Below are 126,221 nucleotides of genomic sequence, written 5' to 3'. Positions count from 1 at the left end.
ATGCATCTTCTTGAAAATTCCGGCGGCACTACATCCAACACAGTAAATAAATGATAGTTAATCCAAGAAAGTAACATGGTAACATCGTTTCCATCGGTTTCTACAAAAAAATCCATCGATCATTGACATTGCTCGATCTGCCACAGTGTGTAGTTGCGCATGTGCAATGTTATAACAACACCGGAAAATGGTCTACAATTATCAAGGATTTTTTAAGTATTTGTGCCTGTATTTCTGTTTGTCTTGTTTCGTCGTTCATTGGATATTCCTTGCCAGTGCAGTGGTTGTCATGTTATTTTGTTCAAAAAGCATTTCCACAAGTCTTTTCGTCCAAGGTAACGTGTTCGGGTGAATGAAATACCTGAATGCGGTGAAGCATGAATAGTGCATCCGGCCTTATATAGGGGGTGTGTAGCGATGAGCAGAACAATAGAAATCGACAACTAATATGGCGCTGGTTGGGGATAAAAGGGAAATAATGCGTTTTAATGAATTCATGTCAGCTTTCATACAAACGTTTTAATATCAAATGGTATAAAAGGTTTGAAAACTTTTTTTTTTTTAATGAAGTTGTATTTTTTTAAATCTGAGACTACAGCTTTTCTTTCTCCCAAATATGTTAAATTATTCATTTGAATATCAAATTTTCTTTTTAACATTTCAAAATCCAAAAGGTTTTCATTTTCATCAAACAAGTCAATTACACATCTTTTTCCTTTAACATATCAAGATTTATTTTTAAAAAAGGACTGATTTCCCATCTTAAATTTATTATTGTTCCAACATGGCTGGCAACAATAATCCTGCCAAAATTTTACTTTTGAGTTATCTTTGTTTTCTGTAAAAGCTATGGTAACTTCCTTCCAAAAATCATTTCTTAAAAATTCTTGCATTTGCAAAATATAATCTGAACTTGTATTTATGGCTTTTCTATATTAATAGTATTCTCCAGCAGTGTTTTCCATTTTGAATTATTATCCTTAATTAATCTCCTAATCCAAGTAGGCTTTAATCCTTTAATATAGGAATTTATATCAACCATCCTTGACCAACCATGTTCATACTTTTGAGTACATACTTATCTTTTAATTTTATCACATTTTAAATTGAAAACAAAATCGAATAGAATATTGTTTATTGCTTTTAATGCATTACTCTTAGGGTTTGGTAGGGCTACAGATAAATGGTTTAATTGAGAAATTGAAAAATACTTAACCAGTGTTAACCTTCCAATTGTAAGTGTCGTTTGCTCCATTGTTCTACTATAGATTTTATTCTAACAAGTTTCTCGTCATAATTAAGTTTAATAATTTTATCGAAATCTACATCATAATATATGCCCAAAAGTTTGAATAGAGTTATCCATTGAAAATTATTTCTGAACAGATTTTTTATTTTAATATTTCTAACTCCCTATCCACACTCTCTGAGTTTTTTCTTGGTTTATTTTAAGGCCAGATAATTTATAATAGTCATCTATTTCTTTCATGGTTGCCTTTATGATTTTTCAGATCCATCAAGAATTATTGATGTATCATTTGCATATTGTGATATTAAATATTGGGTGTTATTAATTTTGATTCCTGTAATATCTTCATTATTTTTAATTTTAATTGACAATATTTCCGCACATAATAAAGAAATATAAGGCGATATTGGATCACCTTGTATACAGCCTCGCCAAAGTTTAAAAAAGTTTGATAAAATGCCTGCGTGGGACACACAGGACACAACATTTCCTCGAACAGTTTTAATATAGCTACAGATAAATGGTCCAAAATTAAAATAATTGAGCGTATTTTGTATAAATTCCCAAGCTACAGAATCAAAAGCTTTCTCAAAACCAATCATTACATGTACTAATACCTCTGAAATATAATAATATTCTGTTGAGTTCATCAGATCATAATTCAATCTATTATTTTTCCCTATATATCTTCTAGAGATGAAACCAGTTTGATCATTACTGATAATTTTTTAGAACAGTTTTTATCCTGCTTGCTATACACACTGACCCAATTTTGTATATAACATTGAGCAATGAGATCGATCTCCAGTTACCAAGGGATAATTTGCTCTTTCCCTCCTTGGGTATACAAGTTATAATTCCTTGTTTCTGAGTAGATGATAATTCCCTACCTTATATCCATAATTTAAAGATCTAACAACAAAGGGACCTATTTTATTCCAAAACAATTTTAAAAATTCAACTGTAAACCCATCACTGCATGCCTGGACTTTTATTGTTTGACATACTATTTAATACTTAAGAAGCTTCCTTATGCGTTATATAACCTTCAATTGTTTTTCTTTCATTGTCAGATAATTTAGGGACAGAATACTCTTTTAAAATGTCACTTAGTGAAATATATGTACTTTCTGCTATCATCAAGTTATTTGCATATAATTTGTATAAAATTATAGTTCCCAAAAAATCTAGTTCATTTAAAATATCCTCTTGTTTAACTATTTCTATCTGTTCATTATTTTCTGATAGTATTATCTTTGGAATAATTTTACTAGTATAGTGACGATTTCTAAATTTAGAAAATAATTACATGTAGTTGGTTTTTCTCCCCCATTTATCCATTTAGAGCGTGAACACACCATGTAGTTATAGTTTCTAATTCCTTTATCTTTCCATTTATTTTATCTATATGTTTTTCATACTCCTTTTCCAATTCTAAAAGCTCTTCTAGTAACTCCTTTTCCTCTTTTGTCCTTTGCTTTTTTAAATAGCTTGCATACGAGATAGTTTTAGATCCTAATTTCCATCAACAGTGGAAATTTGATCATTAATTGTAAATCGGATTTCAGAATCTGGAATATCCAGAATAGACGCTTTTTTGTACACTGGAACTGCATATTGCTTTTTAATTTGATTAATATGACAGTTAAAACTCTAAATCTTTTAAAAGGGAGTTGTTAGTTTTCCAAAGGCCACTACCATGTTTAAAATCAAAAAACTTTAAAGAGATAAAAACAGTAGAACGATCTGATCTATAGCTTATCGTGATATCTCTATTTTTGACTTCTTTTATAAGTGAAGCTGAGATAAGAAAAAAGTCTAGGCGTGCTTGTTTCAAAGGTGTAGGTTTTCTCCAAGAATACCTCTTGTCATATGGAAGAAATTATCTATATATATCTACTCGACTGTAAGAAATCATATGCTCTAAAACTATTTCCCTTGCTTTCGGATTATTAACATGTAAATAACTATGATAATCTTGACTTGTATCTAATACCAAATTAAAATCTCCAACAACAATCATCTCATCATTTTGAAGTAATACTGTTCATATTCTAGTAAAATTCCACATTAAGTCCATACAAACATATTTAAAATAATAAATGTTCTCATTGCAGATTGGTGGTTAACTTTGATTTCTCATGATTTTAGTTTGAAATGTTCGGAAATTCTGTGTGTATGGAAGCGTTTTTTGTTCAAATCACTATATTCCACCAAATGTGCTTTTTATTAAGTATTTCTAGAATATGCATTTCCAAGAATCAAATTATCGAAAATCGATTCATCCGACCATGTACATGCAGAGTTCTAAAGTACTTAAAATTTAATTTAGAAAGCAGGGCAAAGTGTAGATATAATGAGAAATGACAATAACAAACTGTCTCAAAAATTCATGAAACGAAATACAAAATCAAAGCAGAGCAAAGCGGATCTCTAAAAAGATAGAGGTAGGATCAGGTGCCATGGAGGAATAAGCATCTTCTGCTAACTGGTCACACCCGCCGTGTGCTCTACGTCTTTGTAAATGAATACCATGTAAAATAAGAAAAAAAATCAAAGTGAAATACACTTCTGTGGGCGCGTGCAGGCATGTAAAATCGTTTTAAAAATATTTTGTTTAATATCGTTCAATCAGGGTTACTACTCTTTCACATTTTATTAACCAACGAACGTCATCCGAAAGAGATATAGGCCCTTTGGTGCTATGTTTGTGTGTACCAGCACGTAGCATCGTTTTCAATAGGGAAATAATACCAAAGCAATAATATTGCGAAAACACTTCGCAGAAACCTAGTCATTTTGAAATAGCAGAGCTTCAGGTATTCTCTTTATTTTAAGCAGTATTTATGTGTCCCTTACATGTATTATGTACTAGAATGTTATTTTAAAAACGAATTGAGATAGACCTAGCCTGTTCATACATGAACTATAGATAATAAAGCGTACAACGTAGTTATTTGAATTAATAGATTATAGTTTTTGATCGCTTGATCAGGGTTATGTACACATGGAGTGATAAAGTGATGTTTTATTTCTTCTTCTTTTTTCTTTTATTTGCGCAGTTACTTGTGAGTCTGGAGATTTCATATTGAATTGAGCAAGATGTAAGTAGGTTATTCTTACTTTTTTGGAAATGAGTTTTGTTTAGGGCCGGGGATGTAATTTGCAAACATGGACATTGATAGAAAAAATTAACAAAGATAATTCTGTTTAAATATGTTTAATTTATAGTTCAAATCAACGAGTAATCAGTCCTTATTTTCAAAGTTTATCTTGAAATATATGTTATTCATCAACACACATGTAAGTCCTCTTTTTTTCACATAAACATGTCAAAAGTTGAAGCATATTAAATCTTTAACCCTCAGCGAAGAAAATGTATTTCGGATAATGGTTTTATTTGAATTATAATTGTTGTTTTTTTATTTCTATCATGATAATAATAATAACCCAAGTTGTAAATTCGTTCCATCTTTTAAAGTGTTAAAACATGTAAATTTAAAAGGAGTGTTGTTTTTAAATTATTTACCTCGAAGCGAAAACGAAAGTTATAATTGCAAATGAAAAGGTTAGTCTGTATTTTTTCAAAATTGAACGATATTGCAACCAACCGAAATCTTTGTTTTTACCAGATATATTTGTGATTACACGGTCTATTACTTCTTTGTTGTTAAATATCATTTCAATTCATGCTTTAATTAGATTTTATTACATAAATGATTATCTCTGGGTGTTTCATTCTGTGGAATCTAACACCCTTCAATACATGCGATACATTACATACATTCTTTATTTTGAAATTGGGTAAAAATTACAGTGGGTGACTATCGGGACCATCTTTAACATGTTTAACAAATAGAATTCGTGTGATATAAATTTGATTTGAATTATAATCTCTCATTGACTTTGCTTTTGATACATGAAGATGGCAAATCAAGCGGTTGAAATTGTCGTAGAAACAAGGCGATGTCGCCAGGTCATTACAATTTTGTCACGTGAGTCAGTCTTGGCAGTAGACTGTGAAGGAATTGCGCTTGGGATCGAAGGTCCAATGACTCTTCTACAAATTTATACCTACAGCGGTGACGTGTACCTGTTTGATGTACAAGAAAACCGAGAACTGTTTTCTGAAGGTCATCTAGAAACGTGTTGGAGTCTGATGTAATTTTGAAAGTACGTTGTTGTAAATATGGAATCAAATATTATGGTTTATAAGGAAGATATGTTCACGATCTATGAACTATGTTAATGTTACGTTTCTGTAGTCATATAAAACATAACAAATCTTTTTATATGGTTTAATGATTTGTTTCTCTCTCTCTTTATTTACCGGTAGGTAATACATGCATGTTCGTACGACAGCGCTGCTTTTTAACACCAGTTCGGAGTATATCTCCAGAACGTTTTTGACACCCAGGTACCAGTATACATGTTTCCAATAAACTTTGTGACGTAAGATTAAAATAGATAGAATTTAGCACCGACTTATGACATTTTTTGCTTCTGGGCCATTATGAAATGATTAATGCATATCTTTGTACTTTTGAGTGATCTTTACTAACTGAATTTAAATATTTACATAACGAACACCACTTTCGTTATCTACAATGTAAATGTTATATTGATTATTCCACAAAAGACCTAAATTGAATTTTAAAAAAATATATCTTGGTATACTTGTAAATCTAACTAAATGTAATGCATGTTTCCTTTCAATAAAACGTCAATTTGTATTATTCATGTCATAAAATAATAAAATATTCAAAGGAAGACAGAAATATTAATGTCACACGAGATATTAAGAATTGCATTCATCATTTTTTTTTCAAAATATTACTAAAGGGTTGGTGGCTCTTTAATTTCAAAACATATTCTGATTAAAACAATTTTAAATATTCCTATACTATATGCATTCAGTTAACTTAATTTAATTTTCTATTTAGGTTGCTGATACCGTCTTAGAAGAACATAAAGGACGCTTGCTTGTTTCTTCATTGGATTTACAGGCACTATGCCAAAAATATTCCTCTTGCAAAAAAGTGTCAGCATACAAAGAACAGATAAAGGTACTTTGTTTCCTACAGTAACAATCAGCTAAAAAAAACTTGTTTTAAAACGTTTTAAAAGTGAAATAAATTATTTTTTCTTTTAGAAATATATATAGTATAGTAAAAAGGAGGGTTGCTTTTAAGCAAAACGTCCTTTAACAGACGAAATGAAGTCCGTTGCAGTAGGTGACGTCAGAGCTTTGATACCGGAGGTCTTTGAGACTCAAAAACGGTTAGTAACAAAGGTGTGAGTGAAATTAATTTCTTAAACAGCTAATAATCATATATTTATTAAAAATAAATTAATGTGTTTTATTTTTAGGTTAATCGAGAACAATGTATTGCAAGAAAAATTTCACAAACGAGTATCACGAACGGTCAAATTTTACATTGACGATGAAGTTAGAAAACAAATATTTCAACGAAAAATTGATATAGTTAATCAAATTATTGATTCCATTGACGAAAAATGGGATGCTGATAATACTTTTTCAGACATTTCAAATGACAGTGATAAATTTGAGGCTTTAAAAGAAATTGAATATACAGAGGCTGGTAAAAAGTCGGCCTTTATAAATCGGCTGAAAACAGAGAGCATAATGTCTGATTTAAATGAACTAGATGATAACATTACTAGAGGTGAAAGGAACTACGAGGTTAAATGGATCACATTTTCGTCTCTCACTAAACTTTGTGACCACTCAAATTCAACAGTATCAAGACTAGCAAAAGATGTTAAATATAAGCTTAAAGATATTAAATCTGAGGAGATTGGAGAAAAATACGGCATAGAAGCTGAATTAAAACACTTAACAAAGTGCAAAAAGGATGTATTAAGATCTTTGAATATAAAGGATACTGATGATCAGCGGTTTTCAAAAAACGTTGAAAGATTGTATTGGCTACTAACAAAAGATGATATTGATAACAATTACGAGAAATTAATATAAAAAGGAGATGAGTTCACAATGGAAACATGGTATTACGAACGAATAATTTCTTACGTAGAAAGGGGAGCACATGTACCAATATTTTTTAAACAAAGCGCCTTGGCATTTAAAAAACAACTTGATAAACATTTGGACAAGATGTTGTTCCTCCTAGTCCGTTATTGTAAGACCAATTACTTTGACTAGTTTAATTCAAACTTCATGATTGGACGTTTCCAGTTTACTTATCAAGATACCCATGCTTAACCATTTAAAAAACACCGTTACACAAAGCTAATATGATAAGTGATTGAGAAAAGGAAGGTAAAAATATTTATTACGCATATAATAGCCGTTTAGATGAATTTAATTGTTCTAAACGATCTTTTTGACGCACTTTAGAAAACAAAATATGAGAAAACGGAAGTATCAAACAGTACGATATAGTAAATATTTGACAATTGATTTGTGCTTTTCAAAATTCTGACTTTTATGTACAATACAATTATCAACATTGTATACAAATAAATAAGAGCACTTAAAAGTTTGTTAATTTTTTTGAAGGACCCATTAGGGTATGACTATGTCTTTGAGACGAGAATTGTACAACTTATGGCTATATTGAAAAACTAACCACCAAATTACATAAAACCTTTTTTAACAAAAACGTTTTAGAAAACATGATAGTCAACAGTGAAATAAATGGGTTTTTTGTCAAAAAAACTATTCTTTAGACGCACCAAAAATCTTTTCCCCTTTCTAATCATGCAATCGCAGAAGATGGTAACGTTCTCTCTTATACATAGCATGATCAAGGGGCTTGTATGAAAAAAAAAACTACATAAAATTATATTTCTATAATAATATTCTTTAGCGGTTGCTGTCATGTGACACTATTAAAAATGCTGTATGCTTAGATCTGAAATTATCGATAAATTTTCACAATTTGTTAGTGGATTATTAAAATTGTTTAAACTTCAATTTAATTCAATTTTTTTTTCTAAACTTCTATTTAATTCCAGTGTCGATTGTACTTTTTCCAAAGCCTTAAAGTCTCCCGTTAATTTCAGACCTTGTATTCTCCCTCACTACGTTCGTCTGAATTTAAAACAATAAAGTGCTATATGAATAAAAAAAAAAAACCCAGACATTACATAGGTACGCTGCTTGCTATCGTTTAGAGATTCAAAGAGATACAAATATGACGTTTAGCTGACAGATATACAAGCAATACAATTTTATAACACAATAAACAACAATCTACATGTATAAACATTTATTTTTATATGTTTAAATGTTTTGTAACATTTAATTGCTTTTCTATGGTGGCATATCTCTGCCCTGTGTGCAAGTTATTTTTCTATCAAATATGTCGACATGCAAGATAAGTATGTTGACATGCAAGCTTATTATGTCGACATACAACATACTTATGTTCACATGCAAGGAAATTGCAATCAGATAAGAATTATACAAAATCCCAAATATCGCCCACCTGTGACATCCAAGATGCAAGATGCTGCCTTTTTATGTCGACATGCAACTTCTTTATGTTAACACGCAAGATAGATATGCTGACATGCAACTTATTTATGTCGACATGCAACTTATTTATGTCAACATGCAACTTATTTATGTCGACATGCAACTAACTTATGTTGCTTGCGAGATGAATATGTTGACATGCAACTTAGTTATGTTTACATGCGAGATAAATATGTTGACATGCAACTTATAAGTTGTATGTCAACATAACTAAGGTGCATGTCGACATAAATACATGTATATATGTTGCATGTCAATATATCTATCTTGCATGTTAACATTACTAAGTTGCATGTCGACATAAATAAGTTGCATGTCGACACAAAGAAGTTAAATGTTAACATAAATAAGTTGCATGTTTACATCAACATGTAGCATATCTAGCATCTTGGATGTTTGAGATTCTCATTTGATTGCAGTTTTCTTGCATGTCAACATAGTTATATTGAATATTGACATAACTATCTTGCATGTCAACATATTTATCTTGCATGTCGACATAATAAATAGAAAAATAACTAGCATACAAGGGGCAGAGATATGCCACCATACTTTTCAACATAATCTTCAACATAATTGTCCCTTGAAAATTCCGATTTCCATCGGCCATGTATTTTTAATAACCTATCATTTACAACACTTGAAGCTGCAAATGTAGCATCGCCACTGCTAAACTATGCAAACCAAAAAGCTTTGAGTTTAAACCAATAGACGATAGAGTCTCAAGCAGAATTTCTCGCGCCAAAATATAAGACAACGGTTTGTTGATAACCCAAAGCTTATTACATTTTTGCAATTTCAAATAACGTATGGAACGAAAATGAAATTGTCCGGCTTATCCGACAATTCTGCAAGCTGCAAATAAAGCTTTATCCAATAAACAGGACAGGTAGATTTACCTGTACTAGCAATATGCATATCATTACCTCGTCTATAAACATCAGTTTTGCTACTTTCAATATATACAAACATATGCATTTCATAAAATGATATATTTCTAACACGTAAATTTGCTAAATTATTGTATCTTAAAAATCCTGCAAATCCAATCAAAAGCATAGTGCACACTCTTAAACACAAAAAATCACGTTTACAGTTGTCATTTCCATACTTCGCTATGATCTGTTCTAAAAATTTCTGTAGAAATCGGCTCCTTCTTCTGGATCGGCTTGCTAAGAATTCTCTTTCCTCCTTCCATAACCCTATGTAAAGGCTAAGAATCACACGGATTATTAACACATACATTTAGATCGTGATACCACTTAATACTGTAGAAATATGCTGATAACACTGATTCAGACACTGACTCCTGCACTAAAATGCTAAGAAAAACGGGCTACTGTACTCACTGTAGCTGGCAAATGAGAAACGCAATGATTTAAACATCAGTTTTGAAACTTCTTTAAGTAAGAATCATACATTTTATTTGAGTTGTCGTTCTTTCCTTTTCTGATTATATAACGAAGAATGTTCGAAGCTGCTGATGAAAATCTGTTCTTTTCCAAATCCTGAAATTCCGTCCTAATATTGCGGACCTATATGTAAAATTTAAAAAAAAAAATTCAAAACCATATAAAATGATCAACGGTACTGTTTCAATTTCTTTCTTTTTGCATATAATGTTTTATAAAAACACATGGTGTCACTATTGTGTAACTTTCGCACATGGTGCCTGTATCCAACATAACAAAATGCACATGGTTCTTAAAGTCCTTTTTTCTCCTTGCAGTTTTTCATTCAATTTTAACACCTCTAAAATCCACTTTCAAAACAAGCAGGTTACTGTTAAATCTTTCTGCAGCAAAAATGCCTTAATTATCTGAACCAAACGTAAATAACCTTTTTGGGTTTTTATATTCAATAAACTTTAACACAAAGTTGTAAAAGTTATTAGATTTAGCATTCCAAACCATAGGCCAAAACAACGACGATTTCCATTTTGGAATAATTAATGTACCAAACGCTTTGCAAATTTTCATATGCACAATTACTCGACAAATTACAACAGGAGGCGGAACAACCCAACAATTTTCATCTGCAAATTTATATGGTTTACATACATACATGGTGATAACCGGATTTTAAATCAAACTTGATCATAAACTTTCCCTTTCTTGCGTAATACATACCTTCTTTAAAACCTTCAATTTAACTTTTTGTTTCTCAATGAAATGATTTACATGTCGAAGCTCTATCACCAAACATTTTTTTACCTGAGGTATTGACCGAAACTGTCAAAGGATTAACTACAAAAGATGGCTTATTGACATCCTTTATACACCCATTATCAAGAAGTTCTTAAACAGCGCCATTACCAAAATCTGCAATGTTCAATAATGACTTGTTTTTTTTTAGATGATACTCGTTGGAAATTCTTTAAAAGGAATTGCATACCCAAATTTTATAACATTCAAAATGAAACTATTAGCATTGAGTTCAGCGCTCCAAAAACAAACATTTTTCTTGAGATTTGATTTAACGCTAATAACTTTAACATTTTGTTTATATTCATATTTCTTATGCACATCAAACATATACATGTACTCAACTTTTCTATTTGCACTGATTTGGGACTCCGCTAGTATTCGGTGCTGACAGGGTTAGGATTGGCTGTCCTTTAAGAAAGGGGCATTATCAGACCATGTGACCGACTTGCCGACAGTAGAAACATTCAGCACGCTCTCTTGGGAATGGAGATCCTGTGGGGCTGACATTTGAGGTTGCATTGCTGAATTGGTCGGTGGAGCTATACGACTGGCTAAAGCCTCGAAAAAAGTCACTGGGCGCAAAACCGCCCTTGCGCCTGTCGACGGTCTACTTCTGTAGGCACGTTTTCTTGCAGCACGACCCATAGCGTAACGAAGTTTAGCAGCGTCTTCAGTACCGTCTACCAGCGGGTCGTCCAGATATTTGTGTACTGTGTCCCAGCCATGACGGTCAGCAATTTTAAGGATTTTGTTTCTTTGTTGTAGAGCGGCTTTCTCTTTATTAATAACGAGCGCGGTCTTCGCTAAAGAACTATATATGATAAGAGTTAAATTTGGCCCCCATAATTCGCCATTTTTTAAAGTGTTTCGCTACAATAAAATGTTAACTAATTTTTTTAGAAGAGTTGATATAAAATATATTTTTCATCTATTTATTTGATTTATTTGCACTCACTGGCAGTATATGACATCAGAAGTGACGCCATTTCTATAATTCAATCAAAATCAGCCAAAAATTGACATTTTACTTATCTATTTACGAATGGGAAAAATAGAGCGCATGCTTGAACAAGGAAAATTTGTTTGTCACTTATTAGTCTTGGCTAGATACATCTCTGATTAAAATATTTGATTTGTTCAAGAATGCGCTCTATGTTTTCGGAAGGAGAAACTGCTTGAAAACAAGCTGTTTTACGCTAAAAATGCAAAAATGGCGGGAAAAGGTTGTCTTTACAATTTTATACTTCTAAATTGTGGGCACTTGAACCAAAATGAATATTATGTAAGCACATCACATACATATCTGTACTAAGAAAACAAAGAATGATAGTAAACTGATGATGTTCATTTTAGGGGGCCATTTTAGGTCCTTATCATATATAGTCCTTTCCTCCTGAACCAGTCCTTCAATATCAACCAACTTTTGGGACCTCTCCTGGTTGAATGCGATTTGAATTGAATTTTGTGCCCCTCGTGCTTAAATTCAAATGCTGGTCCGGTCTCTGCCACGTGCGCAGCACTGCTCACCGTGTTGTTTTTTTTGCAAGTTGCTCAGTAAGCCACGTTATGGTGTTCACAATTAAATTACTCAGCTTTTCTAGCGCTTTGTTTAATGGGGAACTAAATAACGAAACTCATCGCTTGAAAGTTTAAATCAGCACTTTTCATATTATCTGCTATTGTACATGTACCTTAAATCAAAACTATAACGAGCAAGCTTAGAGTTCCACGCCACCGCATGGTCCTACTATTTATATTACCTGATCACGTGACCCAAACCCATTCGAGTACGTATGAAAACCCATCACATACACAATTTTAATTGTAGAAATCTTTGCAATTTCAAAAAGAGTTCTTCAAAAATTTTACATTTGAAGCAATTTGTCTTTAATTGAAATCTTTCTCGTCAATCAAAAACAAGTTGTTTCGATATTAAAGCTCATGAAAAATTTCACGTTTGAAGATGTTACTCTACTTGTTGCATGTTTTTTGCATGCAGATAAAACTTACAATGTAGAATTCCTTAAATGTTTTGGGGTTTTTTGTTAAAGAAAATTATTTTCTAGATAGTATATAAGTAGAACTTTTCTTTTGCTACATGTAAATTCAGTTTTCTGTTTTAATGTGTGTAAATACAAAGTTTTGCCAATACATATAGCAATAGCTGTACTGGATTAACATAGCTACATTTACATGTATAAAGGCACCAATTCCTAATTATAAAATCGGAGTCATCAAAATTGAAATGTTCGTCGATTAGCATATCAAAGGTTTTAAATAATTAATTGCCATTGTTCCATGAAGCCAAATTATTAAAGAATTTTAAAATAATGAAATTGTAAGTATACTTGATAAAGATTTTTTATCTTTATATTACTTCCTGCGCGATAGAACCTTGATTTGAAAAAGGGCTTGAAAATAGTTCATTTTAATAAAAATATACTCTTATGGGTTATGGATTACGCCTAGGTCTAATTCAAGCCACAATTAATTGTTAAAAACTTTTAATATGCTGATCGACGAACAACTTTCTTGTATCGTCGGCTAAAGAAACATGATCGCCCGACACTGGTATTGGAAGGCGCGTAACAGTCATATTAATTTCTAGGAACACCGATTTTCAACAGTTTGAATGTTTATTATTCGCTAATTCGTCGCGCGATTATCAAACGTTGAGCCACATTTTGTTTTCATACGATCGGCCGATTACACTAACAACTTTGCAACTGCTGAATATTCAAGTGTAACCACGTGGGCATTCATTTAATTTTTTGACGAAACGTCTGAAGCATGGCGTCGACCGATTTACGGCAGGTTTTAATGTCTTATCGTTGGTCCACAGGGGCATCGTATCCGCTCTACACTCTATGATATATATATATATATATATATATATATATATATATATATATATATATATATATATATATATATATATATATATATATAAAGAATACACAAGGGAAGAATCGAAAGTAGGACACGATTTGTAAACAAAGTAAAAAACGATTTTTACCGGGTTTATTAGGAATATTTCAATATGAACGTTGTTTTTTGACAATATTTGCAACATTGTGTGGGAGGATTTGCGTAACTTTTGTCAAATAAGTTGTTTTTTAACATTGTTTACAAATCGTGTCCTACTTTCGATTCTATTCTTCCCTTGTGTATTATTTATATACACGTAACCGTTATGTCATAGAGTGAAGAGCGGATACGATGACCCTGTGGTTGGTCGTTGTTTTGTTTTCGTTTTGTTTTTTTTGTTTCTTTTTTTTTTTAATTTATTTTTTTTTTGAAATGTGAACTATGTTTTAATGTTAAGTCAGATGTCTAAATATGTAATTCCTTTTCCTACGGATTTTGGTTTTCCATTTTTTTTAATTGTTGTTCCGCGACAGTCATTCTGGGTATTCCGAGTCACGATGTAAAACGCATGTTTATGATAACTTGTTTTATACAGTCAGTTCAAGCATATCTTTTATAACAAAAAATAGCAAAGAGAAGCTTTAAAATATCATACCATAGCATTGAAATATCATAACATTGGAATTTCATAGCATATCAATGGATTTGATTCTCAATCGCCATATCATACCAAGCATAGCATACATTCAACTTGATTTTCTTGTATTTCAAAGAAAAATGTGTACATTGTGGCTTAGTGGTAAACTAATGTTTTTAAATATTTTCCTTTGAAATGTTTGGATAACTTCAATAAGCCGAAGTGTTTCTTGTTCAAACATTATTAATAACATAAACAGTATACCATATCATTAAGCCTTTAATTTCAATATCTCGTTGCACAGCATATACATTTCAAAGCATATCAGTAAAATTGCATAACATGAAATTGTAAAAGATATGCATGAAATGGCTGTATTAACAGAAAGGAAATTTTATCAGAAAACAGATCTTTGTAACAAAATAACTTCGAAGTAGCAGCTTTGATAAGGTTTCTTCAGACATTACCACGTACTTTATGGATTGTGGGTCACTTCCAGGTATTACGAATAGATAGCAAAACTGGCACAAAAAAGTCCGATGAATAAAATATGTTTAACTTATTTTCAACTCATTAGTATATCTCGCTCTCCTATAGTCTAAAATTAGTAAAGAAATTAGTTCCGTCCAAGCTTTTGACTCACTATTTTAAATTTACACCCTATGCATCGCTTGTGCCATCTGAAGGATTACCGAGGAAACGTGAGGAGACCTAACCAAAATAAACTTGTTACCACATTCAAAGCTCATTCAACGTGAATAAAGTTTACATTTGATAGATTTAGTTTAAAACCTTTACAGTTCTTAAAAGCTTTCAAAATTTCTTCGATTTCCAAAGCCACAGCATTAATAAGACATACAGAACAACGTTTTAATTTCGTTTCTTTGTAAATGTAAGAAACTTCAATACATCAAAAAGTTCATAATTATACTTCATTGCTGTTCATCGTTTTAACACAATGTTAAGGATTATAATGCAGATTATCTGCCCAAGACATAACAATTTTGAAAATAAAGAAAGATATAAAAAAAAGTAAGTAAATTCGCTTTGAAAATAATCATTGACGTTTTATTTTTCAGTAAAACTAGTTTAAGCCAATATTTATATTCTTAATTATCTAATTAAAACACGATTTCTCATCGTTATGTTTTTCAATGCAAATACATAAATTATTGTGCTTAAAAATTGTTCGGCTTAACTACTAGAATATCATGCTTAAAATTGACAGTTAAGGAGAGATAATATGTTTCACAAATTGTTGTAAGTGTATTACGATATTATTTTCTAACAAATAATTTGTTATCGCATAAATATAATCTTCTCTTTCATGATGTTTTCTTTAGTGATAAAAGGGCACGATAAAAAACCTCAAGGAACGGTTGACAGCTAAATTGGGGTTAAAAAGGTAGATGGCTTAATAAGCGAATTATAATTGTATTAAACATGCTATGTACAAGAAGGTAAAAACACCGAACACTAAATCAAATAATTTTTATGAAAAATTGTTGGTAAAAATGTATCTCCAAACTGGTGCAGCGTACATAATATGAAGTTCGGTGTATTTCCTCAACACATTTTCTAATGAAGAAAGTCAACACCAATTGCAAAGAAACGTGGTGTTTTAAAATGTAAATAATATGTTAATTGCTTATTCTTCTACATGTTACATTAATGTAGTTCGTTTCGACATTGTTATGATGATAATTAACGATATAGTTATTCAAAATTGATTCAATAAAAAAATCTACGTATATAACTGCACTAAAAATTGAAATTGGTCACTCGTTGGGGATATTCATTGTATAAAAAAACATTTTTCATTTAGATGCAAGCATCACCCTGATGGAACGACATCACGTCCAAATGTTCGGTCTAAATCATGTTTGAACCTTTGAGCCTTTTGTTTGAGGCTGTCCGGAACCCTTGTTCTTCTTGCAATGAAAAACTTCATCTTCTTGTAATAACCTTCTGTCATCTTAAAGTTTCGACGTTTTTCGTTAAATTCGTCGATTTTCTTCTGCAAATCTTCATCCATAAGTAGCCAGTAAAGATGAAGAACCACTTGATGAAAGTTGGGATCAGCACTACCATTTGGTCTAAGTGACCGAAGAGTCTCCCTCTCAATTTGAGGTACGTGGCTAAGCTTGGAATTTATATTGTATTTGGTACTTATGTTTCTCATTGCAATTTTGTTCATTTTTGCATTTACTATCTTTGCTTTGTCTGCGACTAGCTTATTAGGATGTCTTTCAAAAGCAAGGATACTTCCTTTTGATCTCCAGCTTAGGAAAAAACTGTCATTGTCCTCCTCAAGCTTTTGCAAAAGATCTGCTAATTCTTTGTGTATGATCTCTGTTTTTAGGCTATCAATGAACGGCGAAATTTTAGCAGCATCTTTGAAGTGTATCCTTTGGAGAGCCCTGTACTCATCACCATTTTCATCAAAATCACTCAAGTTACATGAAGTACTGCTAGAGTGTTTGGCGTTTATATCCGCTACAATTTCTTTAATTGTGGCATCAACCCGGTCTTTTTTCTTTTGTTTAATAGTTTGGTCAATATGAAAAAATATTTCTTCCTGAACTCTTTCTTGAAATTTACACATTAAATTGTTTTCTTCAAGGTACCTTAAAAGTAATGTAGGAATTTTGTTATTTGATTTTTCTGCTTTGAATTAATTGCTTTTTTTGTCTATCTATGTGTAGTTTTAACTTTCTTTATGAATATTTTTCAATTCATACCTTTTCTGGTTTTCATACACTTCCGGTACAATGGCTGTGACGTCACTTGCGGCGTAAAGAATCATGTCCTCTGTCATTGGTCGTTTGGCCCACAAGTCACTCGTCTCTGTTTTAAATTCAGTCTATCAAATTGATGTATATCAAATTGAAGTCTTTGTTATCAAACACTCTTTTTACTATAGACATATGACTCATACATGCATATACATACAGATGTAATACCTGTATATTATCCTTCAGTTCGGTTGAAAATGCCTTTCCATCGTACTCTTCGCAAATCGCAGCAAGTTTCAGAAGAGGTGCTAGTCTGCGTCCTTTGTGTTCTTGGATTATTATATTAGCAACCTGGATAAAAAAAATAATAGTTTTATTTGATGTAGTATAATATAATATACATTATATGCATATAAAATGTAACCAATTTGTTTTACGCAAAAGTTCTTTTTATTTTTTTTTATTTTTATTGTCTTCTTAAATAATAAATTAATTAAATTTATGAAAGATTCAAAACGAAAATCATTTTGTTTTAAGGTAGAGGGAAACAGTTTCGGATAAAGTCAATATTTTTGTAAAATTAAGAGTTGTTGTACTTAAAGGCTTATGAGTGTTGCTAAAATTCATAAAACAATTTTAAACGATAATCATTAATTAGAAGAATGTCTCTTGTTGAGATTGATATGTAGACCCATAATGAGAATCAAGTAAAATGCGAAACGTCCGGCTATGACTGGTCTGTTGACTTTACACAGTAAAATTCCAAGTTACAGACAGGAGATAAAATAACATTAAAAGTAGATTAATGGGACATAGTAAACTATACATCGGTAAGTTTCTGACATGTGATTGTGCAACATGCACAAATTACGGAATTACAACGCTTTGCAGGAAAATAGCTGGGGGAGTTCGAAAAGCTGAAAAGTCATGAAAAATAAGCGAAATACAAAAGGGTCAAAATCTCAGAAAAAACACTATGGAGAAAAGTTTTCGAGAAAAATGACGAGTAATTTTCCTTAGAAAATTATGATTGGCCTTATAAGGGTTTAATTGCAGGTATTCGTGCTGAATAAGGACTGAAGAAATTCTAGTTACAGAGTCTTGAATACACACAGCCCTTGACTGCAGTGAATTGTATAAAAAGAAAACCCGTCCCGTGCAACCTAAGCTTTAAATCTTTTGGCATTAATCTTGGATGCATCGAATTGTTTTATGATCCACTAGCAGCAATTTTAATATCAAATACTATTTGGGATTCAACAAAACAAATATAATTGATATTGCCAACAACCAAAAAATGCATTACAATTCGAAATTAATAAGCCATATACCTGTGTATCGAAGACATTCCTCAGTGTCACCCCGAATTGATGGTATAATGCAGCACTGTCGTTGGAGCACGAGTGCATTACCTAAATACAAAAAAATATCTAAAAGGTAGTCTACGATTATTTTACTAGCGGAGTTAGATGTCAATACATGTAAGAAACAATAGGCCCATGGGCCACATCGCTCACCTGAGGAACAATAGGTATGATAAAATCAGCTTAATGGCGTCATACAATACACACTATCTGGACAATGTACAATAATACATATAGATACTGTATTAAAAAATCCATTTTCCCTTTGGATATTCTTATGTTTATAATCATTTGTCCCTTTTCTAACAGGATGATTTTATAGTCATATCACATGTTGAGTATTGCAGTTCGCAAAAAAGATCCTTAACGATTGTCTATACATGTATATGAGAAATAAAGCTATATCAAACTCTGAACCTTCTTGTGAGGCCAAAGAATTGTGCTGGGGCCAAAGTATTAACAATTATAAAGAATCATCTGGCTGATTAGTTTCTGAGAAGAAGATTTTTAAGATTTACTCTATATATTCCTATGTAAAACTTTAACACCAAACACCTCAACCCCCAATGTGGCCCCATCCTACCCCCAGGGATCATGAGTTTCACAACTTTGAATCTACACTACCTGAGGATGCTACCACACAAGTTTCAGCTTTCCTGGCTGATTAGTTTTTGAGATGAAGATTTTTAAAGATTTACTCTATATATTCGGCTGTAAAACTTCGACCCTCCATTGTGGCCCCACCCTACATTCGGGAGTCATGATTTTCATAACTTTAAATCTACACTACCTGAGTATGCTTCCACACAAGTTTCAGCTTTCCTGGCTGATTAGTTTCTGAGAAGAAGATTTCTAAATATTTACTCTATATATTCCTATGTAAAACTTCGACCCCCCACTGTGGCCCCATCATACCACCGGGGGTCATGATTTTCACAACTTTGAATCTACACTACGTGAGAATGCTTCCACACTATTGTCAGCTTTCCTGGCTGATTAGTTTCTGAGAAGAAGATTTTGAAATATTTACACTATATATTCCTAAATAAAACTTCGACCCCCCCCCCCCATTGTGGCCCCACCGTACCACCCGGGGTCGTGATTTTCACAACTTTAAATCTTCACTACCTGAGAATGGCTCCAAACAAGTTTCAGTTTTCCTGGCTGATTAGTTTCTGAGATGAAGATTTTAAAAATATTCACTCTATATATTCCTATGTAAAACTTCGACCCCCCCCCCCCCATTGTGGCCCCACCCTACCCCCAGGGATCATGATCTTTTACAACTTTGAATCTACACTATCTGAAAATGCTTCCACACAAGTTTCAGCTTTCCAGGCTGATTAGTTTCCGAGAAGAAGATTTTTAAAAATTTACTCTATATATTCCTATGTAAAACTTTGACGTCCCGTAGTTGCACCACCCTACCCCCAGGGATCATGATTTTCACAACTTTGAATCTACACTATCTGAGGATGCTTCCACACAAGTTTCAGATTTCCTGGCAGATTAGTTTCTGAGAAGAATATTTTTAAAGATTTACTCTATATATTCCTATGTAAAACTTCAACCCCCATTGTGGCCCCACCCTACCCTCGGGGGTCATGATTTTCACAACTTTGAATTTACACTACCTGAAGATGCTACCACACAAGTTTCAGCTTTCCTGGCTTAGTATATACGTAGTTCTTGAGAAAAAGATTTTTGAAATTTTCTCAATTTTTTCATTAATTTCTAATTATCTCCCCGTGAAGAAGGGTGTGGCCCTTAATTTTCACAACGTTGAATCCCCTTTGCCTAAAGATGATTTTTGCCAAGTTTAGTTGGAATTGGCCCAGTAGTTCTTGAGAAGATGTTGAAAATGTGAAAAGTTTACGGAGTGACGACAGACAAAATGTGACAAGAAAAGCTCACTTGAGCTTTCAGCTCAGGTGACCTAAAAAGGTGGGCTCAGTTAGCCCTTAGATATACATATACGTGTTTTATTTCTTCTTTTTATAAGCTATTGGACATTATTACACAATATTGATTCTTTATTAACATATTTTACAGTTCACTGTTAGTTTTATTTCTTAATCTGAAATAGTTTTTCAAATATCAATGACGATCGGATAAATTTAATGTATTGATTTTCTAAATCGGTCTTTATATGATTTTTATATTTAATAAGTTAATAAGTTGCGGCGGGTAAACTATTTATTAAATGTAATATAAAATCAAACCCCCCTCTCCCTTATTGATTTCTATTGCTCTTTATTGAATTAAACGATCAAATATTTTACACAAAAAGGCGGAATATTAATTACTTTTATGAAATTTTGAGACTCCAGAAGGGTTCCAAGCTTTCCTTGGGTCAGAAGACATTTATTTTTTAAGGTGTCGAACAAATAAACATGTCCTGTAGAGTCTCCGACTTGAACCAACGTCAAGGGACCCTCTGCACTAAGTGAAATTCCTTCACAATCTACTCCCAAAACGCTCTCACGTGCCAGCAAATCCACCACCGTTCTACATCGACGAACATCTTCAATCACTTCCGGTAACTGTTTAGCCGCCATTTGATTTTATCTAACAAAAAATGCATCATAAAATGTTTTAACAAGCTAAAAGTTTTGAAATGAATTCCAAAGTAATGTATTTTAATGTTATCAACAAAATATGTTTCATAACTTAGCAAGTAGCAAACTTTTATTGCTTGAAAAAGTTATATTGCCATCAATATTCGTTGATTGTTATGTTTCGTTCTTGAGCTACTCCAAATTATGTTTATTTTTTATCAGTATTTTAGAAGAATTAACATATTACAAATGTGATAAAAATTTATATGTTTCTGTCTGTTTGGTTTAAATGTGGGGGAAAACCCAACGAAATGTTGAATAGGACACACACGTATTTTCCTAAATGGGCATGACACCATCTCTGTCAAAATTTGTTTTCCAACATGTATTTTTGTTATATTTTTTTTATTATTTTCAATGGTTTATTAATGGACTTCTAATAATCAACTAAAATTTGAGTGGCATTGGTCGAGTGATCAGCAAGATACAGAACTCGTAATTCTTTGTTCTGTAAATATGGCTCCTTCGTGCCATTTTTAAAGCGCTTAGCATAGCTCAGCGCTTTATTGTCGTTAGACTTCTACTTCCGGTGCATCGAATAACCGCCCCCTTTGAGCAGAAGTATACATCATTTAAACTGATTAGGGAACCAGTTTCAGGGGTTTATACACATAACTGCACGGGCTATAGTTAATCTAATGTACAGGTTATTGTGAATTTAATGTACGGGGCTTACATACATAATTGCAGGGACTGTCATGCAGTGATGAGGAAATACAGTGCGTTTTCAGAAGCTGAACTGTTATATACATATATATGTTATATACATAAAGAAGCTGGGTTGGCGCTTTTCAGTATTATCAGTACTTCTATTTTATTTGTTTACATTGGTTCCAATATACGGTAAAAGGTATTTTTCAAGCTGATTTCTATCAAACTATTTCGTTTTGAACATAAATTAACAGTTCCTAACGTAATATTCTATTTAGGTCTAAACTTCGAATTTTCTGTTCAACATTCAAAATGACACTCAAATTTTGGTGGACCATTAGAAATGCCTCACTAGGGTATTGCAAAAATCAAAACGGAAAAATAAAATTTTGACCAAAATCGTGATCATGTCCCTTTAATCTCTTAGACCAGAATAAAAACTTCTTTTTTTCACATCGAAACATTCTCCTGTTTAGAGGTATTTATATTAATTTTATAAAACACAATTATTTGTTAGTTAAGTGTCCTGCCTATTTGGTGATGAGTCATAGTGAGACGTACATCTATCAAACTTGCAAGCTTTTGTTATCGTCAAACAGTGCATATTCCGACAGTTCAGTAGCAGATATTCAGATACTGTAATCCATGTTTTAAAAAAAACCCACTTCAATATGTTAACCGTGCATTGCAGATTAAAAACATTATGCCATTTTGAAATTGTGCGTATGATTAAATACAACCCCGTATTTGTTAATGCATTGGAAGGGACTAATGTATTCATCACCTGACTTCATTCTAGAAAATAAATTAAAATAAGAAGGATATCTATTAAAAGTTCAGGATTTTTCATCTCTGCTATTTAGGAACGCAATAAAAAGATTGTTTTTAAACCTTGTTTCCAAAATGGACGATTTCGCTGTTAATTAGAGGGGTTTGAGATTAAATGCCACACTTCGCACCATCATAAGAAAATTACTTTAAATCTCATTTTTAACTGTACAACATAGAAACAAAACCAATTTATCTAAAGAACTGAGGTAGAAAACTCAAGTCCGAAAGATCGCTCAATAAAACACTGTTTGTACTTTGATAAAGATGGGAGCTTACAAGGATTTATCAAGTTAAGGAAAACAAAGGATAGCGATCAAGAGATATATATCAGGACAAATCAATATAGATTTTAAACCCATCTGTCACACATTTTACAAAATGCGTAGAAAGTGTTTTGTTCATTTTTTCAGTTTATGTAAAGAAACCATCTTAAATATCAAAACAAAATCAATATAGATTAACCAATTCCTCCGCACTACATTTTAAAACTGCGTAGAAAGTTTTTCGTTTATTACTGCACAAAACTTTTAATTTTTCACCTTTAGTGTATTCATAATATCGATGTGAAACAATTACAAATTCACTTTTTCTTAATTCTTTTAAAAAATTGTGTAAATACTTGAATTATATTTAATTTAATAATTCATTAAATTCTTCGATATTGTAAGTTAATGAGTTACATGGTATTGTACTTACCTTCCAGAACTCGCTGACTGGCTGATGTTACCCAGCTTATACGCGATTTGAAACGTTTTTATACCAGTTATATTTGTACGTTTACTTTCGGTATCTTTTTCTGATTATGATTTTGAAATTTCAGAAAATAAATTCCTCTTATCTGTGTGAGTGGGATATTGTAAAACAACCCATGATCAGGGTACATGGTTCACTGATTATTTTTTTTTTGTAGACATACAATTACCAGTTGTAAATGATTGTTTAAATAAAATAAAGTGAGGTATATAAGCGCCGTTCACTTTTAATTTCTTATACAGAAAAATCCTTGTAATGACATCATTGAGCGTAAAATGTACATAGTCCTAAATGATCACAACAAACACGAACCAGTTCACGTAAAACCGCACCTGTTTACCCTCGTTTTGATTAGGACCGGAAATTATTTAATTGTCGCACATCGTTTATCTCTTGGTTGACAGCTTTCAATTACTCCATTTGTATTGCAGAAACTGACAATTGTTTTTACACTGTACAGTTATTCTGATTTAATACATCTATTGTTTTTATTAAGCTATATACACTTTGTATTTGAATTTATTTGTCTGTATATCTACTGTTATAATCTTAACATTATAATTAGTATATGTATGTGTTGACCTTTAAAACACGTTTGTGTTTTATATTTAATGTCACTTTGTTTTAGCACTAATTATGTAGGAAAGGACTCTCTAAGTTTTAAGAACTTGTGCTTAATCATTTTGTTCACACCATCAAATAATAAAATATGTTCAAATAACAGCTTTCAATGATCCAGTCTTATGCATTTGTAATTACATTATGTTAAGTTAATATGAAATTGTAAGTATTTCTATGAGAAATATCATGTATCCTTTATTAATTGAGAACAATAATGTATAAATACTGTACTTTGTTTTCAAAATGTCAATCTTTTAAAATCGGAGTTGAATAAATGGGACATACAATACACGATTATCTAACAAAGGAAATAACTTTTAATATTGATTTACCTTTGAAATTACCCATTTTTGATTTTTTAAAGTGCAAATTGCAATGCAATTATATTTTGCAATAATTTTTAAAATTCATTTTACATTTAAAGATTAATGCACCAAAATCATAAGAAAAGTAAAACTCAAGGTAGGTCGATCTAAATTGATAAAAAATGTTAAGAATGAAACCTTGGACGTGTGTGGTTTGGTTTGGATAAGAGCAATAAAACTGTAATTTACTGTGATGTGATATCTTGTTTGCAGATGTTCATGCTACGCTACAATAAAACTTTTAAACAGTAGGCTCTATGATATTTAAATTACAGCCGACGCTACGTGACCGTGTTTTCTCCTATAAGAATAATTTTTTGAAAATAAATGATGTTGTGAATCTTATGCCATAATTAATATCCGTGTAAAACACTTTTCTTATACACTGGTTTTCATAAAGTAGCCTTTCTGTTGGTTTTCCTTACTTATATTTTTCTATTAAGTATATTTTTGATTGTTTTATTCTTAAATAAACTGTACAGATATTATATGTAGATTGTTTGGGAGTTCAACTTGGGAGCAGAGGCCCGATGACTCTGATGGAAGTTGGTACTTACAGAGGTAATGTGTATTTGATTCATGTTTATGAAAATGAGAAGTTTTTTTAAGATTAACTATACGGCAGGTCATGTTCATTTAAACACATGTCTTGTTTGAAAGCACAACGTCCTAATACAATTATTAGCTTGACGTTAACATCGCATTTAGAAATCGGATTGATTTAGTTCTACGCACTTTGCTCTAGATTAAGCATATAGAACGGGAATGTATGTTTGAGATGAGATAAAAATGACTGATGATATATAGAACACAAAAACACGATATGTCCAAGGATAAAAAAAGTATTGATTTACCAAAGAGCTCATGCCTTACGCCCATATTTTTCAAAGCACGACTATATTTTTGAATGCTTATAATTACAATTTCATCAATGTTTTTTATTCTATTAGCTGTAAAATAAGATAATTAAAATCAAAACAGTTGTAAATAAATGGCTTATATAATTTTTTTCTCTAAAGATTATTCAATGAGACTGAATATATTTATGACTTTGTAGTAAGTTCTTTTGTAAAACGCAGTTCGGGTTCTCAGGAATGCTTAATCCTCCAATTTGAGACAGGAATAAGAACGTACATGTAACTGTAAAATAACATGTTGATGCTTAAAAAAGGGGAAAGAATAAGATTCGCCAATTACAAAATAAAATATTTTTAATATTGATTTCTTGTTTAAATTTTAAGACTCCATGAAATCCCGTAACTTTAGAATAATTAATAATTGCAAGAAGATACTATTTAAACTAATAAATAAAATTTAACCGATTTGTTTGCTTGATGATCTTTTTTATCATTTTACTGATCTTACTCATAGTTTTTTAAAAACCTCCTGCAGAGTAGAGAAAAATCACAGTATATATCATCACATCAATTTCACTGAAAGAGCAAGGAAAGTTAAATAAAAAGTAGGTTTCCCTTTTGACGTCAATCTTATCTATCGCCAGTTTTTATAATTAATACATTAATACATGGGAGGAGCTTGGCTTTGACGGACAAGTGCAATATAAATAAGAGGCCCAATGGGCCACATCGCTCACCTGAGCAACACTGGCTTTATATGGGCGTTCAAAGGATATTGTGCCATGTGGCCTCTCGGTAGATTAACCAAAAATGAACATCCGAATTTTCACTTATTTTTGCATATACACTGTACTTAATCTTTGACATATTTACCTTCATGGAATACCATTTTTACCGACAATAGATCATATGCAATATAATAACTAAATTTTCAGTTGGTGTTCACGGTTTAGTTCCAGTTCCCTTTATTTTAGCCCCCCCCCCCCCCATCACTTTATAAAACGATTAAAATACATGAGAGCATAAAGGTACATTTTCTCCCTCCACTACTTGCTACTTATTGTATTTTTAAAAATTCTATATGTGAAAGAAGAAAAGTGTACCTCAATGCACCAGAATAAATGCGCTCAATTCCTCAAATTAGAAACATTGAAATATTTAATTGGCCTTCTCCATTATAGACGATTGTCATTTACCAGGCATGAATTTATTTCGTATGACCTTTCATATCCTTACTCACTTGATTGAAGAAAATAAACTTAACTGAAAATGTTGTCACATATGTTAAAGAGCTATAATTCAAATTAATGTATTGGCAGGCATGTCGCTCTATTGTACCAAGGCCCATCCATTATTTTCATCTTTATTAAAAAACAACAAATGTGTACAAACAAAGATGATTTTCCACTGCAATATTTTTTTAAGAACACCAATAATGCTTTTATCCTCATAATAATAATGTGTCAGGCCTATGGAAACTGTTTAAAAGGCATTGTTTTCATTTACTTGTGTTCGAAAAACCATCAAAAGTTTGTGTAGATTTTATGCAATTTATCGTTGAAGAAAGGGCACCAGAAAGTAATTACAGCATATCATCCTGTTAGCAAGACATTTCTATTGATCAACCAAAATTTCAGTGTCTATCGTAGAATCATAAGCAAGATACATAGCTTGGTTTGAGTCATGTTTTTGTTCACATTAGTTTATTACATTCAACTTACGAATTTTAAATTTGGTATTTCCTATTCAGCATAGCTGCATTTTAAATATAAACAAACTAAAGTATGAGCTCAGCTTTGTGTACAAACATATAATAGCATTGTGCGCAAAGCTCTGTATCTTGCTTATAACTCGAAGCTTGACTCTCAGGTTAGTAAAATTATAGGAATTTGTAAACAATTAAAACAAGAGAAAACTGCACTAAAACAAAGAGAAAACTCAATTTATTTTTCATCATATATATACTTTAGTCATATATTTCTAGCAGCGAGAATAATCTCCGTTTAGATTGAAATTGCTGAACATCTTAATAGAACATGTTGCATTAATCAACTATTATGTAGAGATAATACCGAATTACACGCACCATCATAATTTGATCCCCCATGGTGGCCCCACCCTATCCCCTGAAATCATGGTTTGAAAAAACTAGAATGAATCAACACTACCTGAGGATGCTTCCACACACGTTACAGCTTTTCTGGCCAATTGGTTTTTGAGAAGAAAATTTTTAAAGATATTTCTCTGTATATTTCACCTCAGGTGAGCTAACAATTATTTATGTCTGTTAGTTTGTTATGTGTAACTACTTGCCGGGTTCGTCAGATCATTGCTTTCTGTAGATTTGGACCATGGTATATAACAAACCCATCTTTACCAGCAGGCCTCAATTTTTTCATCTTCCCAAGTCAAGGGTTTCTGATCCGCTCCGCTCTATTAACCGAACTGGCTTTTTTGGACGGGGCTTGAAACTTGGCTCTTTGATTGGTGTCACTGAAGTCAGCATGATCCAATAAAAAACGTTGTTTAGTGATTGATATTCATGATACACTGAGTAACTTTGCTCCATTGTCATTATACAGTTGGGACAAAACTGTAACTTATTTACTTACCACTACTTGTTCTAGTCCCAATAATCTCTTCTTTTCTAGAAATTCGAATTCTATGAGGAATAAAAACACCCAAAATTTGGATGTTTGCATAAAAGAAAAGTACAGGTCGATGTAATAAGGAGTAAATAAATATCAGCGTTTTGCGATTGGCTGAATTCAGGCTTAAGTATGTAACAATTCTCATAAAGTTTGTATTGAATTTGATGCGAAAATAATTGGTATCCTTTCCCTATAAAGAACTTGTACATGGCCGCAGCCATGTTGCTTAGTATTTGTTTCAATGTACTTTTTTTGATTGGTTAAAAGAAGAATTCACCAAAGTTCAAAAATTTGTAATATCGCTACAAGGAGCAATAATTAACCCACATATGTATTGTCAATTCGGTAAAGGGTTATGCAGAGCGGAGCGAATCAGAAACCATTGACTTGGAAAGATGCAATTTTTTTTTATCGTAATGATGTAAAACATTCACCTTATAATCTTTTGCACCTGCCACCAAAAGATATAAAATATATCCTTTACTATAGTACTCCTTATCGATAGTTTTTCTCAGTCTCACCTTTTTACAAGATGTAAACAAACAATAATAACATGCTGGGTAGATGATCATTTTCACAATGAAGTCTGATACGATTAATTTGAGAGAGTGATACCCCTTTTGCAAAAAGGATCAGCTTAGTTGGCAACTCGTGTACGGCCTTTAAAATAGGCAGGCATTGTGTATGTAAAAGTCAGCTAAGACAAAATTTGTTTTAAAATGGTAAAATATTAACTGATAATTCTGCCTTTGAACTGAATTTATCGAATTAAAAAACAAAAAGAATCAGAACCGCTAAAGCCTTTTACTATACATGTTACGCCTTTCATTATCACCTCAACATAAATATTGATATCTCATGAAGCAGCAATGTATCGCATGACTTAAAAGTGAAAGTAAGAGATATATATATTTTGATAAAATAAATGAAGATGATGGACAGATAACTCTTTAAATACGTTCCATGTGCAAAGATATTATTAATGTACTACATACAGTCTACTAAATTTTTTTTTTTTTTTTTTTTTTTATAGATTTATTCATTATATCAGTTTTACATCAAATATAACAAACAGAGATAACATCAACAAAATATAGAATATACATATGCTCTAAATTGATTTTACAAAATTTTGGAAAATTCTATAGTCTACGAATGAATTGTGACTTTTTAAAACAGAAGCATAGAATACAGTAGATACCTTTACATGGTTCAAAATATTGTAATTTGTTTCTTCTAAGGAATGTACCCGACAATACATCTTATATTTATAAATTCTGTATGCTATAAATAAAATGAGGGTATTCAGTGATACAATTTTTCTATTTTGTTCATGAAAAAAACCTAAAAGTACATGTTTCCACTTAATATCAATTTTAGTGTAAACATTTAAAGCATTCCATATTTCAAGTACATTATCACATTCAAAAATAAGATGCTTTGTATTTTCATTCTCCTGGCATATTTTACATTGACTGTGGGTTTCTTTATTCCATTTACTTAAATAAACATTGTTACAAAGAATATTATTTAATACTTTGTAATTGAATTCTGCTAGACGTTTATCAGAAATATCTGATAATTTACATTTGTAGATATATTTCCAATCAACAGAATCAATATCATATTCCTTTTGTAAAACAGTCTGATAACAAGGTTTAGTAAACTTCTTATTTACTAAATTCTCATAGAAAAAACTACATCTTTGCCCTAATACATTCTCATAACCTGAATGAAAATTAAAATAGTTATTATTTTGTATATTAGTAAACTTACAATTTGAAAAATCAAATTTCCTACATAAAGGCTTGAAAACAGAGGAAAGAATCTTGAATTCACATATCCAGTTTGATTTATTATTTATACAGTCTTTGAAGTCTAAAAGCGACTTGAAATTTCCTTCATCATTTAACAAGTCGTTTACATATAGAATTCCACATGTAATCCAATTTTTAAAAAATAAGGAGTTTCCCTTATACAAAAAATTGCAGTTGTTCCATATCGGTTGTTGTACAATTTTAATTGATGAAATATTTTCTGAGTTTTTAGGCTTACATTCATTGAATGAACATAACACTTGTTGATAAAACAATGGTAATTTTCCTAATTTTTGCATATTTTCTATCTTTTTTTCTGAAAATTGTAATGCGTAATTTACATCTATGTTTATTTGTTTACAGTAAGAATCAAAAATTTTGTACAGAATGTTTTTGTTTTTTAAGAGTCGAGGAACCCATGAGGCTTTTAATGCCTTTATTTTACATTCAATATCAACAACTGCCAGCCCACCTTTTAAAACATTACCTATTAAAGTATTACGTTTAATTCTTTCGGTTTTATCCCAAATAAAGTTATAGATTAAGCGTTGAATTTTTTTTATAAAGTCATTTTCGGGAGAATTAAGTATTGAAGCAACGTATGTGAGTTTGGATAAAGCAAGTGTGTTAATAATGCATGATTTACCAAATAAAGTTAATTTTCTTCTTTTCCAAGACTCAAAAAGCTTTTCCACATCATGATAAACTTTCATCCAGTTCTTATTATAACATTCTACTTTATCGTGCCCAATGAAGATTCCCAAACATCTTACTGCTTTGTTTGTAGTTTTGATACCATAGAGCTCGTCATAAAGATTTTTTAGAGTACCTAATAGAATACATTCTGTTTTGTTTATGTTTATTTTAGATCCAGCGTGTTTACAAAATTCGTTAAGCACGTCTAAAGCATGTTTCATTGACATTTCATCTCTTAGGGCTATACTTAGATCATCTGCATGTTGAATGTTTTTTATTTCATTGTTGTTTATTGTTATTCCTTTTATGTTCTGATTACTGTTTATCTTAATAGCTAGAATTTCAGCTACAAAAAGATATAGCAAGGCAGAAAGCGGACAACCCTGTCTTATTCCACGAGTCATTGTGCATGTTTTTGACAACCAGCCGTTATTTTTCATCTTAAATATTGGATTGGTATAAAGTATGTTGGCCCATTTTATGAAGTTATTGCTAATGTTAAATTTTTCTAGAACCTTAAACAAGAAATTCCACTCCACGGAATCGAATGCTTTTTCAAAGTCCAAGAAGAGTAATATGCCATCAAGATTTTCTGTTTCACAGTATTCAAAAACATCTAGAATTAATCGAGCGTTTTCTCCGATATACCGCCCTTTAATGTATGCAGTTTGTTGTTCGCTAATTAGTTTAGTTAATATTGTTTGTAATCTTTTCGCAAAAATGAAAGCAATGATTTTATAGTCTGTATTTGTTAAACTAATTGGTCGGTAATTTTTTAAGCTATCTTTTTCCCCTTTTTTGTAAATTAAAGATATCACAGAAAGTCTTTGAGAGTATGCCATTTCACCTCTTTGAAATATTTCATTAAGAGCTTTGTAGAAAAAAGGACCGATTATGTCCCAAAAACATTGATAAAACTCACAAGGTAAGCCATCTAAACCAGGCGATTTTTCTTTTTTCATGTTATTTACTGCCTCTCTACATTCTTCATATGAGGGAAAATTATCTAAATAATTTCTATCATCGTTATTTAGCGTAGGATTTTCGCTTATTTCCGACAGATATGTATTAATATTTTCAATTGGAATATTTTTACTTGTATAAAGATTTTGATAGAACATAAGCATTTCCCCCAATATTGCATTCGTTTTGTTTATTTTTAATCCCTTCTCTGATTTTATTTCTTTAATTACATTTGACGCCTGATTATGTTTTTCTAGGCCCAAAAAATATTTAGAATTTTTCTCCCCTTCTTCTATCCATTTGATTTTAGATCTAATTTGAGCCCCTTTGGCTTTTTTATCGTACAAGGAATCTAATTCCGCTTCTAATGTTTTTAGTTTTTTGTAATTGAAACTGTCAGCGTGTTCATTTTCTAATTCACCTATTTCATGTTCTATTGTCTTTATTTTCTGTTTAAATGATTTTTGCTCAGTTTTTGCAAATTTAATGGAAAATTCTCTTACATTTCTTTTAATCAATTCCCACGTAGTAAGTGGGCTTAAGGATGGATCTATGTTATGAACGATATCGCTAATTCCCTTTTTGTAGTTACCATTTTCGAGATAAGAAACATTTAGCTTCCAATATCCGGGTCCCTTTTTTGTTTTATCAATATCATAATAGAGTTTTAGAAATCTGTGATCAGTCATTCGAATCCCATTTGAATGAGTACCCGGGATTTTCCCAACCTTGAAATCTGTTGGAATATAATAGAATGAGTTATTAATAAATATGTAGTCAATTCGACTTTTAGGGTCATTTTTTGCATCACACCAGGTATTTCCTGTCTTTTCCGGATTAAGTTTTGTCCACATATCATCTAAATTAAAGTATTCTTTCAAATCTTGTAAATGGCGTAAACTTTTATCAGCACTGTTAGACATATTACAGTTGAAATCACCGCATAATATAATATTTTCATTTATACAGTTTTTTGATATAAACACTTTTAGCTTTTTAAAGAATTCACATCTTTTATTTGCATCATTCGGAGCATAAATATTTACCAATGTAAAAATTTTACTGTCGATTTCAATATTGATTAAAATTCTTCTACCATCTATAGATTTTCTAACATTCATTATATTTGTTTTAATTTTATCGTTGAATAATACGGACACACCTTTACTAAAAGCTGAGTCGCTAAAAGCGTGAAAAGAATCGCCTTTCCAGTTATAGTTGTATAAGTTTTCATTCTTTTCTATATAATGTGTTTCTTGTAATAAAACAATATCAGTATTACTTTCTTTTAACCAAGAGTAAATTTTTTTCCGCTTTTCGGGGGTATTTAACCCCCTTACGTTAACTGAAATAATTTCTAATTTTTCCATTCAACTACTTAATTAAATACATTTAATTAAAGAGTTGCAATATACAGATATATATACCGTGCATACTAATCCAGTCCATAGATCATGACCAAAGTCCTGAAACAGTCCGTGTCCTGATTGACCGAGTTGCTGACCTTAGCAACGTGCGATTAGCCCTTGTTTTTAGCAGAAGTTGACTCGTCTGAGTCGGACTCCGTGGAGGCATCGAATCCCGACATCGACTCCGATTCCGACTGGTAGCGTAATTCGCGAAGCATCTGCGCGATGTCTCTTTGTTTGGTGTTGACTTTCGACTGTTGTTTTTGGCTGGGCTTGCTCCATTGGTCGCTCTTTTTCCGTTTACGGATTTTTTTGCTTATCTTGCTGATGATCTGACCAAGAAGATTTTTCCCTGGCCATGCCTCGATCTTTGTATTTTCCGTTGCTTCCTTGTTCAGCCCTGTGCCCCAGGTATCGTTATAAGTGGATTCAGCAAAGATAGTGTCTTTCTTAACCGATCTCAACTTTTCCCTGAATCTTTGAACCTGTACACATTTGTTTTCAATGATTTCCGTCATGACGGACTCCCTTGTGTCGGCCCACTGTTCATTGGGCCGTATTTTGTCTCCCAATCGTTTTGCAGATAAAGCATCCTTGGCCTCTAGGATCGTTTTCGCCGTGTCCAGATCTCCACATCTTACCGCTTTCGTATACTGAAAAGCATGCTCTGCTGATTTGTGCGTGAAACCATACATGTTAAGCTCACACGGAAAAAAATTGGATAGGATGTTGTCCTCTCCATTGAATGCAATGACGTTGTTTTGCGATTCGTAAGAGGGGCATGTTTTATCCCCGGGTTTGTGCCCTTCCAGCTTGCAAACTTTGCAGCGTGGGTTATTTTTGCAAAATTTCATAGTGTGGTCTGTGGCCCAACATTTTGTGCATGTCAGTTGTCGCTGGAATTTTGGCTGACCAAAATGAAAAAGTTTGCAGCGCAAGCCGGCACAGTAATTGATTCTGGGTAAATGCTTTCCTTCTTTCAAGGGTTCAATGTATAGAAAGCGATTTCCATTCAACACACTTGTCATCTTGTTTGTAATGGGGTGACGTATTTTCTCATATAATATTTTGCTTGTGGGCTTTACTTCAAGCTTTTCAAGTAGCTCGAGGACAGCAGAATCGTCTACAGATAAGGGTAGACCACAGAGCCGAATCTTTAGAGATTTTTCTGAGGCATTATGAATGCCCGATGAATACGGGTTAGTATCAAAGAATGATATAGACACATTTTGGATATGAATCCCTTCGGTCAGCAGCTTTTCCCGGCTAGCCACATCCCGCAGGTAAACCCGCCATAAATTACGGTCGAGCTGTAGACAGTGTAAAGAATTACCGACAACTTTCGCGACACAGTCCATTAGATCAAAAACCGTTACCCTTCCGTCGTCAGAGCACTGGATCTCAGAGTCCTTAAGGTATAACGGTTTGATCGTACGGTTCTCTACCTGTTCACCCATGACGGAGTTTGAATGCACAATGTAGGCGAGACAGTCGGGGAATTTTGCGTGGTGAAGGGTGTTCACCGAGTGTTCACTAAGTAAGCCGGTAAATAAATGTATGAAATTCACAAATAAACTGAAGAACAAAAATTCAAAAACATATATACACATTCCAAATACCCTCCTGTGTCATCTGGGTTGATAGTAAATCCACAGAAAAAAAGGATATTCGCAAAAACTGTCAAAAAACACGAGAGCTGGGATAGTATGTCCACCCTGTTCCGTGTCACGTGACTCGACTTTCTACTAAATTTGGTTTATATCAGCTTCATAGTTATCAGTCAATGTTGTTTATAAGTGTATGAATCATAATTATTTAATTTGTATCAATTTTATGTACATAACCTTAATAGTAGTATCTATTATGCATTTTTAGAAGCCCAATCGATAAATAGCTGATGTCGTTGTTATCAAAGATACAATTGTTTGAAAATTCATTGTTTGATAGTGGAAAAGATAAATGTATTTATGTAGATCTCAGCAGGTATTGATTACAATAAACAATATCCCGTTGCATTTGATGATCATTCATATGCATTGCGTAAACTATGATAATACGAAAACTTTAGCCCCCATGATCCTATATAAACGAGGTAAAAAAAATTCCATAGCGTTGTTTTTTCTATCCAGAGCCATGACAACCCACAAAATTGTAAGTTTGCCTAATTTTGCTACATATATTTAATCATTGAAATGTTTAGGATTTGAAATGTATAAAAGAAATACCCAATTTAATATAATGGAGGTATTCAAATTTATAAAACCAAAGGAGATTGTGATGTTTTAATGAGGGTTATTGTTTCAGTTCCTATTAAATAGGATTTTAATGCAAAACCCTTTAAGTCAATTCACTTGAAAAACGTACAAATCAACTGTGTCGTCTTTGCAGAATATTATCAAAAAATTATTTAATGGGTGATAACCACTGCATAATGAGCTAAACATATTTTAAAATATGTTAATATTGCATCGTAAGCAAAATATTATTAAAAAGATTAAAATTATTAATATGCCAATGCATTTATTGTACTAAAAATGTCCTTTATATTTAAAGGTATACGTATGAACCGCGTGGTTCATTCTTATAAACAGTGTACATGTAGTACGGATTATCATAAATGAACAAAATGTGTTGTTTTGACTGTTATAGTCTTGAAGATTATTATTAAATAACCTAAAATTTCACTAAGATATCTTTAAATATAGCAACTCTCTCACACAATTTCATCACAGCTATAGTTTAACAATTTAACATCATTATAATCATAAGTATTATTCTATTACGTAAAATGATTGCATTGTTCACATATTCCCCCGCCGAAACTCGGTTTAGATACTGAAGGAAAACTGTTCTAGAATAGTTTTGATCCATAGGTTCTGCAGGGTTGTACATGTAGTATGATTTCTGCCAGCACTGCAGATTTCATTAAACACAATGAGAAGCGATCGTTTCATTCAAAGAAGCTGAAACAGCTGAATTATGTGTATCCATTTTTAGAGTATTATTTTCAAAATGTCAAATGTTTAATCCTTAACAAAAACTGCAAATTTTTAATTTCAAAGATCATGCTTATTTTACGGTTATGTTTAAACACAGATGAAGGAAACTAAAGATGAACCGAAAGTAGAAATCGTCGATGAAACAGAGCGATGTTGCAAAGTTGTTTCTATCTTGTCACATGAGCCCGTATTGGCGGTAGATTGTTTGGGAGTTCAACTTGCGAGCAGAGGTCCATTGACTCTTATACAAGTTGGTACTTACAGCGATCAGGTGTACTTGTTTGATGTACACAAAAATGAGAAGCTTCTTGTCGATGGTAAACTGGGCACTTTATTGGAATCCGAAGCTGTTATAAAGGTGTGCTACATATGTATAATTTTATATACCGCAAAAGTCCTTTATTTTTATTAACAGCGTAACCAGTGAATACCCACTAGAGCAATAGCTGGTTTACTTTTCTAGTTAAACTAGTTGGTAACTTTCTTTACCGCGTTTTAAATTATAGGCTTTTAGAAATGGGACAGGAAATAAGTTTGCAGTACTACACAAAATCATGTTACATTTAGTAACATGTAAGGATGTTGGCCAACATGTTCATGGATGAAAATGCACACAATAACACATTTTGATAAAAAAAAAAAACAACTCAAATAAAAGAAATTGTTCGGGTTCATTCAAGTCGACTAAATTACTGAGTGTATAATGGAAGGAGATACTTATGGAATACACATACTACGGACTAATAGGACTTAAGTTAAAGATATTATATAGTGTTTTACATTATATCTTTGCTGTCTCAATACACTAACTTTTTCCTTCGCCACGTTTAAGATCATAACGCAAAATGCTCTTTTAAGAATAATTTTAAACCATTGTTGAAAATGATTTTATTTCATTTTAAATACTTAGATATAATGCGATAATATATGTAACAGTGCAAACAATTCGTAACAGGCTAGCAACTGCCCCCCCCCCCCCCCCACCACCACCACCTTCTTCTCCCCACGGCAACGCAAATCTTTTAAAATTAAATGTTTCTTCATTCTAGGCTGTAATGGTCTGTATAAGATGTATTCCTATATTTAGAATTTTACAACAATCCCTCTGTTTTTTTTTATTTAGGTGATGTATAAATGCTCAAGTGATAGTGCTGCTTTGTTCTATCAGCATAACGTTATTCTTCGGAATGTGTTTGATGTAAAGGTAAATTATAAATAATGATTTAAAGAAATTTCAAGGCTTTTTATTATAAACAAAATCATATAGTTTAAGAGAGATTTGTATAAGATATTACTTCCAATACATGCCTTGTCTTGATTTATATTTTTCTTTACCACATAGGTTGCACACATTTTACTAGAAGAGCAGAAGGGTCGGTTACTTATTCCATTTTCGACACTGCGTACAATGTGCAAACTATATTCCACTTGTGACAGGGTATCAGAATATAAAGAGGAAATTCAGGTAAACACACTAGAATGTTCATTATCAACAATTATAATTGTACGAGAATTAATAATAGAAAGCATGAAGTCAACCTTATTTTGTTACTAAGTCCTTAAGTCTTCTTGTTTTTACAGACACAGTGTGACAAAAAAATTGGCGATTTTTGGGCGAAACGCCCTTTAACAGATAAAATGATTTCCTATGCAATAGGAAACGTAAACGCTTTGATTCCAGAAGTGTATGAAAATCAGAAACGGTAAGAAAATATGATAGGAAACTATTCAGTGTATAAAAACCTACATGTCTTTCTTACACTTTCCAAAATGTTGTTATGATTTATCTCCTTGTAGACTATTGAAAAAGGGCGAATTGGACTTAAAATTTAAAGATAGAGTAATGGAGACCATTTGCGTTAATATGGATCCTGAAAAAATAACACTTAGAACAAAGCAACGAGAAGAACGCATTGGGGAAATTATAAATTCAATTGATGAAAATGGTAATGCAGATACTAAGATCACGGACTTTGGAGAGGAAAGCGACGAGATATTAGCCTTGCGAAGACTTCATATTAAAGATGCTCAACGAAAGTCTGATTCTATTGATCGCTTAAAAACTGAGACTATTGAATATGATTTGAAAAAAATTGGCGACAAAGTCAAAGAAGAGAAAAGTGATTTTGTTCCAGAAATTTTCACTTTTAAATTTCTGTCTGAAACTCAGTCGCATCATCATGATGAAAAGATAATACAACAAGCAACGCGGCTTAAATACCAAATAAAAGAAATTGTTTTTGCCGACATTGAGACAAAATATTCAATGGAAACAAGTCTTCAATATTTAACACCCTGGGAAAAAGATGCATTAAGAAATATGAATGCGAATAGGATTTGTGAATCTCCAAAGGTTCGTCGTCGTTTGTTTTTTCTTTTAACGGAGGCCGATATGGACATAAAAATCAAACAACTACATAGGTATGGAAACAACTATCGATGTAATGAAAAGTTTTACAGCAAGATAAAATTCATTGCTACTAACGCATCTGATCTACCGGAATCTTTGCGACAAAAGGCTAGAGACTTTGTACGTCAACACGACGCGCTTGGTAATTCAAATCAAACGCGATAGCAAATTGTTAGTTTTTAAATTTAACTCTTGACACTTTCATTTTTCAAACTGATCTTTGGTTTTGTGTCGAAATGTGAATTGTCATGGGTTTATACTTGTTGGGTACGACAGAGAACCCTAAAAAAGAAACAAATATTTAAGGTAACTATGTAATTTTGTTTTGCATCTTAACTCCCCGGAAAGGGATTTGCCACCCTTTAATCTAATAGAGATGATTCCAAATACTAGACATAACATTTTGCTAGAAATTGTGATGGTGGTGTTATTGAAAATGTACGTATTATCATAATGTATTTTAAGTCAATTACAATGCCTTTTGATATTTGTTCATTGATTCAAAGGTTAAAAAAAATAAAAGAATTCAGTTTGTTCACGCATTATTGTTTCCGGTTATCACCTAATAAAAGTAATTTGGAAAGTATGTATAACATTACAAAATATTAGGTTAAAACTGAATCTTGTATTATACATCTTTCAAAGTTTTTTCAGTTTTCATTTTTTTTATTTCCTCAAATTAAAAGTTGCATGTATCTTACAATTATAGTGTCTTGCTTAGGATTTCTTTCATGGAATTCGAACGTAAATAACTAAATTTGTTTTTTACTGAAATACAATTGATTAAAGTTTACAGATACAATATATTAAACAATGACTGTATTGTATCTCATAATTGTACAGAAAACAACAAATAACTTTCGTATTATGTAAATAACAAAATGCCAATGAGCAAAAATGCTATTTACCTTTTCTAACTTTGATTCAAATTTTGTACATGTAGCCTGCATCAAGCCTGCATCAAGTTATTACTTGGAACGAATTAGATTACATGAAACTTTTATGTAGTTATTATGCAATATGCATATTTTTATTTATTTACAAGATGATATCCCGCACAAGCGCGGAAAATTACACTTAACACTAATGAGCTATGCATTTTATGTAAACATTCTTTTATGTATAAACTGTGACCGAATTATTTTCTTAAGGTATGGAACACTTCCATATTGTGACGTACTTCCTATCGAAATAAATAATAAAATCAAGCACATTTTTTTTCTCTGAAAATACTTTACCTTACAGCGTAGCGCAATAGGTTAAAGCGTTCACTACAATTTACAGTTTTTCCTTTTTCAAAAAATGTTAAACGTAGTTTTTGGTCAAACATTGTAAAATTTGAAAGGACTATGTGCGGTTTTATGCATTTTTTGCCCCCAAAAACAAAGTTTTAGAAAGAGCTTTAAAAATTAGGTGAAAGATATTTAAAACCATATTGGAAATAAAGGTGTAAAAGGTTATCACCACAGTGACGTCATAATGTAGAAATGACGTCATGAATATTGCATTATTTTGATAAATTGATGTTTTGTAGCAAAATATGGGTGTTTTCCGATGGTTTTTCGACTCGGAAACATCGAGCGCAGGCTTGCTCAAGTACAATTTTTTAGTATAATGTGTATATCTATCTGACGAAAAATATATGTTAAAATCGCACTTGAGCAGACCTGCGCTCTATACTTCCGAATGCTAAATATAGAGCAAAAATGAGACTATTTTCATTTGTTTGCAAATTTGCGGGAATTAGGTCATTTAGGTGACGTCATAGATAAACAGCAAATGAGCAATGATGACTAAAATCAAGATTAAAGTTATAGGCATCCTCTATACAATGATTTGTGAAGATTTTATTTTTATACGACACTATTTAAAAATTGGTTAAAATCGGGGGCAGATATTTGACCAAACCGCACATAGTCCTTTCTAGATATGTGAAAGTTTTCGACCATAATGTACTTTTATCCACATTAATATCGACAGCTGTCCCATACCATCTAAAAAAATTCTTAACTTTGGCCTTTTATTTGCTAGTTGTTTTACGGATTTTTTTTTTTTGGTAATGTTCATTGGATGGTGACAAAATATCCTAGCAGGAGAAACAAATCAGACGAATATACATGGCATATAAATTTTACATATATACAGTAGAGTTGTCAACACGAGCTGTTTATTATTCACAATTAATATATAAGACTACTCCTGTCAGTGGTATTAAAAATATATGTTACAATGTATTTAGCATGCATATTTATTTGTAATTATAAACTCAGTTGCCGATCCAAGTTACATTGTATCTGCCCGATGCCCATTGAACTCGTCCTATACTTTCCGCCATAACGTTTATCAGTCAACCCGCGTTCTTGATTACCCCGTTCCGGTTTCAAGTTTTTTTCATCAAAACTAAATCGCGCATTCAAAAAACGAATTGCCTCCATTCAATGTCGCAAAATTTGTGAAATCTTTATTTTTATGTAAACTCTAAATAAATTCCCGCTAAATATTTACTCTTTACGTCATCATCGAATATTATTAATTTCACTGCAAGTATATATTTTAATACAAACCCCCTCTGACTTAGATCCGCCAAAGCGTGTTCGAAACGTACACATACCTCTCATTTTTGCTATTTCGAGCTGGTTTATCGAAAAAGAAAGTAGTTTTAATTGATTTTACTAATAATAATTACTCATCGGGTATACTTCAATTATACAAGAATTTATTGTTTGTAGTCTACAAAGTTTTGCAATGCCATAATTTACTCATACTCAGACTAGGAATGTTTTAGAGTACAATAATCGTTGTTTGATCTTTAACTAAAACTGTTAGATCAGAAGAACGACGTCTACAAAATGTTTGATGAAAAACTCTGATGCCGTTGATGCAGGGATATTTCTGAGATAATCATTACTTCTGAGCACATCACTTGGACACCCTCAACGGCATGAGCAATGACCCTATATCAACATTCTCTGTTAAAATCCGAATATTTTGATAAACGCTAATGAGTCACACTGGTGACTAGCATTTTGTAGAAACACGAATGCATACAATGTAATAACCGAACATTTGTTTATATAAATATCAATACTAAGTCAAAGCAACTGTTTTACTAATATGTATTTTCCTTCATTTCACTCCAAAATAGGTATACTTTTATTATTTATAAACAAAGTTAACGTACTATTAAAAACATATTTATTGCTTATCATATAAAGTGCAACTAATTACTACAAAGAAGAATAAGGATAAAAAAATTTAGCCGTCATAGTGTTTGCGACTTCCTTTATTTCGTACTTGTTTCTCATCAATAATACTTAGAGATAACAACTTTTTCTATTCAAATTTTATATTTTGATGATATTGACTTGTCATATGCATAATTTATTACGGGTGAAGTGACGTCAATTTCCTTATGAATATCATTGATATTTCCTTATGTGAACTTCTTAATTTAATGAAAAACAGATACGCTGCATATCTGCTCAGATAAGGACTACAGGTGAGACTATATTTGCAATCAATTTTTGGCTCAATCATTTATACATAAAGATGTTTTGTTTTTGTTTTTAAGGAGATTGGCTTATCAACAAATTAAACATCAGTTTTAAGATATGATATTTTTAACATTTTAATATTTTAGCCTCAACATTTGAACATTTCCGAAATATGTATAATTTATACAAGTAAAAGTTAGTTATCCTTCTTATTATAAGGAAATTATTATAGTCTAAAAAATGGCAAAGACCATTAAGCCCGCTTAAACTATAGATGCTATTTTTATTGTTGTTGGGTTTTTTTCGGTTTTAGAGTTTGAGTGTTTTAAGTTTCTTTACTGATTGTAAAATTTTCTATTTCGTTTTAAACTTAATGAAAAGGTTCAGTATGCCAACATTAAAGAGGAAGAAGTTTTAAGATTGTTTACAGGGTCGCGTGTAGGTTAATTCAATGAAAAATAAATAAAATTTGACCTTTTTTCCACATAGCTTTACTCTTAGGTTGTAACATATTTTGTAATAAATAATAAGCCATCTTAATTAATTTTAAACTGTTATCAACTATGATAGGTCTATTTTTTTTAATCCTAAATTCCTTAATACCTTAGTTTCTAAAACAATAGTCGCATTTATTTGCATTTTTATTATAATAAAATTTTGTCAGTGCATTAAAGTTGTCTTCTTATATTATTCATTAAAATAATAATATGTTAATTGTTTCATAATGTATTATATTTAAACAAAGCTTCTTTAAGAAAAAAACCCAGATGCGTTATAAGGAAGTTGAAAAAGTGATGAAATTGACAATGCGCCTGAGTCATCGATTCACCCTTTATTTAAATATTTACAACATGGTGAAATAAAAACTTCCTTAACAGAGAAGAAGGAAGAAAAGAGTTTTTAGGTTTCACGACAATTGCTTTGAAATGCATGGTGTTTAGGTGAAAACCGCTAAAACTGACCTCAAAATGTCACAACAACAAAAATAGGAAGAAAATGTCTGCTTTATTTTAAAGACCAACAAGGAGTGAACTTTATCAACAAATCTTTATCGATTTAAATAAATTCACAAAAAACCTTATGGTTATTATGCTGAATAGACCAATCCACACTTTGCTAAAGGTTTCCCTATGCAGAGTAAATTCAGAGGTCAAAAGGGGGTAAAATAACATTTCCCTTCTATAATTAATCTATCAAATATATTCCTGTGACTAGATTTGTAGCCCAATATTTTGGCAATCAAGATAATTAATAAAAAACCACTTAACTCATTAGGTTACTGAGTGAAATCAATGGGTTTTGCCCAAAAACGGCGTTTAAGGACAACACTTTTGTAAAATGTAGATTCAACTAGTATACAAGTTTTTTTTTTCTCCCAATAAATTAATTGAACTCAACCTAAATTTATCATTGCCTTCCTGAGATAACAGGAAGGTCATGGAACGTATTTTAAAACTATAACTTTAAGTAAGTTTCTTTGATTAGTCACTAATTAAAGTGAGAATTAAAATGCGCTTTACTTTCATTTCCTAGATATGATTGTTTTGTTGGTAATTCTGCTGTTTATCCACTGCAGAGCAACCACACGTGAGTTTCTTTTGTTTTGAATATTTATTATCAATATTAATCTCGATTATAAAATACACTTACATGTACAAAATTTTGCAATTCTTAGAAGGTTTCATGGTTCCAAAATATAACCAATTGCATTGTATTGTAATCTGAACGATTCAATTCTTTTATTATTATGTAAGCTTTAATTTTCGTGTGTCAATTTCTACCATCTATTTACGTTTTAAATTTTAATTTTGTCATAATTTTTGAATCAATGAAATTTACTTATCATAAGACACCTCTCTATGGACATTATTCAAAAGTGATTAAAGGATTCTTTTTAAACTGGTATGTTTTTGGTATTTTGTAGAAGTTGACATGATGTTTGATATTTTTTTGTGATATCTAATTGCTCTCACTGGCAATATTTAAAGTCAAAATTGTTAATTTTGTGCTAATTAAGCAGATATTTAGCGGGGTATTTTAACTTCCTTAAACTTCAACGAAATGTACATGAAACGTCACTTTAATTTCTTTGGAATGTAAGTAAAGAAAAATGAATTAAAATCAAATCAATTTAGAAATCAAATTCTGTGGGTGAAAGGACGTTACCATATTTTAGTATATTGTTTAATACCTTTGGCGAAAACGTTAATCGTGTCAAGTTTTATTGAGCCAGCCCTAAAAATATTGAAAATATAACTTTTAAAAAGCATTTATAAGAGTTGATCAAAAAGCAATGCCATATAATGCACCGTGCGTCTTAGAAAATTCGATTGCAACCGTTGAAAAATTAAAAAGATATAAATGCTTACTAGTATACAATGTAACATGGTACATTTATAATTATTATACGTAATATCGTCGCGTCACAAGTTTTACGTCTTTTTAAGGTTTTTATTTAAGTGTTCAAATACAATAAAGCCCGAAGGACTTTATGATAGATTTGACCACGCCCCGACCGAAATTATCACCTCATAATATTCAAAGAATGATTTTGTTATTACGTATATTTATATTAATTCCAATTTACAACATTTTAAAATCTTTATTTTTTAGATGTAGCTCATGCTATGTATTACTACGCAGCGCAGCCAATACCGTGTTTCGCTCACGCTACAATATATGCCGATTTTGTGTCGCTCAGGTTTTTTTTTTATTAAATAATTGGGCCATCGGCTTCAAAATTGATTTGTAACATTAATGCTATCACAGACAAAGACAGTTGAAAATGTAAATATATAACATTTATTGGATAAATTATAGTTGAGATAAATGATCATGGCGTAAAATTCATAAGCTCGTATTTCTATACCGATATGCATCCAAAAATGATATCTTATTTCTTAATTAAAATGTATAGATCTGAACTGATAAAGGTAGATATTTTAAAGTATTTTTTTAAACTTTACGTTTCCACCTATTTTCACAGGTTTATCGCATATAGGATTTAACATGTGGATCAACCCTTGTAGTAAAAAAAACAACTGTATTTGTCCAGATTAAATTACTAGACCAATAATCTTTATTGTAAGTTTAATGCTTTCAGAATCGACAATCTTTATTGAACCAGCCCCAATTGCAAATGCCACTTATGGAAAACCTCTGAATTTCAAATGCACATGTCCAGACCCCTGGCAAAGTGCCTCGCTAAAGATTCCCGGTGAAAATGGATTCAAATTTGCGATATTCAAAGATTTCTATTGCCAAGTTCCAATAGACAAAGAAAGGTTATATAGCGTGGCTTGTTCTGGAGACACGATAACATTTGGAATTCTCCATCCGGTGGACAACGTAACATGGCAATGTTTATTTGCAAACAATTCCGTTAATATTGGCAACAACGTTACCAAGGTTAATATCAATCCAGGTATGTAAACTTTTCAATCTTAATGCAGAATAATATCACAAAACATTTTTTACTGTACCCATTGTTACACTGACAGAAAAACACTACGCTATGTCATATAATATTAAAATAATATGCATAGTAACTCCTATTTGTGTACTTATGCCAGGTATTTGGAATTTTCTTGTGTAGCTATGAATTAAAAAACGTAATCCACATTAGTAGAATAATGAGAGATTGTCGTTGAAAATACATTCAAGCCTTAAACTACTCTAAAACAATAATGTGCATTATATTATTTCAAAAATCATTTAACATGCAAACTAACATACCATGTTTGTTTATATCGAAAGTTAAAATCATTTATACTTTGATATGATAATTAAAAATTAAGACAGTGTATACGATATAGTGAAGGTCAGTACACGCACTGGTCGAGACTACTTTAAAATTAACTACCATTGTCTTATCTTTTATGTTAGAGAAGCCCAACATTACAATGCAACAATGGACATATGTCATACAAGAGGGCGAAGATGTTTCCATTCCTTGCAATTTTATTGGTAACCCTATATCAAATGTAACATGGGAACATAACAATAGCACAATAAAGTTGTCGGACTTGCGTCAACCTTTGACCTTGAGTTTAAAAAATGTATCAAGGTCAGCGGCAGGAGATTACACATGTAAAGTGACTGTAAACTATAAAGGAACATTCTTCGCCTCAGAAACAGTCAGCTTAGTTGTGGAATGTAAGTATTTTCACACTTTTTATTTTTTTTTAAACATGAAATGTAGTTAAGTGATATAAACTTCTTACTCTTTATAGCATTATCTTTTATGTCCATGTGACATCTTTTTTTGGCATTTGCCTTTGATATTATTTAACATGGTTATCGTCATTATCATGGTTCATAGCGAGCGCAGCGAGGCGGCGCGAATTGCCGCTCGCGTAGCGAGCTCCATAGACAACGTGTACGAACGGAGGATATTCGAGTTGAAATCTGCACATTGTTCAAAGAAAATTTTGTGGACCCGCGTGAAAAAGTTCTACATATCCCAACAAGAAACAATATTGACGCAAGCGTCAAATGGGCCGCAAAAAATATTATTGTTGTAGGAATCATCATTGGTTGTTTACATTAAAAAAACACACCACATTGAAGAAAATAACGAGTTTGTTAACACTGTATTAATTTTAATGGTAAATTTTAATTACTATATTTTCAGCAACACGTTTTGAATTTTAACATTTTACTATTATTATTAAGAATAGAGCTCGTTACTGTAAGCATTTCTAACGGTAATTGTATGATAATTGCTATAGTATGAAGTAATGGAGAACACACTGATTTGTACATTATTCTAATACAAAGTTCAACTCATCATTATTCTCTTGGAGATTGTGTATTTCAAACCATCTTGATTTTTTGTTGCATTGTATTGAATTAAAACTTAATGCATTAGTTTATATGATTTCAAGAGACCACATAATAAAATAGAAATGGATTATTTTAAAGGTACATGTACGATCATCCTCATCCGGTAGAATCTGCACAATTTTAAGAGTAAAAAATAAGCCGGATATTTTTTTTAGCCTAAATGGAATCATAAATCTTATCCACACTTCAGTTTGTGAAGATAATCATGGCTATTTCAAAAGAATTAAAAATAAATCAGGTTTGTTCAAATTTTCAGGTTAATTCAAATTTCAGTTCTCTCATATGTTTGCGTGAATAATTGATATGGATGTCATTTTATGATATATATTTTTCTACTGCATACCACATGGAAATATAATAAATAGACACACAAAGTTCTCTTTAGACGCAGCACAAAGAAATTCAAATACATCATTTATATAAAATTTCATGTCATTCAGGTCTTTAGTATTTCAGGTCTTTAGTATGTCCCGTATACATGTACCATTCACGATACATGTTTTGAAAAGAATGAAAACCTCCGAAACTTTCCTAATATAATTAAAGTCTCGATAAAAACGCGTCTAACACGACAGGCTATGACCAACTTTTCATTTACGAGTAAAACAAAAAATATGTAATGTTTTAAAAAGGCATTAAACATAAAATTACTTTTAAGTTATAAAAATAAGCATAATATTAATTCAATAAAAAAAACTATCACGCAGAAACGCAGTTACAAAATTTAAATGTGTATCAAATAACGGACCGCCTCCTGGCGGCCCGTAATAATCCTTTGCGGTGCATAGCAACATGGTGGAACAGGCAGCGTTTCTACGGAAAATTATTACCTCTAAATTGCATACATCATTTTCATTTAACAATAAAAAATCCTTTTAAAAACATTAAAGTAAACAACACATATGCTTACGTAAAAAAAAACTGTACCTATCTGAACTTTTACTGACATATGACGTCATTTCCTTCCCCGCATTTGTCCGACAATTTACGAAAACTGTCGAGCGCAAAAGAAAGTTAAGTATGACGTCACAGTGTTCAGGGGCTATAATTTCCAGCGATAATTAAGAGGTGGATCAAGCATCTGTACTGGATGTAACTTGTAGGAAGTACTCAGTATCAGTGTTAACGGTGACTCTTTGACTGATTAGTTTTGTTGTGATAATAATTTTGCTCAGTAAATACACATGCAAGTTCCATGCTAAATTTACTGTCATATTGATCCAATACGTTAGATATGTGACAAAAAATTATTAAAAAGAAAAGTCCAATCATTAGTAGATCTACGTGCAGCCACGTCATTTTGTAATGAATATACAAAAGAAAAAAAATAAACTGTTAAAATATCTACATGTACATGTATTTGTTATAGTTGCATATGTGGTCAAACCTTTAAACAATAATGGATATTACACACTAAAAAAGGGTGATGGCACATGTCTTCAACGCTTATATAGCGTACAAAAATAAAAAATATTAAAAACAATATTGATGTCACAGAGGAAAATAATTAAAACACAGGTAACAACAAGGAACAAAATGAGAAATAACACAGACACACAATTTATTGTTTACTGATTTTAATGATCATTATTAAAAGGTAAAAGAATGATAAAACATAATTGTACTTACATAAAAAAAAAAAAACGCCTTTGTGTTTATCAAAATATTTTAATAAGTCTGTTTAACATTTTATTAATGCTCAGTGGTAGTTTGTTTAAGTGTATCAGCCTAGGAAGGGACAATAGGAATAAAAGTTTGATAACTTTGATAACGGGTTCCTTAATTGCGGTGGTAAAAGTTTTTGAGACAAAGCCAAAGTGTTTTGGTTAGGGCAAGTCCACGGGTTGCATTTAACAATGATGACAGATGTGTGGTTCCTAATTCTGCGCTCGCCCCAACGGTCACACCGTAAAACAAATTATTGGCATAAATATAGTTAACAATCATGTCAAAATAATTGTTTCAAATCGAAGTCGAAAAAATGATTTTTGTTTCATGTCAGATATTAGTGTTGGAAAGTAAATGTATTCATATTTATATAGCACATTTACTGAAAGAGTTGGTAATTCGCACGCCATGATAAATATTGCATTCTGGCATAATAATGTTGATAAGATTTTTGTATGTTGACAAAGGGGGGTGGGCAAAAACTTAATAATTGCAGAAGTTATTATTTTTTCTCCAACATCGTTTTGTTTGTTTAAAGATCCACCAACACTTAAACCCAGTAATAAGACCACCGTACGCGAAGGAACGAGTGACGTCAGGCTTTTCTGTGATGTTGTCACAGATGGAAATCCAGCAAAATACAGCAACCTAATATGGCAACATTGGATCGGCAACACGTTTATTAGGAAACTTGATCCTGACAACCTTCCAAATGACTCTCCTATCAACACATTCTCACTCACGATGCAATCAGTAAGAATAAGCTAGGTTAATCGCTGGTTTAGCTGCTTTTTGCCTTACTTTTGTTTAATTTTTTGCAAAAAAGATTTCAAAAGGATAGATGAAAAAAATTAAACAGCACATTTTTTTTTATTTAAACTAGATTTCATTTAATGATATCGGAACATATGTTTGTTTGACGACGAGCAGTGGCGTGGGTGGAAACATAACACAGTCTGCGAGCACAGAACTGGTAGTTGAAGGTAAGTCTGAATTAGTTATCAACAGAATCGTATAATCTGAAACCCTTAATGTTGTTCATCTTATTATTAAGATTGATTCGATAATTTGATAAACAATCCTTTTTTCATATAAAATCTCGTTATAGCCATTCCAAGGATTCCTCTAACGACAAATATATTTTATGGACAAGTGGAGAAATCATTCGAAGTTCGATTAGAATGCGTTGGTAACCCTCCGATTTCTTCATTAAAAGTGAATACAAAACTGGAATCGAGTCCTCCGCCGTTTTACAACAAAACAGAAATAGAGAAACCTATAAGGTTCTCAATTTATGATACAGAAGTTGTCATGAATGGAAGTATTCTTGAGTTGAAATTCGGAATTTTAAAAAGCAAATTCAAATCAACTTTTGTGCTGTCTGCTGAAAATCCCGTCGGGATCAAAGAATATGTATTTTTGGTTGAAGCATATTGTGAGTAATAGCTATGATGTCATTTACCAATTTGTATCAAGTTCAATAATTTTAATGTTGAATAGCAATTGCCTTTACTTTATTCGTAATACAATATAAATGTTATGAACATAGATAGTGCAACGTAGAGTGTTACAAATAGTTTTAATCACATGTTTAGTTCAGTACATTGTATATGATTGATGTCATTAATGTTATGAATTTTTATATTACACTGAGAATTCTTACTCATTATGACGTCATATTGAAACATTACGTAGCTTTAGGCATTTTAGGTAACTTATTTCCGTGCGTAAAGTTGTTGACGTATTGTAGTTAATGTGTTGTGCGATTTACGATAATAATTTTATAGCAAATATTGAGAATTAACAAACGGCGTAGTAAAACGTGATAAAAAACCCTCATTTTTTGCGATGGTTTATGATTTTGATCTTACTCGTTGTGTGTTTTTTATCTCCTCGTCAAGGCTCGGGGATAGAAAACACACGATTCGTTGGATAAACTCATGTGCCATCGCAAATTAAAGAGATCATATCTTTCACAAATACAAATATAGCAAATTAGATTACATATATATGAACATTTTAACTTTAGATTTCCCAATCGAACCCTTCCATATCCATATTAAAGAGTTTAAAACCTATGTCTCGTTGGAGTGGAAAGGAACTATCCCAGATCTAGATATGAAGTATGAGATTGTAGAGAAAAACATTTCTGGACACGATCAAGTAGTTTACAGATTGCCGGGATCGAACTTACCATCTTATACTTATTCAATGACAAATTTTGCTACAAAGAACACTGACAGTATCATCCAAATATGTGCAACAAATGTCTTAGGAAAAAACTGCAGTTCTACATTCAAAGTCAAACACATCGATCCAGATTCCAAATCAATAGGTGAGGTTTTCATATTCAGAGTAGCTATCTAAACTGAATAGAAGTACCTTTTTTTTATATGTTTTCCTTTTTGAAATCAGTTTAATGAAAAGCTGTCTTTTTTTGTAGAAGAAACATACGCAGCATGATATAGAATATGAATTGTTTGTAATCAGAAACTTCTAGAAATAGATATGAATAATGATATTGTTATTGAATACTAAATTTCAGACGTGTTGCTGAAGATATGATTAGCCTGGTTGGTTTATATTAAATTTTCTGTTCAATATTCTTTAAAAACAAAAGTTGAGAAATACTGGATTACCATCGTTGTCGTGTGTACTTTTGGTCTCCTTAACCTCCTTCTTTGCACCTTGTGTATCATAAAACGAAAACGTAGAAGAATAAAGAGAAGTAAGCATTAAATTATACAATTATAAGTTTATGCTTGTTCAAGCTCAGATATTTGATGAACAAGTGTAGTGTTTTAATATCAGTTTACGTAATCTTATCAATCCTGATTGACACTTCCTTCCATTTACTTTTTGCTGAACGTATTTTAGGTTCGAGACTTCTCTCTTTGGAAAGGTAACAGTGTGAATTGTAATAAATATTTAACAAGTTTAACTGTCGATTTGTCAATATTTATATAAAAATAATGTCTTAAACAGAACATTATGTCAAAATTTTTCAGACACCAGAATTCTTTGGAAAGAAACAATTATGCTCATTATGGCATACCTAAAGGTAAGAACAAAAGTCATGTATATGTAAATGTAAGCTCACATGCAATTGTGCCTTATGTGAAATCCACGTTAATTTCACGTGAAGTTCACGTAAAATTCACGTGATATTCATGTGAATAGAGCACTTACATGATTTTCACATGAAATTTACATGAGGCACAATTGGCTGTGTAATGTTAAAAGAATTCTGTACTCGTGATGGTTAAAAGAGTCATTATAAAATTAAACATTGATGGATATTGCTGTTTCAGACTCAAAAGACATGAAGAAAATTTATGACGGGTAAAATGAAATTTTAATAAATATTTGTAAAAAATTGAACTTGATGTCTCTTTATTTGTGTTCATACCATTTGCAATAATGAATTGTTTAATTTTAACCCCAAGCATCAATCCTACCTTTGATACCTATCTAACACCAGATTTGATGACGTCACAAAAATCTGGCCATGGTGAGTACTTTGTTTATAATGGCGGTGCATTTTTTCTAAAATTATTGAGATACATGAATAATGACACTGCTTTCTAGTTGTATATAACTCATCTATATTTATTTAATATTTAGCAAACCATCGACTTAAGTAAGTAGCAAATTTCGAAACATTCTAATTTTTAAAAAAATAAATAAATTGGACAAATTTGCTTGGTTTGAACAATCTCAACCGAAAACCTTAACAATTTTTTTTTTCAAGCTTATATATATAGTGTTGATTTATTTAAAAATGCACAACGTTTATATATAATATAAAACAATGCATTTGATAAATCAGATTATTTGAGAATATTTGAAGAAATATAGGCGTATATGGCGATTTCGTTGTAAATACGTTAAAATCAGTGTAAAGCGTATTTCCTTTCCAAATTATAATTTGCCTGAAACGGACGCCATTAAACAACTTCTTCCTTGTCAGATAAGCTAGATAAATATTCCTTTATCTAATTAATTTAAACGAGACTTGACGTTTTAACAATAATGTGCATGATTACGGGAGAACGTGTGTTTAAATTAAATTTTTTTTAATTTTTCTGCCTCTACTACACTGAAAATATTTGATCAGAGACAGTATATTTCAACGTATCATGTCATACTTAATTTATCATTATGATTTTTTTTTTATTCAAAGAATCTCATAACTGTTCGACTTAAAAAATCGTTTTTATTTTTGTCGGTAATAAATTATTCGCGGGAAAAGATATCGTTGTGATTGATTTCAAATGTTTAATTGATGTAAGTAAATGTTCTGAAAGGAATGAAGTTATTTAAAACAATTTGCTCATGAACATTAGTGGCCACATATTTGTGTACCTGTAAGTTTTTATCCACATTTTTTAGCGCTGATGGAAATGAATATGCAAGCGTTGATGATCCTGCAATTTTGAAAATGAACTCCGAACGGGACCACTGTAAGATTAATAAAAAAGACTATTATTATCATAATTTTCGTAATGTTCATTTTACCACTAGTACTAGTAATTTTGTACTTCTCCGGAAGCTAAATCATCGTATTGCCCTACAAAAAAACAGCAATAATTATATATTAATATTAGTGATTATGCATATTGACCGATATGTTTCTTCACAGATTTTGATTTTATTTTAGACAATGGGGTATATCTTGTAGATGGGTAAGTACATGTATGAATTATACTCTAATAACAGTGCAATTAATCAGTCTAGTTTTTTCTCGTATCAGTGTGATAAAGATACGGCAGTGTGACGATCACAAAACAATACCATGAACATGAGGTATTGCAAATTAACGGCTATAACAAAATTCAATCAAAATCCCAAAAATATCAACAACAACTTTTATTTAAAATAAACTTTTAAAATAAACTTTTAAAAAACTATTGCATACTTTTATAAAGAAAGTGTGTACATAACAAATGTGTCAGTTTGAATCAATATGTTGTATTCATCCTAAAAGCGATTTTTTAAAAAACTTTTAAAAAACTATTGCATACTTTTATAAAGAAAGTGCTTACATAACGAATTTATCAGTTTGAATCAATATTTTGTATTCATCCTAAAAGCAATTTTTTAAAATACTTTTAAAAAACTATTGCATACTTTTATAAAGAAAGTGCTTACATAACGAATTTATCAGTTTGAATCAATATTGTGTATTCATCCTAAAAGCGATTTTTTAAAAATACTTTTTAAAAATTATTGCATACTTTTATAAAGAAAGTGCTTACATAACGAATTTGTCAGTTTGAATCAATATTTTGTATTCATCTTAAAAGCGATACCAAGGGGAAAAACGGAGTGCCAAAACTTCCTTATCGACCAAACCCAAAAGAGAACGACTATCTAACGGCTGGAGATCAAATGGAAGAGAAAGGCTGGGACAATGATGGTAAATATAATTTTGTTAAATACACCACAAACACTAAATATTCAAAATGCAAAGGTAAGAAAGTTAACCGTATTATAAGTTTAAAAGGTATTCAACGTTGCCATTTTGATTTTTAAGACAATGCTTGCTAAAGTTTAATGTAGCTGTTATTATAAAGAATGGTCGTGGTTGAAATGAAATTAATCTTCAATTTCCTATTTGAGATAAATTGCTGAATGAAGGTATTTCTAATGATTAATTTCAAATTTGAATGCCGGTTGTACAGTTAAACACAATATACATCCAAAGTGAACAGAAAAAACTTAGCACTAGCTATGGGTAGATAACATATATGAGTGATGCGCCTCGCTTGTGACTGGACATATATTATTCAAATTTGGGATACCTATTAGCAGGTCTTTAGATAAAGAGCTTTGTACACAATACAACTAAGGGGGTTGCTTTTGTTCCAATCGTGATCATTCAAGATAAAGATTTACAAGATTTAAGACAACTTGCATGTATTTAAAATCTTATCTTCTTTGTTTATTTAACGTTTAGCAGTTCTAAACTCTGATACGTCCCCAAGGTAAGTACAAACATAAATACTATGCTTCTTTATAATTAGTGTACCTGTCCCTAACACCCCACCCCCCAAAAATCATATTTACATTTAGTGAAAAGGGATAAAATTTGATGTAAAAAAAATAATAAAGTTACAGAAAATGTAATTACAACTAAATTATGTATGAGTTAGAGTCTTATTATATTGTTTACAATGAATGCGCTTTGGTATATGTTTTAACTGTAATATCAGTTATTTTTGCCAAATAACCTCTACTGACAGTAATGTTAATGTATGCAACGTCAAATTCTTTATTTGATTTAAGAAATAAATGCAAGTTATCAAACATTTAAAGTGATATAATGAACAAATCATAGTCATACGTTTATCATAGTAGAGGACTTACATTGAGGTGTTACCTGATGTCCAATTCTTTTATGTATTCATTTGCCTAATAAAAAACTTGCTGAATTAAATAATTATAGAAAGGTAAAAGTATTTCAATTATTTCTCATCGTGGTATTAATCATTTCTGTTTACATGTACCTTGTATATTTAAGTACCTCTAAATTAAAAGTAAGTGACAACATTTAAATTCTAAACCATGAAATAGATTCAAAGGTGTCTGCCTATTTCTTATGTAATCCATAAAACTACGGTAGCATTCTGTTTTTACAGATAACCGCACTTAAAAATGGTTAATTAGAGCAGTAAGACATGAATCTTAATTAAAAGCTTATCTTGGCGCAATGAAATTCATATTTATAGACGATTTCTGTTAAAGTTAACTCTCCCTAAACAAATTTTACAAATACTGGTTTTTCCCTGATTATCCCTCTGGAAATACAATGTAGCTGTCTCACAGGGGCCTCGTAGGGAATAAATGAGTGTTATATGTTTTGATTTTTCTTTAAGAATAAGATATCTATTTGAAGATATTAGAATGCATTCAAATTTTAAACCTAAAATACTTAGATATTTGTTTACTAAACAACAGTTTATGGCTAAAAGTATCATTTAAGTTAGATTTAATGAATAATTTGTCGACCATCAAGCTTCATTATAATCTACACATCAATATCAAAATTAATCTAAAACAAACTTTTTTCTCCGTTTTCTAGCTTACTTCTGGAGATTCCGCGACAAACAGAAGAGAGTGATATTACGCAGTATCTAACCTGCTCGGCGGGAAACGAAAGGGGTTTGAAAAATAGAATATTCTACGAATAAAAACACATGGTTTTATTTCGTTTAATTTTTAGAAAGATTTGAAAGTATGAACCTTATTACCATTTTAATTTTTTTTTACTTCACAGAGAAACAAAGAAATGTGGACTGGTGGACACAGGCATAGTTACACTGATTGACTAATATGTTGAAAACCCCACCTCCTATAAAATACTTGTTTTGTATTGTCAGATAACCAATTGTGACATAAAAAAATCACTCTTGACATTGTCAATTCGTATGGGATAGTGATGGAAACATAAAACATTAGTTGATATATTACGTCAAAAGTGTTTCCTTTTTTTCAATAATACTAGTATGTAACAACGCTTTAATTACATATTTGAAATACGTACCTGTAAATATTGTATATATTAGTCCTAACGATGTTACTAAATTATTTAGATACTGTATATACGGTTTTGAATTCGCGTTGTTATGTTTGCTAAATACATGTACCTTGAATATTTATTTTGAATAACTCAAGTCGTAACCCCAAATTGTAGAGTACTTCAAAAAGTTGTATAAGTCAAAGCAATAACATTTATTACATTGCACAATGTAGCTGATGCCATATATTTTTTTAAGATCATGGTTAACTTTATCTTCTCACTGTTGCAGATCTATCTAATGTATATAAACTAGATATCAATATATGGCTTGATGTGTATTTAATTAACTTAAACATTGATTTTTTTTCTTTTGCTAAAATTGATAAAGTTTTTGAACTGGGTTTTAATTATTCTTTTAGAAGATAATTTTGTAAATTAGGCAAAGTGTTTGTAAGTCTATATTTTAAACAAAGGGATATCCTTTTCATTGAGAAAAGTTGAACAATTTATAAAGATTTAAACTTTAAAATGTATATTTTCAGTGTCTTGTCTTTGGAGACTGACTCATTATGTCTAAATGGTCCACTCTTCATATTGACGCTAAAAGTATGCAATGCATCCTTTCACAACATCATTTGTTCTTCACTTACTCGTCGTAAAGGTTGAGTCGAGGAGTCATTTTCTTGTATTACAAAACTGAGTTAAATCCATAGTCCTCGGGATATTCTCAATTTGTAAGAATCTTGTGAATACAATGTAGACAAGTGTTGTTCAAATGTTGTTTTAGAGTTTTAGAAACTAAAAAACGATTCAAGTTTGGTTAAAAAGGGAGGAAACACTTGGCTACGAACCAAAAAATCCAAGTCTTTATATATATAGTGCTTTTATATAACATTTCTTTTAATAACAACACATACAGTTTTGTAGATAGACAAGAAAAACGAAAACCAGACCTTGGTTCATAAACAATAAAAGATAAATGGTTTACAAAATGACAATTTACGAATTGCACAGAGAGAGAGAGAGAGAGAGAGAGAGAGAGAGAGATTTTAATGACATACCAAAACATGCGAAAAAATCTAATCTACGAAGTAACATTACCATGGTTAAGCTGTGGCTAAAAATGCATTATATTGTAAATCTTTATATGCATCGTATATAATTTGTAAACATTATTTAATCGATAGAATATGTTTTAACAACGGTGACCTAGAGACCTGGGGCTCGTAACATAAAGGATACTTAAGTCTAAGACAGTGCTTAAGTAGGACTTATGTACATTCTAAGACTTAAGTCCATAACTAGAAGAGTGCTTAGCCAAGACAATTTACCCAAAACTTAGGCGGCCGGTAGAGGTGACTTAAGTATGTCTTAAGTATTGTTTTCACACATTTAGAAGTTTTATTGTTAATTATTTCAATTCAGCATATGATTACATAGTTTTAATCACATTATGATACTAGTATTTACACAGAATGAATATCTTAATATTCACCAATATAAAATTTTTGATTTGATTTAAATAGATATTAATAGTGGTCGTAATGACCTGTAACTTTTTCCATAAACCAGTAGTATGCAAGTGGACTGCTGAATAGGTTGTAAACACGTAATGGTCGGTTTACAAGAAGTAACTGCATATATATACTCGCAAAACTTGAAACTAAAAAACGACGTTCGAAGACAGAAAAATCCTTAGCAATTTTAAAGACGACGATTGCCTCATTTCAATATATCGACTTAATGAAGAAATCATACTCAGAATATGTGAATTGCTTTATTGGTGAGGTAAGAGGTAGAACAAAAGATAAAAAGAAATCCACTATATAATTATATCAAGTTCTAGCGGCAGCGCAATATTACGCCACAGGCAGTCTTCGAGAACGACTTAAATAGTGAATATTCGTCAAAACAAACAAGCAACAACAATAGACTGAATATATTGTCCGAGATCCATCGTTTGAGCTTTTTAAAAATTTTAAGTACATATGTATACATACTCATTCCACCTTGAATATTGTGTCTGTACATTTACACCTACCCCATCAATTATCAAAGATGTCATGCACGTGTATCTATAAAAACCAATACATTCAAATTCGACAAAAGAAATTAAAAATATGTTTTTACTTTTTAACATAAACATAGCTTAGCTAAGACATTGCTAAGTTTGCTTTATGTTACGGTATAAGACATACTTAAGGTGGATCTCTACACCAAATAAGTGTAGGAGATTTTTGTTGCATGCATTTGTTACCAATACTAGGCACAGTATTCAACAATAATAGACCTCAGAATACAATACACTATTTTCTAGAGAATTTTTAAAATATCAGTCTGGTTCCAGATAACCCCTTATTTATCAAATTTTTAAACATTTCTGTTTTAAAATTCTGATGAAAGTGAAATGTTATTAAGTTTAGAAATGAAAAACAAAAAAACCATGAATGAAGTTTGTATGGTTTTTATTGGAATCCACATAAATATGAAACTAAAATATAAAAAAATTCTTTTAAGGCAAACTGCTGGACAAAATCCCACAAAAACCTGAAAATATAAACACTATTCGTTGGTGAATGGGATGAAGAAAAGAAATTGAATGAAATTGAAAAATTAAAGGAAATACTTAATTATTGCAAAAATCTTGGTATGAAAGATCCTGTTGAAGAGTTGTCTTTCTTTATTTTACATGGTCTCAAATATCTTGGGATCAATTTTTTAATTAATTAAAATCACGAAGAAAAATTAAAAAAGGAACAAGTCTATGCTAAATATGTAGATATAAGATAAGTAGTGCTTATGATAATGTTTGAAGCTGAAAAATCATATTATTGATGAATGCATTATATATATTTAACTCTTCAGAACAAAATATTAGTAGTTAATTATATTATAAATTGCCTTTTACTTTTTTATATACAATAGCAATTATAAACAACAACCATACGCATATTAATACATACATTAGATGCCCATAGTGATGCACATGCATGTGTGGAAATGAAAAACATGCTCCTTTTCAGAATTCTGTCTTTCCCTCATTTGGCTTGCAAATCTGGGCTTCCACTGCTATTGCTACCTAGCTGTATCTATTTTAATCAAAATACATTAGTTTAATGTGAAAGTTTCAGTGAAAGTCTTTTACTACAAATGTTTTTTTTTAATTTGGGAAGTTAGGATCAATTCAAGAGATCGTACTACGGTATACTTTCGTTTTATATTCATCATAGGCATATATAGTTTAAATGAAAATTTGATATCTGCTTACCTATATCGATAATCCGCCACATATGTATGATCGTCTGTTGCAGATGACATGACAAAAATGTATTGCCAATAGCAGCAGAGCAGGGAAACGGTATATTATTTAGATTCCACGTTTTCCGTACAAAACAGCTGATAATCAATGTTAGTTAAAAGCTTTAAACAGGAAGAAAATTTACATATTTTCTAAGCGTTTTGGTGATTCAATTCCAATCTCATCTCCTTAGTTAGAAGAGTTCAATTAAACGGTGTATAGCTTTTTTGTACCACGACATAATGTTATCAATCCGGAACACAATGGCGTTTCGAACGGAAGTCAGACATGTTTTGACGATGTAGCCTTCCACCTTAAGCAGGACTTATGTAGGTCCTAGGATTCCGCCTAAGTCCTACTTATGACCCTACTTAAGTCAAAATCTTAGCATGCTTTATGTTACGAGCCCCAGCTGTCTAGATGCTGGTGTGCATATCTATAAGGTGGTCCGCGTGGTATTTTGATTATTTTGCGCATGGTTTGCAATTAACAAGAATCGGTTTCCCGCCACACCAGTTCAGTTTCTTGCTCGCAACAACCGCGCTTTCGAATTTTTACGAAACCTTAAAAATTATAATTTTTCATAACATTTAGCGCCCGTAAAATTTAGTTAAACTTCGCGCTGCATGTTTCTTTATAGCTTTTAAACCATTTTCCAGCTGAATTATGAAAAACATATTAGACTAAGTAAAAATGTGCACAAACACTGCATACAATGTATTTATTATATCATTCACTCAAAATTCAAAATGTAATGAAAGTACTTTAATGTCTGACTGAACATTTTACTTAAAAGGGCTGATTGGTCATAGCAATTTTAGACCATTTTAATCTCCCTAAGAAAAAGAACTTTATAGAAAATTGGAAGAAAATTATATGAAATTGGTCTTCACTAAATTAAAAATTAATTGGCTAAAATATTTATATGTTAAAATTCAAAGTCCTGACACCTGATTTATAGTTTACTCAATCGCATCCAGGCCAATTCACCCCCCTAAAAACAGAGGTTAACTCTAACAAAGTTAATTGGGGTACGAGTAAATGCACTCTAGAAAATAGAACAATGTACTATGATATCATTATATATATATATATATATATATATATATATATATATATATATATATATATATATATATATATATATATATATATATATATTTGAATTTTTCGAAACATGAACATTAAACGGGTGCAAAATTTGAAAATTGTGAAACCTTGGCAATGCAAGTTAGATTGTAATAAATTTATCCATCTTCGTTAGCCAAGGGTTTACGGTTACTCCGCTCCTCTACAACGAGAGAAGAGGGGTAGGTCGTAAACCCTTGGCTAGCGAAGATGATTAGTATCTAATTATACTGATATTCAAGGGTATCATTTTTCGTGGAGAAAGTGAAAATCACACTTTTAAGGATACGTAAATTCTTGGCCAGTGACCCTATCAATAAAAATTGATAGTAGAATTGATATCATTTGCGACAAAGTTCTTTGTTGCCATGCAGTATATATCGAAAAAAAGCACCGATTGTATTATTTAGCTTTCGCACAGTATCAAAGTCGATGCTCTTTAACATATTAATATGTCCATTTTTAAAAATATGAATGGCATAACTGTGAGACCACTTGTAATTTTGGTTATACAACACTAGTCCATGGGGAAAGAACATGCAATGATGTCTATGTAGCCGAACTAGAGCAGGAAATGTTTCGGTAAGTTTCGTTGCCATTGTTACAGAGTTGCCTCCCCAGCTCTTTGGATCATAGGAACGATAACTCTCAATCCATTTTTGGATGAATCTGGAATTTCTGGCAGCAATGATTAACGCACTGCCAATCGTCCCGTCATGGGCCATTCCCATCGTGCATTCGTTGTTCCTGAACTCATCTAGCGACCGTAAGATGTATTGGTCGGTATCTAAGTATATACCGCCATACTCTGCAAACAAAAATAAGACAGCAAATTCCAAATAATGATAAAGATTTGTGAATTTGTAAACAATTTAAAACTTTACTATTGCATGAATATGAATTTGTGAAAACGTTTCCACTAAAGTCATTTTTATTTTCAAAGTATATGTCCTGTTGTATTATAACATCCACATGGAATTTCAAGGAAAAGCGGAAACATTTCCAAGGTTGATTGAGTTGATAAATAGACAGTTTTTAAAAAATTGTTACCCTTATAAAATTGCACAACAAGAATGTCATAAACCTTTTAAATTTATAATGTAAGTAAATATTAAAGCCATCCCTCAAGTACTTATTTATGCTGAAAAATGTACATACGTCCGAAAAGAATAGTAATTACCTGCTCAAGTGTTCGCGATTTATTTCTTATCGCTAATCTTTATATATTTCAAAGGGAAGCGAAGGTAAGTACACTTTTTGTTTAATCTTTTTAATAAAAAGCCTTGGTGTTCTTTTTTATATTTTGTAGAGAAATGTACCTCGTCCTATTGAATAAAATTGAATGTACACAAGAAGACAATTGTAAGATTTATATGTTAGATTTATATGTAACATGTAGAAATAATGTAAACCTAACGCTTTTAGTTCGAATATACTTGTCCACATATAATACCTTTAAGTATCTGAAGTCGAAAAATGTCCGCCTTGTGTTGTATGAATTTAATTCTTCTCCCTGAGATATGGGTAGGCGTGATAACTCTAACAAGTACAATGTTAGGAACCGTCTGTCGCAGCAAATTCCACCATATTCCAGATGGTAGCATGTCGTGAAAAAACAATATCATGCAGGGATTTTGATACTTGTATGCACTCAAGAAACTCACAAAATGCATGAACTCAAATGACAGGCTCCCAAACCATATGTAGTGAACAATATTTGGCACTGTTAAGTTGTCTTTGCAGTATTTGGCGACAACCCGTTTGAGACAGTTGCTCGGGAATTGAAACACTTGGTCGGGGGAACCGGAACTCAAATGTATAAGATTCATGTACACGTCATTCTCTGAGCATCCAATATAAGGTCTTTTTCGTTCAGTATTTGATTTCTCCAAAATACTGGTGGATGAGTTTCGAAGGCAATCAACGGTTGATGAAAACGTCCAATCATCACCGCCAATAGGCGTAAAGTCTTAATATAAAAAGAACAAGGTTAACGGTTAGCCGATGGCTGTAAAAAATAAAAATAAAAATACATTGAACAAAACAGTACACATAATTTTTCGATTTTACAATGAAAGATTATTCTCCAGTTTACAAAGTAGTACGTTTGTAGAGCCATTTTAACAACAGCTTGGACTTTCGGTGGGATGCAGCCTTCTAATTAGCTCATCAAACAAAATGTCCAAATTTGAGTACCTTTTTCTTATTTGCTAGGCAAAGGTTATCAATATTCAAAGACTGCCAAAATCTAAAATGTTCTTTTTTTCCAAAGATTTGCTATATGTTGTGATAAATGAGCTATTTCAACTGAAATATTAATGCAACCTTAATGCAGTCGTACGAGTGTCATTGCGTACAATGTATTCGTATAAATTAGCAAATTTCTAGACAGTTAACCAGGAAAAAACCCCACCTTCATCAAATTGGAGTTTGACATGTACTGCCCAGTTTAACAGTTTAAGTTTGTATTAAAACGGCTTCAATAGATATTCATGTGGATGGATCTACCTTTTACACTGTCAATGAAAATTGATCTTTTCTCGGAGAGGAATAGCTTAGGTACTGATGAGCACGTCAAAATCTATTTATCAATTAATCCATTTACTACTTACTGGCAAATGGGTCTTCATAGTTCTCTATAGTAATATTCTTGTGATTTCTTAGATAGTAGAGTGCCGTTTCAATCTCACAAGACTCTTCTTGAAGAAACTTTGCTGGCAACATTTTTCTTCGGATCACAGACACCAGCTCTCTTCCAAAATTGGTGTTATTCTTTAATCCCTTATTTTGTTCCAAAAAGTAAAATTTAACCAAATTCGGATAAGAACTATTAAGATATGCGGCAAATTCCTGTTGTTGTGAACAAGATTCCATCAAGATCTTTACAATGATCATAAATATTAATCCGATCAGCAAAGATGCGCATGCTCCCCTGAAATACAATGTACACAATTATTATAACAACTAGATATGAGCTCGTTACGAGTAATGATTAGGTCATCCGTTCGAATTTTTTGAAACGTTACAATGAAATATATATAACATTTTAGAATCCCATCAGATTAAGTATAGGATTGCCAAAATCTTTAACGATGCTCAACAAAGTGGGGTCTTTTTACATACGGAACATTAAAGCTTCCAATCCCCTGAAAATCCCTAAATAGGCCATATATGATTGTGGTAATGATTTTTCAAACAAATGTTGTTACGATCAACAACTTTGATTCTACATGTATAATGAATTACAAATATCCTCGATCGTTTTCAAGTTATTTTTAATAGACTTAGTTACCCCTAAAGGTCATCGGTTTAAAAACTGTACGTTATTCGTAGCATTTCAATGGGACGGAACTTTTCTTGTACTTTGATGTTGGGTCCTACCCCTGAATCAAAATGTAATTTAGATAAACATTAAAACATGTACCAATATGTATTAACTACTGGTTCTTCCTTGTTTAACTACATGTATTAACATCGGGTTTTTTTCATCAGTCGGGTCTTTTCTTGGGCCATTCTATTCTGTCCTACACCTAGATTAAAAGATAGTTGGGTAAAATCAAAACAAGTATCAATATGAATATTAATTATCTGCATCCAGTATTTCAACGGGCGGATTTTATCCTGGGCCATAATATTAGGTCCTACCCCTTATTAAATTAAAAGATCATCAAGTTAAATTCAAAACAACTAGTAATATGAATATTAATAACATTGTATCTGCATCCCGTATTTCGACATGCGACTTTTTTTTGAGTCATAAATTTGGTCCCTACCCCTAAATAAAAAGTCATTGTGTTACTATAATATCACAACAAGTATCAATATGAATATTAAGATATAAAGATTAGTCTATACCAATACGATACTGCTACTCTTAACTTGGACATTATCTCTTTTGAAGGGACATGGTCACAATTTTGGTCAAAAATTATTTTTCCAATTTTAATATTTACAGTGTTTAACTGGAAACGAAACATCGTTTTTTAAAGTAGGGGAGGGGGCAGATTCATCAATAAATTAAAAACAAAAAAATAGGCAACTTTCCAAAATCATGAAAATCGGGGGGGGGGGGGGGGTAGCTATAGCATTGTATACCTATAAGTTCAATTTTACTTGTATTTGATTATTTTCATTTCAATATTTTTACTTCATAAATAATATGGGGCAACTTCATGGAATTTCATTTTTTCATTTGTAAACTTTATAAAAATGTTTGCTGCGAGAAAAAGTGTGGTGGGAGGGGTCATCCCCCCACCTGATGATACGTGCCTGTTTACAAACTAAAGGCATTTTAAATAAGCAAATACTACTTGAGTGTCACTTGTTGAGTTGTTAGAGAGTTACAGGGTTTACAATTGTTTGTTATGTACACTGCAAACAAAGCATTTGTTTACATTTTGAATGTTGAAGTAAAAATTACAGTTTTAGACCTAAATTGAAGGTTTTAAACGTTAGGGACTGTTGTTTGATGCTTTTAATGAAACTCAACGTATATCATCTGTCCAGTGATGCACATAAATATGCAACCTTCAGAAATCTATTAATCATCATAAAATAATGATAAATCTACCTAGAGACGTAAAAATTGTTAGTATATTATCATACATGTACGTTCCTGATCTACTGTCAATTAAGGAAAGCAGGAGCTAAAAAGACAATATAGGTTGTGTAGAACAGTACAGTGGAGACATTTTTTTTCTCTCACTTCTGGGATGTATTCTGATAAGTAAAGGTGTGAATGCCTGTAGGTCTTCATTTACCTGTGTTTACCCGTCGTGAAATTCTCTGCTTATAGTTTTACGTATACACCAGAAAAACTTTAAAATAGAGGGACTTAGAGGTGTGTGTAATGCAAATTATTTTCAAATTACTCAAGGTTCTCTTTTCCAAATCTTTAAGAATTAGTCAAAATCTATTTTACTATTAATATTTGATATTCCACCAAGTAATTTAGACATACCGTCATAGATGTACCTTAGGCAAATGGCTGACTAGATTATGTAAGCAAAGATGTGTTATATGAACGAAAAGAATAACAACTTTTAGAGAAATTCTAATAAATGACTACGGGTATGAACTTTTCTTATAAGGGAAAACCGGACCTTAAATGTTAACATTAAAGGTTCGGCCGAATCATTTTACGGGGCGATCTTACATTATACAACACAGCCTCCTTGAAATTTAGAATTACATATGCATACCCATCAAATTAATCGGCTATGTTATCAACGTATTTTTTTTGGTTTTTGCACTTATTTGGGAGAATTTGCCGCCATTTTCTTTGCATTCCACATATCACACACAGTTATTTTATTTGATATTCTGTGCGTGTATGCACTGTATGGCGACAAAGTGGTAATTTTGCACCACTTATCCCATTGTAGCTTCACCCCATATCGCACACAATTTCTTTATTTGGTGTTCTGTGTGTGTATGGCGACAAAGTGGTAATTCCACTCATCCCATTAAAGCTTCGCCTTGATTAAATTTTATCCGACAAAGTGTAATGAAGTAGTATATTAAGTACACAGTTCTTTGCAGTGCTACATCTTTAGAGAGTTACTTACTTACAAAGCACACAATTGTATGATTTCCATTTAATTGTAAATTTTGGCAAGGGGGGGGGGGGGGTAGAAAACTACAGAGAAATAATTATTCAACTTTAGTGTAATACATATGCCTGTTTATACCTTATATTCTTTCGTGCTGATATATCAATGAATGGATTAAAACAAACTATACAATAGAACTTTGAAAAAATTCATGAAATCATTTTTTTTAAGTTTCACTGCATGAAATCGGCAATGTGAAAAAATCGACACCCTAATATCCCTACCTTTGACTTATTAATATATACGTATATACCTGTATATGTATCCTTCTTAATTGAAAAAATGCCAAAAGTTTGAGACAGTTTACTTTGGAAAAGGATCCTAATATTTTGAAATTTTTTGTATTTATCAATAATTGCGTATGCTATGATAATAACTCAATGGTTAGTTTACAATCATATTGTACGCCTGTATACATAAAAATAGATAAGTAATGCATATATTCATTGTATTTAGATTATAACGTATTTTAGATACTAATCTTCATGCTTGGATCTAAAGGGGAGGGTGTCGGGGATCTGGAAATCCCCTTCCTTCGGGAAAATTTAAGTTTATTAAATTAACATAGTAAAATTATTGAAAATAGGCCTAGGACCCCCCCCCCCCCCAAAAAAAAAATAATAATAGCATTGATGCGCGTATGAAGCTCTCTACCATAACTGCATTTCTACACAACAGGGATAAATAAACCCCGGGATTAAACTATTGATGGTTAAATATCCCAGGGTTCAAACGCATCAGATGGGAATGTACAAAGGGTGAATAAAATCAATAAAAATGAATACAAATAATTATTTAGATAGGGAGAACATAGCATTTATTTGTATATAAATGCATGTACGGATGATCTATTTAGATCTATTTATGTCGCTAGGATACAGGTTTTCAGATTCTTGATTTGATAGGTTAATTAACTATATGAAAAGACATTGAATCTCGATTTTTGAATCTTGTATCTCGTTTTTCGGATCTTGTATTTTTTGCAACTTGTATTCTGAATTAGACTTTTAAATTTTTGTATGTATGACAATGTATTTGCCAATATTTCCTAGTATTTTATAAAAGCTCTTACAATTTTATAAAAAGACTTAGAAATGCACGGCATTTTCATGTAAACCCTATATTTGTATTTAGATGTAATACTCATGCATGATTCATTAATCAATCTTGCAATGCATATTTGTTCTTTAATGTTCTGCTAATAAAAATAAATATTCAAATTTTGCATCCACTGTGCTTAGATCCAAAGAAAGAGGGTTCTATAGTCGTTGCCACTTTTTGACTGTATTAATATCCCATGGAAGAAGAGATCTATATTGAAATATAAGAAAATACCCAAATTTTAAAGGTAAATTTTCTTTACTAAATCATAAATTACAGCTAAACAACCCATACCTTAAAATTTTAGGTAGATCTACTAATGGTTAATTTGTTGACAACCAAGCCTCACTAAGACCAAACAAGTCAACAAGGATGATTCTATATTTCTTGTCATATTCATTTATTCTTTCTTAATAACAAACCACAGTTACCCATCTAGTTTGTTATGTATATTAATTTATGTATGGTATTGTAATTTACTTTTTAAAAAATGTTACAATAACCCTTTTGACAAACATTTTGATTTCTTGTATCTATCAGAATAAAATATTTTATTGAATATGTAAATAATATTGGTAGGATTTGTAGCTTCTATATCTTTCGTTTTGGAAAAAAAAAACTATAAATTTCACCATTGTCTGCACTACTCTTATTGCACTTTAGTTTCATAAAGACTTTCTTCACTTCTCATTCTGTAGGCAGCATGTGATTTTTCTCATAAGATGGTACTGTGTCTTGTAAAACATTATTTACAACACTTGTCTTATTCCTTTTTTTAGAAGTACATGTTGTACTCTTAAGTGCTAAAATATCAAAATATATAACAATATTGACACATAGTTTTCCTTTTGTCTAGTCTGGGCATCATTTTACCATGTATTACTATGTGTATCATGTTTAGTCCTTTAAAAAAGCATCAGTTTATATACTGCTGAAATGTCCAGTATCTTTCTTGTCAACCAAAAGTGCTAATGAAATTTGTGTTTTAAAATACAAAAGGTACATATAATATAACCTTGACAATCCCATCCTTGTCTACCATTTACATGTGTAAACCTGTTGTTTTGTACAAATGGTCAACTTTCAACAAAATAATACATAAGGTTGTTTTTTTACCAACCTTATAATGTTTAAAAAAAATGTATTTAATTTGCAATTGGTTATTCTAATTCAAAATCAAGTGTAACATTTTCTAGTGATCCACGCTATGTTCTAAATAAGAACAGCGTTTATTTGTACTGTATGTTTACTCAACAATGAACACAGTCATCTTAAAGAGAAAAAGCAATATTATTCATATTTAAGTAACAAAAACTTGATTGTTGAAATAAAATTTTCAATATTTTAAATAATCGATCAAAAAAACTTTAAGCGAGTGCGCACCTACATGTACCTAGGATAGCATGTGTTTATGACAAAGTAAAAGTTAAGATTAAACGTATAAATCCCGGATTAGTCTGATTACCCTCTTTGTTCCTTTTCGCTTCGCTCAGCCAAACATAAATTAATTACTATTCTAATCAAATTGAAAACACAGATAATGAAGGGGTGGACAACATTAGACATATTTATTGACATTTAAGAAACATAAAACCAGCCCCTTAACTTCTGTTTTCGACCGCAATAGTAGATGGTATCTTTTTTGTTTTAAGCAAGAGCAGTTTCTTCCATGTTCTTGGGTTTTCTTTAGATTAAATATCAATATAAACTTTACCACTTCAAAGCAATAGAAATGTTCCTTTAATCTACAATTTGAATACAAGGTTTGAGATTGGTAATCAGCTAACTTGTAGAATGATGAAATAGCCCAATTAATGAGATTAACGCCCCTAGAACCGAATTATGACTATCAAGAAAATAGATCCTAACTATAATATAGTTCCATAAATTAATGACCGGGAGTCATTTTTCGACGTAGACTAATGACCGCCAGCCGTACAATGAATAAAGGGGTCATTTTTCACACAAAGAGAAACGATCACCACCCCCCACCACCCCTCGAGATAATGACCCCTGCTGTAAAAAAGAAAATGTTGTATAAAATCGTTGATAAGTAAAGAAAATTGCATGACACGATTTCACTTTAAAAATTTTATTTTATGTGTATACAGAGTTTCAGTTGTAATTTTATGTGAAAGTAAATACAGTGCTCAATGCAAGTATAATTCATGACTAATCCAGAGTCTCTCTTTCATCGCCACTTAACAGAATTTCGTTTTACAGTGACTATATTTTAAAAATTAAGAATGTTGTTTTCTCAGGATTTGAGTTATCAAATTCGGATTGTTATAAAGATCAATGCCTTGAGTAAAATTTGTTCTAAACACAAAAAGTATTTTTTAAATGAATTTTTTAGACATGGCATTTGATATTTTCACTGTATTATGGAAAAAGGCTCAAACAAAAATGGACTTATAGCAAAACGGAGGAAATTCGGTATAAATTTTATATGTTATTCATTATAACTTGGCATATTTTATGTTGGTTTTATCTCACTTATTCATTAAGTTAATCGTATGGCAGGCAGTGCAAAAAAAATGAAAAATGCTTAAAAAAGATAAAAGACACCATATCTTTCTAGGCATGATCCTGATATTTTATTTTTCCGATTTTAATGTTTACAATGCTTCAGTTAGGCATTTTTATCAGACAATCAAAATCTGTGTGTCATTTGTAGAGTTATGAGCGAGTTACAGAGCTTACAATTATTTGCTATGTAAACAAAGCATTTGTTTACAATTTGAATGTTGAAGTGAGAATTCCAATTTAAAACTATGAATGTGTTAAAAAAAATTTACTGGTATATTAAACCTATGTAAACAAAAACAGGACACGAGTCTTGTTTACATGACAAAGAATTGTAAGCTCTGTATCTTGCTCCTAACTTAAAGAACGACTCTCAAATTTCATTTGATCATTTGAAATGCATTCCTAAATCATTGTAAATAATAAAAAAGAAAAAGAAAAATAGACACGATGGACAGGATTATGAACAATTTTTTTTTAATAAATAAAATGATTTTGAATGAATCACCATAATTTGAAAGTTAGAATTTAAGTTATAAGGGAGATACAGAGGTAAGAACTCATTGTTATGTAAACAAAGCCGGAGTTATTTTTTTTACAAATAATGTAAAGTATGGATTATAACCATTTCCTTGGCATAATAACTCGTGGGAAACAAGGCAAACCTATTCAGTGTTTTTATTAAATATATTATCAATAGAAGAAGCAACGTTTGATTGAAACTTAAACAATAAAACACATATTTAAACAATAACAAAGCTCGAGCTTTGTTTACAAAACAAAGAATTCCAAACTCCGTATCTTGCTTATAACTCACTATCTGACTCTTAAATTTTGACAAAGCATTAAAGATACATTATAAGGGATTTTTCTTAATTTTCAAAAAATATTTAATGACCATTAACTCAAAAGGAAAAATTACACTTTAACCAAAGGTCTATATTTAACATACAATACAAAGTGTAGATGGTTTTTCATTATCATCAGTGGACTTTTTTTTATTCTGAATCAACGTCATCCTTAATAAATGATTTATAATTTCGTGTTAGTTTCTATTTACTTAAATAAAAATACAATATTGTAGAGACTACAGTACATATAAATGATATATATGAGAGGGTCATACTTATCTGTCCCAAATATTTATGCAGCACAATTGGACGATTTTTAATTTTAAAAAGTACACAATCCATTCCAGTGAAAAACGTACAACTAAAAAAATGAAAGGGAAAATATCTTAGGTAATTTCATTCATATATTTTTATTTTTCACTGAATCTTATACTGTTAAATCTAAGGAGAACAAGTAAGTTGTTAGTACTTGTTTCTGATCCTTTTGAGCAATCAGTAAAATATGGTCAAAACAAACTCGAGAAATTCAGATTTCTGATTTCTTCTGGAGATTTATACTGGGGAATGTTGACATACTTTCTCCATTCGGAAGTTACTCGGAATACCTTGCACAATTTTTCAGCGTTATAATCCGGGTCTGTTGCAATACAAAATCCCCGTAAACATCACATTTTTCAGCCGTGTGTTGAAACCTGATGAGCTAGAGGAAGCGTTTCTAAGAAGAAATCTTTTTTTTTTTCATTCTTTTAAATGAACATCGTTTGAACCCTGAGGTATTTAAAAATATCGAGTAATTTGAGAAAAATATGATGTCGAGTATATCTTGAGATAGAGTATAGTCTACAATGGTCACTTTTGTTTGCTTACAACGTGCTCATTCATATGAAAATGACATTTCTTTTTAGGCAAAAGTATCATTTTTCAAAATAAAATTATGACCGAGAGTCTTTACGTAGAAAAATTACCGCGGGTTATTTTTCTAGGGGGTTTATTATTTGCTTTACACCTGGTTCGAAATCAGTCACTACAAACCCCATCAATACGATTTCATAAAAGCCAAACAGAAATTAGCTAGCGTTACAACGTCTCGTTTTATAGACGAGACCTTTTGAAACATTTTTCTTTTAATATCGGAAAACATCTGTCCTTTCTTTTTTATTTAAATACAACGCGTTTACTTGTATATAGATAGCAAGCAAATATATATGAGTAATATATGAATTATGATTTTCAAAAAAAAATCACAACTAATTTTGTGGATCAACTCAACAAAAGTCTTTCTTCCCTCTCAAAACAATCGTTTAGATTTAACCAGCATTCTAATTAACAGAATAACATCATAGATGTGAAGGTCATCTACAAAGTCGTTATTATTTCGGGACATTTTTAGCAGTTGTTAACATTCCAGAACAGAACTGATAAATATACGCTTTTAAGGAAGTCTATTTTTGTGGTTAGAACAGAACTGATAAATATACGCTTTTAAGGAAGTCTATTTTTGTGGTTAGAAAGTCCAGCTGCAGCTTCGTAAGCTCTTAATACCACGTATAAGTTAAACAAATTTTAACCGATGAAGGCAATATTCAAGCAAGTTTGTTTTATAACTTTTTGTGTCATTATGACAATGATTAAAGTTAGTGTGCGTGCGTGCGTATGTGCGTGCATGCGAAATAAACAACAGAATAATTCGAAAGTTTTATCTCTCAGATATGGTATTATTAATACCGAGTTCATGAGCGGAAAAAGCAATGTTTAATGTTAAATGTAATAATGTTACGTATTTTTCGATTTGAGGTTGTTGATCTTTTGTTTTGTTTTTTTAGTAATAATTTTTCTTTAAAAGATTTTCTTTAAAAGATTTTTAAAATTCATAGTGTTATTTTTCAGTAATTTATAAAAGATTTTCACGATTGCTAAAAAATTCAAAAAATTTCAAAATATACATGGTGTTCAGTACTTACGAATATTATTTCCTGATTATTCTTTATACATAAAAATGCAGAACACGTTGTTCATTGGTTAATTGAATCCTATCAACTTTATCTAAAATATATAGAGGTTTTATTATCCAAAATAATTGACATTTTTACCAAAACATATCCGTTGTGAAGTACATATTTTCAAGATAATGCATAATATAGTTTTAAGTATTATATAATTTTGTGAAGTTATTTATATGAAATTGCAAGGAACAAAACTTATAACAAACAATCAAAGTACTGCTAGCACTGGAAAGCGGCTAATTAGCTTGTTTAAAACACATGTATTTGCATTAAAATTTTATGCTGAAAAAATAACGTTTTGGATCCTTCCATTCCTGAAATAATAGTGTAAATGTGAACTTTTGTGTCATTTGTTTAAAAAAAAGTGTACAATTACATTTGATAACGATCGACTGTACATTACGTGTAAATTGCATCTACTGCATTTTTTTTTCTCTGGTTCTACTAGAGAACACTAGGCACAGAGTATTTAAGTAAATATTTAGACTTACATTTTTGTAAACAGTATATTAATACAAGTCCCCATATACTAGGAAACAAGTTGTTGTCCTTTAAAGAAGGACTGTAGTCCTTTAAAGAAGGACTGTAATACATGGACCATATGCATTGTCTCTCACAGAAATATGAAAGCCTTAAGGTTATACAAGATTTCAACGACTTAAATATAAACCCCCGCTTTTATATTATGACAATTACAGGGGAGACCTCTAATGTTGTATCACGTACATGTATATCTCTGACCCTTTTACCTAAGAAGTTAAAGGGTCGATACCTTTAACATTATTATGAATTATATTAGTAAAGAATACATGTATAGGATTAGGCATTTGGCGAATTTCACTATTAGCACACACATTACATGTACGCATTGCTTGACTTTGTTACGTGTAACTATGCAGTAACAGTCAAATATTTATCAATCATATTTTGCTTTATATGCGTAAAATTGTATTCGGAAGTACATTAGACTTGCCCAAAAGTAAAGATAAGGTATTTTAGAAAACAACAAAACATCACGATTTATGCTAAATATGTGGAAGAAAATATATTTCTTAAAAGGAATACCTCGCTTTTGTTTTGTTTACTGACACCTTTATTATCTCAGAGCCTTGAAACTTTAACTTGTGTTTATGGCATGAATCTCGAGTCTTGTCTTACCCTGGTTCCCTGACCTTCTCATAATTCCGCACAGGAAACAGCCTAGCTCATGTGCATGCTGAATTTTCCCCCATCGCATCCGGTGATACCTCGCATATATATTTTTTGCGTGAAACTCAGGGACAACGCATTTATAAATTAAAATCATATGATTTTATACATATATCAGAAAATCAAATTACTGATAGTATTGAAAAGCTCTAACCTAGCTTGGTTCTAAAGGGAATTTACTTTGTAGAAGCTTAGTAAAAAAGAATCGATTAGATTTTTCTATATTTCAACTTCTGTTTAGGCACTATATTTTCTTATCACTTCGTGACAGCCCCTGCAATGATGTACGTAAGCAACCTGGACCTTAGATTCACAAAAGCCCGTGCAACTATGTGCGTTAACCCCTGATACTGGTTCCCATACAAGTTTAAATGATGTATATTTCTTCTCATATGGGCGGTTATTTGATAAACCGGAAGTACAAGTATAACGGCAATGAAGCCCTTAACTATGCTTAGCGCTTTAAAAATGCGCATGTAGCTACATAGGAAAATTTCAAGGACTCTGAGATTATAACTGGTAGTTTGAGTACAATAAATATATTAACCTTTAAAGAATATTTATTAAAGTTGTTTTATATATGCTTGCGGTTTTGTTAGATTTAGACATCCGGTAACTTCTTTTTTTTCAATATCTTCCAAAAGGATAAGTAAAATATTTTCTACTGAAAAAGGTGCTACTGGTCTGAAAAAGCTTTATTTATTGAAACAATGACTTTAATAACATATTTATTTGGAAATTATGTTATTTCTGGTATGGGAACCTACAATTGCTTGACATTTCCAGATTTCTTGATCTCGAGATTGTACACTGACCTTATTTTTAGATTAAATTATTATGAGACATATCAAAAGTTGGTCTAAAAAAATAATTTAGAAACAATAATAGAATGTCACTATGATAAGCAATGAGGAAATGTCACTTGATTAAGGATACACACGCAAATAGCCTGCCAATTCAACCAGTTCAAAGTATATGACCATTACGCATAGTTTTACAGATTTTAACAACAATTTTTTAAAAGATTGAGATACTTGTGTTAGTGACCTTTTTCCAACTCATCAAATTTTACAATGATTTATATAATTTTAATGTACTAGTCTATCATTAGATATATAGGGGCTTTTTTATTAAGGAGAGAGAGAATGAGAGAATCTCAAAAGGTTGAGATAGATAGATAGATAGATAGATAGATAGATAGATAGATAGATAGATAGATATGTTTATTTGGTAATATTTGATAGATAGATAGATAGATAGATAGATAGATAGATAGATAGATAGTCTAAGATAGATAGATAGATAGATAGATAGATAGATAGATAGATAGATATGTTTATTTGGTAATATTTGCTATTATTTCTACACACCCTTCTAGTGATGGCAATTTCATGCAATTATGGCTTAAATATTTATTGGTAAATTTATCAATGCCAACCCTGGAAAGACCTTGTAGTATTCAGCATCCAACAAGTGATCCTGTGCACCCATGGTTAGGGAGTTTATCGGACATCAAAATGATATCCATACACTGAGTTTTATACCGGCAATATGCTAAAACCAAGGACTACTCTTTCAAACGAATGATTCATCTTTACCAATAGAGACCCTTTTGTCATTACATACACTTGTGTGGAAATAATTACATAACTTGCACATCAGTAGAGAAAATGTAGAAAATAAAATCTAAATAAAAAATACAGAGTGAACATGGAAGTCGGAAAATGCAAATGTATCGCGCTATTTGCATCTTGTGGTTGGTCAATATGTGTGCTTGTCTGTTAGTCAGAAGAAAACACATGATGAATGAAAAAGTATATACTAAAGGACAAGTGCACTTATAGGCCCCGGTATTAAATGAAAAGAATGAAGATTTAAATTAAGCATAATTTTTTATCTCACATCATCTATTGATATATAAACTAAAAAAATCAACAAGTTTTAGCTCTGATTTTTATGAACATTAAAAGCACGAAGCTTTACAAGTTATTAGTGGTCAGCCAACATTCGTAATTTTGTATAGTAAATCGAGGACGGACATTCATTTCAAAGCATTTGTTAACTGTCAGCCTAACCGTGTACAAACTTGAAGAAAAGAGAGAACTTCCGTGAAAATGAGAAGTTTATACAACAGTAGACTGGTACTTAAAAAATGAAATATGTATGTGAATTTCAAGGGTTTTCCGATAGCAAGCGAGAGATAGTTAACCATTATGGTAGTATGCAACACCAAAGTTTTATTTGATTTTTCTCCAGACATAAAATAACGCATAAAGTATAATTTAGCAAACGCGCAAATCGATCCACCAACTGATTTAAATAGACACAATTCAAATAAGTTCAGTATGTTTTTTCCGGATTTAGATTATCTACTTATACTACTATATTAAAATAATAGACTCGAATTTTTTAGCTTTCATACCGATAAATAGGAAGAGTACTGTCTTTTGTTTTATATATTTTAAACATAATTGGTACTTGAAGATTACTAATTTGATTTTATTTTTTCTCAATCAAGCTTAATTAATTAATAATCAACGAAAATTTCTCAAAAAATTCCGGAAATCATCTGAATTTTTTGAATTTTACAATCTTGCGCATGCGCATTACATTCACGCTAAATCACGGGAGGCTCTTTATTTTATTTTTCCACAATAACACATTTGCATGGATAAACTTGGAAACGATAAAACAAATGTGTGCTAATTTTTAATTGGAATTTTTTTTTCTGTTCATCAAAGAAAATACGGGAGATAACTCTAAGACAGTGCATTTACTATAAAAATTCCCGAGAGTTTCGAATGTCAACATGGTACATGGATACATAAAAAAACGTTGTTGAAATATGTTGAATTCTGCAATTATAGAATTAAACTTTTCAAAGAAAGGTATATACAGCTTCAAAATGGATTGTTGTGAACAATTTGACTGCTATTTTCAATGCAACTTTATTGATTTTCTCCAAAATCGTTTTGGAGCGATTCTGCAATTTTCTGCTACATGGGAGGCATTTTAACTGTAATGAAAGCATTTTCCGAGACACAGTTAGATAATTCCAACTCAGCAGAGTGTAGTGAAATTAATAGCATTATTGTACGCTTGAAGTTTGGTTATGCAAATGTCAACAATAAACGGTGTTTCGATGTATCTATTTTGTAAATGCCCGATATCATATGCAATGTCAACCCGTGCACGCACGGGTCAAAGTCTAGTAGGCATTAAAAAATCCTCCATTGTTTAAAATATATGCTTTTTTGTGAGGTTAAGCGTTCACATAATTCAGAAGTATCCATCAGTGCTTAAATATTACGGGAAAAAGCTATTTATTGATACTTTCTACATAAAAACGGCACTGAAAAGGGGCCCATTCTCTATAGCTAAAGTTCTTTCATAACGTGTTATATATCAATGCAGAAAAAGATTATGAACAAGTTCGCAATTTTTTTTAAAAACTTCATACCAACCCTTATTTATTAGCGTACGTAGGACAAGTCCGAGTTCGATGTAACTCTACCTTGGAAATGTCTATCAAATGCGGAAGAATTTTCAAAACTGTATTGTTGTAAGAACGTTTATGTCATTCCTTTTCACCAATACAAGAATCAAAATATAGGTTTTTTTTTGAAGAGTTAAGATATTAAAAAATTTGTTAAATTACCTTAATTTAGAAACTTTCCTCATGGTCTGTCAGTTCATAATGAGAAATAAAAACTAAATCCTGTAATCACAACACAAACATCTTCCTCGAATAAGTATCAAGTTATTTTGGGGAGTGACACTTCAGTGATGCAGTGCATGTAGTTCATTTAGACAATGTGCATTGTGACTTACTCCTTCCATGTTTCCCGTCATGCCTTCTTTCGATGTTGGGTCGCCATTTGACAAATATGCCCATGTATATTTAAAATCATCCTTACCATTCATTTGATCATCTTGTGTATGTGATCATGAAGAGCTATTTTTTCTCAGTTCTGCACATGTGGTGTAATAGTTTGTAAATTCAACATGCATTTCTTATTATGAGCGTTGCGCTTTTACTTCTTTCCCCTTCTGTGTTTTTTTTTTCGATTTATTTATAAAAGTACATCTGTTTTGCTTGTCCTACAAAAGTACTTATTACTATTTTGTTGTAGTTTGTCAATTGACATCTCCATGCATTAGTCAGAAGTGGATGCTGATGAAGAAGATGATGATGACTTAAAAATCTGATCTACAAAATCATGAATTCAGTTTTCCTTTCACATTTCAGGTCTGTGGGGGTAAAGAAGATAATTTTTAAACATTATATGCATTAACACCTATACATCCATTTTGGCCCTGTCCTAGAGTCAAAACCCATATTCCAGGGGACATGAAATTAAAAATTTTAGTAGAGGACTTCCTAGTAAACATAATAATGACGTCAGTTTTTCATGCAGATGTGTGGGAATAATGAAGAGAATTTAAAAACATTATATGCATTAACACTACATTGCCATATTGCCGCCCCCCCCCCCCCCATGTCCTGAACCTCTGACCCAGGGGCCATGAATTTCACAATTTAGGTGGAGGAGTTAGTGGATATCTAGCCATGTTTTCAGTTTTTGCCCACATGTTTGGAGGTAAAGAATATTTTTAAAGATTTTTACTATATGGCCATATTGGCCCCACCCTAGAGCCTGAACCCTTGACCCAGGGGCCATGAATTTCACAATTTTGTTAGAGGGCTTCATGGACATCATAATCATGCATTTAGTTTTTAACAAATATATATAAAGGAGTAGAAAATAAGTTTTTCTAAGATTTAATACATTTTTATTACATGGCCATATTAACCCCACCCTAGAGCCAGAACCTCTGACCCAGGGGCCATGAATTTCACAATTTTGGTAGAGGGCTTCATGGACATCATAATCATGCATTTAGTTTATAACAAATATATATGGGAGTAGAAAGAAGATTTTCTAAGATTTGATATATTTTTACTATATGGCCATATTGGCCCCATTCTAGAGCCAGAACCCCTGACCCAGGGGGCATGGATTTCACAATTTTAGAAGAGGGCTTCATGGACATCATAACCATGCAATCAGTTTTTTTCCTCACTTGTGTTATAGTAGAGAGGAAGATTTTTGAAATTTTGGCTTTTTCTTGCATATTTGGCCCCACTTGTGATGCCCCGGTAGTGAATTTTACAATTAAGATTCCTCTTACTAAAGAAATGCCTCACACCAAAATTGTAACAACTGGACTTGTAGTTTTAAAGAAGAAGTTAAAAATGTTAAATTGTTAACGCACGACGACAGACGAAAACGGATAGCAATAGGTCACCTGAGTTTTCTCAGGTGACCTTAAAGTTGAGGCGTCAAGCAAGCATTGTATGATTTTTTGCTTTATTCATGTGGTTTTATGGAGATTCTTTGAAAAAACAATTATTCAGTACAATCTTACTGGTAAAAGTGTAATGCATCTCTCTTTTATACAGCACACCTTCTCAACATCTATGGACATTTCCCTGCATTTTTCACACACACACCAGTCTCCAGGCTGCGGATGATACCCTCCTTGTTGAGGTGCTGGCCTTAAGATGTCGTTGACAAGGCCCGGATGCTTCTCAGCCATCTTAAGGCAAAGTTGTCGCAACTCTTCCAATCCCATCTTGGCAGTATCATCCTACAACTCAACATTGGATGAAAAGATCAACTTACCATGTGCCAAGCAACACAATTCAAAATTAAATATTGCATTGCATATGCTCAAATTTTGACATAAAAACGTTCAATTAATCTTAAGAAATAAGTGAGTGAATTATTCTAAACAGACTTTGGAATACTATTGCTTAACTAAATCAACTTTTATTTTGAAGTAAAGTTCTTACTTGTAGAACATATGTCCGTCTGTTGATTGCTTTTAATGCTCTTGTGTCTCGATTTGGTCCTTGGCCACGGCCTCCTCTTGATCTGCCTCTTCCTGGTCCTCTGGTTCCTCTCACACCTCTGACTCCTCCTCTCACACCCCTTCTTCTTCCTCTCCCTCTCCCTCTTCCCCTTGACTCCTCCGATCTTACATTCTCCTCATCACTACTCTCGGCTATGCTTGTATTTGTACTTTCCTTTTGCCAGTGAAAAACAGTGATAAATTACTCTGTTATTTCATACTATATTCCAAGGAAAGGTCGATAATTAACGAGGTGAAATGTTTATGAGTTACTTTATACAATAGGTTTACTCTGTCCCAAGTTCTGATTCAACCACTTTTTGATCATTATCTCGATTATTATAAATACATTTGTGCCCGAACTACGTTTATGTACTAGAACAAAAGCAGTCCAGATTATCTGTTTTGAGAGGCCACCTCTACCGCTTCATGTTTCAATACGCAACCCAAAAAACATAGTCATCGGGGATTTTGCTTTGCAAACAAATGAAAATTACCCAAATGATTACGTTAAAAAATTGTGCGAGGTGTTATGAATATTTTCGAACGGAGAAAAAGATGTAAACATTACCCATTATAAATCTCCGTAAGAAAAAAAAACTACCTTTCTGATCTCCATTCAGTGGAATGTAAAATATAATTGTAATTGTAAGAATTTGCTGTGCAAATGAGTGATTTTTCAATAAATTAAAAATGTTTCTAACTCAGATGTAATGAAATGTTAGAAAAGCGCTCGTAAATTTTATCCTATTAGACGAAAATTTGCAACACTAGAACTATTTTTTTGATTTTTGTTTATTTTGTATTTCCACATATCAAGAAAATAGTTTAGTTTTCATATGGTCTAGTTAAATAAAATGACATATAAACCAACCCAAAAAATCTAAAGAAAAAAAACTTAAATCTTGATGAACTCTGCAAAATCCACGCAGGTTTATAGAGTGCATGATATACGAACAGGAAGGACTCTTCACAAAGCATAATATTTGTGAGAATTTTAGTGTTTCGGTAGAGTTAATTATTTGGGGAAAATGCATAATTTCTTCAAAAATCTACTCTAGGGAAGTGAATAAAGTCAAGGAAGTCTCAACATGTTTCTAAAAATACAGATGGCTCTATTGATATCTCATATTATAATACATGTAGTAAAAATGAATTAAATTCACAAAATTCTTTTTTTTTCTACACCATGCCATCTAGCAGGCACGCTGTTTACACGGATTGAAGCACAAGTGTTGTTGACCTTTGACGGCGGAGTGGGGCCTCTATTGCTTAAATTCTACTAGTACGAAACAACTTTATACAATTTTCAAAAATGGTTTCTTTCACGCAAACCCTTCACTTTCTTTTTTTTTTTTTTTAGACTTTTCTAACATCTCTAAAAAGAAATAAGAAGATATAAAAAATAAAAAATAAATAAATAAATCAAACTTTTAAATGATTAATTTGATAAAATTTTCGTTTATCTATGCTGCACTGTATATATGCATCTCATGTTTATATCAAGAATAAAACATGACAATCTCATTTCACTTAAAACTTTACGACTTGTTGACCTAAAAACTGATGAATGAAGAAAATAAATAAATGTTTTAATTTTTCTTTTCCTTTATTACGAGTAATCGACTTAGAAAATGTTAGTCGATGATCGATATGACCTAGCATAGTTGAGTACTTGAGTAATCGTTGACATCCCTTATCATAATGCATTCTATCAATGCATCTCTTGAAAAGGGCGTACGCACGTCCTCTAGATGTAATAAACATTTTCAGCGTTGAGCGACATCGAACTCGGACTACGTACGCTAATAAATAAGGGGTCGCATCAAGTTGCAATCTTGTACATAATCTGTTTCTGCATTGATATATAACATGTTATGAAATTTAGTATATACTGTTTACATTTATCATTTCTTTTCTTCTGCATGACAGACAAGCACACATATTGGCCAACCACCATTAAGTGGAAGTCCTCTGATAATTACCACAAGAGTGTATGCAGTGACAAAAGGGTTGATTAAAATCTTGTCTACTAAGATGAATCATTCATTTTGAAAGACCTGTCCTTGGTTTTGGCTTAGTGCCGGTATAAAACTCCTGGGGCCCGTTTCTCAAAAAGGCGTAAATCTGGGCCAAGTTAGTCCGACTAACAAAGTTACGCCAATATTTAGTCGGGTCTAAGTTGCGTTTCTGAAAGAGGCGTAAGTTAGGGTTTAAATGTCGAAAGACTTAGACATCTCCGCTGAGTACTAAGCATGCGCATATCGTATTTTGTTTTGCTTTGAGGCTATGATTATATGTGGTGGATCAATTTTCCAATCCATAGTACATGTAGTACCCGAAAGTACGCATGTTATACCTTACCACTGAAAGTGCATAGTTCAAGCTGTTCAACAAATGCCTATAGATACTTTTCTTAACATAATGAAATTTTAGAGAAAAACAGTTGATTTGAAAGCGGCATATATAAGAGGTTTCAGAAACCAAATATGTGACAATTAAATGCATTGTAGATGATATTGAGGCACAATCTTACATATTAATTGAACGAAACAAAACATAGAAATTAACTTCAATGTTCGTGTAAACTTCAAATATTTATAGAATACAGGGACAAGGTACAGTGGATATGCCCCAGTACGTCTGCAGAATGAGAAGTATGCTTCATAGACACCGTAGATTTTTAGACATTTTCAGATGCTGGGATAAGGCTTGATTATCTTTTACCAATTCACTATATTATTTATAGAAAATAATATGACCATGAATATAACAGCAACCAACTGAAATCGAAAATATTTACTGTATAAATAATATTACATGAACCTTGTCCATCCTCTGTTCCAATATTAAAAGAAAGCAGACAATGACATGGAAACGATTCTTGATTTTCTGCGATTCAAATGATAATAGTTTTGAAAGATATTAATAGTCAACAGTTAACAAAACAGGAATTATCAACATTTGAGGCCGGGGTCTCCCCAACTCCCTTTCCTGTTTTTGGTTTAATCGATCGATTGTTGTTTTGGGGTTTTTTCGGGGGGGGGGGGGGGGTGAAAGTAATATACACCATAAACAGGGAATAATTTGCCCTGTTTAATTTTCAATCATTTCACCCTCGTTGTCAGCGGGCGAGTTTATGTTGATTTTCAATATCTAATATTAAGTAACTTAAGTATCAGCTGTGACTGGGCGAAGTCACGACAGAGTGAAACTGTTTGCAGTGTAGAAGGACGGAAATTACACGGGACCAAAATAACCCTGTATACAATATCTTGATTAAAATAAAGATATAAAAGCAGTTATCTAAGAACACCCTTCCTATTTAAAGAAAGTTTTATAAATAAAAGGTTTTTACAAGTTTAATGGAAAAGGCATACAAAAATCCCCTATTCCCTTCCGTATAAGACATTTTGCATCTTTGCGGTTTTAACAATCGCATGTGAGTTATACTTTTTTCTTTATCTGCTTTGGGTTATATGGGTGGGGGTGTATACAATTGTTTATATAATAGGTATGACAAATGCAGGCTAGTTTAATTTGTAAAAAATGCACACTGTTGTAAAACTGCTAAAACAACGCTTTTGTATTGCAAGTCGACAACTTCGAAATAAACAAAAATCCCTTGATATACGTACATCTTAAATATGGTGAAACAAAACTATCATAAATTCAAGTAATTAAAGATCAATTCAGTTAAATGAGTACAAATAAACAATGTATATGAATATGCACGAAGATCATCGATAGTACTAGTACATGTGTCCCATACCTATTTTAAAAGAGTTACCCCGGCCACAAATGTTGTTAAATATGAACGCAATTGATTACTTCTTCCTAGAATTAATAAGATTAAGGGTGTTGTTTACTCAGGGTTTGAGTTCTCAAATTCGGATTGTTATAAAGTTCAATGTCATGAGTAAAATTTGTTCAAAACACAAAAAGTATCTGTGAGATGAATTATTATTGACATAACATTCGATATTTCTACTATATTATGGAATTATGCCAAAACAAAAATAGACTTTTAGCCAAACAGAGGAAATTCGAACTAAATTTTGCAGATTTTGTTTTCTGCTAAAATGTTTTTGGAAGTACTCTAATATTAAAAGTTAAGATTTTATATATTAGTCTATATAATTTTGCATATTTTCTATTAGTTTTACCTCATTTATTCATTATAATAACTGTATGGCCCGAATTTAAAAAATATTGAAATATGCTTAAAAACAAGAAAAGACACCATATCTCAAAATTTTGATCATTGACCTCATATAAATTATATGCCAACAGAATGAGATCAATATTAGTAGTTTAATACTATAAATGTTTTTGTATTATCATCATTCAATTTTTTGTAAAATTGGATCAAAAAAGGGTAGGAATTTGAAAAGTGATAGAGGAAATTCGGACTGGAATATTTATTAAAATTGTGAACGAAAACTTAATGCTTTGTGTGTATTTAATGTCATTGTCATTCATAAATTGTATTTCATTTTCAAAAGTGTTGAGCAATTTGTATTATTTTCATAATTAAGAAAATCTCAATCATAGTGTAAAACTTTCAGGGATTTTCCTTTAATTTTCCAAAAATATACAATGGCCATTGACTCAAAAAGTAGGTCATTGACCTACTTTTTTAAAAATAAAAATTATCACTACAATAAAAGGTCTATAACACACAATAGTTGGTTTTTCATTATCATCAGTGGAATTTTGTTTCGTTCTGAGTAAACGTCATCCTTAATGAATTTGATTTCCAAAAATTCAAGGTGTGCATGTGAAATTTTATAATATTCGATAACCTTGACAAACGCTTGTCAACAGATCTAAAATTGATGCACACTCTGCACGCTTCTAAAACATATTTTTAAGCAATATTTTAACAAACAAAAATTGATTGTATCTAAATGCGAGTTCATTATGATAAACATTCCAAAATACATGTAGCTTTCATACGGTTTTGTAATGATACTAGGGGTAAAAAAATTAAAATGAGAATGCATACGTGTTGTAAAGTTTTCAGTAATACATGTATAGGTAAAGAACAAACAACCACACACAAGGAGAAATTACAAATGTAAACGTTTTGTGTTGCTCCTATTCATAATTTTGAAATCAGTTTCGTTTCACAGGTTCAAATTTGATTAGAAACATTAAATTCTAGTTCATGCTTACTGAGTATTGATTAAAAAAATCAATAATCTATTCGTACTTATATACATGTACATCTATCTTGTTGGGGAATATATATTTAATTTAAAAATAAAGCATCTTTTTAATTATTGTGTTTATATCATTTATCGGGATATACCAATTCTTCACACTTGAGATAAATTTCATTACGAGTAGTAATGTATATTACATACTTTTAATAAGGTGAGCCCATTATTTATCAAATTGATTTAATCTTAATTTATTTAGAAATAGAAACAGTTATCGAACAATAGGTATTTTTTATTAAAGTTATACGTACATGTACAAATATTTAAATGAATGTGAATGTTTTCTTTAATAACACATAAAACAAACCAAAAAATAAAATTCTCTGTATGTTTTGCCTTAGAAACAAAACACTCGCCATTTTTGTGCACAGCCTAAGGACCTACGCCCACCCATTAGCAGGCGTAGATTTAAACCCAAATTTAGTCCCGACTAAGTTTCCGCCTTTTTGTAAAACGCAGCTTAGTCTGGTTTTGAGGTTTAGTCCCTGATTTAGTCCGGACTAAGCTTACGCCTGGACGTAGGCCTTTTTGAGAAACGGGCCCCAGGGGCCCGTTTCTCAAAAAGGCGTAAGTCTGGGCCTAAGTTAGTCCGACTAACGAACTTACGCCAATATTTAGTCGGGTCTAAGTTGCGTTTCTGAAAGAGGCGTAAGTTAGGGTTTAAATGTAGAAGAACTTAGACATCTCCGCTGAGTACTAAGCATGCGCATATCCTATTTTGTTTTGCTTTGAGGCTATGATTATATGTGGTGGATCAATTTTCCAATTCATATATATAGTACATGTCCTGAAAGTACACATGCTATTCTATACCACTGTGCATAGTTCAAGTCGCTCATAACAGTGTGAAAGTAGAACACATGCCTATACACTTCTTAACATAATGAAATTTTAGAGAAAACAGTTGATATGAAAAAGGCATATATAAGAGGATTCACAAACCAAATATATGATTCAATGAATTGTAGATGATGTTGAGGCACAATCGTACATATTAATTGAACGAAACAATACATAGAAATTAACTCCAATGTTCGTGTAAACTTCAAATATTTATAGAATACAGGGACAGGGTACAGTAGATATACCCGCATACATCTGCAGAATGATAAGTATGCTTCATGTAGATATTTAGACACTTTCAGATGCTGGGATAAGGCTTGATTCTTTTTTACCCTATCACTATATTATTTATAGAAAATAATATGCCCATAGGTTATAAACAGCAACCAACTGAAATAGAAAATATCTACTGTATAACGAACCTTGTCCATGTCTACAAAAGGAAGAAAAGTTCCATCCTCTGTTCCAATAATGAAAAAATGTAGACAGTGACATGGAAACGATTCTTGATTTTCTGCGATTCAAATGATAATAGTTTTGAAAGATGTTGTCAACAATTAACAAGACAGAAATTATCAACATTTGTGGCCGGGGTCTCCCCAACTCCCTTTCCTGTTTTTAGGTTTAATCGATTGATTGTTTTGTTTTGTTTTTTTTCCGGGGGGGGGGTGAAAGTAATATATACTGCATACAGGGGATTATTCGCCCCCGTTTAATTTCCAATCATTTCACCCTCGTTGTCAGCGGGTGAATTTTTTAAGTAACAACTGTGACTGGGCGAATTCATGACAGAGCGAAACTGTTTGCAACTGTTAGAAGGGCTGAAATTACACGGGACGAAAATAACTCTGTGTACAGTATCTTGATTAAAACAAGTATGACAAATGCACGCTAGTTAAATTTGTAAATAATGCACACTGCTGTAAAATGCTAAAACAACGCTTTTGTATTGCAAGTCGACAACTTCGAAATAAAAAAAAAACATCCCTTGATATACATATATCTTTAAAAATATGATGAAACAAAACTATCATGAATTCAAGTAATTAAATACCAATTCAGTTAAATGAGTACTAATAAACAACACATATGCATATGCACGAAGATCATCCATATTACATGTAAACCATACCTATTTAAAAAGGATTACAATCGACGTTTAATATGAAGGAAATTGAACACTTAATCCTAGAATTAATAAAACAAGATATCTGTGAGCCAATGCTCACTAGTGATACCCCCGCTCTGATGTGAATATGCAAAATAAGCAAAGTCGACATTTAACAGAAAGCTGGCATCCGATTGGTACAGAAATATATCCCACAATATGGCATGCCTAAACAAATAGTGTGTTAAAATTTCAAGCATCTGCGATAAATAGCTGCTGAGAAATCTTTGAGGAAAATTTGTTTAAAAATTTTGGCTAAAATAAACAAAGTACTCATTTAACAGGAAGATGACGTCCGATTGGTACAAAAATATATCCCACGATATGGCATGCCTTAAAAAATACTGTGTTAAAATTTAAAGCATCTCCGATAAATAGCTGCTGAGAAATCTTTGACGAAAATTTGTTTGAAAATTTTTGCAAAAAATAAGCAAAGTCGACATTTAACAGGAAGTTGACGTCCGATTGATACAAAAATATACCCCACGATATGGCATGCCTAAACAAATAGTGTGTTAAAATTTCAAGCATCTGCGATAAATAGTTGCTGAGAATTCTTTGACGAAAATTTGTTTGAAAATTTTGGCAAAAAATAAACAAAGTCGTCATTTAACAGGAAGTTGACGTCTGACTGGTACAAAAATATATCCCACGATATGGCATGCCTATACAAATACTGTGTAAAAATTTCAAGCATCTGCGATAAATAGTTGCTGAGAAATCTTTGACGAAAATTTGTTTGAAAATTTTGGTTAAAAAATAAGCAAAGTCGTCATTTAACAGGAAGTTGACGTCTGATTGGTACAAAAATATATCCCACGATATGGCATGCCTTAACAAACACTGTGTTAAAATTTCAAGCATCTGCGATAAATAGTTGCTGAGATAAATGCGACAGAAATTTTTGTTACGGACGGACAGACAGACGGACGGACGGACAGACGGACGGACAGACAGACACACAAGGGTAAAACAGTATACCCCCTCTCCTTCGGAGCGGGGGTATAATGAATGAATTAATTTGAGCTCCGAAAATTCAAGGTGTGCATGTGAAATTTTAGAATCTTCAAGAACCTCGACAAACGCATGTCAATAGATCTACAATTGATACACACTCTGCACGCTTCTAAAACATATTTTAAGTAATATTTTAACAAAAATTGATTGTACAATGTACATGTATCTAAATGCGAGTTCATAAACATTCAAAATACATGAAGCTTTCATACGGTTTTGTTAAGATACTAGGAGTAAAAAAATGAAAATGAGAATGTATACGTGTTGTAAAGTTGTAAGTAGTATACATGTAGGTAAAGAATATAAAACAACACACAAGGACAAATTACAACTGTAAACGTTTTGAATTGCTCCTATTCAAAGGAGTATTCTCAATATTTTGAAATCAGTTTCGTTTCATAGGTTCAAATTTGATTAGGATCATTAAATTCCAGTCTATGCTTACTGAGTATTGATTTAAAAATCAATAATCTATTCATACTTATGTATACATCTATCTTGTTGGGGAATACATGTTTAATTTAAAAGTACAGCATCTTTTTAATTATTGTGTTTATATCATCTATCGGGGTATACCCATCTTTAATTCTTCATACTTAAAATATAGATTTCATTAACGAAAAGTAATGTATATTATATGTGTTTAATAAGGTAAGCCCATTAATTATCAAATTGATTTAATCTTAATCTATTTAAAAATAGGAACAGATATCGAACAATAGGTATTTTTTAAAGTTATACGTACATGTACAAATATTTCAATAAATGGTGAATGTTTACCTTAATAAGACGTATAACAAACCAAAAATTAAAATTCTCTGTTTATTTTGCCTTAAAAACAAAACACTCGCCATTTTTGTGCACAGACTAAGGACATACGCCTACCCATTAGCAGGCGTAGATTTAAACCCAAATTTAGTCCCGACTAAGTTTTCGCCTTTTTGTGAAACGCAACTTAGTCTGGTTTTGAGGTTTAGTCCCTGATTTAGTCCGGACTAAGCTTACGCCTGGACGTAGGCCTTTTTGAGAAACGGGCCCCCGGTATCATGTTGATGCCCGATGAATTCGCTAACCATAAATTAACAGGATCACTTGTCGGATGCTGAATACTACAAAGTCTATCTGGGGTTGGCTTAATAATTATACCAATCGGTCTATAAGCAATTGCACGAAATTGCCGCCACTAGAAGGGGGTAGAAATAATAACAAATCTTGCCAAATCAACATTCATATTTACATGTATATATCTACTTTTATTTATCTATCTATCTAATCAATGTCAGCCCTTTGGAGTTTTCTCTCTCTTTCTCTTAAATAAAAAAATCTAAATATCTACTGATGAACTAGTGCATGTAAATTCTATAAATCATTGTTAAATTTGACGATTGTGTGTGAAAAAAGGTCACTAACACAAGTCTCTCATTCTTTTAAATAAGTGTTGATAAAATCTGTAAAACTATGCGTAATAGGCATACCATTCTTTGGACTAGTTGAACGGGCAGGATGTTTGCGTGTTGATCCTTAATCAAGTGATATTTCTCCATTGCTTACCATAGTGATATTCTATTATTGTTTCTAAATTGTATTTTTTGAAAACCATGTTTTGATTTGTCTCCTGATGATCTGATATGAAAATAAGTGTCAGTGCACGAGTGCGATCGCGAGATCACGAATTCTGAAAATTTCTTAATGTACACAGGGAAATATTCGTCCCCGTTTTATTTTCGCCCAATTCGCCCTCGTTGTCAGTGGGCGATTTAAAACTGGGCAAATTTCAACGTTCCAAATTATTTCTCTTTAAACACAACATTGCTTGGGTGAATTTAAGACGAGCTGAAACCGTTTGCAATTGAAAAATAACACGGGACGAAAATAACCCTGTATACAGTATATGAACATGTACTTTGCTCATTGTGTCAAAAATACATAAATGATGCGTCATAGAATAAAACATGTGACAATTTTATAAACTTAATGACTTGTTGAAATGTACTTCTTCGTGTAAAGATATATACATCGCGGCAATGATTTTAAGTGTTAGCAAAACATACTCGTTTCCTGTCATTAAAACAAATCTAGTGGTGAAATTTGGTTAATTTCTTAAAGAATCAAGTTGAGTGTGTTTTTGGGTTTTCCCCACGCTTTTACATGTAAGGAAGTGTGAGTATTACTTAAGAGCCTGCGTGTCCTTCAGCCTGTCCGATCATCTGTCTGTCTGTCATTCTATTTGAGTGGCAACTATATCGTTTTCGTACGATATCTAAAAAAAGCCTTTTAGCTTTCCAATTACGAGGTCTCGACGGTGGTGACCATTAATATACTGTATTGATCTGCTTTAGAAGAGGAACTCTATAAGAAAAATATAGGTAAAAAACGTAAATAAAAGGAAAAGCTTAAGGGTTTTTTTCTTTACTAAACAATAGTTAATAGCTGAACATACCATTTCTTACAATTCTAGATATATCTGATGGTTAATTTGTTGTCCATCCAGCCTTCTTTACTTTTTAGGTCACCTGAGTCACTCAGGTGGCCTAATTGGTCTTCGTCCGTCATCGTGCGGTGTGCGTCGTGCTTTGTGCGTTAACAATTTTACATTTTTAACTTCAAACTACAAGACCAAATGTTACCATTTTTTGGTGTAAAGCATCACTGTGGTAAGAAGAATCGAAAGCGTGAAATTAATGGGTCGACCACCCCCAGACCTGGAATGCCAGGGGCGGGGCCAAATATGCAAAAAAAAAAAGCTAAATTTTTTAAAATCTTCTTCTTCACTCCCACACATGTGAGGAAAAAAAACCGAATGCATGGTTATGATATCCATGAAGCCCTCTACCAAAATTGTGAAATTCATGGCCCCTGTGTTAGGGGTTCAGGCTGTAGGGTGGGGCCAATATGGCCATATAGTAAAACTGTATTAAATCTTAGAAAATCTTCTCTCTACCACCAAATATATCTGTTAAAAACTAAATGCATGAAAATGATGTTCATTAAGTCTTCTTTCTAAATTGTGAAATTCATGGCCCTTGGGTCAGAGTTTAAGGCTGTAGGGAGTGGCAATATGGCCATATATTTACATTCTACTGTGTTTTTCCATTAAATTCTGTGATGTTTAAATGCCTCTAAATGCAACACCTATTCACTGCGTATGAATTTACATGTTATTTACATAAATAGTTCCCAAAACATTGATCTCTTATTATACCCCCGCTCCAAAGGAGAGGGGGTATACTGTTTTACCCTTGTGTGTCTGTCTGTCTGTCCGTCCGTCTGTCTGTCCGTCCGTAACAAAAATTTCTGTCGCATTTATCTCAGCAACTATTTATCGCAGATGCTTGAAATTTTAACACAGTGTTTGTTAAGGCATGCCATATCGTGGGATATATTTTTGTACCAATAAGACGTCAACTTCCTGTTAAATGACGACTTTGCTTATTTTTTAACCAAAATTTTCAAACAAATTTTCGTCAAAGATTACTCAGCAACTGTTTATCGCAGATGCTTGAAATTTTTACACAGTATTTGTATAGGCATGCCATATCATGGGATATATTTTTGTACCAATCAAACGTCAACTCCCTGTTAAATGACGACTTTGTTTATTTTTAGCAAAAATTTTCAAACAAATTTCCGTCAAAGATTTCTCAGCAACTGTTTATCGCAGATGCTTGAAATTTTTACACAGTATTTGTATAGGCATGCCATATCGTGGGATATATTTTTGTACCAATCAGACGTCAACTTCCTGTCAAATGACGACTTTGTTTATTTTTTGCCAAAATTTTCAAACAAATTTCTGTCAAAGAATTCTCAGCAACTATTTATCGCAGATGCTTGAAATTTTAACACATTATTTGTTTAGGCATGCCATATTGTGGGATATATTTTTGTATCAATCGGATGTCAACTTCCTGTTAAACGACGACTTCGTTTATTTTTAGCCAAAATTTTCAAACAAATTTTCGTCAAAGATTTCTCAGCAGCTAAATATCGCAGATGCTTGAAATTTTAACACACTATTTGTTTTGGCATGCCATATTGTGGGATATATTTTTGTATCAATCGGACGTCAACTTTCGTTAAATAATGACTTTGTTTTTTTTAGCCAAAATTTTCAAACAAATTTTCCTCAAAGATTTCTCAGCAGCTATTTATCGCAGATGCTAGAAATTTTAACACACTATTTGTTTAGGCATGCCATATTGTGGGATATATTTCTGTACCAATCGGATGCCAGCTTTCTGTTTAATGTCGACATTGCTTATTTTGCATATTCACATCAGAGCGGGGGTATCACTAGTGAGCATTGGCTCACAGATATCTTGTTCTTTCTGTATTCATGAATGGTGAACTCAGAGGAGTTCCGAATGAAAAAATATCTTCTGCTTCAGTAAACAATTATCTGCATAGTTTGCACTGTTGTCCTATTATATGTAAGATAAATGGCTAATTTTGACCTCAACTTTGAGGACATGGATATACTAAATTTCCTGACAGATGAAGATGATGAAATCTTCAAAACAATAGATTGGGGAACCATAAATAAGGTTGAGGTAGATACATGTACCCATGCCAATGAGCAGTCTCTCCATCCAGATGGAAAAATTGATGATCACCAAAAGGTTTGTCTAAATACATACAATAAAAATAAAATAAATAATAAATACATATTCTTTTTTGCAAAAATTTAACAACTGCTATAATAACAAACCATAAACTTGCCCCTAAAATTCATATTTTAGAGCCCGCCTTCAAAGCGGTTTAAACCCTCAACAAGTACTGACATAGACAGACTGTTTGCATCAAGACAAGCTGAATCTACGAAAAGGAATGAAAATTTTTCAAGGTACAACTTGTTGGTAGTTAGTGGCAATAGGTGTAAAAATTCATTCAAGGCTAAGTTTTGTTGCTTTTTAAAATACAGCAATCAAACACATGACCAAAAATGTTACACACATGCCTTTTTGTTCACAAGTACCTTTCTTACTTTATTCAGACTGGAATATGGAAACTTATGGTGAAAATTTGGATATGATATCTGTAGATGCAAACACACTTGCCGAAAGGTTGTCACACTTCTACATTGCTGTAAGACCTAAAACTAACGCTGAAAATAATGGCAAAGACCAACTTTATCACAAAAGTTCTCTCATCAACATCAGATGTGCTATTAACAGATTTCTAACTGATAACAAAAGAGAAATAGACATAATCAGAGACAAAGAATTTAAAATTGCCAATGGAGTTCTCGATGGCTTATTTAAAGAGAGAACACGACTCGGATTGTCTCAACCAGTTACCCATAAAAAAGTTATAGAGCCCCATGACCTAAGTAAAATTTCTACTTACCTTGAAAAAGCAACTACATCACCAGTAATACTTCGACAGGCTGTGTGGTATCTCATCTCCATCCATTTTGTCACGCGTGGCATGGAGTTTCACCACCAACTGAAAATGGACAGTTTTGAGTTCAATGAGGATGAAACTGGAGAGTTTGTCACCCTAAATCATGAAACTCAACCGAAAACCCATCAAGGGGGTATTGCACTAGCAGCAAGAGCTGTTGAAGGACACACTGAGAAGAGAATGTATGCATCTCCTCAAAGTACCTGCTGCCCAGTAAAACTACTCAAACTCCTAATTGAAAAAACAGAAAAAAGTGCAACTTCTCTTTTCAATCAATATTACAAGGAAGCAACCCCGGAAACAGACAAGTGGTATGCAGCAAAACCGCTTTCTAAACGTACCTTTAGCAAGTTCTTAAATGAAATATGCAAAGCTGCAAGTGTCGAAACTAACTATACCCCCCATTGCCTTAGAGCAACAGCAATTACCTATCTTAGCGACCTTGGATACGAAAGTAGACACATCATGTTTATGTCAAATCATAAAAGCGAAAGCTCATTGAAGTCTTACAACAGATCGATGTCGTCTAACCAAAAGAAAACAATGAGCAGTACTTTGTCAACAATGGCGGCTGGTAGAAAACATGTGGAGTCGACATCAACCATGTCAACAATGGATGTTTCAGCCTTACGTACTGTATCCGAGACTGGGGTTTCAACAGTTACTAACCTTATTTCTTCAACAACTTCAGTCCACAAAAATGAAGTAAATCCTTCAGTCGGATTCTGTCCTACTCGTTCCATCTTCAAGGACTGCACGTTTCACTTCAACTGAGGAAAGGCCGCCACGTGACCACATCACCGCCTCTACCGAATTTAACTACGCCGTGCTATTTACTATTTATTGTTAATGTTTCTATTTAATCAGTTTATAATTAAATTTCATACATGTTTAACACAGTGGTTTAAAATTATTCAGCAATAAAGTTGAATCTATTGTTTAAAGCAAATTTTCAAGAGTTATTTTTCATGGATTATATTTTTAAGCTTATCTCAACAGTCTTTGTGATAACCAGATTAAACCGGTTTAAGAAATCAGCTGTTCTGGCTGTTACTAATTTACTCCCTCTGTGGTCTGTAATTCATACCGATTTATTTAATTAAATAATTGATTTCATTAACACGGGAATGTAAATATAAGCATTGAATGATTTATTTTTGACGTCGTCGTGTCAATAACTGCCGTCAGTTGAGCAGACAAATTATCATAACGCGCTAACGCGCGTCATTCAATTTGTCTGCTCAACTGACGGCAGTTATTGACACGACGACGTCAAAAATAAATCATTTAATGCTATAATAATGTTAATGCAAATAATGTTTTAAAGTCTTCGCTACTCTCACACATCTGTAAGAAAAACTGTCCTCTACTAAAATTGTAAATTTCACGTCCCCTGGAGTAAGGGTTTTGACTCTAGGGCAGGGCCAAAATGGATGTATAGTGTTACAATGTAATGCATAGAATGTTCAAACGTTATCTTCTGTATTTTTATCATTGGAAAAAAAACAGTTTTTGAGGCATTTTAAATATTAAACCAATAGACTCATTAATAGTAAAGTAGTAATTAGCTAACCAAAATCACTGAAAAACAGTATATGTAAAATGATTTACGTATAAATAACATGATGATAGTAGGGCAATATCGGTTAAATATAACACATAATATATCAAATGTTGTTAAGCTGATTATTTTTTGTTTGAATGCCCACGGGAGAGTTTCTGTCTGCTCCTGGGCATTGGGGATGGGAGGTTGTTTTAAATAAAACATGTATACTAGCCATCTTTTTATAGTTTTTCTATGAAAGCATATACACATAAAACCTACAATGCATCTTGAAAGTTAACAAATGTGGGAAAACTATTTTCTATCAGAGCCTTGTACCTTTTCAAATTCAGGTAATGCACTCTATTATGATCTGATTTTTTTCACTAAAATTATAGGTTTCTTATAGTCCTTTTCGAAAGATTTCAGACAAGAAGGTGGTCGTCATTACAATATTATAATTTTTCTCACCCAGAAAGAAACTTAATTAAATGCATATATGAGACTCCTCCACAAGTTTGTGTATGGGCTATAGTACTCAGGTGACCGTTAATGCCTGTTGGTCTTTTGTTAGATCTATACACAATATGACCTCAGGAAAACCCATTTTGATATTGAAGTCAAACGTCAAGGTGTTAAATTCCTACATTCTGTTTGTCAAGTTCTTTGCTAACTAAATAAGTATATGTTTTAATTATAATCGGGATATTTAAAATACGTTCTCTAAAGTCAGAATTACCATGTCAAAATAACGACGGTACACATTTCCTACGGTTCTTGGCATCTGTTGACAATTTCCATAACTACGCAGAGATTCCTCTACAATTCAATCAAATATATTACTCCTGAAATCGGTGTGTCTGATATGTCTAACCTTAAGCGAAGAAAAAAAGCTAACAATGCATGTATTGTATTCTTGATTCGCTGAGTACATCTTATAAATAGTAAATGATAAAATTATGACCAATTTGATACATTGATTTTGATTTGGTCCATTATTATGGAGTTCTTCTTAAATATTTGGAATAAATGAATCTCTTCTAGTATTGATCTGTTGTCATGGATACTGCACTATGCTAATTGTTATAAATTAGGATAAACTGATATGAGGAAGAAAAATGACAGCTGCACAAGTTTTTTCATAATAAATCATGTTTGTTTCAGTGGGGGGAAACTTAGTTTTTGTTAGAATAAAACAGTGTTTATAACAGACGACCGATTAAATTTCAGTTTAAAATGGCATACTTCATTAAAAATATAAATTTTACTTATATTTTGTACTTATTTACATGTAAATACAAATGTCTTTCGTGATTTTCAGTTCTATGATAATGAAAAAACGCATTTTAAATTAGCTTTTACATTTCAATGCTACAAAAATTATTAAATTTCTAACATATTTCAAAATCACGGATTGATGGGTTTTAATATTACATTACATATTCAATTTAAATACATTCATTACATATAAATGCATGAAATATCCTGCTATTTCAAAGGTTTGTCCTATTTCCCATCGTTTAAACGTCCAGAAAAAAAATTGAATAATTCGATTGACATTTGAAGTCCTATTACTTCCAAAGAGGTCATTAGAAGAGACAAACAGATGAAAAATATATTTCATGTCATCTCTTCCATTAAATATAAGCTATTTTTATGTATCATTTTTTTTAAGTCTCGATTTTTTGAAGGAACAAATAATTTTTTATTTTATATACATGTATAATTATTTAACTTAAATAAACAAACTTAGAATTACATTTAAACCTTCAAAGGTATAGTTATTTGAAGATTTACGCTTTATAATACAAAGAGACATACAGACATTATTGGAAATTATTTTGTTTCATATCAAAATATAAAACTAACAAAAATATATAAGAAATGTTTAAAATTGATAAAAACTTCGCGAAGATTTACAATTTTTTCAGTTTGTATATGTCTAGTTAAATGTCAGTCATTGATATTCGACATTTAATTATTTGAAATTTTGACCACAGAAATTTCTACGACCAGGTGAAAATCATTACTTGATATTATATCTTTCCTTAAAAGTACAAATTTGCCGTGAATAGGGCGGTACATTAAAATCAAGTCTTTGATAGTATATATAGTATATTCACTCTACAAATCTGGTTGCGTTAAAGCATTGGTTGCATGACAAAAAGCGTTAGCGTATACGATAACCGCTTACAACCAAACAAAAAAACTTCTACCGACTATTTTTTCTAAATCCATTACATATTTAAAGGTAATAGTTGTTTTAGACCAAACAAATAGCTTTGTTGAAAGCATGTTTCAATTGGAAATTTTTAAACGACATTTATTTGAGAGAGTGCAATAATAATAATGAGAAGTAAAAACTAAATCCTGTAATCACAACACAAACATCTCCCTCGAATTAGTATCAAGTTATTTTGGTCTGTAACACACCTGTAACATTAAGTGACACATTTGAAGAGCTAATGTCAGTTCTGCAGATGTAATGTAATAGTATGTAAACTCAAAGTCCATTTCTCGCGCTTTTACTTCTAGTTTTCCTATTCTGTGTTCCATGGGTTTTATTTTTTAATTTCTTTTTTTTTGCTTGTCCTACCTTTAAAAACAATATCGAACATCTACATGTGTACGTTTGTACGCTTAAACAACGAAAAAGTAATTATTATAATTTTGGTAGTACACAACAGCTAAGCCAAACTTGTTCTTTGATGAAATATTTCTTCAAATTTAATATTCTGTTCTTTGAAAAGAAACCTCCAATTATTTAAAATTTGGAGAAAAAAACCGCACCGTTTCTGTTTGTGTCACCGAAAAGCTACTCTGAAATCCATTAAGTGGAGTGTAGCTGCAAAAATGTAGCCCTCTTGGATTTTTTATACTTGATGTTTACTGGAGAGGGTTACAATTCCACAGGATCTCCGTAATGGTGCAAAATTAATTTTTTAATGTGGCTGACTTCGGTCTGAAGAGATCGATTTTATATTTGACTTCCTTTAGATAAAATGATTTTTGAAGCGCTAAGCATAGCTGCAGCGCTTTTTTGTCGCTAGATTTCTGATCCTACTTCCACTTTCGATTTTGCATTTCCGAAATACCGCCACCTACTGGCGGATGCTAGAGAAGTCGTACCCTGGAGAAGTCGTACTCGGGAGAACTCATAACTATGCAGTAGGGAAAACATTTCTTCAAGTTATCCTGCATGCAGATACATTTGTTCTATCAGTATTAAATTGGGAATAAATTCAATTAATGAATATTATTATTATATATCGGATATGGGTGCTCCTAAAGATATCACATTCATGATGATGATTTCTTTCCAATTATAATTTTTGGGGAAAAAATGCATTTGTTTGTGTATTGTGGAATAACTTAGCAAAAACACATGTGCATCCATCAAGGCGTGAGAGTTTGTTACGTCGAAGTTACACGTGAGCTTAAAAAGCACAAGACCATAAGTCAAGAACTTTTCAACCTTCTTCCCCTTAAAAAAAAACATGCATAAAAAATTCAAATGATCTTGCATTATTACAAAACTTGGATCGTCAGACACCTTACACATGCTTTTTCATTACATAAAAGATTATCCCTTGTCGCAGGTGGAAATGGCCCAAATTCGAAGAAAAAATCGGTAATCATTTTCCCTCAGCCCTGTTTTGACGTGACCTAAGATGAAATACTGTTGTGACATTTGAATCGGCGTCCATGACAACACCCTTTAAATTAAATTATGCTGGAACACGCTACTTTTTACGTATGATAAGATGTGAGCTAGAGACTTCATTAAATTTAATGATATACCCTAAAATATACCGCAGAAGAGACTGTCTATGATTTAACACTTTCTTCCCGGCTTAGCGCTTTCCAGTACTTTAAGTACTTTGATTTAATTCAGGTTGAACAAACTAACCTTAATATATAAATCAAAACCAGATAAAACACACAAGCATGTTTACCAGTCGTCATTTTTTTCAGCAGCCATGACGGTTCCCGCGTGATTTTATGGGATTTATGCTTGGAGTTTTGATGGACTTGATAACGTGAATGTCAGTGTAAATAATCGATCGTACTTCGTTCTATCACTAAAACATCATTGATAACGTGAATGTCAGCTTAAATAATCGATCTTACTTCGTTCTATCACTAAAACATCATTTAAGGAAATTGTATATAATGGAAAATTCATATTTACCGCGTTAATTATGTCTAAAATAGGGGAATTCCTATATTCAGTTCAATATCCGCTCCGAAATTCTCATTGGCTGTCCCAAAATAAAACCGGTCAAGGTCAGTAAACATGGCGGACAAATTCAACTTTTGTTGTTGACATACACGAAAAATAACCGATATCTGGACTATACTTGATATTATTGGATTAATTTATGCCATAGACATCTACAACGTTTGAATTCAGGTAAGAAATGCAAATGTTATTGTCAATTATATACGATTTGAGACGAAATCGTTGCGGGAGTGAATCACTCCCGCACTTGCACCATTACGAAGATCCTATGGAGTTGTAGCCCTCTCCCAAACAAAATAAATCGGGAGAGGGCTACATTATTGCAGCTAAGTGGAGTGTAAAATAAAAAAAAGTTGTTGTTTGAATTTGCTGTCTTAATGTTTTATTTTTCAACATACAACAAATGTTTGTAATTCAGATGTAATGAAATAAAAGGAAAGCGCTTGTGAAATTCGAAGCAATAGAAATATTTTGATTTTGTTTATTTTGTATTTACCACAAATAAATATGATAGTGGCAGTTTAGACTGAATATGATCTTGTTTATCAAGCGACATAATTGGTAAAATGCAAGCCTGATAAACTTTCTATACCATATTTGAAATTCATCAAATATATAATAAAATCTGACATCATTTTCGTATCAAATAAAAGAATTCATTTCTAACGGTTCTTCAAACATTGATTGAAACTTGAAAGAGCATGATTGGCTTCGTTAATAGCTGTAGGAACACAATAAAATTTCTACAGAAATTATAATTAACTATTTTGCTCATTGTAATAGCTATACATGTACTTAGTTTGTAGCAGTTTCCCATAGGTTTTAATACACTGCTAAATAATTTTGCCAATGCAAAGATGTCATTTTTTGTTCCCACTTATTATATATATAACAAATGGTAGAGTATTGCCCAATGAGGATACATCATCTTTCGTTTCAATGTAGCTCATCTGGCAGTTTAGATATTTACCTTAAAAAATTAATATCCCATGGAAAAGTAATAAATCCTAGAGGATTAACAATATTTTCATAGGATATTTTTAAAATCCAGTAGGAGTTTTTATAAAACTCCAAAAGAAATTATATATCTATAGCATAAAAATTATACAGGAATTTTATTTAGACAGGCATTATTTCTTCAAGAAATTGAAATTTTCAATCGCATTTGAAATTCTTCTGGAGATTTTATTCAAAGGACTTTGTGCGGTATGGTCAAATATCTGTCCCCGATTTCAACCAATTTTTAAATAGTATCGTATTAAAATAAAATCTTCTCAAATCATTGTATAGGGGATGTTATAACTTTAATAATGATTGAAGTCATCATTGCTCATTATCTGTGTATTTATGTAGTCATCTAAATGGCCCAATTCCCTCAAATTTGCAAACAAATGAAAATATTCTCATTTTTGCTCTATATTTTGCATTCGGAAGTATAGAGCGCAGGTATGCTCAAGTGTGATTTTAACATATGTTTTTATTCAGATAGTTATACACATTATACTAAGAAATGGTACTTGAGCAAGCCTGCGCTCGATGTTTCCCAGTCAAAAAACCATCGGAAAACACCCATATTTTGCTACAAAACATCAATTTATCAAAATAATGCAATCTTCATGACGTCATTTCTAAATTATGACGTCACTGTGGTGATAACCTTTTACACCTTTATTTCCAATATGATTTTAACTATCTTTCACCTTATTTTTAAAGCTCTCTCTAAAACTTTGATTTTGGGGGCAAAAAATGCATAAAACCGCACTTAGTCCTTTTATCGCTATTCAAAGAGATATATATAAGAAGTTCCCTATTCTGGTAGGAAAATCTAAAAATCTTGTTTTTCCTATAAGAGTAATTTTACCTAAGAATTTATTTTTTAAAGGCAAATGTTTTTTTCTGGCAGGTGATATTCAACAATAACAAAAGTAGTTCTAAACTCTTGAAGCAATAGTCTACAATATAATATTTTTAAATTTTTCGAAACATGAACATTGGACAAGTGCAAAAATGACACCTTGGCAAATTTTTTTTAGTTTGTATGGTTGTATTAATGCATTTATCAGGATAATTTCGTTATATTTGTATCTAGAATTACATTTTTTTAAATTCATCACACCGAACTCAAGTGCGACAAAGTTCTTTGTCGTCATACAGAATATATCGGAAAAAAGCACCGATTGTATTATTTAGCTTTTGCACAGTATCAAAGTTGATGCTCTTTAACATATCAATATGTCCTGTCTTAAAAATATGAATCGCATAGCTGTGGGACCATTTATAGTTTTGATTATACAACACCAATCCATGGGGAAAGAACATACAATGATGTCTATGTAGTCGAACTAGATCAGGAATCTTCTCAGAAAGTATCTTTGCCATTGTTACAGAGTTACCTCCCCAGCTCTCTGGATCATAGGAACGATAACTCTCAATCCATTTTTGGATGAATCTGGAATTTCTGGCTGCAATGATTAACGCACTACCTACCGATCCGTCATGGGCCATTCCCATCGTGCATTCGTTGTTCCTGAACTCATCTAGCGACCGTAAGATGTATTGGTCGGTATCTAAGTATATACCGCCATACTCTGCAGATAATAAATAAGGTTGCATATTAATAATTATTATTATTATTATTTTTATTATTATTATTATTATTATTATTATTATTATTATTATAAGAATAATATCAATAAATGTGTGTGAGTTTGTAAAACAATTTAAAACTTAAAAATTTAAAACTAAAAGTAAATTTTAAAAAACGTAAAAATGTCTTAATAAAAGCATTTGTAGTTTTTGGGGTTTTTGTGTGTATACAGGTTTTAAATGCAGGTTCTAAAAATAAAGTGAATAAACAGGAGGTTTTTCAATTCCCTTGAAAGCATGAGCTGAGTTGAATAATTGATATTAAAAATGTTCTTCTAATATAAAACTGAAATACCTGGTAAAAAAGATATTAACATACATTTAGTATGAACGCTTCGTGCAGGCAAATCCATATTTCATATAAATAAAAAGAAGGCAAACATCTAGCGATTGATTCTTAGAAAACCGGTAATTTTTGCCCAAATTTTTTTGATTAATTTGATGAAAATGTGATGAAATGTTATTTTCTGGTCGCTTCAACTGTTAACTTTGGACATTCTCCCAACTCTCCATTTAACGAGGCCGAGTACAGAACGAGTACGCACGCTTTCGTGCAGCGTTTCATTTGTATTGTGACGTCATCTTTTTGCTTTGTTGACGCCATGGCGTGATAGTTTCAACTGTAGATATTCAGCGAAAATTGTTGAAAATATCTCGTTTGATGCGTAAAAATAATGTTATATTGTGGAATAAACATAAATGTCTCGAAGTATAAGCTATTGGTCGAAAACGTGAAGAGGGTTCAGCAAGCCTAGCCCTCTGTCACGTTTTCTTAACCCGCCTAAATATAGCTTAATTCATACATTTCAAGACAGTAACCATGTATTTTATATTAATGACCCTTAATATGTGAAGTTATATATTTTGTTATTACTTAAATGTGTCTGAATGTTTTAATAATACTATATAGACCACCTTTTTCGCCTTTGTCATATAAAAAATAGCCATTATCTGACGAATCTGGGAAATTGGGCATACAAAATCAACTTTGATAAGACCCCTGGAACAAACCAGGAGGTAAAAGGTTTTTTTTATTTGACCATTTGATGCCCTTTAGCAATAACTTTAATATGTAGAACAGAAAAAGAAATCCCTAGGGCAGAAGTTTTGAAAAAATGTAAAAAATTTGCAAAATTGATACATTTCAAGCAAAATCCAATAGGGTCCTATGTTAAAGATTAACAAACTTTGAGATGACCCCCTAAACAAACGGTGTGGTAAATGTCTTATTTTTTAATCTTAAAATAATAATTATATCGGTAGAAATTCATGTAAAAAGTGTCATCCAAAATCTAGGGCAGAACAAATTAGACCCGGCCTCGTTAAAAGAAACTTTTTTTTCTTTTACTGGGTAAAAATAGAACAATATTGTCATGATCTTAAGTTGCACTGTAGTTTCATAATAGTAAACCGGCACTCAGTATTGTCAAGTCGTATATAAAATTCCACTTTTTTATGTTGTTCTTTTAGCGACATTTTTTAAAAGAATTCAACCATCTGACCTAAAATTTAATAGGGTTTGTCCTTTTACCACGCCAAAAAATTGTAAGACGTTTGATGAACATCTCTGTAAGTGTTTTCTCTGAATCTTACCAATAAGCTGAGTGGGCACACATACATATATTGGAAATTTTTCGCGTTCAATGTTTAATAACACGGCAAACCTGATCTCGGCTTTTGAGTACAAATAAATGTTATAACACGTTTTTAATAGATTAAGTATTGAAAGATTAAATAACAAGAGGCCGAGGTGCCACATCGCTAACCTGAGCAACAATTGTCTTAACTCTGATCAAATTAGCATTACAGTATCAAAATTAAACAAGTGAAAAGCTGTCAATGTGAAAGCAAATCGGGTTTTCTTTTATGTGAACTGTATCCATAATCCATGTTAACCCTGAATTGATAAACACTACCTACCGTATCCAGTGAAATGGAGTACCCTATATGCAATATTTTGCCCAAAAAATGACTAAGTTCAAAAGCTGCTATTTTTTCGTATATTATCAGAAATCAAAATCTTAGCAATATGCACACCTCTAATATATGTACAATCGATCTGCAAAAGAACAACTTCCTATCTTGAAAACTGTAGGAGGAGTTATCCGTACAATTAGGATACCCTTTTGGCAGCCGCACGCCAGCCCACCCGCCGGCCATTTTCACCATTTTAATAACCGGAATTTTCCGTTGGAAAACCCGGTTAAATATCTTGACAACTAAGTAGAGTAGATCTTGCTCAAAAAATTTTAAAATCTACCGATTTCTATCCACATATTTCTATGGTAAAATTTCTATGGTAAATATCTAGCCCCTTTTGTTGTAGCTGTAAGAAGATTTTTCACTATTCCTATATAACCCCCTCCCCCCACTTTATGTCCCCACTTTTTTCTAGGGAATCATAGTTTGATCAAAGTTTAATCTGTACAACCCATGCCTTTACACAAATTACTGCTTTTTGGACTAAAAACTTTCCCAGAATATTTTTTAAAGATTTTCTTTATATATTCCTATGTAAAAATGCATCCCCCATTGTGGCCTCGCCCAACCGCAAGGGACCATGAAGAAGATTTTAAAAGATTTTCTCTATATATTCTTATGTAAAAATTCATTCCCCCCCCCATGGTGGCCCCACCCTACCCCCGGGGTCCATGATTTGAACAAACTTGAATGTACACTACCAGAGGATGCTTTTAAACAAGTTTAAGCTTTTCTGGCCAAATCATTTTTTAGAGAAAGATTTTTAAAGATTATCTCTATACATTTTTATGTAAAAATCAACCCTCCCCCCCCCCATTGTGGCCCCACCCTACCCCCGGGGACCATGATTTGAATTAACTTGAATCTACACTACCTTAGAATGCCTCCATACAAGTTTAAGCTTTTCTGACTTAATATTTTTTTAGAAGATATTTGAAAAATACCAACAAATTTTCAATAATTCTAAGTTATCTCCCCTTTAAAAATCTGTGACTCTTCATTTGTAACTTGAATCTCCGTCACCCAATGATGCTTTTGCCAAGTTTGGTTGAAATATGCCCAGTGGTTCTGGAGAAGAATCAATTTGATACGTACTTATAAAAAATCGTCAAATTAGATATATATATATTCGATCAATAGAAAAGAATTCTCTTGACAAAGTTTCTGGCTGTATATTTTTTTCAGTTTAGTTCCGAGGTGAATTAAATAATGTTTTAAAGCTGTTCAATCTCTTTATTATATCCCTGCGCTGACAAAGAGCAGAAATATATAGTGGTTTTAAAGCGAAGATATATAAATATATATCATACAAACAAACATCAATATAAATGGAATGCATTGAATGCTAACGCGCGATATTCAATTTGTCTGCACGGCCTGGTGTGTTAAAGGACCGGCGATGTCCAATAATAAGCATTAAATGCCTCAATAACACATACACTAGTATACATACATATACACGCACAGGAGCGATGTATAGTAGTTGATACAAGTAACATGTGGGGGAAATGCACAATTGCCGTTATAGTAAGAATTTGTCTGCATATAATACCTTTAAGAATTTGAAGTCGAAAAATGTCCGCCTTGTGTTGTATAAATTTAATTTTTCTCCCTGAGATATGGGTAGGCGGGGTTACTCTTACAAGTACAACGTTAGGAACTGTCTGTCGCAGCAAATTCCACCATATTCCAGATGGTAGCATGTCGTGAAAAAACAATATCATGCAGGGATTTTGATACTTGTATGCACTCAAGAAACTAACAAAATGCATGAACTCAAAGGACAGGCTCCCAAACCATATGTAGTGAACAATATTTGGCACTGTTGAGTTGTCTGTGCAGTACTTGGAAATAACCCGTCTGAGACAGTTGCTCGGGAATTGACACACTTGGTCGGTGGAATCGGAACTCAAATGTGTAAGATTCATGTACACGTCATTCTCTAAACATCCAACATAAAATTGTTTTCGTTCCATAATAGATTTGTTAAAATCCGATATCTTTTGAAGGCAATCCACAGTTGATGAAAATGTCCAATCATTGCCGCCAATAGGGGTGAAATCTTCAAACGAAAAAGAAACAGAGATAACAGTTAACAAGCCGTTATAAAAATCAATCCTTTAACAAAACCCCTATATTCAAACAAAACACATGAATAAACGCTTTCTTAAATAATAAAACATTAATCTACAATCAACCAAATACATTGTAGTTAGTAGTTGTTAATTAAAGTTAATTTAAAAGATTAACGTTTGGATGGATTAACTTTACACAATGTTAAAGAAAACTCTTTAAGAGGTATAGCCTAAGTATTAATAAGCACTTCAAAACTATAAATTTTCTATTCACTACTTACTGGCAAATGGGTCTTTATAGGTCTCTATAGTAATATTCTTGTGGTTTCCTATATAGTAGAGTGCCGTTTCGATCTCACAAGACTCTTCTTGAAGATACTTTGCTGGTATCATTTTCCTTTGGATCACAGACGCCAGCTTTTCTCTAATACTGTTATTATTCTCTAATCTCTTTTGTTGTCCAAGAGAGTAAACATTTAGCAAATTCGGAATTGAATAGAATTCCTGCTGGTTAGAGAAAGATTCCATCACGATCATTAACATGACCATACATGTACATAGTAATCCGATCAGCAAACGTGCTCCCCTGAAAGATATAATATAGCATCCTTTATCCTTACTTCGATTTAAGACTGTGTATAAGTGATTATATTTTTATACGGCTGTCACGGGTCACCGAAATACCCGAAAACCGCGGAACAATTTGTTGGTTTCGGTTTCTGTTACGTTTTTCCGGATTTCGATTCCGATTTGTGTAATAGAATCCGTATTCTATGAGAAATGGCGTCGAAATTGAAAGGTTCACTGGTGTGGACCTGTTTGTAATAAACATTGACTTTCATACAACTGGCCATGTATCACTGTCGTGTATCCGCGCCGGTAGTGACGTGTTTGGATAAAGTGAAAATGGTGGTTCCGTTTGCTTCTTGAAAAGTGTTCGTGTTTTTTAAGGCATACATTGTCTACTTTTACATGAAAAAAGATCGTCAGATCTATTTAAAAGTGTATAAAATCTTTAAAGTTCTACGAAGTTTATGTTAAAATTATGTAAATAAGCAGTTTATGTCGATTAATTTTGAACAACGGAACAGGTTTGGATGACCTTGTTTTTCAAAACAGGAACGGTTTGGATACGCATCTGATACGGTTTGGATGTAATTAATATATGAGTGTAAACAGTTCCTTTAATTTCCCCTCGCGAAGGGGATATAGCATCGCTACTGTGCGATATACATGCCCTCATTGAAAAGCATGCTTTCAATATTATGGATATCATCATGTGATAGACATATAAAGTCACATTGTTTAAAAAAATAAACATACACGTTAAAGACTTGTGCATTTAAGCCAACAAAACTTACTATTAATACCGTAATTTGAATTTAAATTTTACACACGCTCCAAGTAACTTGCAATTGGCTTATAAAAATGGCATACAGAGTGCTTTACAAATATGTTAAGCCTGTTGTATAATCATTCCATCGATATTAATTTCGAAAGATTCAGCCTTACCAAAATCTTTACCGACACAAAAACACATGTGTTTACGACAGTTTCAATTGTTATCCTTCTATAATGTTATCGGCTATAAACGTGAAAAAATAAAAGAGATCAGTCAAATACAGAATTATACCAACTTTAAAAAATTTAAAGTCTGTAAAATCAACTAATGATACAAATATTTTTTTCCTCTTTTAAAATTGAAACGATATAATATATAGATACACTGCACAGAACAAACCGTGATAACGTGGATTTTTAATTGGTATCCTGATATGGGTTTTATGAAAATGAAAATATAATCACTTTTGATACAGAGTATTTAGCTTATCAAATATCATACTTGTCTAATTTTTTTAATTAAAAATTGAAACGTTCCCAAACAACTTTTTAGTTTTGCAACAGCCTACCAACTGCGCTTTGGCAAATTTTTTACTATGAAATTTTTATCATTATACTTTCATGTTAAATACTAACGCGGGTTTTGTACATTTTCTGCAGTAACGCCACCTTCATTTCCCACATGAGTCACCAAAACTTCTTGATATACATTGATACATATTAATCGTTTTGATTTTCTGGAGAGAATTATGATTGAATAAATGTACATATAAAATGGCTATGTTTACTTAGGTCTCGACATCACTTGAATTTTTTGGACCAACTATTTCTAACAACAGAGTAAATATATGACTTGGCAGACATCTATGGTACTTTGTATTATATCACTATGAGTGAAATAAATGTAGAAATTTCTTTGTCTAGCGATGTACAGGCTTGGTATTGAATGAAAACGAGGCTCACTTTCATAATATTATTACCAAGCACGTTCTCCGTTAAACGTACTTCACGATTATATCATTTCAGAATAACTAAAAAACACATCATATTGTCGCTTGCCATAAAAGTAGTAGATAGTTGTCTGTTAAAGGACATATCGCATGTTTTTCAATTTTCGGATTTTTTTAAATAGAATTATTCTATACTCATTAAAAATGAAGTTTATTTTATCGTTTTCATAAAATAATCTGGTTAATTCGTGAGTTTGAAAGCGATGAAATTCAAACGTCGCGATATGCATAGTTAATATGATGTATTGCTTTTCAGGTTAAAGGTGAAAATCTTTTTCTTTTTGTTTACATTTTATTGTGTTTCTCATGTTTCAACTCATATTTTCTTTATAATTTAAAATTAAAGAAAGTAGTCTTTTGAAATGTTAGTAAAAAAAACTTGATATAACTATATTTACATTTTTCAGTGTTTTTTTCATGTGATAACACTAAGTATCAATTTGTTCATATTCAGTCCAGTAAATTCAAATGACGTTTGCTTATTCAAATATTTAAAAGTACAATTGCTTTGAATTAAATTAATATAAGTAATAAGAAATCATTCTTTCGATATTGTGAGGTGTAATTTCGTTTCGAGCTTTATTGGGTTTGACCACGCCCCGACCAAAATACCGGTAATCAACTCATCGATATTTGATCAAAGAATGATTCCTTATTTGTTAAATAATCAATTTCTGATCAATTATATACTTAATACATTTGTATACCATTTAATCAGAGGACATGCTTGTCTAAAGAAATGAACTTAGTCATCCAGTTTTAGTTCCCTTCGAACATGTGGAAGTATTTTGGTTTCATCACATTTATAAAAATGTCGGACAGAAAAGAAAAATTCATCGTCTGTACATTATGTTCTTTTTACCTGACTTAAAATACATCTTTTGCATGCTGTGTAATTGAATGACCCACTATTTTTTAAAAAGATGTATCTTCGGTTGCACACCGATAAAATGCAAAATGCTCTCTTTATGTCTAAAATATCAAAAATGCTATAACTTAAAATTATTCAAACCGTACCATTTGCACAATTTATATTTTAGCATCCAAACCGTACTACTTCTTTAACAGGTGCATCAAGTTATTGCTATTTTTATACATATTAATGTATTAAAAAAACATCGGTTTGATTTTATTTGGTTAATTTAATGTTTTAAATAAATTTTGGCTGCTTCAGATTTTTAGTATGTGTTATATTATCTACGTAATCTAGAAATAGTTCTTGGTTTTAGCGTTAAAATGACACGTTAACGATCGATTTTTCTACAAATAAGTCATTTTTATTCACGATGAACAGAAATAACGCACACTCTTTTCAACTGCAAAACCTTCAGAAAAATATAAACGACTATTACGATATTTTAATTAATATTTACCTCGTTGTCGATAGAAAAAAGGACACAACACTCATTGTTTTTGCAATGAATACGCCATTTTCACGTTATCCAAACATGTCACTACCGGCGCGGATACACGACAGGGATGTATACCGATGGTTGTTCACTCATCAATTAAAAATATCACGCGATTTTCCTGTGTATAAAGGAAAACCACTATAGTTCAATAAACAAAAATGGTGGCTTACGATTTCGACATTGATCATGTCTTCAATATTTGTTTATAGAAATGTAAGAATGTTCTGGATTTATAAGTAGTGATATTGAATGAGAAAAGCCAAAAGTCAAATTCATGCAAAATAATGTGGGAAAATCTGCGTGGTTACAGCAAATAGAATACGCCGCCGTCTGCATCACCTGCAACTCAAATATACACGAATATATCATTAGACTTTATTTGTTTAAAATCACAAATATGCTTATTTGGTTTACATATTAAATTTATCAAATCAAATGTAACAATCTTTTAAAAGAAGCATCAAAATATATCCTTAAACGAAAGACATGAATTGAAAATTCTGTAAGAGGTAAACTTATTTTCAAACTATCAAGAAAATAATTTCATAATGAAAATGGAAGTTTACTATATTTTTTTAAATAATCCTTTGAAGTGCATATGACTTTGAACATCGATCATTAAGTTATCTAGTAGTGAAATTATTCTTTAAAGACCAATGAAACCCCTTTAATATTTTGTTTAGATTTTTAAATCTTCAAAATAAGTCTATAGCGGCGCAGTTCGACAGCTGTTCTCAGTGATTAAAAAGGCATTGTCCTGTTTTTTATTCATGCTTTTTTTTAATGACATATAGGACTTCATATTTATTGCTTTTATATCTTTTGGCAACATTTTTGGCCAGTTTCGGGCAGAAACAACCCAGTTCAAGAAATGATTACATTCATATCCTCAAATGTACAAGATGGCCGCACACCCCCCTTAAATTAATATATTTTTTTTTATTTAACTTAAAATTATCAAATGTAATTTGACTTTCTAGTCAGAAAACTAGTAATTTTGTTGAAGTTTGTTATTAAAGAGTGATGATATAGACAAAAAACTTTTGAAGTTTACAAATGAATTTTATAGCGTCAATTCAAGAAAAAGTTGGAGGAAAAGACCACTCCACTGCAGCATAAATACAGTTTTCCTCTCTGCCATCCTCAGACGCCGCTACATTGTAAGCCTAATTACAATCCTTTCTTTAATTGGAATAGTTAGATTGGTTTTTACTTTTTTTCAAACAATGATCACCAACAATGGATTTTAAGTTTCGCACATCTGGGACCCGTTTCACAAAGATTCCCTAAGATGTTTCCTAAGATAGAACTTAAGATATGCCTAAGTTATAACTTAGGAAGTTCCTAAGATTTGGCATCGCTGTTTCACAAAACGTTCTTAACGTAAAGCAATTGACTAAGTCTTATCTTAAGATACATTGTAAAAAATATAAGCCAATTTTAAATAAATTTGTTAATTCTTAACTTTTATTGATCATGTAAATTCTTTTCAATATGGCACGAATGTAAACTTTCAAAGTAAATGTATAAATTATTCCCTTATTTACCTAGAAACAAATTTTTAAAAAAATTAAAATATGTAAATAGTGAGTAAATAGTGTAATGCCTATGTGCATGTACTGAGATTTTGTATACAGTAATATTTTACTTTCACATGCATACACAAGTAGATAAAAATAACGTAATAATCCCGTATATTCGTTGAAAAAGGTATTTTTTTTTATTTGAGAGATCGCAGTATCTTTCTTGTTTTGTGCTATATTTACATATAGTTCTTGACAGCATGAATCAATTGAAAACATTGGTCACTGCTACAGAATTTGTAATTGTTTATAAATGATCGAGTGCATTTTTTGTCTAGTTGATCCATTATAAATAGTCTGTGTTAACACATACAAATATGCTTAATACTAAATTAAAAATACTTGTTGAGATTTGCAAATTTTATGACCTAATTATATCTAATGGTATATTCCAAATGAAATACATTACTAGTAGTAATCACACGCAGTGACAAGTAGGGTTTAGAATGGAAAGATGTGGAACTTTTAAACTAAGTATGATGTAGGCGTGTTTTCTTGTAATGGTTGATAAAAGAATGGGATTTTTATACAAAAGGAAACATCGCAAATAAATGCATCTTGGCTGAAAGAGGAAGCTAGGATAAAAGGCAACAATTTCTTAATGAAACAGCATTTCCATGGATGATGTAGCATCAACATACCTAAACCATTTCCATTCACTCCTACCCCTCCCAACAAAAACTGAAATAAACAACCCTTCTCCCCACCGCAAAGAAAACCTAAACTTTCTTTCGTAAAAGGAAAGCTTATTTTGTGGAAGGATAGGACAAATAATCCAGTCATTCTGTAATTGGGTTTTAATTTTGTATTTATTCCTGTTTTTATCAAACTACTTGGTCAAGATCTAGTAAATGATTCCAGGGTGTCTTTTTTGGTGATAGAACCATTATGACGTCATAATTGATTTGAAGAATCTTTTCCCGTACTTTACGGCTTTAAAGGAATTGTGTAGAAAATTAAACAATTTCTTGACATTCTATGTTAAATCATTGGAAAAGTAATCCCGATACCTATATTCAATTTGACATCATTTTAAAGAGGAGGTCAAAAGCTTGTTTAATTCCGTTTTGGGGAGACTGTAGGCATTCTAGATATATAATTGTATTCGTCAAAAATGGATAAAACTCCGAAATTTATTCATCAATTCCTTCATATTTCATTGAAAATGAAGGTTTAAAACATGATTTTTCATTGTGTTAACAAAAAATTTTAGCCCCGGTACAGCCCATCAAACAAAGCTATTGGTATGAAGCATAATTAAAAGAATTTATATCTTAAATTTTATGAACCTGTAGGCACCTTTCATTTACTAGATCTTGACCTTAAGATATGAGTGATTCTCGGGCATGGAAAATCTAATTATCATCAGTGAGTTAGCAATAACAATACCCGCTACCTATCTGCGCGTGTGACCAGATAATCTAAAAAAAATGTTAAGATTAAAAGTATACACCAAAGAAATTAATTGAAGAAATATATGTAGTTCAAAAATTTTCAGTCAAGAAGTAAAGTGAATAAGTCTTAATGATACTTGTAATCTAGTATTTTTTGTTCAACTTTGTTCGCCATGTTAAGTTCCTAAGACATCGATTTACCTGTCTTAAAGTTAAGACATACCTTAGGAATTTCATAAGATAAGACTGGAATAGTGACATTTTACAGTTTACCGCCGAAATTTCTACTAACATTACTGAACATATAGAGAGAGAAAGTACAGAGTTATCTTTTCTTGGGCGAAGAGATTGGGTTTCTGCAGCAGACAGCGGTTTTAATGGGATAAAAACGCTTTTTACCGAGTTTATTAGGAATATTTGAGTGTGAACGTGTTTTTTGACAACATTTGCAACATTGTGTGCGAGGATTTGCGTAACTTTTGTGAAGTAATTTGTTTTTGACATTGTTTACAAATCGTGTCCTACTTTCGATTCTTCCCTTGTGTATTATTATATATATGTCATAGAGTGTAGAGCGGATACGATGCCCCTGTGTATAAATAGAGTGGAAATAGTGTAGTGTCTTTGTGCATGTGAAATGTAAAATTGTGAATATTAGTTTACTTTCACATGCATACACGAAAAGATAAGAATTACGTAATAAGTCTGTATATTCTTTAAAAATGTGTATGTATTGATCGTAGTGTCGTACCTCTTTCTTGTTTATTGCTACATAACGTTATACATATATTTCTTTATCTTAAATATTATTTCGATATGACCGCAAATATCAATTGATAACATTGGTTACTGGTAGAAATTTTATTATTCTTTATAAATGATCGAGTGCATTTCATTGTCTAGTTTGGTTCATTATATAACCCCTGTAAACATATATACAGATATGCGTAATCCTAAATTACAAGGTTCGTTGGGATATCTAAATTTTACGATTTTACTATATCATACGGTATATTCCAAACGAAATACAGTAAGCACATGTACTGACAAGTCGCATTTAAAATGGAGAGATGTGGAACTTTTAGACTAAGTTTTAATGCAATTATAGTGGGTTTTGGTGTTGTTGTTTTTTTGTAATGGTTGATATATAAATGAGGTTTTTTTTTTACTAAAAGAAGACATTGCAAATGAATATATCTCGGCTGAGAGAAGAAACGAGGATAAAATGCAACAATTTCTGAATGAAACAGCATTGCCATGAAGGATTTAGCATCGACATTTCTGACCCACTTCCCGGTTACTACTACACCCCCCTCCCCCCCACACACACACACGAACAAAAAATCAGATGAACAACCCATCCACCCATCAAAGAAAACATCTAAAATTTCTCCCGAAAAAAAAGAAGTTTATTTCGTGTAGAGATAGGACAAATCATCCAGTCATTATATAACTGAGTATTTATTAAGTATCTATTTCTGTTGAAGATATTGGTGATTCTTGGGCATAAATAATTTATATTATCATCAGTGCACTAGTTATAACTATACCCGATATCCATCTGCGCGTGTGACCACATAATCTAAAAAATATTCTTTACCAAAGAAATTAATTTAAGAAAAATATGAAGGTTTTGATAGTTCTTAAGTAATCAGTTTAGGCCCGGGTTAAGTGAAAGAAGTCTTAATGATACGTGTATTCTGGTATTTTTGTTCAACTTAAATGTGTATATAATTCATTTCAATATAAAACATAAACTGTCGCAATGTTAAGTTTGTTCCTAAAACATCGATTTACCTGTCTTAAAGGGGCAAGGTCACGATTTTGGTCAAATTTTATTTTCCTGTTTTTATATTTTACAATGCTTTTTGAATGCATTTCTAATGATCAAGTGAAATTTGGGTGGCCGTCGATGAGTTTTAAGCGAGTTACATGGCTCACAATTCTTCGTCATGTAAACAAGGCTCGTGCCCTGTTTTTGTTTACATAGGTTCAATATACCAGTAAAAAATCTTTTCAAGATGATTTGTCAAAATTCTTATTCATTTTCAACATAAATAAACAGTTCCTAACCATTAATACATTCATTTTAGGTCTAAAACTGGAATTTTCACTTCAACATTCAAAATGTAAACAAAAGCTTTGTTTACATAGCGAGGAATTGAAAGCTCTGTAACTCGCTCATAGCCCATCAAATGTCACTCAAATTTGGGTTGCCTATTAAAAATGCCTTACTGAAGCATTATTAACATTAAAATCGAAAAAATAATTTTTGACAAAAATCGTGACCATGTCCCTTTAAAGTTAAGACATAACTTAGAAATTTCTGAAAAGATAAGACTGGAATAGTGAAACGGATAAGTAATGAACTTAGGAAAAAGTTCTTTCCTAAGATATTACTTAGTCCTAAGTATGCTTTGTAAAACATTTTTAAGTTTGAAAACGAAGCAAAGAGTTGTTTTCACTCAATATGGCTTATTGGCTACATAAAGCAATCCCATCTTTCCTGTTTTATTTTACTTAAAAAGCAATTCAAATGTATTACACTTAAGCTTTATTTTATTAAAAACCTGTATACTTTTAAAAACAACTTGCAAAATTCAACTATGGACTTATCAAATGTGGTATTTTGTGATACTCAGTGAGCCTTTAAAATGTTCCATGCTCGTAGAAGAAATAAATGTTGCTATATTAACATTAATTCACTTTCAGGTTTCAAATATGGAACATATGGTTCATGTATTTCCTTCACCAATATTTCATTTAGAATGGAATTTCTAGACTTTTCAAAAATTTAAGGGTTAATCATATCAGTAGACAATTGAAACTTGATGTTAATAAGGAAGCGTACATCTGCATTATGTTCGCTGTATTGTATACTAAAAAAAACATGAAAAATGTGTATAGTATTATAAAATATTATTAAAAATATTATATGGTTTAATTTCCTGATTTTGTTAATATGAATGAAACTAATAAGCATTTCATCGCATACCTAACTGTAATTTCGATTTGTACTGCAAAAACATTAAATGGCATAATTTTATAATTTTATCAATCAAGCTTGCGTACTCACTAGTACATTTTTATTTTTTCTTTGTGAACAAGTGGTTAAATTTGTGCGAGGAAGTAACGCCTCTGAATTACATGTTATATCGCACTCTACATTCTTCGTTTTCATCCTGTTAAATTAACAATATATCAATTTATGACAATATACATTTCGTAAATCCCTTCTACTTCTTGTTTAATTTTTTTAATTTTTGAAGATTTTACCCCCTAAATTCACACCTTATGGTTGTTTCAAGAGTTACTTGAATTTTCTAAGATTACAATTCAATCAAATATATTATTCCTGAAATCGGTGTGTTTGATATTTCTAACTTCAAACGAAGGAGAAAAGCGAAGGAGAAATGCGAAAAAATACATGTATTTTATTCTTGGTTCGCCAAGTACATTTAATAAATAGACAATGATTAAATAATAACCAGTTTGGTAAATTGATTTGGATTTGGTCCGTTATTACTACATATTCAGAATAATTGAATCTCTGCTAATAGTAATCTGTTGTTACGGATATGGCACTAAGCTCATTGTTCTAAATTATGGTTAAAAAATATGAGGAAGAAGAATGACAGCTGCACAAGTTTTTCATAATAAATCATGTTTGTTTCAGTGTGGAAAAAACTTAGTTTTTGTTAAAATTAAACTGTGTATATAAGAGACGTGCGATTTAATTTCAGTTTGAGGCCCAATACGTGGGACAAAATGCCGAAAAAACAATTTTTTTTAAATGGCATACTAAATTGAAAATATTAGTCTTACTTATATTTTGTACTTACGTATGCATACATGTCTTTCGTGATTTTCAATTTTATGCATGATAATAAAAAAATGCATTAAAAAATTAGCTTTCTACATTTCAATGGTACAAACATTATTAAATATTAGCATATTTCAAAATCACGGATTGCACGCTTTAAATTATACATTGCATATTAAAATTTTATACATTCATCACATATTTTTGCATGAAATATCCTGCTTTTTCAAAACTTTGCCCAATGTCCAATCGGTTAAACGTCAAGAAAAACACAAATTTGTATATTTGGGTTGACATTTGAAATCCTGTTACTTCCAGAAAGTTCATACGAAGAGACAAACAGATGAAAAAATATATCTCATTTCATCTCTTCCATTAAATATAAACTATTTTCATTCTTTTACATTTTCATTCTTTATTCTTTTTTTCCTACTTCATGTAAACTACACCACGGAATACATACTTTACTGATATGCCCGAAAATTGACTGACATCTACTGAATAATCACTGTCCCCTACTCTAACTACACTGTACATCTACTGTACAGAGCTACTGTAATCCACTGGACAGCACTGTACCTACCCATTGACTGGCACTTCACCATAATTGACAACACTATACCTACAAGTACCCACTGTCTAGCAATGTACCCCACTGTATGCCACTGTACGGGGTAATGACAAACACTGTACCTCACTGTAGACTACTGTATAGGGTATTGACTCACAATGTACGGTATTGTTACCCACTGCATCTATGTTTTAACAATTTATAATGTTATAAAATGAACTGAATAGTTACTTCTTTCAAAATTCATTTTTAGGACTAAAATCTGGATTTCTTTTTATATTCTTTCAGTCTTTCGAAATTTCCCCCAATTCCTTATATATTGACTATTGTCAAACACCTGTTAACTCGGTGACATATCCCCTCTCTTGGTAGAAATTCGTCCTCGAATTTACAAAATTTACATTACAAGTAGAATTCTACGAGTTCAGGAAATATTGTGAAATATGTACCTAGGAAGTGACCGCGGGATTTGTACGTTGGGCGCAAAATTTAACAGGTGTTGAAGAGTTTATATATCGGGTCTTAATAGCTAAGCGGTTAGAGCGTTGGCATGGTAGGCTGGGGACCCTGTGTTCGAGGTCCGTTTGAGACTTGATTTTTCACCACCTCTTTCTTTGGCGCCTAACTTTGTCACAGCCGGATTGAGATGATTATTATTGTTATATATTTACATTATCCATTGTATTTGCCTGTGATAACACTACATATCGATTTTGTACTATATAACTCATAATACAAATGACGCCAAATTGAGGCACCAGCGGGGTTTTATATTCAAATATTTAATCGTACGATGGCCTAAAATTATAATACCTGTACGAGTGTGTATTTTATTATATTTTTTTTTTAATTATTATTATAATTACAGATCTTCAAATTCTATAATACATTGAAACATATATTCAAGAACCCACCAGTTGAATTGTTCATTGATATAAGGAATCATTCTTTGAGTATTATGAGGTGATAATTTCGGTCGGGGCGTGATCAATCTATCATAGAGCCCTTCGGGCTTTATTGGATTTGATCACGCCCCGACCAAAATTATCACCTCATAATACTCAAAGAATGATTCCTTATTCCTTATATCAATGAACAATTCAACTGGTGGGTTCTTGAATATATGTTTCAATGTATTATAGAATTTGAAGATCTGTAATTATAATGATAATTAAAAAATATATAATAAAATACACACTCGTACAGCTTAAAATGCAATAAATATTTCAAGATGTTTGAAAACAATTAATTAAAATGTATTAAACGAATGAAAATTAACATACTTAACATTGAGTATCGCTCTATGATCGATAATAATAAGACACACGTATAGTTTACGTTATCTGAATCATGAACGCAAGCAGAATAGGTACTTACAAATGTATGTAGGTACATGAAGGGTGAAATTATGAAAGATGAACGCATGTAGAAAAATTTCAAGTAATGTGAAAGTTTACTGGTAATTTGAATATAATAATTATTTTTTTGTTGTAAAATATTTATTGACACTGTTTTGAAGGTGGTTGAAGCTTTCCTTAGATTAAGTCATCTGGTAACCTTATTTTTCAAAATCTACCAAATCAGGGTAAATTCAGTAGATTCTAATGAAAAAATGTAACTGGTCAGACAATTTTTTTTGTGCAAACAAGGATTCTAATAGCATGTTTCAATCGGAAGTTTTTAAAACGCCATTAATTTTTGGTATTAGGGAGTGCAATAATGAAATAGTATGATTTTTTTTAAACTTACCCTATTGTTTTATGAACTTCTATGTAATTCCTTTCCACCAATATAAGAATCAAAATAAAGTTTGTTTCAAGAGTTAAAATATTAAAAATTGTTGAATTACCTTAATTTGGAAACTTTCCTTGTGGTCTGTCCGTTCATTATGAGAAATAAAAACTAAATCCTGTAATAACAACACAAACATCTCCCTCGAATTAGTATTAGTTATTTGGGTCTGTAACATTTAGTGACGCTCTTCTGCAGATGTGATGCGATAATATGTAAACTCAAAGTTCATTTCTCATAATACGCGTTGCGCTTTTACTTCTAGTTTTCCTATTTGGGTCTCTGACACTCCAGTAACATTCAATGACATATATGAAGAGCTAATGTCAGTTCTGCAGATATGATGTAATAGTATGTAAACTCAAAGTCCATTTTTCATTATTAGCGTCGCGCTTTTAATTCTAGTTTTTTCGTTCTGTTTTCTCTTTATATTCATTATCGAACATCTACATGTATATGTAAATACGCTTAAACAAAAAAAGAGGAATTATTCTAATTTAGGTAGTACACAAAAGCTAAGCCAAACTTGTTCTTTGATAAAATATTTCTTCAAATTCATTATTTTGTTCTTTGAAAAGAAACCTCTAATTATTTAAAATTTGAAGAAAGAAATCTGACCGCATAGTTTTTGCCTGCATCACCTTAAAGCTTCTCTTTGAAATCCATTTAGTGGAGTGTAAAATGAAATAGTTATTGTTTGTTATTGTTTGAATTTGCTGTGTTAATGATTTTTTTTCAACATAAAACAATTGTTTATATAATTTAGGTATAATGAAATAATTTAATTCTGACTGTAACGCGCTTTCTGATTGGCTAAAAAAATATTTTATATCGTATAAAGATTGTTGCCTACGTCATAGGAAGACTAACGTCAAAAACGTATCAATACGCCTAACGTTACGTTTGAATTTTGAATATTTTACGTCATTTTAAAGGTCAAAGACCGTTTTTATCTACAATTAAGAATAAAAAATTAAATTATAAGCAATGAATTCAATATTTATTAGTTTTATACGATATAAAATAGTTTGAAACAGTTTACGCTTTTTTATAAACCGCTTCGCGGTTTATAAAGCGTAAACTGCCCCAAACCATTTTATATTGTATAAAACAAATAAATATTGAATTCATTCCTTAAATAAAACTAACACTAGAAAAATTTTGATTTTTTTAATTTTGTATATACCACAAATAAATATAATACTGATAGTTTAGACTGATTATGACCTTGTTGATTCAGCGACATAATTGTTAAAATGCAAGCCCGATAAACTCACAATCCATTAAAGTTAGCTCCCACGAATTTAAATGATTTCACAGTAGTTGCTGTATGCAAACTAGGTTCGTTGAAGGCAGTAGTTTTTAAAGTGAAAAAAAATCCGTAATTATTTCTATGAGCAATGTATTTCATTTGGTAGCAGCGTTTTCTGTCGTCATTTAATATACATTGAAATTATTCGACAATTACGTTAAAATTGACCTTAGTACAAGAACTGTCTTCTCTGACTTTTGTTAAGGACGTTGGATCCTGCGATCAAAATTCTCTAAGTTTTTTTCTAAAGTATTTTTTAACATCTACACATATATCTAAACCAAATTCAAAACAAAATTTTGGAGTCTATATGCTCCTTTCGGTGCTACGGTGTATTTAATATGACCTTTCTGCACTGAAAGTGCGAATTGCACATAAATTGCTTTTCCCTCTATGATGTTTTATAAAGATGAACCATGGTATCAAATACAAATTTACATTATTCAGAATTAATAAAATTAAAATTATCATAATGAAAAAGTTTGCTATTACTTCACCTTATGGATATTTTGACCTTTTTGCACTGAAAAAATAATATTTTTATTCATAAACGATTCAACATGCAATTAAATAATTAAAAAGTCTCAAACTTTTTCTCAAATTCTGACAGACTTGTCAAAAGAAACTTAAATATTCAGAAAATAAAACCGAAAGTATCGGTCTATAATGTAAATTTTGAGATATGGCATGAAATAAGCTAATTTTAGGGGGAAATTGGAGTTGATTTTTTCTTTACTTTTATGAAATATCACTTATACATGCCAATATATGTCGATAGAAATATTGATATATTGTTGAAATATGTTTTTTGAAACAACTCGAAGATATCCCAATCCTATCTGAAAATTTGGTCTGCACGGAAAATAAGAAAGCCAAAATAACGGTACTCTAAAACAACTGAGTTATGAAAAATGTACATTTTCTTCTTAAAAACCTTCCGCCACAAAATATAGTCCCTTACTACACTCTCTACATATGGAATTTTTCCTTCACTATTTTAATCGATATAGTTTATTTGGCATTGTAAAAAAGGAATTTACAAGTAGAATTCATATATGACAAAGAATTTCCAGACTAGAGGTGACACAAAATGGCTACCCAAAATCAGAGGATCGAACCTCTTTAAGCATACGCAAAAAAATGGACACACAATTTGAGGAAAATCTTTGATTTATATTCTATATTGACTTTTGCAAATTGGATTGGACTATAAATTCTTATATTTACGCATAGAAAATTGAAGTACTAAGCGCATGAGGTTTCTGAGCATTTATAGAATCGGGGCGGGGTTACATTTTTTGGTTACTTGAAATAAGGTGTAAGCGTATTATCCCAAGTGTAATACGTCACTGCGAAAGTGATGACGTCAACTTTCTCAGAGATGTACCAATGATATTGAATATTGAGGATGAGCACGGTAAATGGCATTGGCGGTTCAGCGTATCAATGATTTTTACCCCCGCCAAACCCAGCCTTGTAAATGTTCTCGGTTTCATGATAATGACTACATTTTCCAATACTTGAGAAGAACTAGAGCAGGAACGTGTACACTTGGGATAGGTAAAAGCGCTGAAAACCAACTTAAAACCAAACAGTTTTCTAGCGACAAACAATTTATAAGATTTTTCTAACTTAACGTTTATGTTTGAAGTTTGCAAGTTGAAAAGAGTAATTTCATTTCTTGTAAAAAAAAAAAAAGAAAAAAAAAAAAGACCAAAAACAAAACAAACAAAAAAACAACAAATGCCATATTTTAGTAAAAAATGAATTTTATCAAAATTTATTATATACTTAAAGGTAACACTATGGTATCATTAGAATTCACAGTGTCTCATTTTTCATTGTGTTAGTGGGTTGCCCTTCTTAACATCCTCGAGGAAACCAAATTTAGAAAGAATTATCTTTCTTGCTGAAATCAAAACCGACGCATCCACGAAATTAAATCCCCGCAAATAAGCGAAAACTCACAATCCATTAAAATTAGCTCTCACGAATTTAAATGATTTCACAGTAGTTGCTATATGCAAACTACATTGTACATGTAGGTTCGTTGAAGGCAGTAGTTTTTGAAGTTAAAAAAATCCGTAATTATTTCTATGACCAATGTATTTTATTTGGAAGCAGCGTTTTCTGTTGTCATTTAAAGGGACTTGGACACGATTTGACTTTAAATCTTCAAATTTAATTTTTCCATTTTCAATGTTTATACTGATAAATATAGAAGTTCATAATGCTCTGTCAAAATTTGAAACTCAAATATCAAGTTATAAGCATGATACAGAGTTTATAACTCTTTGTTTTGTAAACAAAGCTGGAATATTGTCTTCTTCTTTTTTTACATATTCGTTGTATTGCTGTAAATGTCAATCAAATGTTACCTTCTTTTGTTGATAATAGTATTTAAGAAGATATTGAATTAGTTTAAATTGTTTTAACTAAAAGACTCGAGCTTTGTTTACATTACTATCAATTCTTACCTCTGTATCTAACTTGTAACTTGACTTTAACATTTAATATTTTGGTAAATCATTTTTCTGTACATTAATAAACCATTTTATACATAAAAAATAAAAGTAAAATTTTTGATCTCAAATCGTGTCCAAGTCCTTTTAATGAATACATTGAAATTATTCGACAATTACGTGAAAATTGACCTTAGTACAAGTACTGTCTTCTCTGGCTGTTGTTAAGCATGCGCAAAAAAATGGACATACAATTTTAAGTAAAATCTTTGATTTATATTCCTTTTCGTTTCTAAACAGGATTTAACAGCTATTAAACATACCAACAGCTTCCCCTTTCTCGTTTTCTAGTTTTCAATTTATCTTTTGTTTTGCTGGTCCTGCTTAAAGACAAAACTACAAGATTTTATAGTCATTTACATGTATTAGTTTATACACTTAAAAGAACGACCAAGTCGTTGTTATAACTAAGGTTTTACGCAGCAGCTGAGCCAAACTTTTCCTATGATTCAATTTTCTGAAATTTAATATTTTGTTCTTTGAAAACATACCTGTATATATTTTTTTAAAATCTGATATCTCAATTTTTGTCCACGTCACCTTAACAATGACAATTTTTTTTACACAAAAATTTTAGCTTTGTTGAATGCAATAGTTTTTGAGGTAGAGGCAGTTTTGTTTCAATATTATGTACAATGTATTTGAATGGAAAACTGTTGTTTCTGTCGACAATAAATGTGTGACAATTAGATATATATTGATTTTTTTCGTAGTCCTCATATGGTAAAGCAAATTATAATGTACATGATTATGCTCATGTTATAGAATAGGAAACAATTTATCTCAGTAACCATTTTAACAATATACGCTGCGATTAAAAAAACGATTCCGTAACATGTGCATATCGTGGTGTAAAGAACATTCCTGGCATTTACTTATTAGGTGCTGTGATAGAACAAAATAAGAGAGAAACTCGTAACAATAAGCGATCGCTCTACGATCCGTGAACAAATTCAACACGCGATTTTTGACCAGTAAACGTTTTCTGAACCATGAGCACCAGAAGTACGAGTAGCTAAGTGAAACTCTGAAAGATGAATGCATGGAAAAAATTTGAAGGAATATAAAGTTAAAATCAGGTAATTTGGATACAATAATAAGTTAACTTTGTAAGAAGTTGATTAACACTGTTTTGAATGTTGTTGCGGTTTCCGCCAGATTTAGTCCATCTGGTAACCTTATTTTTCAAAATCTACCAATTCAAGGTAAAAAAAAAATAGCTTCTTATGTAAAAATGTTATCTGACAAAAGTGGGTTTTATGTGGAAACAAGGACATTAATAGCATATTTTAATTGGAAATTTGGTAAAAGTCAATGATTTCTGATATGGGGCCCTGCAATAATTAGATACTGGATGAATTTATTTCTTAACTCTATTGTTACAACATTTTTTGTGTAATTACCTACCACCACGATAAGAATAAAATAAAAATGTAATAAATATGTTGAATTACCTTATTTTGGAAACTTTCATCATGGTCGGTCCGTTTATTACGAGAAATTAAAAAAATGTAATCACAGCCCAAACATCTGCCTCGATTCAATATCAAGTTATTTGGATCGGTGACAGTGAAGTAACATTAAGTGGTAGATATGAAGAATTTATATCAGATCTTTCCAGATTCCGCGAACTGGAGGTCGGACTCGAACACTGACGCTTACTTTTATCCTAAGATCATCAGGAAACATGTCAAAACACGATTTTCAAATCAAAGTACTGAAGAACTGACCGGAGTTGATTTTGTCGATGTTTATTTATTTTAAAATCAATGATGTGTTATTTTGCATGACAAATACATGTAGTTTCTAATTTGTATTTGAATTACGCACATTTTTATGATATGAATTTTTGGACTTTTTCGACAAGAATGTCGAGAAACCCCCATATGAATCATGTTAAATAATATTAAAAGATAAAATTAATTCAATCAAACTATTTATCAGTAATAGAAATATTTCTCGAAAATTGTATGGATCCAAGCGATATTGAACTCTAGTCTCGTTCAACCAGACTCTCTGCTTGTCGGAGATTTACGGAGACAACCGAGAGTCGAGTTGAACGAGACTATATTGAACTCTGGCGTAGGAATACATACGACTACAAAAAATATCTAAATTGTTCGTACCATTTAAAATCTGACTATTTTCAAAGTATTTATAAATAAGTTTCCCTGAAAAACAATGCTTTAGCATACATTACATCGAATTTATCAATTATTTTCAAGAACTAATACTTGTCAGCAGCGATGATTTGTGCTGAGGTCCAAACACTGTTTCACTTTCGGTTTGTCTGAGTAACTGCATAGGAGAGTTGATTAAAATCAACTCCCAAAAATGGTTTAGAAACAACAACACAGGATATTACTATAATAAGCAATTAAAAAATATCTCCTGATAAAGAATATAGCAATGAACACGCAAATTTCCCCCCTTTCAACCAGTTAAAATATATGGTCTCATATTACGCATAGTTTTACAGAATTTTAGAGAGAGAGAGAGAGACAGAGAGAGAGAGAGACAGAGAGAGAGACAGAGAGAGAGAGAGAGAGAGAGAGAGAGAGAGAGATTTTCAAAAGCTTGAATTAAATAGGTTTAATATACATTCGGATTTGATTGTTATTTGCTATTATTTTAGAATACCTTCTTGTGGTGACGATTTCATGCCGTGGCTATTGATTTATTAAAAGTTTATACGCTCAAACAACGATCAAGTAAATTTTATAGCTATGGTACACAACAGCTAAGCAAATTTTTCCATTGAATAAATGTTTCGGCAAATTTATTATTTTTGTTGTTTAAAAAGAACTAAGCAAAAATCTAACTCATAGTTATTGCCCACGTCACCTAAACCTTGTTTTTTTAAATTTCCAGTAAGGGGAGTGTAAATGAAATAGATATTGTTGGTAAGATTTGTATTCCAATCCAGCCCAAAAATTTCAGTAAAAACTTGTATATGAACGCATCTTTAAAAAGAAAAAATAACAATAATAAACCGTGAACCATCTTAAAAATCCATTAAACAAAATACAAAGCAGAGCAACACCGACCTCCAAATAAATAAGAAGTAAGATCAGGGGCCCGTTTCACAAAGATTTCCTAAGATGTTTCCTAAGATAGAACTTAAGATATGCCTAGGTTATAACTTAGGAAGTTCCTAAGATTTGTCATATCTGTTTCACGAAACTTTCTTAGCGTAACGCAGTTGACTAAATCTTATCTTAAGATATATTGTAAGCCACATTTTAAATCATTTCGTTAATTCCTAACTTACTAGTATATCGATCATGTAAATTCTTTTCAATATGTCACGGATGTAAACTTTCTAAGTAAACGTAAAAACTCATTCCCTTATTCACCTAATGAAAACGGTACTTTTTGAATTTGAGAGATCGCAGTATACGGTATATTCCAAAAAGGAATACAATACTCACATGCAGTGACAAGTAAGATTTAGAATGGAAAGATGTGGAACTTTTAAACTAAGTTTAATGTAACGCGTGTTTTCTTGTAATGGTTGATATAAGAATGTTTTTTACAAAAGGAAACATCGCATATAAATGCATCTTGGCTGATAGAGCAAGCGAGAATAAAAGGCAACAATTTCTTAATGAACCAGCAATCCCTTGATTTAACATTTACATACCTAAATCACTTGCCTGTCACTCCTACCCCTCCCAACAAAAACTGAAAAAACGAACCCCTCACCCCGCCGCAAAAAACACCTCAAATTTCTTTCGTAAAAGAAAAGCTTATTTGGTGGAGGGATAGGACAAATCATCCAGTCATTCTGTAATTGAGTTTTACTTCGTATTTATTCCTGTATTTATCAAAGTGCTTAAGATATCAGTGATTCTCGGTAATGACTAATTTCATTATCATCAGTGCACTAGCTATAACAATACCCGCTACCCACCTGCGCGTGC

General features: G+C 31.7%; 6 protein-coding genes, 1 long non-coding RNA gene and 1 other non-coding gene across 16 annotated transcripts; 4 read left to right on the top strand and 4 right to left on the bottom strand.

Moving 5' to 3' along the window:
* The first annotated feature begins 4,921 nt into the window (after positions 1-4,921).
* Positions 4,922-7,761, top strand: LOC105320374 (uncharacterized). The gene is made up of 5 exons (XR_010710974.1): positions 4,922-5,422; positions 5,586-5,666; positions 6,193-6,315; positions 6,402-6,529; positions 6,620-7,761. It is a non-coding gene; the product is annotated as an uncharacterized protein (transcript).
* A 6,985-nt stretch (positions 7,762-14,746) lies between these two features.
* LOC117681819 (uncharacterized) lies at positions 14,747-23,630 on the bottom strand. Its single transcript, XM_034447862.2, has 6 exons — positions 23,379-23,630; positions 20,889-21,150; positions 18,550-18,630; positions 17,447-17,569; positions 17,225-17,346; positions 14,747-17,110 (listed from the first exon to the last, which is right to left on the bottom strand). The coding sequence occupies exons 2-6, from the start codon at positions 21,138-21,140 to the stop codon at positions 16,318-16,320; spliced, it is 1,371 nt and encodes a 456-aa protein (XP_034303753.2). The 5' UTR covers positions 21,141-21,150; positions 23,379-23,630; the 3' UTR covers positions 14,747-16,317.
* Positions 23,631-34,860: 11,230 nt separating this feature from the next.
* LOC105326641 (uncharacterized) lies at positions 34,861-39,432 on the top strand. Of its 2 annotated transcripts, XM_034447254.2 has the most exons (6): positions 34,861-34,965; positions 35,911-36,171; positions 36,937-37,017; positions 37,156-37,278; positions 37,395-37,516; positions 37,611-39,432. In XM_034447254.2, exons 1-6 carry the CDS (start codon positions 34,888-34,890, stop codon positions 38,386-38,388), a joined length of 1,443 nt encoding a protein of 480 aa, XP_034303145.2. In that variant the 5' UTR covers positions 34,861-34,887; the 3' UTR covers positions 38,389-39,432. The 2 variants fall into 2 exon arrangements, with proteins under 2 accessions (XP_034303145.2, XP_034303146.2); XM_034447255.2 differs by lacking the exon at positions 35,911-36,171 and having other exon boundaries at positions 34,945-34,965.
* Positions 39,433-41,636: 2,204 nt separating this feature from the next.
* On the top strand, positions 41,637-56,153 carry LOC105326659 (uncharacterized). Of its 3 annotated transcripts, none has more exons than XM_066076021.1 (20): positions 41,637-41,722; positions 43,251-43,304; positions 44,821-45,141; positions 45,603-45,872; positions 48,769-48,983; positions 49,114-49,213; positions 49,339-49,665; positions 50,260-50,565; positions 50,851-50,958; positions 51,108-51,132; positions 51,239-51,291; positions 51,542-51,572; positions 51,677-51,741; positions 51,855-51,870; positions 52,623-52,693; positions 52,873-52,915; positions 53,537-53,649; positions 54,193-54,217; positions 55,315-55,394; positions 55,510-56,153. In XM_066076021.1, the coding sequence occupies exons 2-20, from the start codon at positions 43,253-43,255 to the stop codon at positions 55,545-55,547; spliced, it is 2,259 nt and encodes a 752-aa protein (XP_065932093.1). In that variant the 5' UTR covers positions 41,637-41,722; positions 43,251-43,252; the 3' UTR covers positions 55,548-56,153. The 3 variants fall into 3 exon arrangements, with proteins under 3 accessions (XP_065932093.1, XP_065932094.1, XP_065932092.1); XM_066076022.1 differs by having other exon boundaries at positions 41,638-41,722; positions 52,891-52,915; positions 54,190-54,217; XM_066076020.1 differs by having other exon boundaries at positions 41,638-41,722; positions 54,190-54,217.
* A 2,081-nt stretch (positions 56,154-58,234) lies between these two features.
* On the bottom strand, positions 58,235-59,365 carry LOC136272914 (uncharacterized). 2 transcript variants are annotated; one of them, XR_010710973.1, is made up of 3 exons: positions 59,021-59,356; positions 58,716-58,841; positions 58,235-58,299 (listed from the first exon to the last, which is right to left on the bottom strand). It is a non-coding gene; the product is annotated as an uncharacterized lncRNA (long non-coding RNA). The 2 variants fall into 2 exon arrangements; XR_010710972.1 differs by lacking the exon at positions 58,235-58,299 and having other exon boundaries at positions 58,753-58,841; positions 59,021-59,365.
* A 389-nt stretch (positions 59,366-59,754) lies between these two features.
* Positions 59,755-79,051, bottom strand: LOC105326640 (uncharacterized). 4 transcript variants are annotated; one of them, XM_066076024.1, is made up of 5 exons: positions 77,139-77,346; positions 63,603-63,708; positions 62,791-63,110; positions 61,632-62,147; positions 59,755-60,986 (listed from the first exon to the last, which is right to left on the bottom strand). In XM_066076024.1, exons 3-5 carry the CDS (start codon positions 63,071-63,073, stop codon positions 60,520-60,522), a joined length of 1,266 nt encoding a protein of 421 aa, XP_065932096.1. In that variant the 5' UTR covers positions 63,074-63,110; positions 63,603-63,708; positions 77,139-77,346; the 3' UTR covers positions 59,755-60,519. The 4 variants fall into 4 exon arrangements, with proteins under 4 accessions (XP_065932096.1, XP_065932095.1, XP_011425076.3 ...); XM_066076023.1 differs by lacking the exons at positions 63,603-63,708; positions 77,139-77,346 and adding an exon at positions 78,911-79,051; XM_011426774.4 differs by lacking the exon at positions 63,603-63,708 and having other exon boundaries at positions 77,139-77,347.
* Positions 79,052-92,658: 13,607 nt separating this feature from the next.
* Positions 92,659-93,940, top strand: LOC136272913 (uncharacterized). Its single transcript, XM_066076018.1, has one exon. It carries the CDS (start codon positions 92,678-92,680, stop codon positions 93,824-93,826), a length of 1,149 nt encoding a protein of 382 aa, XP_065932090.1. The 5' UTR covers positions 92,659-92,677; the 3' UTR covers positions 93,827-93,940.
* Positions 93,941-98,564: 4,624 nt separating this feature from the next.
* On the bottom strand, positions 98,565-123,895 carry LOC136272912 (uncharacterized). Of its 2 annotated transcripts, none has more exons than XM_066076017.1 (4): positions 123,753-123,895; positions 105,821-106,125; positions 105,017-105,526; positions 98,565-101,426 (listed from the first exon to the last, which is right to left on the bottom strand). In XM_066076017.1, exons 1-4 carry the CDS (start codon positions 123,773-123,775, stop codon positions 100,960-100,962), a joined length of 1,305 nt encoding a protein of 434 aa, XP_065932089.1. In that variant the 5' UTR covers positions 123,776-123,895; the 3' UTR covers positions 98,565-100,959. The 2 variants fall into 2 exon arrangements, with proteins under 2 accessions (XP_065932089.1, XP_065932088.1); XM_066076016.1 differs by lacking the exon at positions 123,753-123,895 and adding an exon at positions 118,523-118,860 and having other exon boundaries at positions 98,568-101,426.
* Positions 123,896-126,221: the final 2,326 nt, after the last annotated feature.

This window comes from Magallana gigas, chromosome 2 (genome assembly GCF_963853765.1).
Source record: "Magallana gigas chromosome 2, xbMagGiga1.1, whole genome shotgun sequence".
Classification (NCBI taxonomy): Eukaryota; Metazoa; Mollusca; class Bivalvia; order Ostreida; family Ostreidae; genus Magallana; species Magallana gigas.
This window is presented reverse-complemented; position numbering and strand designations above follow the sequence as displayed.

Coding starts and splice junctions, on each gene's coding strand:
- LOC136272913 (XM_066076018.1), top strand. CDS start 92,678: ATGATATCTGTAGATGCAAACACACTTGCCGAAAGGTTGTCACACTTC.
- LOC105326640 (XM_011426774.4), bottom strand. CDS start 77,161: ATGAGGAAAGTTTCTAAATTAAG. Junction 63,111..77,138: donor AGGAAAGTTTCTAAATTAAG/GTAATTTAACAA, acceptor ATTGTATTTCAG/GGGAGCATGCGCATCTTTGC. Junction 60,987..61,631: donor TCGACTTCAGATACTTAAAG/GTATTATATGTG, acceptor TTTTGTTTGCAG/AGTATGGCGGTATATACTTA.
- LOC117681819 (XM_034447862.2), bottom strand. CDS start 21,140: ATGGCGGCTAAACAGTTACCGGAAGTGATTGAAGATGTTCGTCGATGT. Junction 18,631..20,888: donor AGTCTCAAAATTTCATAAAA/GTAATTAATATT, acceptor TTTTGTATTTAG/GTAATGCACTCGTGCTCCAA. Junction 17,570..18,549: donor GGAATGTCTTCGATACACAG/GTATATGGCTTA, acceptor TTTTTTATCCAG/GTTGCTAATATAATAATCCA.
- LOC136272912 (XM_066076016.1), bottom strand. CDS start 118,560: ATGAACGGACAGACCACAAGGAAAGTTTCCAAATTAAG. Junction 106,126..118,522: donor AGGAAAGTTTCCAAATTAAG/GTAATTCAACAA, acceptor TATATCTTTCAG/GGGAGCACGTTTGCTGATCG. Junction 105,527..105,820: donor CTATAAAGACCCATTTGCCA/GTAAGTAGTGAA, acceptor TTTCGTTTGAAG/ATTTCACCCCTATTGGCGGC.
- LOC105326659 (XM_066076020.1), top strand. CDS start 43,253: ATGATTGTTTTGTTGGTAATTCTGCTGTTTATCCACTGCAGAGCAACC. Junction 43,305..44,820: donor CCACTGCAGAGCAACCACAC/GTGAGTTTCTTT, acceptor TAATGCTTTCAG/AATCGACAATCTTTATTGAA. Junction 49,214..49,338: donor CACAGAACTGGTAGTTGAAG/GTAAGTCTGAAT, acceptor ATCTCGTTATAG/CCATTCCAAGGATTCCTCTA.
- LOC105326641 (XM_034447254.2), top strand. CDS start 34,888: ATGATCCTATATAAACGAGGTAAAAAAAATTCCATAGCGTTGTTTTTT. Junction 37,018..37,155: donor GGAATGTGTTTGATGTAAAG/GTAAATTATAAA, acceptor TTTACCACATAG/GTTGCACACATTTTACTAGA. Junction 37,517..37,610: donor GTGTATGAAAATCAGAAACG/GTAAGAAAATAT, acceptor ATCTCCTTGTAG/ACTATTGAAAAAGGGCGAAT.